The following is a 127,539-nucleotide window of genomic DNA, read 5'->3' on the forward strand; positions in this document are numbered from 1 at the left end:
TTTTTTTTTTATCTATTTATTATATTTTATTCGTAATTTTCTTTTTCTTTTTTTGGTCCCCAGTCATACCCCCACCAAGTACCAATTCCACAACAATGGTAATAATAAGCAAAAGTCCGAGGAGTCTGTGTGTAGAGTGTAGATTGAAGGAAGGGGGCCGCAGTTTTGTTGTGTGTAGAGAGACAATCAATATGGGCGAAGGGAGGTGTGGGCCATTACCATGGAAACCAAGTGAGTCTTCCCCCACTGTTGTTGGCCCAGCTGAATTCTGGGTAAATTACCGCCAGTCGGTTTGGGGCCTTGGCAAGGCTCGGATGGGGCGGCTTTGCTCGTCATCCGTGTGGTGGTCACATGTGAGTTTTTTAAAACGGATTTTTATTGATAATAGATAGTAAAGAAGAAGACGACCGAACGAAGGAAGAAGAGGAAGTTTCGGAGGAAAAATAAAATAGAAAACAAAAATAACATGTGCCCTGCTAAAAATTTATTAAAATGGCATGATATGCCGCCCCATTTACAATTTAATCCGTATATACATACTGGTTATCGGCCTCTTCTTACATTTTGGGAATCACTAGCTAGCCTCTTCTATCTACACAATGAGACCATCAACATTGTTACACATGGTTAGCAAAACTATTATTTTTTTTTTTTTAATTTCAATTTTAAATTTTAAATTATTTCCAATAATAATAATAATTGCCAGTGATTAATATTTTTAGTTACAAAACAGTTGCTGATCAGCTGTAGCCTTACAGTTTACAAAAATTAGTTTTAATTTAGTTAAGTTTAATTTCAGTTCAGTTAACATAAAATAGTTCTTTCTCTAGAAATAAAAACTAAATTAACAACCTTTTTTACTAAATTATAAGTTTATTACACTCGATTAATAATGTGATACAGTTTTTTTGAGATTTTAAAAAAATAACGTATGAGCGAAATCTTTCAAAGAAGGATTGGCCTTTGCGTTCGTTAAAATTTTAAGAAAAGTTTCAGATAATTTTAATAAAAATACGTAATCTATTAAACTGTTTATTTCTTTGCAAATCTATGTAAGTACATATTTCTTTTTCTCAGTTTTACTTTCTCCTAGTTTATTTTTGAATGAAGTAACCAATCAACAATTTTTATTTAAACCTCTTCATTCGTAATTTGCTTGCATATCTTCCACATCTACATTAAAATGGACAATCGTCGTGAACATTTGACTAACAATAATAATTTGTATTCATATTTACTTTAGATTGTTCATGTTTTTCATAAATCCATTAAATTTTAACTATTCCATTTCTAAATAATTTTTTACAGAGTTTGTTTTGCAAATTAGTTAAAAAAATTAGCAAAAACGAAATGTCGCATAAAGCTGGGTACTTTAAATTTTAATGTTAGTAACCGCAACGGGACCTGTCAATTAACTTGGCATTAAAACTTAAGCTTAACATTATTAACCAGAACCTTTATTAACCCTTAACCAGAACTTCCACTTCAACCACTTGGTAGTTTTTTAGGTATTTATTTTCGATTCCCTCTAACGATTCTATGTATATATATGCAATGATTGCACTCGTATACATCCATAATTTTTTAGTTGATACACTTTCTAAGAAAACCTCATTCATTATAGAGTTTGTGTGGAGGAGGAGGGCGTGTGGGGGAAATCAGAAGAATGCGTCGAGTGAACTGAACTTACTACATCAGATATTATTAAGAGTCAAATGAGTTGCTAATAATGGCTTGAATCCAGAGTTTTCCGCTGAATTCTGATGTTTTTTAAAATGGTTGTTATAATAATCTGTTTAAAAATCCTTTTATAATTATTAAACATTTCTCCAGAACAGTTTTGGGAAGGGTTAGATTTGGTTAGACTTCCGTCTAAAGCGGCATTTTCTATTAATGAAAATTAAATAATTTTATAAAATCGTGTTTAAAAAATAAAAAAAAAAAATCTTTCGCTTTCAGTGTGTAATTTCTGATTTCTTTTTTAGTTTATGTACCCTGACTACTCAGATAAAAGGTCTCCTGGATTTATTTTAAAAAATTCTTTGGCGCCAGTGGTTTTTAAAGAGGGTTCTGGATCGTGGCACTCCTTTTAAAATTACTTTATTTCAGTGAATGTAAATAATTTGATGAAAAATAGTTTTTTTGTGAAGAGTTGAATTTTACACCAGATTTTCTCTCCCTATCTTTTTACTGCAATACTTGCAGTTAAATCTTTTACTTTATACTATTTACTGTCTTTCAGTATCATTAGTAAGATCATTGTTAACTCAAGAAAGAGACTGCCGTGGGAAATAAGATTCTTAATTGAATTCTTATGATACTGAATTTTGTTTTAACTTGTATTTTCTGTACAAATATTTGATTTTTATTGTTGATATCACTAATCGCTTCTAATTAAAACCATACTAACTTCAAAACATGGGTCCATACTCTGTGGTTTTAATCGCTAGAAGTGACGCTTGTTCTCAAGCTAAATACCGGCAGCCAAATTTCCCCATCTCAGACAAAATAATACACCAAATCCAAAAAGTTTAATCTTGATTTTTAAGATCATATGCATCACAGGCATCAATTTCCCCTGCATCTCAAATCTCAGTATGTCTGCCACTCTTAACGCTGGTGTACTTCTTTGAACGCTGTTCTCTCTATGAGCTAAAAGGCAGTAAATCTGCCTTCTAGTTTCTAATCTCTCGCATTCTTTTGCAATTTTTCACTTTTTATTTAGTTATTTTTATTTTTTGTTCTAGGTTATTTTACTTAATTATACTATAAACAAAAAAATTTGTAATAATACAATAGATAAAAAAAATTCCTTTCAGTCTGTCGTTCTCAATGCAAGCATTTGGGTAAATTACTGATTTTTAACTAATCTAGATCCTCTATTATTTGACCATCATCAAATATTATTACATAAACCTTAGGAAGCGAGGACACCTTGCCATATTGTGTTAGAGTCTCCAGCATTCCACCCTTCGACGGTGTATGGTGTATAGATGGTGTTGGTCTCCATTTCAGCTACAATTGCATGACCAGTCACCAAAGCCACCAGATCTGTCAAATTTCCTGGACCCAGAAAGTACCTTGTAGTGCCCAACCCGAGGACATTCACTTACATCGTCCAGATCCTCTCTTGGTCCCTCAGTTTCTACTTCCACTTTAACTTTACGAGATTGCCAAGGAAGGTTAAGATATTCTACACCACTCTTTCACAGTTACTTCATCTCCTACGTTAATAAACCTTGTAACATTGACCAACCGATTCAGTCAAATCGAAATTGTGTTCTCACCATTGTCATCCGCCAGTAAACCGTCGTATAAAAAGATTTCATTAATTTAGTTGAGTTTGAACTGAAAATGTCTAAAAATTTTGTGAAAAAGCCATTTTTTTTTTGCTCTTTTACATTAGTTCAGGGCGAGTGGGAATTATGGAAAATTGCAAACAGTATGATCTAAAATCTATACAATTATTGAGCAGTCTTATCTTTAAAAAATATTTTATATTAATTTCTCTGTGGATAAAAAAAATGGAAGTAACATGATAATAGTTTCATGTTTGAACATGTGCATGACCTTTAATAATGTTATTAGTTGAACTGCCTGGCGGTACTGCTTTATCACTGTAGCTCATTTACTCCTCTTAAACTCCTCAAATGAGAGCTCTCCTTTTATTTATCTCTTTGTTGCTCGTTTTAATTTTTTTTTTTTTTTTTACCTTTCATTTATACTTCAAACGAATTTTAAAACTTGAGATATAACTTTTAATTCTATGGTCTGTTTATACCAAAATTGACTTTCATTAGACATTTTTTCCTGTTTAATTTGAGATTTCTCAATTTTTTAAGAGATCATGTATGTCTCTAATTAATATTATTATTTTTTTTAATTTACAGTTAGTTGACCAAGGCATAACCAAAACGTTTTCGAGCCTGACAAACTCAACGATCTGAAATGGTGACATACGGATTGATCGATCTTGTTTCAACTTAGTACTAAAACTTTACACTTGAACAACTCTTGTACTGTCAAACTACGTAGTTGACAGAACCGCACATTGACCTGACATTTAAAGGAGATCAGCTTAGGAATATAATTCCCATAAAATCTCTTAAAATCTTTTCTTGGTGAATGTTTCAAATAAATGGTGATCGGCTTGTGTAATGTCACTACGAATGTTTCTGAATATGTTATATGTATATAAAGTTGAATGTTGAACGTTCCAGTTAATCCGGTCGTGACTTGTAATTGGTGGAAACCCTTAGAATGGTTCATTTCTGAAAGGTTTCATCTTCTTTGTATAATTAAATAAGTAGAAAACTATAAGTGGATTAATCAGCATGTACTTAAAGTCAAATTAATTCAATTTATGGTTTATATAATTACATTTTTATTAGTTAATTAATGTGATAATAGATTAAAATAGTATCATGCAACATGAACATGAAGCTGCAACACACGTTTTGATATCATGAATTTATCTAAGCTGGAATAACTTCCGTATAATCATTCAATTTAGTGACCACTTTTTTTTTGATATCTCTTTGTTAGAAATTTAAGTATTTGAATTTTATAAAAAGCTGGTGTTAACTGAAAATTTATTTACTTTCTGCTATTTTCAAGTTTCACTGTCTCAAAGTGTTCTGCATATTTGCAACCATATTGAGATTTTTACCATATACTTGGCTATACCATATACCGGTTCTTATATACGGTGCTGAATCATGGACGTTTACGCCTGCCATGATAAATAGTCTAAATGTTTTTGATCTTAAGGAGGATTTATGGTCCAGTTTTCGACACTACTTCTCGCACATGGAGACTCAGAAAGAACTGTGAGCTTTATATACTCTTTGTGGGGATGAGAATGTGGTCCGTTTCGTCATGACTCGACGATTGGAATGGTTAGAGGCCACATTGTAAGAATGCCAGAAGACTGCTGCGTGGTACCGTCATAGGCATGAAGAAGAGAGTTGGCCGACTGCGAAGACGTTGGCTTGATGATGTTGAGGAGGACTTAAGAGTCCTTGGAGTATCGAGATGGAAAGCAAAAACAGCCAATAGAGATGTCTGGAGTCGAATTGTTAAGGAAGCCAAAGCCCACCCCGGGCTGTAGAGCTACGTTGTAGTAATAGTACCATATACTTGATTAATAGTAACAAGTGCAAAAACCGTAGAATTCCCATATACGTAGGCAAAATACCATCTCCACCGAAGTTCTCTGTTAAAAATAATTTTCATGAAGAAAGTTTGGAAAAATATAGAAATTTTCTTGAACATAATATTTATTAAATTTATTATAAAGAATTTAAATCGATGGTTTTTCATGAAATTCGTGGAAAACTGAAAAAAAATTGAACGACATGCCCACTTTTAAAAATGCCATTTACTTCTTAAAATTTTATTAACTCGTTAATTTTGCCATTTTCGTACAGACGGAGGAAAGGAATATACAGAAAAGGACTTAACCCACAGCCCATTCTGTAGGTGGGACGTGAACTGGGGACAGCCTCTTCAGGAAAGCGATCTGAAGGTATACCAAGTTAACTGACACCTCCACACTCTTTCACAATATACGAGTACATACATAGTTGATGGGTAAAACTATATGGATTTACGGAATCAACAGGCAAACTATAGCACAAACCAGTGCAAGGGGTCTGTGTCAAAACACTGGTGCCTCCAAAAAGAAAACAGGCGCTTTCTTGGCGTAAATGCCTCCCCTGAATAACGAGAGCTAACTAAGGTAAATTACAAACTTCCCCACAAAGCATGCATATTTGACACGAGATTTGAGGGCGAATATACTTATCTTGGAATGGAAGGCATGTTTAGGTCCAAGGAATTGGCAAACCTTCGTGGTTCATGAGGAATATATCCTCCACGAAGAGGCACAGAGGTAAGCAGTGTTTAATCTTCGGTTTTTTTCTCACTTCCCAGGAGTACCTGGTTCCCTGGAAATTGGGGGGGGGGAGATATCCTCAGAATATCTGATGAGCGCTGAAACAATTTTTCAGTTTTTGGACGATTTTATTGAAATTGTTACCGTCGATTTTTGTTAAGAAGACACATAAGACTAGTCGCTTGTCTTTTTTAGAAATGCTTTTCCTAGCTGATTGTTATCAATAATGGTTGAAGGTTGCTATAAAAAAAAATCAAAGATTATTGGGTATATTTTGAGACCAAGAGTGTGAGTTGGTGGTGGTAGTGTTCCCTGACTTACTGGACTACTTCTTTCTCTGTTTATTCGACTCTATCAGAGATACGAGTATTTCTATCTCTTTTATTCTTTTTCGGTTCCTACTTTAGTCTAGGACAGAGTAATAGTAAATAGCATAATAGAATAAAAACAAATATAGAAGAAAACAATTACTTACCATTGGCAGAGGTAGTTCCTTTTGTTTTTTCCTGTTTTTATTTGTCCAACATTTATTAAATGCCCGTCCCATCTCTCTAATCTAGACTCTAAAACCCTGCATTCCCACATACTTGGAATCTGGTCCATTTTTACGATTTGTTGATGATAAATTGGAGTATTGTTTACAATTCTATGGTTTTCCTTAGTTTTGTTGAGTAGAAAGATTTGTTTTCTTTTTTACTTTATTTCTAGTAAAATGCTGGTTGGGCGCCTTCCTAATTGTTATTATTATTATTTTTTTTAAAAATGATTTAAGGCGCGTCAACATCGAAGATAATTGGCGCCCGGAGCTTTTTTCAGTGCACTGCCAGCCTCCGGACAGTGAGCTGTAAGAAGCTCCTAGGAAGAGAAAATGTAAGGGTCAGCAGCTGGATTCGAACCCGGGACATCTGCGTGGGAGTAGTACGCTAACTGCTTAGCCAATCCCTTCCCTGCCTATTATTATTATTATTAACCCATTCGCTGCCAAGCCTAAATTGTATGAAGTTATTCGCTTTGCCATTTCTATTTTGAGTGTTATTGTTTATCTAAATTTTATTATTTCAAGATAAATACACATATTTTGTCATAAATCATAAATAATCATTTACATGTATAAAAATCAAACACGAGTATACTCGTGGTTGGCAATGGGAATGCAACAGGACTCGATATCCTTTTTCTTATTGGCGCACGTTTAAGCGAAAAAACAAATGAATCACACAAATTGTTATGCTATTATACCAAATAATGCCATTATTCCAAATAATAATACTAAACAAATCTTTATAATATAAAGTATAATATAATATAAAGAATATATTGAAAGTATCACGAGTATATTCGTGCTGGCAATGCGTAACACCCTGTCAACCACGAGTATATTCGTGGTTGGCAGCGAATGGGTTAAAGTAGTAAAGTAATGCCTAATTTTTTTATAAGCATGTTTTGCGTCCAACTACCAAATTAGGTGTCATGGACATAGGCGACTAAGCATGCATACTTTACAATTAAATTCTCATATTAACCATTAAATAAAATCCAAGGCCTACACCGGGAATCGAACCCAGTACCACAATACTTGACAGGCTTGCGGGCCTCGCCTCTTAACCTGCTCGGCCACTGTGGTACCTTATTATTGTTATTAATTTTTTGAAATAAATTCGAGATTTTTTTTTTTCCATGCACCGCTGGCCCCTGGACAGTGCCCTCTCACTACAATCATCATTGTCCATGACTGTGAACTATGTGAATTATTTGATAATTTCAAGGGAATTCTTAAGCTTAACATTCTCTATTCATAGATCTCTTCACTCATGTAGAAAGCCAAGATGACGGCTATCTCTTGCCCCATTTCTTAGAATTCTTACACTTAGATTCTGACGGTGATTGGCAACAATATGGCTCTAAGCGTTCTTGAATGTGACTTCGCCAAATCATCAGTTTTGCTTTTTTTGTTAACCTGGTTTCCTTCAAGGTAACCCAGAAAAAGGCTCATTGCTGTCTTATTTTCTAGTTCACTAAGTCTCCATCTAAATTCCTTTCCCAGCTTTAATGATCACTCTTAATTTTCCCAGGGCATACAGCGAACAACTCGTAAGATTGCCGAAACTTCCAGCTTAAAAAAAAACAGTCTTCCAGTTAACTCAATGAAAGGCTAATAGCCGCCATCTTTACCTTTTATACAAACATCAGCACCTGTGAGACCTGTGCTTGCTTTCCTGCTTTGAACCTTCCATAAAGCAGATCAACTATTCTGAATTTTTTTAAGGTAAATAGTTTACTAAATTTAAAGAAGTATCGTTTGGGAGTCTTACCCAAGTAAATCTGGGAACAAATGATAAATTCATTTAATGAAAATACCCTGTTAAAGGGGTTTCAAAGATATGTCCTTTATCCTAACAGAGACCATGCTGTATAATATGTACGAACTGTGAAATTTTTGTTTTTCTAAAATTTAACCGAAGTTTGCAACACTTTCTTTCACATATGAGGTCAAGAGAAAGTATAAAATCTATACTCTCATTGTTACGGCAGAATTGTGAATGAAAGAGGACAGCCTTGAAAGCTGTGCATTTCATTCACTGTCCTGTCTTGTTGCAGCAGCAGTATAGTACGCTATTACGGATGCCACTTCTTTTAATCTTCTACCAAATTTAACGATGCTAGCCTTATTTTTATGTCAAGTAATAATCCTTTATTTTTCTTGGTAAAGAGAATAAAGGTAGAGGCGGTGTGTGTATTAGAAGAACTTGAGCCCTAAATTGATATCACTTTGGGGTACACCACACGGAGTTTCAATCAATACTCGTCCATTATGAGTAAATACACTTTACTATCTCTTACATTTCTCAAGAGAAAAATCTGGCGATTTTGTCAAAATTTTCTTTAAAAATATATTTTTGAAAATTTTCTGAATACCAAAAAAGTAAAGTTGTGAACGTTTAAAAGACTTTCCTCTTCTGCAATTATTGCAATAATTATAAATGATAAATTTACTTCAAATATTTATTACGTCCAATCAAATATACGAACAGTGGAAGTAGTGTTGATTCACCCCCACAGCTATATATGAGGTTGTGGAAATCGAGACAAATTAAACTTTTAATTCGCGGTATTCCGAAAAAAATAAGAGATTCCTATGTGCACATTTTTGGATGCTCTTTTTGGAAGCATCACTGATTTCCTGTTTAGGTAACATCCCATTAATTGCCACTCACTCAACTGAATCCGGGAATCGAACCTAGTACCAGAGTTACATCCATAGCCTTTCCAGGCTTCTTCTTTAACCGCTTGGCTATCATGGGTGGCGCCTTCAATGAAGAAAATCTAGAAGCAATTTTCGTGAAAATTTACACCAAATTTCATTCCAAACTTTTCCAACACTTCAATTCGCTCATACACAACCTCACAACTCTGACTACACTTGAATCCTTCCCGAAGACTGAAGTGTCGATGGCCTCGCGATTACCTGATAGAAAAGGGCATGCTGAGTTAGCCGACTCATGATGGTTATCGTTGTATGGCCCTCATTCAAATCTTTCAAGCCATTTTTTATTTCTTTAAAAAAAAGATTCAATTAGCGAGGAATATGTCCAGAACAAAAACAAAAAAAAACAACTCAATCTTCTGCCAACATTTTGGCAAATTTATTGTCTTCTGCAGGGCGTGGCTACCCATAATCCATTGTTCACAAGTAAAATGTTTAAAATAGAACTTACTTATCTGCATATGTACAATTTTACCAAGTATTTAGAAAATTTCTTAATATAAAAAAATACAAAAGTGCTTCTCTGTAAGACCCTGATCCGTCCTGTGTTAACATATGGCTCCGAAGCTTGGGTGATTTCAAAAAAAGATGGGGGGGATGTTGCAAGTTTTCGAGAGAAACGTTCTTCGACGAATTTTTGGCCCTATTAAAGAGGGCGCGATTTGGAGAAGAAGGAAGAATCGGGAACTGCAGCATCTATTCCAGGAAGCAGACATCGAAAAGGTAAAAGAAAAGCAGGCTCAGATGGGCAGGCCATGTGGCAAGGATGTCTGATTTGGAAATACCCAAACGGCTTCTGCAAGAATCATATAGGATCAGGAGAGTGGGCAGGCCTAAATTGAGATGGAATGATGGGGTATGCGTGGATGCCAGAGACCTGCTTGGAGTGAGGAATTGGAAGGTTGCTGCAATGGTTAGGAGTGACGGGCGGAAGCGGATTGAGGAGGCCAAGGCTCAGTAATGGGCTGCAGCGCCAGTAGTAGTAGTATTTAGAAAATCTACTAGTATGGCACAACTGGCTGAGGAAACTTATAAGAAATTTTAGCTGAGATTCATCATTTTTGGGAGGTTTTCCTCCCATTTTTTGATTCATTTAAGCTCAGGGAATCTCAAAGTGAGTACTGACTTTGAATAGTCAATTTTGTAAATTTTTAACTCGATCGTAATGGCTGCCATTAACTAGTTAGTACTAGTAATGGGAGAGAGTGATAATTTTCCACAATAAGACTGCCACAAATAGCTGGAGAAAATACGTAAAAAGCTGGTGGTAGGTGGAAAGCCTCCTCCTAATAGTTAAGACCTCCTTCTCCTGCCTCCAATTAGGGTCTTGGCTCTGAAACCACTACCTCTACCGTTATCGAGTTAATCCATTTAAATTTCTCTCTAATTCTGAGCTATTAACTTGGCCGCAACATGCTAATCTGTACGTGTGTTGTGGATTTTATGACAGTAGTAAAGTTTACACTGTCTACGCTCCAGTAGAGTGTGCACTGTGGGGATGTTCAACTCCAGTGTCAGTCTCTCCTCTGAATGATGGAGCGCTCTTTTCCCCGCTGTGTGTACTCTAATCTGATTTTAGTACATTTAACTTAATTGTGCTTGTAGTCACAACATTAATGTGCACGCACTGATCGTATTAGCCTTTTGACGATCAATTATTCTCCTTCAGTTATCTGATTAAGTAATTGTACATATTTTCTTTCTCTTGCTGCTAGAAATTCTAGAAAGTCATCTTTTATTAGAAATCTACGTTTTTTGAGGCCCCTAAAGCAGAAAATAAAAATTGATTTTCAGCTTATGCAGGATGCACAGGGTCGAAACATTGGGAGGTGATTCAGCAGCTCAAATACAACAAAATATATTCTATTCACTCTGTCCCGATTCTCAATAATATCCAAGATATTTGCATTTTTAACTTTTCTGTCGATATTCGCCTTTTCCACCATAAAAACGGCCGTAACTTTTCTATACTTTATCTTACAACAAATCTGTTCATTCTAAACGAAAGAGCATTAAATTTTCTGTAAATCTGCTTAACCTAGAGCCTCAAAACGTTTCTTATAAACAATGAATTTTTTACTTTAATGTCTGAGAAATTCGTTCTCTATGATTTTTGTTAACATTTTCAACTGTGTATTTTTTGATTGATTAATGAATCAAGGAGTCACCCAATTACAGAAAACGTTGTGCATTTATTGAGCTTCAAGACCATGAGGATTTTTTTTTAATATCCTACCCCTAACAGAGGGGTGTAAATGCAGAAAACTGGGATGTTGTGTAATCGACTTTTCACTGATATCAAAAGTTAAAAATGCAAATATCTTGGACACTATTGAGAATCCGGGCCATAGTGAATAGAATATTTTTTGTTGCATTTGAGTTGCTGAATCATCTCCCAAAAATTCGACATCTCTCCTCTGTGTACACCGCGAAAAAATAGTCGTTGTGAAAATTTTTCTATGTGTATTGATTGGAAAATGAGGGAAAATAACAGCATCCTTAAAAATCTGTCACTATCAATGAATCCGTACCAGGAAATCGGTGGCTAAAATCTCTCAACCGGTGAAACTACTCTGCTATGAGGATTTCAAGAAAATTATTGCAAAGATTTGCTTCAAATTTCGATCTTAACGAATCTGGATACGAGTTTATCAATTTTACTTTAAACCTTTTCCAAAAAAAAATTGCGCCTCGCCTCCAAAAAAGAAATGTTAATTTAATATGTGACTTCAATATTACATTCATTATTTACAGTACTCCCTGGGGTGCCCTTTCTTACCAAAGTGATTCCAAAATTCAAATGAAAAGCTCGATGGCAGATAAAAGATTGAAAATTCTTTTTAAAAAATCGTTCAGTACTTGAATCTTCTGGGGTTATTTATTTATTTTTTCTTCAAACTCAGTAATTATTGTGAGTAACATGAGTAAATAAGTTGTGAGCAACTTATTTGATACAAATATTACATATGATATAGAAAAGTAAAGAGACTGCAGACGAGGTTAAAACTTCATCCAATCTCTGAGAAGCCCCACTTGAATGAATTTAATTAACTATAATTTACGATTTTAATACTTTACCATCTAGAAAGTGTTATAAAGAATATCGTGCACCACAAGTCGCAAGAATGTACACAAACTAGAAATACCTAAATAAATAAATGAAACGTTACAAAAATATTGAGATCTGATAAATTTAAAATGACTTCCCAGAGATTACTAAATCAATTTTGTTACCCTGAATCATTTTCCTTCATAAAATGATGATGATAGTTCTTGTAGAAGAGTCAAGGAATCAGTAACAGCTACTTAGATATTGAGGGTCATTTGTAGGTAGGGTGGCTGGATTGGCAGGCAGCTTTCTTCTGGTACATTTGTCCTTCCCCAGGGGCAGGAAAGTCCCTGAATCTAATAGAGGGTTAGGTAATATGAAACAAGGAGGATTCAGCCTCTTTGTGAGTATGCGTGTTAGGGAAGAGGGAACTACCCCTTCCTCCCAAAAAGAGGTATATGAAAATTTGGAAATGGCCAAATATTCTAAATATAAATTTGACTAAGTTTTAACTTTTTAGTGAAAGTTCGTATTTTTGTGAGTAAATGTTGGCAAAAGATGGCAGAAGACAGATTTGAGATTATAAAAAGGTATGAGATGAATGTATCGTCGTTGTCAAACCAATATCAAAAAAGTATAACTTTGAGATATTAATTAAAAACGTTCTCCTGTAAAATTTTGTATGAAGTGGATTTTCGAAAACCAATTTAAATTTAGATTATAATTGTTACACTTTATTTTGTTTAATTTTTAGGTATTCAAATGTAATTATTTATTTATTATTACCTAAATCAGAGTAATTTGTGCACATAGCAGATTTTAAATGGTCAATTATTAGTGCACATAGCAGGTATTAGTGAAAAAAACATCTAATTTACATTAATATTTTATTATTGTTGAATGAAAAACATAAACTCACTAAACGGTTCAAGTTCCTGTAACTGATTGAAATTAGATCGAGTTATTTCCAATGGGCCGTCATACAATGTTGAAAAGATTCAGGATACTCTCGAGGAAGACAATTTCGTTGAGGAAGTATTATATAATCATATGGATGGCGAAGTTTGAAGCACATTTCACTATTAGGTCTGTATAAAAATCCTCTGATATCATTCACAGAAGGATCACCCTTTGTTTTACCAGCTCTGATAGACTGAAAATTGGTGGTTAGATGCTCGTAATCTTATTTGATTATGTTAGTTTTCTTAGTTTTTATTCTGGCAATATTCTGGCTGATGCACAGAGCATATTAAGCGACCACAGGTTCACCGTATAATGCTTAGAGTCACATAGCAAGTCTTTTTAAAAGAAAATTTGGTTAGTAAACTAGTCATAATAGTTAAAATGTCGAAATCACCAAAAGTGCACACAGCAGATATTGGTTTGACAATGACGTTTTATGAATTATTGTCGCGGTGATTATGAGCAAGATTGATTTATTGGTTGATTGGAATGGTGAGATTCAAGCAGTAGAAGCAACAAGATAACTTAGCGCAGGGTGTCTGCCTGTTGAATACTAATTCTAATGCGTTAAAATGAATATCGGATGCTGGCAGTTACCTGAACTATTAATAGTCTCAAGTGATGAGGGTACGCTCTACGGATCGTAAAGCCAGAGGAGTGTAAAGGGTGGTTTTCCTCATCCTGACTCCTTGGAGGCGTTACTCCTCCAGTTTCCACCTTCTTTCTTGTCATTAGGCTAGCTGTAATTTTCTCTTACAGTAGCAAGAGAATGTCAATGTTTCTCTACCACAACAAAGAATTTGCACGCATAGACTCTCACAAATTATATCTTTTTTTTATGTAGTTGTAATGACTATCTCAGTCCATTACAAAAACTTTAATTAGAAATGACCATGTGAGTTTAATTTCAGGTTTTATTCATTAATATTCATTTGCATATTTTCAATGTTTTGGCAGCTATGTCGACCACCGACTGACCATGTAGCTAAGTCAAAAAATGTTTTTCCAAGTTAGTCCTTAGATTTTGCGAAGTTTTTAGCTGTCCTTCCAACACCTTGTTAACAACTGTCTAGATACTCCTGAATCTTCTCTGAATAACAGAACTCTATTCTGTCAGGAGATGAATTATAGAGTCTCCTGCAGTATCTGTAGGTGTTCTCGCGTTCCATGTTCCTTCTTTTTCAGTTATCCACAGAGTTAACAATGCCCCGTTAGAAATCCTATAAGTGTAGATTGCCTATTTTTTACTCAAATTAAGGTAAACTTCAGTTTTGTTTTTTATTATAAATTACCCAGGCAGATCTTTGCGTCTATCAGTTCTGGAAGGCAACTCCAGAATTTAACTCTGCTGGTTTTCTTCTTCCTCCTTAAGAATACCACCGAAGTGATTGGGCCCTATGAAAGGAGGATGCTGCGCCCTGCCTTGCCATTTATCAGTCTCCTTGTTTCCCATCATGTCGATATGTCCTGGTACTCAAAGTACATCTTAAGACAGCAGGCACCCTTTATTTGTATTATTATTACACCGGTGGTAAATGCGGAACGTTGACATAAAGGGCACATTAGAGGCATTCCAAATTGTGCTCTCCAGGTAATAAACGTTCACGAAAACAGTTTCAAGCAAAACTTAAATACACTATGATTTAATGTACTTTGTTTAAAGACTTTGGCCTTAATTAGTTTTAAAAAAGGTCTTCATACAATTCTCACTTATGGAAGTGCCATATTCTTTAAATATGGAATTTCAGCATCTCATTTAATCCTCATACTTTAAGTAACAAATCCATACATTACTCTGGAATAGCATTTAATAACTATCCTCTCTGTTAGAATTGAAACTTGTAATCCTTGTTAAAATGAGAATAACCTATCAATAATAATCCTTTTTTTATCCCCTGTTAAGATATTGTCATTGCTGAGTTACTACTGAACCCAGTTGGCTTAGGCAAACTCAACAAAATGATTGAGCTTCCTAGATTATTTTCTAAAAAAACCTTTTATTTCTGGAAGGAATACCTCAAAATTTTGTTCCGAAAAAAAAATTTGACTCGATTTTAAATAAGAGAAAATTAGTTAAGTTGTTAAGTTGACTTGTGCGTTTTAAAGAGGAACTTCTGATTGTACTTTATATAAGTTCTACGTAGATGTTTGGTACCGTGCTCGGCATGTTACGGGTTCATGAGTCATTGTGCACAATGTATATTGATATCCAATCGGTCTTGTTTAAACCAAAATTTAGCTTTTATTTTAAAATAACACAGCGAACGATTATTTGCCATACTTTGCGAATACCTTAAAGATAGCCTTTTGGTCAAAACACGTCATGGAAATCCTCACAATAAAATTATTTTTATTGTAATAACCATAATTATTCAATGAATTAATTGTGACCTTAAGTTCGAATGAGCATTTTTTTTTTTTAAATATCTTTATAAATGAAATTAATTCTGATTTCAGCAACGTAAACCCTCCTTAAATTTGGATAAAGGGGATTCTTTATCCACACTACTCTTCCAAAAGTCATCTTAGTCAAATTTTACTGGGAAAAAGTTAAAAAATAAAAAAATGCATGCTATGAGAATACCTCATGTTAAAACAAAAATCTTTACTCACAAGTTAACCAGAATGGTAGGTCTGATAAAGTGATTTCGACTCGCTAAGTTTTTGACTTGTCGCGTACACAAGAGATTGTACCATTATGAAATATAAAGTCTGAAACATATAGGCATTTTTTTCGTTTTTTTTAAACTGGAGGAAGACCTAGATTTCTAGGATAAACACAATATCCAAAATCTGACAGATCGCTAAAACTTTTTCCTTATTAGAAATAAGAAGAGTTAGTAAAATCGAAAGTATTTTAGGGCTGTCAAGATGATATCAATGTAAAAGTTTCTTAGCAACTTTAGGATCTAATAAAATTTGTTCCTGCATTTGACATTTATTGTATTTACTATTAATTAGCCCTAAATATTTAGGGAGTGTTAAGCATGAAAATTTTGTTGGAATAATCAATAACAGGCGTTCTTGTTAGATATAATTTAATTACAAAATAACTTATCTCATATTTAACGCTCTCACCTTAAATAATTGTGCAAGAATGATTTCTATTCTATTCTGTAGTTTGGTTTGTTATTATATTATAGTTGCCTATCTCTGTAGGTTCTATGTATCCTGTGTGAACGTTAAAGAGGTGTTAGTACTGTGTGAGGTTTAGCCGGGTCGCCCTTAGGGACGCCTTTGATCCACTTCCAGTAATCCGCTTCTCCTTACGGATCTGGCGAGGATTATAGTAAATGTAAATAATTGTAAATACAAACATTCCCTTAAAAATTTTCTGTAAAGCTAGTTAACACGGCCTTGCAGGAATTAAGGGCAACATTCATGACAAGAAAGTTCACTCTTTTGTTATTTTATAAATAGCAGACAAACAAATAATTTCCATTAGAAGTTACTAATTAATATGTGAGGGTAACAGTTTAAATTCCTGTTAATAGAAACTTTAAGACTAAGTAATGCAAACAGAATCCTGGGTGCTGATGACCGAAAACAATCGCATGTGTTGTACGAAAGTAAGAGCATTGATCCAGAATTACTATATTACAGAGCTATCTTGTGTCCAGAAGTTAAACTAAAGATACTGTTCCTCTGGTAGTAATACTTTATCAACAGCACTCAACACATTCACAACTTTTTATATGTGATTGGGCCGACTCATTCATTACACACACCGTTCTATTAAATATAGATCATTCTTTTTTAATCGCCAGGAAGCTAAAAAAAAAAAACTCCTATCAATTGACCACTTACGTAATTGCCATGCAATGAAAGAAGTAATTGGTTTTAATAAAGTGCATTGATTATTTTCCCAGTTATATTTCTTTTTCCGTGCACTTAAATATATATTTAGAAAACAATTATTGACGTTTTTATGCTACCACTTGCGTAATTATGCCCACTGATCTTTATCACAAATGCTCATTCCCACGTGTGTGGTGCAGTTTTTAATTTAAAAACCAAAAGTTGATGCTCTCTCTCACACCTTTGTCGTGATTCAACCTCTTAGGGTCAAAGTTCATTGGGTTTTCCCTTTTATTTTTTTTAATTGGACTTTTTATTAAACATTTTTTTTTTTGCCTTACAACATTTAGTCAGAAATATTGAGAACATGTCAAGTTTTCAATGACTAGTCTTCACTGGAAGGGTACTTATAGATTCGTTGCATCCAAAAAAAGTGGGTGGTAGTAGTTTTCAAAAAACGTTTTACACTATAGCTTTATTAATTATTTATTTTAAATTTACAATTATAAGAGCAGATCTGCAACAAGTAAATAGTGCCTAAAAATGACTTGAGAGGAGTCATATTCTCTGTGATGATGCTCCAGAGACACGTACGCTTAAAAAGAAAATATTCGGGAGCTCTTGTTCTTCCTACTAGGAGACATGGAGATGCAGTCCCATTCCATTACTTCCAGCGTTTCTTATCTCTTGCTATCCTCGCTAGAAACTGGTCTGGACCAGTCCTGTATAATTCTTGTACAAAATACACTGGACTTTCTTGCTTGCTTGCTTGGTCCTGGGTTTCTTTGGACTCATTTTTTTCATTAGGCCATATCCGTTTATCTGACCATGCATATCAATCATTTATTATTATTTCTTCTTTTGGTACTTAGCAAACAGGTTCTTTGATCACTATAATGACAGAACTAAACACAAAACTTACCAGCTTATGAAAAGGTTCGGTCTTTACAATAATCCAGCTTTCCCACAGTCCAAGACTTTGGAACACAGCTCAGCCCCAAACCAAAGCGCCTGTTGATGAACTGTGGTGGTAAAGCCTGAAAACAGAGGATTTTGGTGAAGAGGAACATTCCAGTAAATCTACCTCTCGAAGACATATCTATTCATTTTGCTTGGTATTGCATTTATTATAAATGTAATATTCTTGTTTATTACTTTACTTTAGCATAGCATTTTCATTAATAGTTCTTTATATATTCTCCCCTTAAGATTATAGGGATCTGCTGGAATGATTTCTTTCTCCAAAATACTTTCGTCACTAGGCTTCTACTTAACTATCCCACCTCAGCTCATCTGCGGGCAGTTTGGTGGAGTTGAGCTAAGTTCCTATCTCTAGATGGCTGTAGAAGCTGGTAAGTTTTACATAACTTATGCCCTGAAAATTGCTGTTCAATTTCTGACTTCACTGGTAGGAAACCTTGTGGAGATTTTTTAGGAGCCAGACGTGGCTGTAGGGCAGATTAAGTTGATACCTCAAGGAAGTGTCCATTTTCCTTGAAAGAAGTGTTTGGATTAGAGAGATGGTGCTGGATGCATTCAAGACCTCCCTACCCGCAACAGGGCATCCCGCAAACTGGGAACGAAATTCTACACCCTACCTCTTCTGCTACTTCTACGAGATACCACGACTGTCACGAAACTGAAGGAGACATTTAGGCATGGATAAAGGCAGCGAATGAATTCCTCTCAGGGAAATGCGTAGATTTAGAGATGAAACACAGAAAACAGTTTGCACACGTTCAAAGCGGTACACATCTACATTCATTCCACGTGTTTCATAATATATTATGGATGAAGAAGATTGTAAAAGTCGACTGTTCTAGTAAAGCCCAAATAGACGTCCTGTTGGAGATGGGCAAGGTTCTATGCTCACTAGGGAAAACCAGGTTAAACACAACTAGATACAATACAGTGTGCACCAGACTTTTTAATTAATGACGTATATTAATTCTCTTTACAAAGTATTAAGTGGAGAAAAGCAAAACATCGAATGTTATCTTATCTTCTTTAAATGCTAATGAGCAGCATCAACTGGCATTTATTATGGAAACGCTACTGTATTTATATTCAGAACACTGTTCCACCTGCTTCTGTAGCTAATTCGTGGATTTCTTCTTGTCATTTCTTATTCACCCGTTATATTTCTGAATTTTATTATCGTAGATATATTTAAGGTCATTAGCATAACTATCTGTTTAGGTTTTAGCCGGTAATCAATAAAACTAAACGAATTTCTCAGAATATCGTTTATATTGGTTAGGAGAACTTATTGGAAGAGGAACTCCCTGTAAAATTTTACTCTTACTATTTCAGGAAATAAATACAGAAAATTGTAGGTAAAAATATGTTTTTGGAAATAAACTCGTAAACACATTTTTTGGCCATTTTCTCTTAAAGTGTTCCAAAGTTTTGTTTTTTTTGTTTTTGTTTTTCTATCCCGGCAAATAAGGTTACAGTATCCAAAAATTAAATATTATTGCATTACAAAATTAAAATTAACTAATATGTGATAGTTTACTATCAATTATGAAGATAAATTGCTATTAAAATAAATAACATAATAAAAAGAAAAATAATTATTAAAATAATAATGCTAATAACAGTATTATATAAGCTCAAAGCAGAGTGGAGTCTTTGAAGGTAAATTGAGATGGAAAGTTGGCATATCTTCCAGTATCGTACTTAAAGGATGGAATTTATTCGAGTAATAAACGTAGGATAAAGTGCATTGAACTAAAAGAGGTCTACGTAGAAAAATGAAAGCACTCTTTCTCTGTCCAGGGAGAGATCTTCTCACCTTGCCAAGTACTAATTAACAACAATAATTCAATAAAAATACGCTTTTGTTCTCATGTTCACTTTTATATTCAAACAAAAATAAAATGGCAAGTATATATATATTTTCTTCCCTTAGAGAGTGAATATATACTACTACATAAAGGCTGTCGGAAGGTTTTATGGGCCCAGGTTTTGTAGCCTTTGCCCTGATGAGATTTTTTTATTCGTTTTTAGTTATTCATTTTGAAGGGATGTTCTTTTTTTTTTTTTTTAAGCCCAATTCTTTCCTGCATGCCAACACATACCAGAGAGATCTATTGTGAGATAGGACAAAACAATAAATAGTTTTTCAAAAGACTTCTTAAATCATTGCCAGAAAAACGTTCTCTAAATGATTTAAAGATAGTAATTTGCCTGTACAAATTATCCAGCTGAAATTTTAACAAAGTGACACGTTTTGGCAAGACAAAGGAATATAGTATGAAAACGTTTTTAAAATGGAAATTAATTATATAGGGACCCGTGGAAATTAATTAAGTCGTATAATTACAAGTTAGATTCTTGTTAATTACTATACTGTTATGATAAGTTGAATGCTTGATTAATCAGCCTTCTGAGTAAAGTGACTGAAATAATTGTGGCTATTATTTGTTGTAATAATATTTAGGCGTAGTGCAGCGATTTGGTTGCTAACCATTAGCACGACGATAACTATTAAATTTTCATTTACAGTTTAATGGCCCTTCATGTTTGCAAATCTTGATAATGAGTGTTCTTTTTTACCTTCTCTTATACCTTAGTAACTCAGAAGTGAACGTGTTGGAACTGTTATCCATTTCCACTACTGTTTTAGACATACACTTTCATTTTTTTTCATCCATTCTGAGTCCGAATTTTAGAACTAAATCTGTTTTTCTTGTGATAACTAATAGTCAATGCTTCTTCTAGAATAGCACATTTTTATCTAGAAAAGAATAAACTGAAAATATTAAAGCTTAAACTTAGCTTTTTATTATTCTAAATCAGTGGTGTCAAATTGGCGGCCTCCGAGGCAATTTTTGGCGGTTCACAATGTTCAGAAATAATATGAAAATTGAAAAAAATTTGTTATGAAGGAAATAAGCGCGCTTAGGGGAGATCCAGGCAATACCGTAACCCACAATTCCCTCGTTAACTCTTGTAACTACTGAAGACCAAGTATACAAGTGGCCCAGTGCCAGTGTCACGTATTGTAAACAGAGCATTCTGGGTTGTGATATGAATTGAGACCTCATTTTGACACACCTGTTTTAAATCTATACTTTAAAGTTAAGTTTTAAGATAATTTTTTTTAGAATTATAGTGATTGCTTTAAGAGACATTATGTAATTGTTAAAATCCAGATTTTTTTTCATTTTATTTCAAATCAGTAATTATATATGTTTAATCAAACTACTAAACATGTTGCAGGTGTACCGATAGTGTTCATTTTGGTGGTGACTCCACGGGTGATGCCGTGGACCCAGATCGACTCACACTTTCTAGCGTGGTGCCATATATCAGGTTCTGTGGCACCATGGATTGGTTCGTTCATTTATCACCTGTTTATGAACATCAAACAACCGCCTTCTTTTTATCACCGCCTCCTTCAGCTCGACATGCTGGGTATCTGGGTGTCTCAGAGTTTTGGTTAGTTACATTTCTTACAACTTTTTCCTTTGTTTTTTTTTTTTTCAAGTAAATATGTTAATTTGGAACTAAATAATAGAAGATTTAAATACTAAATGTTTACATTGCCCACCGGTTACCACTTTCATCATTTAATTATTTGTAAACCGGCCAGGCTCGAGTCGAAGCAAGTTTATAGGGTGGCTCTTGAAATATGCCTGTGAGGGCTTCCAGGCATAATTTATGCTGTTCGAAATTAGTAATGCTGCTACCGTAGGGAAGTGACAGAGGAAGATAATGAAGTGGCTTTTCTTGAGGTAGAAGTCAAGAATTTGTCTGATGCCCTTCAGAAAACTAACGGCATTAATTGAATAGAATTGCCTTTACCAAGTTTCTGTACCATGAATCTAAAAATAATGTTTCTACTGTAATAAATATGGTTACAGTTTGGCAATTATTTTTACATGGTATGGTCGATGCAAAAAGTACTGATTAAGTAACTCCCTAAAAAGCCAAAAGTAAATAACATTATAAACTTCAAGGAAACGATCAGTTCAAAACTAATTTCGTAGTGAGTCTATACTCATGTGGCAATTTGTTTCATGCTTTAAGGTTTTATCACGATTTAGGTAACATCATGAGGCCATAATAGTGGATAGGGAGATGTTTACGTTTTGAGGTCTTTTTTAAGTTTCAAAAAACCCGTTCTTAGCGAATACCTAGGATTAAAGTAATAGCAGTCTGACAAATTTCAAATTTTTTGGCAATGAAAATATATTCAGAAAATGAGAATTAAATGTGTCACTTGTAATTTTCCTCGAAGGTTTTTCTCATATTTTTGGTGATTCTCTTGACACCTAGACCAACAGTTATTTGCAGTTACTGTTGTTGAAAATTGATTTCGGTGGATGCTAGAAATGTTCGGGTATCTGGTGGGCGAGCTTCTCTCTTCTAAAGTGACATATCTGTGGAATCTATGCTGTACCGGTAAGTAGTGAGTGATCAGTGTGCACGACCCTGTGTAGTTTAATAAAACTTTTAGTTTTAAGTTTTCTTTCCACCAAACTAAATATTAATAGTGAGGATATTCAGTGAAAATATCACTTTCTTTAGCAATGATATTGTCAAAACAAATGTACATATTTAGATTTGAATGATCGATTAATTTTATTTTAGGAAGCCTATAAATAGAACTTTAAATGTACTCGGGTCAGGTTGAGTTAAGGGTCAAAGAGCATTATAAGCAGGTATTATAATGTTTCACTGGAATTCTTAAATAGTTAGCAGAAATTCACATGGTTAATTGTCAAAAAAGATATTTTCAAGTGCTAAAAGATATCACGTTATTTATTTCATGCTTTGATATTTAAATATTGTAATGAATATATTGCTTATATTTTTAAAGATAAACTTTGCTCGATGCGCCCGCTATAATTGCTAGTTTTGCATTACCTGGATTTTTGTTGTACAATTAGGGATGAGAGAAAAAGATAGTAAGCAATTTTTTTTAAATGATTTGATTAGAAATTCATTTTCAAAATCCAAAAAGGTGCTTTAATGTTCCTTTCCCTTAAAAGGGTAAAGGAAGCTTTTAAAAAAGCCTCCATTTCTGAAAAAAAAAAACCTATATCATTTGGAACTATGTCATAAATGTGTTGGATATTTTGTTGAACTGGTTCCTTCCCGACATTTTGGAAAAAAATCTAGAAGTTAATGTCAAGAGTATTTAGTAATAAAAATGCATGGAAAAGCAGTTTTTCCAGTCTATTCTTAAATACAAAAAGAATTATAATACACTATTTTTACTTTCTGAAAACTTGTAATTATAGATTACTTTAAGGCCCTTAGATAATTTATTAATGAAGTACAGCAAATTGTTCAGAAAGGACACTAGTGGTAAGCTCGAGAGTGAAGTATTCAATTTTATGGGCTAAAGCTTTGATTTTAAGAACTACTAAACAAAAAATATTGCTTTATAGAAAGTAGCTTGATAATAACATATATGTAAATGAAATCTTCTGATGGGCTAATCCAACTGCTATTAAGATTACATCTAAGTGTCCATTTTGTCCCAGATCTTAAGTATTAAAGAATCTTCTGCAATTTGTAAATTTAAACCCTCAACATATTTTTTTAAATAATTATCTGTTGTTTTATTTTCAGGGGCGTTACCAATGGTAGTTGCGTCCGTTTTCTGTCTGCCAAAGCTTTTACAGTGGTTAATAATTTCTTGTTATTGTCTCTTCGCAATTGTTGGACTTTTCAAGGTAAGTGATTATGAACTTGTAGTTGATAAAGTTGGGAAATTAAGATGTTGTCTCATTTATAGATTTCTCATCTTCAATTTTCTTTGACATTAAGTATTTTTTGTAGAACTCAATTAAATAAATTATATAACAAAATTTTTATCTTTAAGGCACTGTCTGCTAGTTCACCTTGGAACAGGAGGTTATGCTTTGCTCTTCCATTCCTCATGAGGAACCTTCTGTGTGTCTTAAGGCTGACGAAGTATGGTGGCGGAGATCCTAGCTCAATATCTTATGTTATTCTTCAGGTAAGAGATGTTTCTTTGAAATTGTAATTGTTTCTTTGAAATTGTAACAATTTCAAGCAGAAATAAAAATCACAGTTTGGTTCAATAACCCCTTAAGAGGAGTATTGGTTACTCTTAAGCAGATGTTTATTTCAAAATTGTACATTATTATCCCAAAAGCTATCATTAGTGCTTTTGGGATAAGTTGATCAAGTGTACCGTGAATTCTGCTGACATCAATCAGGTTAAGTGTATAAAATAAAACTATTGTACGCTATAAATGTAAACAACCCGAATCAGAAGAATTGAAGATATGATTTGAAGGCTGGATTCAATGTGGGAGAAGTTCTTGTACGACGATCGCAAAATTTTAAGTACTGGATTCCAGAAAATCCTCTCTCATTAACATGGACAGTCACGTGAACTTGATGATGTTTAGGTGCTAGAAGGCTCTCGCCTCCCTCCATCTCCCTTTCTGTGCAAGAATTGTAATTAAAACCCACTTTGTATACCAAATATCTTGAGTGCATACATTGTAGATGTAATTGTTTTCTTATTTATGTACTTACGAGTTCTATGTATATCTATTGATCTAATTCTCATTAAGTTTATTATTTGTAATAATATATAATCGTAATATTTTACTTTTTTCTCTTTTTCTTTTTTTTTTAATACATTATTTATGAATTTAGGATCTACTATCAGTGGTTGGCGGTGCAATTGGTGCAGTGAATATACCAGAAAAATGGTTTCCCGGTTACCTGGATTTATATTTGAATTCCCACAATATAATGCACGTATTGGTCGTCTCAGCTGTATATTGTATGTTCTATTCTGCGACCAGTGATCTGGTTTGGATGGCTCACGGCTCATGTGACCGTTTAATATCGTCACAATATCATCGTGATATCTTAATTAAAAATGAATTATAACGATAAATCTGTTTTATATACATAAACAAAGACAGATAGTTAAAAAAAAGGACCATATTTATATATATATAGTGCATATATATATAATTTTTGATTATTTAAATTTAATTGTATATAATAAATCTTATTTTTTATGTTTATTATGAAAAGAAGACAATTTTTCATCATTTAGTGGACAGTAAGTTTTATCTGCTCGTGTCAAGAGTGCTATAGTTTAGTCTGATTAGAAGTTTTTTCTGATAACGATCTATTGAAATGAGTCTGTTATTAGAATAAAGAAAAAAGTGATTATGAAGTGTAGTTTAACTCTTTCGAACGGGTCTTATTAACAAATAATATAATGCTAGTCTTATTTGGGAATATACAACAGGTCTATATATGAACCAAAGGTTTCGTATCTTGATATCAAAATAATTCCATATAGTTTGTGATTATTATATAAAAATATTTTGTTTTTGTTTCTTAGTATAATTTAGAGGATTTTTATAATTTTGTTTTTAAGATTAAAATTTTAGTTAGTTTAGAAAATAGCGGCATTAAATTTAAAGGACAGAGAGTTCTAGCAATAGGGCTAGTTTTTTTTTCTGCTATCAAATACTTAAAAAATTATTTAAAAAAAGCCAAAATTCAAGGTTTTACTTGTTCACAGAAAATGTCTTTAAACAAGCTTTTTTATTAAACAACGAATTTAAGTAAGAAATAATTTACAATTTTCTTACGTTCCCTTGTTCCGCCAAGCAAAAATTGGAGGGCCCCAGCCTACATTGACATCTTTAATTTAGGTAATAGTTGGGGCTTTAAAGACGTTCTCATTCGCCCTCGTGCTTTTTACAGTTGTTTCAGTTAAGCAAGTGGCCGGCAACTTTTCTTACAAGTGGGTCATTATTGAATTTTTTTCACAAACATTTTTGCTGGTGACCCACGGGACATATGATGCAGACCACTGGTCTAAGCTATTATGAGAGTGTGCTTATTATTTTTATTATTATTGTTTCTTTTCCTATCCCAGATAACCTGGGATATTTAATACCTAATGTACCGTTGTATTTTCGCTTGAAATCTTGGAAGATCTACTTTTTCTTCCTTGACTGCTCTTGTCTACCTCAAAAGCCATCTTTATATCAATTGTGAACCTCCATCGTTAGAATCAATTCTTGCAGTTTCTAACGGAAAGAAGAGCTTTGTTTCACATTGTCAATTTAAAAACAGCTGGCGCTTTTAGATCTGTATCCATGCTGGGCTTACATGAATAAAATATCCAACATTAATAGCTTAATCAGTTCTCTATTTTGAAACACTTAAATCTAAAATTGTTTTTGCTGACACGATACCGATCCTTTTAACTGAGCTGATAGTATCAGTCTTTAATTTAAAAAAACAAAATAAAAATGTTAAAAGTTATAAGATATTGGAGAGTACAAAAGAAATGCGAATATTTTGCTGTCACGTGATGTGGAGAGATGCTAAATAGTTAATCTAAATAGTTTTTCATAACTTTATTTAGCTGTTAGGTTTCATGAAATTAAGAAAAAATAATAATTTACATTCAGACTTGTTCCCTAAGAATGGGAATAGTTAGAAAACTAGATTACATATTCTCTTTTTATTCAGCGTGCAGCTGCCCTTTAGATCTGCTTAAAATTGCTATTAATCACTTAGCTTGATTTAGCTTAGTTTTAAATTTATAAATAAAACAACACATAATAACCTAAATATAGACATAGGTGAAAATGTAGGCGAGTTTTGATCGTAAAACTACTTTGTACGCCAAAAAAGAATTATATTTTAAGGCGTAAGATTTATTTTTAAAGTTATAAGGTATTTTAATTCGGACTATTGTTTTTATTCAATTAAGATATGACTAACTTAATATTTTTATTAATATAATTTTGTTTTATCATTCACTTTGAAATTATTTAATAAACAATGTAAATATAATATGTAAAGATATGTTAGAATAAAGTTTACAATTAAGAGAATCTAATCGCTAAAAAAAAAAATTATGCGTTTTTTAATCGTAACTATTAAATGCTTTGATTGGTGATCTGCATCTGCAGATTACTTTGTCCGGAATCTTAGTTTCAAGCCATGAATGATGTTTTAACTTTTAATGATTAAAAATATCATTAACAAAGTAATATAGTTCGTATTGTTCACACTGAATAGAAATCATCTTTACGAATATCAATAAGCAAGCTATTAACTTTTGTATAGGTAGTTATTATAAAATGTAAACCACGTGCGGCTTTACTGTGATAATTTCGTTCGATATTATATATCCCACATATGCGGCTCTAAAGTAGGTTTGATATTGTTATAATATTTCCTAATAGGCTGCAGCAGAATCATGGGTGCCCTTGAACTTCTTTCGCATCCCTGTCTGACTTTTGTTATTTTCTAGCTGTAATAAAAACATTACATTGCATTAATTGGTCAATAACTGACCTAAGCACAGTAATTTCAGTTTACTGCGGTTGTAACTAAAAACATTTTTTGATGGTAATTAAAAGATAAATAACTGATTTACTTCTATTTAAAGCAAGGACATTTAATAACGTTAGATAAAGCATGTTGTTTTCACACTGTCTATTGTTGTTGTCCAGACAACAGCAGATGAATGCAACCTCGAATACATGTTAAAAAAATCGAATCCCGCTCTACCAGGGATTAATAATCAGCCAAAAACAAAAAAAAACCTTTATCCATTCAACGAGTTGAACTTTCAAGCTGCAAAATGTATACCTCAGAGTTTGGTTTTCCAAACTTAGGGCTTATAAGTCTGTCGAAATGAATAATATATACATAAAAGATTTCGCAAAGAACAAAAATTTGGTAAGAAACCTTCAACTCCAAACCAAAAAGAGCATTTTTCATTCTTTTCTAAATTGGGTGGCTTCTTAGATAGATAAGAGAAAGGTAATTCAAAAGAATGAGCTACTTGTCTTAGGAATTATTTTTTGAGTTAATCGTAATGTTATTTATCCAAGGAGATAGAAATAATGAAATAAGGGAAAACTAGGTGCCGAGAAGATCATTCTCTGTACATTAGAATCTGATAGCACGTCTATCTAGATACAAGAAGATTGGAATAAGAGATGGCGCGAACTTTTACCAGAACAACAAATTGTTGAGATAACCGTGTTTTTCTGTTCGCCCTACGTTTTCTTCTGTTCAGCGACTCTTGGCAAAATAAATAAATATATTATTTACAATTTTATTTGTACTTCTATTTAAGTTCGTTTACGTAGCAAAGGTTTTGTTTAAAAGACATTTTCTGAATTGTATTTAATATTTCTGATTACACTAATTGTTTAACATAATATTAATACAATTAAACATTCTGCATATCATTAGGAAGAAGAAAAAAAGGCTTAGTTGTTATGCAAACCATTTTAAAAAGGGCTGTTGATTAGTACTACTTTCATTATATATATTATTTTACTGGTTGTTCAAAATTGTATTGTTCCAATTCTATGTTGATTTATTATTTAACGTCAACTACCCCAATTGTAATGAACACTTTTTTCTGAGTTAAGTTTTTATTTATGGATATAGATTCATGTTCATAAGGTGGCTTTTTTTTTTGGTATTTATATCAACTCGCCCTTACTGCTGGCACCATCATCTTAGGTGATCGAATTAGCCGCCGAGAAAACGTTAAATGTTCGTGTGAAGGAAATTTTGAGAATACAAGCGGTTGGAAAGTGTTGGGTGTGTAAAGCATTTGGCTGTCAGTTGGCTATTCGTCTCAGGCCAATCGACCGCATAGCGCACAAATTAATCACAATGTAAGAATGAAACGAAATGTAAAACTAATGACAGGCGGATTGTGTCTGTGAATAAGTACATTTTACTGCAAAGAGGAATTAGGAGAATACAAGTGTATGCAGATTGCAGAAGCACTTTGATACAGTTTTATCCCCGCTAGGTTCCCTTGATATTGAAAAATGCTCTTAAAGAAACACAAAATGTGAGTAGCGTAGTATTATTACTTTTTTTAAAAATATAATTGCACAGGGACTTTATGGAAAAGTTATCTGGTAATACTAAGCTAAAACAGTTGTGAAAGGGATGGTGCGTTTTTATGAAAAGTAATAATTTGAGCTAAAGCATTTATAGTGTAAGCACTAGTGTTGCTTAGTTATTATTGTATTTGTTATGGCATGCTAAGCCGAGGTTTTACTAAAACTTTTAGTGACACCTCTGAATGACACACTAATTCAACTAATCTACTGGCCAAACTACAATGGGTTATTAATTTTTGGAAACGATGTGTAAATTTACCATCAAGTTTATTGAAGAAAGCTAAGGAGATTAATCTCAAGGCTAGCTATCGTGACAACATCCTCTTTGAGCAGTACAACAGAATGGCTTGTTCCAGTCTTAAATCTATATTTATGAACTTCGTGTAATTCGTTTCTTTTTTTGCTGTTAAGGCGCCCTACCGAAAATTATGAGTCTATTGCAATTGTGTGATAGAAAAATAAAAATACTAATATTTTTAATAATATTTTGTTGACATATTGTATTAGTGTTAGGAACGATTTTCGTTTTTCTTTTTTTGCCTGACGAATTGAGGATCTCTCAATGGTGTAGTATTGGTGTTGACTTCTTTCTTTTTTTTTCCACTTTATCTATATATCTTGATTGACTGATTGGTACGCTGTGTGTCTAGCAACCCGATCTATTTGGGCAGCACCCTTTGTTTTGCAAATATTTGCATTAAAATGTTTCTCTCTATGTAAAATATTTTTGGGTAGGCCATACCTTGGAGACATAAAGCAAGCTGTGTCGTCATTGTGAGCCCAGAATAAAAATTCAGTCAGGAAAAAATTGTGTCTCTCTTTTGTAGTTTTCCCTAGTTTTGAGTGGAATAATTTTCTTGTTAATTTTATTTTTGTCTTTCTCCTTAAAAAACGGCATGATTACTTTGGCATAAAAGTAATTAGACATTAGGATATATTAAATACATAAATAAACAAATGACCAGTTCAAAAGTAATTTTATTGATAAACTACACGAAAAATTAATTCCTCAGAGGAATGTTGGGTAGAAGGAATGTAGTAACTTAATAAAATGAAATGATACTTAATAAGAAAAATGGATTTCGGAAATCACACTTTTAAATAAATATTAAATGTAATGTTGGTTTTTTTTTTTACATTCCGTCCCATATTACACTCAAAAACAGCCATTAAACCAAAAATGACACTCTTGTTAGTTGTGTCGCTTCCGTTTTTAGAAAAATGAATAATGAAAGAAAAGCAGCTTTCATAAATCTGTTACGAGCCAGTTGGTGGTACAGCTGGAATTCTTTTATTTAGAAAAAAAAAAACAAAAAACTATAGGCTGTGTTTTGTAAATGGTTATTTTAACGGTGATAAAAAATATAAATTAACCCTGTGTGTAAGAGAATAAAAGCACTGACAGATTTTAAAACTAAAGAATGTGTAATCATAAAAATCTTTAGTATTTTAGCACTCAAATAGTAAATTATATATAACCGTATTTAAAAAGAGAAAAATTCTTATAGTAGTCTTTGCGTTTTTATTTAAAAAAGAATTTCAAAACGTTTATACAATTTTATACTTTTTAAAAATGAAAGTAAATTCTTACAAAAAAAAGAAAAGAAAAAAAAGTTGCACCGTTTTCCTGAGCACGTAAGATTTTTCCTAATAAAAGTTATGTATAATCTTAAAATTATATATAAATAGTATTTGTCAGTACTTTGTAATATTATACTTTTTGAAAAGTATGCAATAATATTTTTTAATATTAGATTTGTACTAGAAAAGAAAAAAGTTAATAAAACTTGTGATCTCAATATAATAAATATATTCCAATTTAGTTTTAGATAAAAGTACAATTCATTGCATAGCTGTTTGTAAAAATCTTAGTAAGAATGATATAAAAAATAAATTAAAACATTTTTTGTCTTTCTCATTTTTTATATAATACATCGTAGTCATATGTATATTAATTGTATCACTGGTGAAATATATTCTAAAAAATTGTAAGTACATACAAAAAAAATACATCTTATTCCCTATTTCCACCCTGACCTAAAACTCGAACTATAAAAGTGTTTTTCATTTTAAAATGTACCTTAGATGTATTTTTTTTTTTTTCACTTAAGGTAAAAAAAAAATTAATAACACTAAAAACTAGGTATTTTATTTTCTCAATTTTGAGTCTGTAAAGAACTTTATTTTTTTAATATCTACGTTAAATCTTAAACCCAATTTAAGAGGATATTCCTTGAAGTATGACCAGCATTTTCTATCCGTTAATTTTGTTGATTATAAACTATTTGTTCAAGGAACCAAATCATCAAGAAGCCTTTTAAGCGTCTTCGTACAGTTTTTGAGCAGAAACATTTTAAGTAAGCCATAAAATTATTGAATGGCGACTATCGGTAATAGATCTTAGTGGGAAGGTCCCCCATTCCTCTAAACCTTGTGAAACCAAGCTGCTTTGGGCTTACTTTCGTTCATCTTTACAATAATAACAAAAACTTCTTACTGGTCATAATTAAAGGTTTATCTGACTTAATTGTTTCTATCATTACAAATTTCATTCAATTTTATCCTAAATGTAAAAGTTTAATTAATTGCTATAGAAATGTTTATAAGGGTTGGAAGTAGCAGGACTTGAAGGTTTTTATTGTTCATATTTTAAAAATAATATAAATGCATTTCATAATAAAATGAATAAAAAAAAAACCTAATATATCATAATTAAAAAAAAACTATCTCTTGTTTATTTTATTTTTAACTAAAGTGCTTTTACTTTATTTTAAAGTAGTTAACCAATGAATAAGGTTTGAAAAAACAAAAATGGTTACCAAATATGGTGTAAATATTTGTGTACATAATCTTAAAAAAAAGTTCGTAGAATGTACATATTGCAGATTGTAAACAAATTAAAAAAAAAAAAATGTATATAAATTTTCTAAACATATGGTAAAAAATTTGGTGAGAGGAAGGGATCCAATTATTGGGATAAAGCAATAAGAAATGTGTATTTTTTTCATTCAGGTTTTAATGGATTTTTGAATTCCAAATTCTGTATTTATTTATTTTTCATTCTAAAGTATACAAACAAAAATTAGTCTTACTAAATATAATTTACAATAGATACGAATGCAGTAGAATGCCAACTGATACATCATTTCCAAACAATTAATGCTTCTTAAATAATTAGTATTTCCTATTTTGAAAAGATGGAAAGAAATATGCATGCTTTTACCATTTAATAGAAAATGTAAGAATTTCCGAACGTTCTCATTTAAATACCAAGTGCATCCTATTTGCTTCCAGACTACAGATTCTTGTCACTTAGGAATTTTTGCAAACAATGGTTTCTTTATTATATTAAACTCAGATACAAAAATGAAACTATTTTGGAGGTACTTAAAATGAAAGCGATTGGGGCAAAGAACTTCTTGAAAATGTATTAAGCATTAATTGCCAAACATCTGTGTATGCCATCCATTTTAAAACATTTGGCGATTGTGCATTAAAAAGTAGTTTAAATTACCTACGCTTAATAAATTCAGATTTTATTATTTAAATTCAAAAGTAAAAAAATAAAGGTTGAAAAAAACAAAATGTTGCTCATACTGCTGCAGATTTTGTTACTGAAGAGAGCGTAGATTAGTAAAGCTAAATCCACTCGACTCAAAAGAGCTACTAGCGGCTCTGTGTCTGTGTTTTTCATAGAATGTAGTTGGTATGTCATTAAGTGTGCAATAAATGATTGTGATAATGTATTATCACCTGTTCGCCTATGGGTGCAAAGCCCAACAATATATCAATATCAACCCACCAGTTACGAAAACCATTTCTGATTAATCATGTTGGCTACCCTTAATCAGTATTCTTTAACCGACAGAGAGTAATTCAGGTCTTATAATTTCTCAGCTCGAGCACTAATTGCATGCTAAGAACGAAGAAACATCCGCAAAGAGAAGATGGATGACCCAATTTTTGAATACTAATTATTTTTATCTTACCTGATAGTAGGCCTAACAAATTTTGATAAAACATTTTTCAGGTAAAACACTATTTTCTTAATAAAATAACAGTTATCTTATATAGGAATCAGATTTTTGTCGTAATCTGCGAATATAGAAGATCAACTCGTTGATCTCCTATACCTAGGTTTTTGCCTGATGATAACATACAAAAAATCACAAAAACAAATGAATTGCCCGGATAGATTAAACATATAATAGTAGTAAGAGAAGAGTATATGTTTATAGTATCATTACTTGAACCAATAAATAATTTACTTCTGTTTTAAGGTGATCAAATAAATTATGTAGAAATTGAATTATAATTATTAGAATGTGTAGTCATTATATTTATCTTTGGAATTTATTCTCCAACTAGTCTTGCATTCCTAGTTATAGGGGTTCTGTTCTTACGCTCAACCCTCTGCGGCAGTTGACTATGGTCGTTTAATCTCTCAAGGAGATACCTTCTAGTTGTCTATTTTTACCACCCAACAGTCTTAAAATGATGATCTTCATCGTTGCCCTAACTACTTCTTTTAAATAAAATGGCATTATACTGTATTTAAAAATCAAGATTTTACTTTACTAATAAAATATCTCTATAATCCACACCAAATTAAAAATGCATTGACAATAAATCCAACATTATAATGTTGCTTCTATCAAAATTATAAGTATATACTCTATATGTAATCTAAAGCAAATTATTTACGAATTAAATCATAACCTTTTAATGTAAAAGTGCATCCATTACATTAAATATATCATAATTTTAAGGAAAAAAAAGAGAATTTGGTATGGAGAATTTGAACAATTATTTGTAGTATGTACATCCTAGGATTATACTTGAAACTTAGTTTTGTTTTTGCATTTTTTAACTTTAAGAAAGTCTTTAAGAAATTAAGTCTTTTTAATCCGCCAAAAGGAACTGTTTTGCTTGTTTAAAAAATATAATAATTTGCTGCCTTAACTAACAAAGCCTTATAAAGTAATATTTGCTGTTTACTGTTTTTAAAGGGAACAATGCCAATTTTTCAACGAAAATGTACCAAAATATCTTGTAGCATACATAATTTGGAAATTGTAATTAAAACTAAACTGTTTTTACCTTCTTTACGGACAAAATATTTAACAAAGAATACTTGGTCTTATTAACTTATTTTTTCTTGGATCAACGGTGTCCATATACAAGTTTAATGAAATGTAATTATCTAAGAAATCGCTTAGGTTTTCACGGAACCTCTGATTTACCTATGTATAATGTTTTCGAGTTATTTCTGTGGAATTTTTTGAGTCCCAAACCAGCAGTAATTGATATCATTTTTTGGTAGTTATTATTGTGGATTTGTAAGACGCAAAAAATTGACTCCAGGCCAATAAAAAAAAAAAATTTGTAGGAGGATCCTAAGTATTTTTTTGTTTTTTTATTAAGAGGTTTGGTAGACGTGCTGACTCTAGGTACGCATGAGCGGACAGCCAGAAAAGGTGGTAATACGTCCTGAGTGTTTCTATTTCGGTTTTTATTCTATTTCTCTCTGTTGCTCTCATTAAACTTAGTACTTTACATTTCATGTAGCTGGTTTCACTGCCGAATTTTCGAAAGATGCTCGATATAAAGAATCAGATAAAAGTTTAAATGGAAAAACTTCGTTCTGCTAAGATTTTAATTACTAATCAATTTGTTATTACCAACTGGTAAGTATATTTCTTTACAATTCACCGTCATCAATAAATTTGCCTGGAAGAATGAGAATTAGTAGTGGAAGATATGAGCTCATTCAAAATATCCCAATAATTACCGGTATTTTCTTTTAAGAGAATGCCTTTAAAGTTGTTGCTTAACCGTGAATATCGTGCGGAATTCAGTTGGGAAAACCGTTGGTCTAGTCTTAAAAATAAAACTCATTTTTGCAATTTCTGTCTTGAATATTGATCAAATATTTACCTTAGGGAAGGGATTAGCTATGAGGTTAGCATACTGGACTCCCACGCGGAGGTCCCGGGTTCGAATCCAGCAGCTGACCCTTAGATTTTCTCTAGGAGCTTCTTACAGCTCACTGTCCGGTGATGGACAGTGTTGTCTGTAACGAGAGAACACTGTCCGGAGGCCGGCAGTGCACTGGAAAAAGCTCCGGGCGCTAATGACCTCAGCTGTTGATGCGCCAAAAAAAAAAAAATATTTACCTTATCCTTTTTTTTAACGTTATTAAAAAATAATGTCAAATAGGTTGTTTAGTAAAAATTACTTATATTTAGATTAAGCTTTTGTACCAATTGAAGCTGATATCACAAAAATACTCTACAAAATGTACATATTTAATCATTATTTTAAAGAAAAAAACTGCATAAGAAAAATATAAATTTCAGAAAGTTATTGGGCCTTGTCATTTGTAACAAAATATTGGCTGGAATATATTCTTATTAATACAAAGAGGATTTTCCATATATTGTGTGCATTAATTATTGATATTAATGTTTATACGTATGGTTTAAAGGACATACATTTTCCTCAGTTTCATTTAAAGGACCTTCCATTGTAGCTTGTAGATACTGAGCAAATCATCCAAATTATATAATGAGTGAGATTTTATTTACTTATCTATTCTATGATGCTATTGGTCCACATTGGATCTTGGGTTACTTCGTTTGTCTTATTCTCCCACATCTCTCATCCAGGCGGGCCAAATCATTTACAGCTTGGAGCCGCCATCAGATCTACGGTGTTTCCCGAGTCCTCCGTCCGCCTGTCTTGGGCCTCCTTCTACGTCCGTTCGTTGGATATGTTCCAGATATCAAAACCTTTGACGATGGTTGTTTTCAAATCCTTTTCTTAGTGGAAGTTCTGAGCTATCTATTTTCTCTGGCCAGGTACTTGCTATTCTTCACAAATGGGTTTAATGGGCGAGGAAAAACTTAAGATTCTCAGTGTTTCTAGTATAGAGTTGAACGATTGATGAGAGAGTTAACATTTCAGCCACCGAACATAATCAGTTCTAATAACACACGTTTCTCACGTTACTAATTTAATCCACGGCTGAATATGCAAAAAAAATACGGACATCCAGCTATCGAAGCAATTAAATTCTTTACCACTGGCAAGAAAACTCGTTTAAGAGACATGGCCACTTAAACAGCCATCGTTCTGTATATGGGATGTTATTCCTTTTTAAGGACGACTTTTTTATATTTTTCTTTTTAAAGATTCAAACTGAGATACAGTATTTTGTTTTCCACCCATCATCATATTGAGTAATTGCCAATAATTCTTGTCATCTCCTTAAAAATTGAATTTTCCGTTTTAAATTTTATTTTTTATAAAGTACTTTTTATGGAACCCTAATAAATTATGAGTTAAAGAAGAAATAAGTTGCAAGAAGTTATCAAAAGTTAATAACAGTGGTAGGTTAAGTAATGGAAATTCGAATTATCTTTTACTAAATAAAGAATAGATTAAGCAGGAACCCACTACATTTATATTATATAAAAAAAAATGGATTTCTTAAACATATTTATAAAAGAAAATAAGTTTAAAATGTGGTGTTACTTTAGAAAATCCAATCCTGTTACTTACGTTAAATTACTGACTTAAAGAAAGTTATAGCATCTTGTCTTTATTTTCGTTCTTTAATATCTGGATTAATATAAAAGTAATTATTTATTTGAAACATATTTAATCCAGAAAATGGCTATAATGAAAAATACATTCAGATATGCATATAATAATCCTCGTAAGATTTTTCAAAATCTAAAGATTTCTGAACTAATATAATCTTTTTTACTTTATTAAATATGTACTTAATAATAATTGTTCGTAATAACTGTATACCTTAAATTGCATTATCTTATATCAATTTTCATCCAGCAGTACAAGTATGAAGCATTTATAAAATTGATACGAATAATTTTATTGTAACTGAAAAGTAATTAGTGCTCTGTACGCTGTGATCAGTGATATTTGTTATAATCTTATATATGATAAACGAATAATCAAAATAATAATATGATAAAATCTTTGACTTATTCACTCACTATAGGGGCTTATACTATTAAATAATTTTCACTTTTATTTTATTTTTCACTTGGTACTCACCATTTCAGAAATCGTTAAATTGTTTGAAAACCAGATCATATTGTAAACAATATATTTGTCCTATTTGTCTGATTCTCATACGAAAGTAGGAAAAGAATTTTATATTTCCCTTTACGATTTACGACTGATCAGTAAAATTTAGTAGCAAATCCAGCAATAAATAATGTAGTAAATGCTATTTATACATATTATACATAAAATTAGATGTAGATTGTGGCCTTTTGTATTTAAATAAACAAAATATTCTCTTGTCCAATTGAAGAGGTTGTCCACTAAAATTTTGTATTATTTATAAAAACAAGAAAATAGTAGTTTTCTTAATTTGTATTAATTCATTTCTTTTAGCACTCTTATAGCACTCTTGTTACCATCACAAAATGATCTGCTATAATAAAGTAAACCATTATTTGAAGACTTATTGGAAGTTTTATATTTTTTAAAATGATATACATCTTCCTATCACTGTCATCCGGAACTTCTGATGCATGTGAGTAATTCAGAGATAAATGTTTTTCTTCCTACCTTGTAGCAGTCCCATTGAGCAATCTCCATTTACCTCTGTTTTTTACGGCAATTCCTGTTTTGTTTTTTTTCTCCAATCTAGGGCTCACTTAGTGACACCATTTTCGTAGGCTGCTCAAGATATTTCTCTCTGGCCCTTTCAAGTGAAGACCTGTTAACTTCATTCATTCTATTGGCTATGATGTGAATTGTGACCGAACCATCTCAGTTGATTTTCCTTGCCATTTCTTGAGCTAGTTTCACGTCGTGTTGGCTTCATCTAAGTATTATCGCTCTCATCCCTCGGAGAGGTACCATGCCCCTTTTCCAACTTCTGGATGCAACTTTTTATCTTTTATTTGTGAGTTTGTAATCGTATAAGTCCGGTTCTTCATTTAACAATCACGTATTTATCTTTTGTTGAGGAATTCTTGCGGCTTTCATTTAAGATTCGCTTTTTGCAGAAAGTTATGATTCACCGAAATTTGTATTAGGTAAATACCAAAGAAAAGACTAGGGCTTTGACCAACTCACATTAAAATAAAGAATTGAGTAGTTAGTAATTAAAATTATTCTTTAGTTTATGCTCTAAAGCTGAGTTTATGGGACTGAGACTTCTCTTCCTTGTGAACTTCTTTTATTCGTTGGTTTCGTTTTCTAATTAACTCATCTTGCCTTATTGGTGGTACTGTAGTAAAGAACATGAAGTGACTTAAACGGCAAAAATACCTATTGATGTGTGCTTAAAGACTGATTTAATCACGGCTCCTCTTCTTGCTAATGTTTAAATCGTCATTAAGTAATTCACGGAGTAATTGTTTTATTTAGTTAGTTTTCCTTCAAGTATAAGACCTATTGACCTGTTGTTTTTTGACATTGAAGGCAACATATTCATCAAGGAAAGTAATTAACGATTCATTAAATTTCAGGAAACTAGACGACAATTAGAAATAATTGATGAAGTTATAAGGAAATAAAATGTATTTTAAAACGTATAAAAAGTGGAAAAGTAGATTTTTGGTTTTTAGTCTTTACTGTATAATGTTAGTGATAATGATGGAAGATTAGGTATTACATTTTTATTCTTGGAAGTAGATTTTTAAAAAATGACGCTTTTACAAACTGCCGTAGGTGTAAAGGATTTTAAAATGGAGGAATTTAAGTATGTTTTGTTTTCTATTTAATTATTACATTCTAGAATTTAAACATATAATCTAGATTAGACGATTCTTGATTATATATTATTAAAGTCAAAGTCTTTTTATTTATGTTTATAAAATTATGAAAGCAGATTTAAGATTTTAAACTCTCTTTATTAATAAAAGAAAATGGGTATATTATTTACTTGTACAGTTATTGTTTGGGGAAGGATACAGCAAAGAATTTAATCACGCGAAGCGAATGCTGTTCTTTGATGGTTCCAGACTGAAGCACAGGAGGTCTGTCTGGAGCTAGACTTAGTCATGAGATTTGAATAAAAGAGATATTTGTGGCTTAGCAGGGTGTTTATAAAGAGCTGAGCATGTTTGCGGATATGCTGGCTGCGCTCAAAGCCATCGCGGAGCTCTAAATTGAGATATTTTTGGACAAGGGTCAGTAGCCTTGTTGAAAGGATTGACTTGAGAAGAGCTTTTGGATCGTAAAGTAAAGGACTAAAAGTAGACGCCCGACGAGTTAGATGTGCGATCCTCGACTATGTTTTCTGGTCCAAGGCCGGCGGATATCATAAAGAAACATTGTTGTGACAAGTAGCTTAAGAGTAGTAGTATTTCGAAGAGCCGAAAATTAGGAGAGGCGCTGAAAGGAAACGGGAGGGTCATTAGGGTGATATTATTTTAAAAGGGCTAAACTGGATGATACAAATGGGAGAAGTTGAGGTTTTGATTGCTGACTTGGCAGCAGTCATTTACAAGATGGGATTGAGTGTCAGAATTCTGATGACTTCATTAGAGAAACTGTGTTCCTATTCTAGATTTCGCCAATCTAAGGCATAGATAAATCAGAATATTCTGTAAAAAGAAATTGTCGGAGGGATGAGAGCCACTTAGGGCTCAAAACCTGCGCCACTGAACCCCGCTATAAAAACGCAATAACACTAATTTTGATGTTAGCAGATCGGAATCACCGAACGGGCAAGCAGGTCAAAATAATTCAAACGACAAATTCCAAGCTAAGGTTATGTGGCCAAATGTGTTCTTTTTTATTTTTCTACATATTTTTGGCACTTATGGAGTTTTCAAAATATTTTTGTTCCAAATGAAATTTCTCACATGTATTTACAGTGAGTATTACAAATTTAATATAGATTCTTATTGGTGAAGTATCTCCTTAGACTGAATTCATTTTTCTGAATATTGCGCTAATTTTCTCACATGAATGAACAAACAGAATAAGAATAAACAGTTTTTGATTTCAGTAAGTTTATTATGTTTTATGTTATTAGCAATTTTAATATCATACATAGTTGGTATTTCTCTGACCGTGGGTGCGCATAGACTGTGGTCTCATAGAAGTTTTAAAGTAACACTCCCATTAAAAATTGCATTGTTGGTCGTCCAGACATCTGCTGGACAGGTAATAAATAATAAATAAATTTATTATTTGAAGTTGATTCCTTTGGTTTTATAGTTCGCTGTCTTTTAACTTACCTCTTACTTCTATTAAACTTTCAGAACTGTGTATGGATCTGGGCAAGAGATCACAGACTCCACCATAAATATAGTGACACGGATGCTGATCCTCATAATTCAAGGAGAGGATTCTTTTTTTGCCACATGGGCTGGCTTTTAGTGAAGAAACATCCAGAAGTAATTAGTAAAGGAAAGACTATTGATATGACAGATCTTACCGCAGATCCTTGGATAATGTTCCAGAAGAGGTATTACACTGTTAATTGGTGCTTAAAAGAAAACAAACAAACAATCGTCCAAATGAAGCCAACACCATAATGAATTAATTGTAAACGATTGTATAAAAATCATTTGAATTAATGAAGTAAAAATTTTTACAGACACTATTTAAAATTATACTTTATTTTTGGATTTCTGCTGCCAACTGTAGTACCTTTATTTTGGCAAGAGACATTAACTAATGCTTTTCTAGCCTATTTGGCAAGATATGTAAGTTCTTTGAATGCCACCTGGTGCGTGAACAGTGTGGCTCATTTCTTTGGAACTAAACCATTCTCAAAGCAAGTATTTTTTTTTTTATTACAATCTGTATAAATTAGTATAGTATTTCGGAACTGTTTTATTTAATTTAAGAAATGAATAAATCTTAATTTATTATAGAGATATTCCACCTGTTGAATCGACCTTTACATCATTCTTTACTTCAGGAGAAGGTTGGCATAATTACCATCATACATTTCCTTGGGATTACAAAGCTGCAGAATTTGGTGCACCATTAAATGGGAGCACCACATTTATTGATTGGTGTGCACGTCATGGACTGGCATATGATCTAAAATTCGCTACACCAGAAATGGTTGCCCATAGGATTGCCACAAGAGGCGATGGCAGTCATCCATCAGTGATTAATAAAATAGAAAAGACTAAATGATATTAAAATAATCCATATTCAATTGTTGAAATTAAGAAATCTGCCTTGAAGCGTTAATTAGCTAAATAAGAGATTCATCTTTTACATTCAAATAGCAGGATTTTTCTAAATATGATAATTTTAAATGTCGAAGAAGGATTGAAAGAAAAAGATATACCTGAAGCTTATACATTGTAAGTAATATCTTGTAAAACTAAAGTAATCGCCTATTTTTCCAGGCGGGGCTTTATGACCAATTAACATCTTGTTTTATTTTTAGTTTCAAGTTTAATAATAATTCTTTAACTCTGTTTATGTAATATTTTATGTGGACATTTATGCGGATGTAACCACTAACCTGTTTGTAAATAAATTTAAATCCAATTATTACTGCCCGAGCTTATATGATTCTCAGCCTTTCCAACATCAAGAAATATTAACTTATCAATCCTTCAAGGAATTATAAACCATAAGTTATTAGGAACTGAGATAAAAATCGATTTCGTTTTAAAAATATTTCTTCAAATAATGCGTAGTAAGATCTGTTAATACTTTATATGTGCACAAGCCTTATTTATATATAAGAATTCTGTTGCTCTGCTGTGAATTTTTCACTTGTTGTGGGAGATGCCAGACTTCTTAATCTTCCGCTCTTTTCCGCCACTGCCTAATCCATATCCTGCAACTTCACTATATTGGTATTTCTCGAAGTTTCCACTCACACTCGTACGTTCTCTGGGCTCACTTGGTTCTTGTATTCTATATAAATCGCCTCGCAATTGAAACACGATGTGAATGTTACATTTCCACTTTACCTGTATTTTACAGGTTTTTCACTTTTTTCCCATCTCCCTGACATCCGTAGGAATGATCTTCTACGCTCCTACGATGCAGACATATTAAACTGTTAGATTCCTTTTAAAAATAGAACTTTTGATTTTTGTATCTGCGCCTTGAGAAAGGTTATTTTTTTTTTTTTTTTTGGGCGCATCAACATCTGAGGTTATTAGCGCCCGGAGCTTTTTCCAGTGCACTGCCGGCCTCCGGACAGTGTTCTCTCGTTACAGACAACACTGTCCATCACCGGACAGTGAGCTGTAAGAAGCTCCTAGGAAGAGAAAATCTAAGGGTCAGCTGCTGGATTCGAACCCGGGACCTCCGCGTGGGAGTCCAGTATGCTAACCTCATAGCTAATCCCTTCCCTGAAAGGTTGTTATTGTTTCGAATAATAGGTGAATTGCAGATATGTACTTGAAATATTTAGATGTTTAAGATTTCCAGTCCAATTTCTATAATATTTTGCGAACCTGGGCAGTCTTCGATCGTCTTATACGTCAAGACCCACGATGTGTTTGTTCGTTTACTCATCATTGAAACCAGTGGTGTCCTAGTAAAAATACTAAAATAACACCAAAGAAATAAGTTTAAAAAAAAATTATTTCGAGCATTTTATATACTGAAAGGTAAAATGTACATATCGCCTAACAGAGTTTCACACCTCGTAGGTGCTGAACTTATAAAACAGAATAGGATCAAATTCTATAAAATAGATCTTTATTAGATAATGAAGATGCTGGTCAAGAAAGAATAATAATCATTTTTTAATATTGAACAATAAAAAAGACTGCAAGAGGTGGAATTAGTGCAATATTTAGTTTAAAAAAAATAAATTCCCCTATAAGATTGGCATCTTTCCTTCTCTTTTCAGAAATACTATGTTATTGATATTAATTTTTTTCGAATAAATTTAACAATAAGGATCATAACTAATGTTATTGTGTCGGTATAGCTAATTATGTAAAATAAATACATTTTTAAATAAAATATAATTAAAAATATTTAATTATGTAGTAAAAAATGATACAATTTTTTATAATTACAAAAAGTGCCACCAGGTAACAGCACCTGCTGGGTAAGATATAAATTTTTATTATAATTAGACACTTGTAGTTAGAAAAAGGACCGCCAGATGCCAAAACATGCTGGCAATTAACTTTTAAGTTGATTTAGTTAAATGAGTGAGAATAAATGGATTCACATGAGGCTGATACTGTAGTTTGGGAGGACCTCGGACGCTTCTGAATACTGCTTAATCCACTTTCACTTATTTTTTTCACAGTGAGCTATTATAGTCGACTATTCATGAAAATTAGTGCTAACGTAACAAGATAAAAGCTAGGAGCGAGGAGGATTCTAACCCTATATCCTCGCGAAGGAATCCAATCCTACACTACTCAGCTAATCTGTTTTCTTTATATATTTATTGTAGCTTAAAGTATATCTTACTTTCATTCCAACACGTCTTCTGTAAAAATCTGCATTTAAGGGAATTGAAAGGTGGGTATCCAACATAAGAATTATTTCTACTTTTTTCAAGGTTCTAGCAACTGTGGAATTTGTGAATTTTGTATATTTGTATACATAATTTAGTAAATTGTACTCCAAAAAGGAGCAGATTCCATTACACCTGATTTACTCAATTAATATTCCTTTCCATGTGGAAAATTGTTCTACTGTTATTGTAATCTCAGATCGGCTAAACACAAATCTGTTTGATTTGTTATTGCTATTTAAAAAGCTACTTTCATAACTTTTTTTAAACATTAAATTTTTAACAAAATAATTTGGAAAGTAACTTAATTTGTAGATCTCAATATTTAGTTTTTATCAAATTCAATTAAGTTTTTTTAAATATTAAAGATCGTTCAATAATCTGCTTAACGCTATCTTTAACTGAATTAATTAAGATCTTTGCAATTCAATGAGGGAAAACAATAATTAATAATTTTTAAAATCATTTTCATTCTGCAGTAACTGGCAACACTGAGAGCGTATTGCTGGACTGTTGTTACTTCTAGTCTGATCGCCGGTACGTTCTAATTATTAAGTTGTTACAAGTTTGAATTAAGACTCAAAGAAGATGGCGAATGTTTCATATCAGATAGCTAATTTATTAGAAAAGGTAACGATTTAATTTTAGTTTGACTAAATAAAAATGTAAGGTATTTCTTAGGACAATGAACTCATAGCTCATGCTTTGTTGTTAATACGTTTTGCCTCAATTTTTATCTTTTTCTTGTGACTCACTTTTTGTTTAATGAAACACAGATGACATCAAATGACAAAGATTTTCGATTTATGGCCACGAATGATCTCATGTCAGAGTTGCAAAAGGATAGCATCAAATTGGACGATGATTCTGAAAGGAAAGTAGTAAAAATGTTATTGAAACTGTTAGAGGATAAAAACGGCGAAGTGCAAAATCTAGCTGTAAAATGGTATGTGTTGGGTAATTTTAATTTTTTTTTACTATTTTAATGAAAATGTTTTATTGAATGTGGTTTTGCAGCCTTGGACCTCTTGTAAACAAGGTAAAAGAATACCAAGTGGAAACTATTGTAGATTCATTATGTTCGAACATGGTATCCGACAAAGAACAATTACGTGATATTTCCAGTATTGGGTTAAAAACCGTAATTTGTGAACTGCCTTTAGCTTCTAACACTTTGGCTGCAAATGTTTGCAAACGAATCACCGGCAAACTAAGTTCTGCTATTGAAAAGGTAATGATTTATTAAATTTTAAGGCCTGGTTTTTGTAGATGTATTAATTAATGAAAGAATTTTATTGTGCTACAGCAGGAAGATGTATCTGTGCAGTTGGAAGCTTTGGATATATTGGCAGATTTGCTTTCTCGATTTGGGAACCTTCTTGTATCTTTCCATCCGACAATATTGACTGCGTTACTTCCTCAACTTGCATCTCCTCGCCAGGCTGTTAGAAAGAGGTACAATTCATAAATATTATCGCGCAAACGCCAGGGAAATTTGTATGACATTTTAGTACCAAACGACGTCAAGAATTCATCGTATTTTCAAAGTGGTTCTTGTTATCAGTTGTCAAAAGCGTTGCTAATATTGATTTATGCGTGTTCAAACTTATTTTTAAAAACTGTTTACTTCACCTTATTTTATGTTTAGTTTTATGGTTCAAGATTAAGGAAAAATAAAAATGTTAAAATGCAGGCTTTTACAGGATAATAACACACAAATAAAAGTTTATTTTACCTATTTTGTGTTAGATCTGAACGTTTGCATACATTTTGCCATATCTTTAGGAAATATCTTTTAATCAACAATTAAATTCCAAGCTTGGCTGAACACAACATAAGTTCGTCATTACATTGACCAACATTAAGTAGCGAAAAATTAAACATTAATTCCTTTTTTTTTATATACATGTCCTTTGAAGTACGCGGAAATATTTTTCTGAAAATTGGGTAAGAATGGTAACTCGTAAAAGAATCGTATGTTGGTGTTTTTGCCCCTATTTTTAATTACCGAAGCCTCATTTCTAATAAGTGTAATCATTAATCATCAACGATACTGGTGATAAAGACAAGAACCTTATTTCTTTAAAAGCATTAGTTATTTACACACTTGAAGTGTCTCCGAAAAATGTGTTATTTCAAGCTAAAGTTCCTGCTTACAACATAAATGTTCAATTAAGCTTTGAACATTAAATTCTAGTACATCCCGTTTTTAATGCACAGTGTAAATATTTCAATCCAACTTCAAATAAATAACTTTTTCTCGCCGTGAGTACATCAGCCGTGATTTATGTGTGTTGAAATGCATTTAGTTGATCTATTCCGTCAGATTAGAAGTTTATGAATCAGAACATTAATCTTTTTTTATTCTTGTAGCTTTAGGCATTGATAATACATCTTTCACTTTGCAGTTCTTAAAGCTATAATCGTTGAAGGTTATTTCAAAGTTTTGTGGAGGTATTTAGAGAATATCTGTAGTTTGAGGGAGCCACAGTTTATTAGTAGTCATCCAATTCAGTATTTGGTAGTAAATTGCACTTGGTTTTGTTTTTTGTTTTTTATTTTAATCCTAGTTTATGCTACTATTTTTTAAACGGCTCCAATGATGTATTTTATTGATACGTATTTGATTCCCATGCGGAGATCCCGGATCTGAATCCAGCTAACGGCCCATAGATTTTCTTTTCATAGGAGCTTCTTATAGCTCACTGTCAGGTGTAACAAGATAAAACTCCACGGAAGCCGGCAGTGCTCTTGAACAGCTCCGAGGTCCATGATCTCAGATCTTAAATTAGAAAATAAAATAACTACATTGGTTAAAAGTAATTGAATGTTATTTTATTCAACAGATTTTTTGTTTCTAGTTAATATAGCTTTCTTATTCAATGGTTTTTGTTTAGGACAATAGTTGCTCTAAGTCATCTGGTGATGTCTTGTAATCAGCCATTGTATAATAAGTTAATAGACTACTTACTGGATGGCCTCACAAAGAACACCAGCACTTCAAATACAAGAACTTATATACAGTGCATTGCGGCTATATGGTAAAAATTAATTTTACTCTTTATACATTATAACAGTTTATAATGAGTTAAGATGGAGCACTTAAAGCATGTTCGGAGTACTAATCTTAACTCGCAATTGCCTGTACATCTTTTAGAGTATTTCGCTAAATTGTTTGAGACTTGTTTTTCGAGTCCATCAATAACTTGCTCAAAACCTTTAATCTGGACTCCATTCCCATTTTAGAGGATTAATTATAGTTCATTAAATTAAATTTTTGACTGTGGTCAAAACATGTCGTTCGTTTAATACATATTCCGCAATAACGAAGTTTTTACTGAGTTGGAGAAAGCCGGGTAGAATGAAATAAAATGTTTTAGCCAGTTGATAATTCAATATTTAACTCCTTGGAAGGTCACGAAGATTCTAGATTTACTGTAATTCAGATTAATCGTTAAGATTTTTAACTCAGTATCACATTTATTAGTCTTTTGATAAATTTATAAAAGAGTAAACTTTTTGTAAAGAAAGATCTTTTTAGCCATATATTTGAACATTTATATACTTACATATTTCATCATTAGTCGACAGGCTGGTCATCGATTTGGAGAGCATTTGGAAAGAGTAATGGCCTTGGTAGTTTCTTATTCAGAACAAGAAGATGACGAATTAAGAGAATTCTGCTTACAAGCGTGCGAGGCTTTTGTCCACAAGTGTCCCAAAGAGATCGCACCTCATATTACCACGGTAATACTTTGTTACCTTATACTTATTTAGATGTTGCAATATGTGCATTTATTTAATGTTTCTCTAAAATGATAATAGGTACGAGAAATGTGCTTGAAATATTTAACATACGATCCAAATTATAACTACGATGAAGGCTCTGAAGATGAAGGTGTTAACACGACTGGTGGTGCTGATATGGAATTAGATTACGATGATGATGATGACGAAGAGAATGATGATTATTCAGACGATGATGATATGTCTTGGAAGGTAAAGATAAATATTTCATTTAGGCTAAAAGTATTGGACTGGCAGAAGGCCATTTTCTTTCACTTTTAGCTACTTGGACGTGGGGTACACCAGGCTATTATCGTAACTGGACGTAGCAAGTCACTGTTACATGTATTGTTTTATTAGTAAACATTTATTTATGGAATATTTTGCTTAAAAAAAATAGTAAAATTATAAATATTATACGTCACACTTAAATTGAGAATACACAATTCCTAATTTCGTTACATTTATTTTAAAATTTTTGTTAATATGCTTTGCAAATAAGAATTATTTAAATATGCAATTTAATTGGATGTTAGCTAATTGTAAAAAATTGTTTGGGTATGAATAGTTGGTTATTACTCTTCACTGGAATGTATTTGAACCAATCTAGAAGTAACCCAAGTAAAGCTAGAACTGATTTGAGTTTATAACTTAAGAACTAATAATAGCTACAGAATTAGGATTACTTTATTGTATTTATTACTCAGATCAATTCGGTGCTGCTTCAAAACTGAAATTTTCACTGGTCTGAGGACCTACTGAAGATGACTAGGATAGAGTACAGCCTACAGACCAGGCTTTAGGCTACGATTAAGCCTATATTGGGTTTATTACAAATCAATTTTCCAAGCAACTAATTAGCTGAATTAGAATGTCAATCAAAGAATATATTAATCTTCAAACTAGCTTTAATGATTGCGCAACGCTTTTAACATTTCTAAGTCTCAAATATTGATTTAAAATAAATATAAGTATTGGATCTTTTTGTTAGTTGACATATGCATCGTATAGACTAGATAATTGAGGAGCCCTAATCGCTCTTTTTACGATTTCTGTTCATTGGGTTTGGGAATAAAATTAATACTTCCACTCCTAGATTTTAATAATTAATTTTCAACTAGTGGAGTTCATTCGGAGGAGGGTATCTCGCATGTTTCACATGAAAAAAAGAGTAAAAAAACTATCCATGATTCGTCAAAATAACTTTTGTTTTCTTGCGTTATGCATAAAATAATTTTAAATCAGTATATTCTTTTATTAATGTATTTTCTTCAAAATTAAGAAGTCCTCCTCTTTTTTTTTTATTATCATTTTGTATGTTTATTTAAAATCTTTATTTATAGGTCCGTAGAGCATCTGCGAAATGTCTGGAAGCCGTGATAGTTTGCAGAACATCAACCTCACATGTACCAGAATTATACACTGTGGTTTCTCCAGCATTGATTGCAAGATTTAAAGGTTACTAGTTTTGGTTTTTAGAAATTTATGTGAATTTAGAAACAATTTTAATTAATTCTTACGGCTTTGTAGTGAAGTCCGCTCAGAGACGCTTTCTGAATCCGTTATATTTACGTCATTACCGTTATCTAGCATTTAATATTTAAAACATATTTGCATGATTAGTTTCTTGAGAATTTTTAAGTAAAATTGCTGGAGTATTTGATACAGAAACAGATAATCCAAAATTTCAGCTGAATTAGATAACTGTTGTGATTTTCTATTATTGGAAGAAAACAAATAATTTTTAGGAGAAACGTTCTAAATCTAAGCTCTTACAATTAGTTCTGAAAATAGATCTTCCTCACAAAACCAAACAATTCGTCTATAACTGTTTTATATAGATGTCATCTTTAATCACAATACACAACCAGGGAATCCATCTAGGTTTTAGAGAGATGTTCTTATAGGCAGAATAATCTGATTATCGCCTTCATCGAACACCAAATCAGCATTTTAAATTGTTAACCACCCACTGATCTAATACTGAAGATGAATTCAACGAATCCTATCATTACTCGACACGTTACTAACAAGTATTAGGCAAAAAAGGGAAAGGACGTGGATAATTTGACCTCCTCATTTCACGAAATAATCACATGACCAGAAAGTTAGAAAAAGATTCTTCCTAAATAGAAGATTCTTGTTACATTCTCCTACAAATTCTTACACCAATTTCAGGTGAAAACACAAGCAAAGTACCTTCCGTACTGTCTGTCTATTCGAGCAATTGTAAATCTTATACAATAATTGTGTTACCCAGATCAGATACATTACAAACAACAGTATAGCATCGAAGTTGTTCTAAACAAACGAAACATTGTCGTACCCTAGTAGGAGTTATTACAATTAGCAATCAAAATTTTGGTAATTGTTACTCATTGTTACATATTTTTTATTTTTTAAATTAGAAAGGGAAGATAATGTGAAGAGCGATATTTTCCACGCCTATATAACTCTACTAAGACAGACTAGAACCTCTGCAGCTAGTAATTTAGATCCAAATCTCATGGAAGATGAAGATTCACCACTGTGTCTTTTACAGAAACAGGTAATACATTGAGAAATTTGTAAATTATTTTAATATTAACAGAAAAAAAAGAAGTATTAATTAAAAACAAACAAACTACATTAACTTCTAGGTTGTACCGTTAGTGAAAGCATTACAAAGTCAGATGAAAGAGCGAAGTATTAAAACACGTCAAGATTGTTTTGCCTTATTAAAAGAGTTGGTTACTGTTTTACCTGGTGCACTTACTAATCATATACCAGCTCTACTACCAGGAATACAATATTCAATGGGGTATTTGTTGATTTATTTATTTTATTGTCAGAGACTTTTTACTTAACATTAGTAAACTGACATTTTTTTTTTCAGTGATCGTAACTCCAGCAGCAATATGAAAATTGAAACGTTATCATTTTTACATTGTTTACTCACAACACATCCGCCAGAAGTTTTTCATCCCCATATGCCTGTACTGGTACCACCTGTAGTGCAAGCGGTTTCTGATACATTTTACAAAATCACCGCTGAAGCTCTGTTAGTTTTACAAGAGCTTGTAAAAGTGCTTCGACCATTTGGTTAGTAATTTAGTTAGGTCAAAAATTTAAAGGAAAAATTGGTGTGCAAATACTTTTTGCCGACACTGTATATTTATTTTTTATTATTATTTTTAATTAGAAAAAAGGACCAACTTTAATTTCGTCCCGTACACCCGTGAAATTTATGAGTGCACATTGATTCGTTTACGAGCTGCTGATATTGATCAAGAAGTCAAAGAACGTGCCATTTCCTGTATGGGACAGGTTGTATCCTGTTTAGGCGATTGTCTGACAGCTGAAATGTCCGTCTGTTTACCAATTTTTTTGGATCGTTTAAACAATGAAATCACACGATTGACTACAGTTAAAGCATTGACAAAAGTAGCAGCGTCTACACTTCATATTGATCTCACTCCGATACTTGTTAGTATACCACATATTCTTCTAATTTTATTTATTTTTTATTAAAAGAGCAAGAGCTAACAAACATTTTTCTTAAAACAATCTTCATTCCAGCCCGAGGGAGTACCATTGTTGGGCTCATTCTTGCGTAAAAATCAAAGGGCGCTCAAACTTAGCACGTTAACTCTTTTGGACACGCTAGTCAACAATTATAGCAATTCAATTAGCTTAAGACTTTTAGAAAAAGTTAGTAAATGAGTAAATTCATGTTTTAACAATTTATTTTACTGAATTGTTCTTAGAAATTTAAATCTTGATTGCGCTCTATTTCAGGTGAAGGTAGAATTGCCTCCTCTTCTCAGCGAATCAGATTTACACATTGCGCAGCTTTCTTTGGTATTGTTGACTTCCATTGCTAGACTTCAACCGCAAGCCCTCGCAGATCTAAGTAAACCGTTCATACTTCCAGAGATACTAATCCTAGCAAAATCACCTCTTTTACAAGGTAACTTTTCAACTATAGCTTTCTTTGTTTGCTTTTTACCAATGCAATTATTTACCCTATTTCCTTGTAAAAAGATGTCATCTCTAAGTAGGAGGAAAGCTCTATTCAAGTAGCAAAGCGGCAGAAAACAGCTTTCTCACGTCGATAGATATTGATTTTCTCCTTTTGAGGCAAACTTTTTGGTCATTTCAAGTATTTCTTTACTGAGAACGCGTTGTTAGAATTTAGTGTCTGCCCGTAACAGCAAAAAAATATGAGCTCCATGAGCAGACCAAGACAGAAGACACACCAACCCTTTAATGATGTAAAATATTACATTGTCAATTAGCCCTAAAGATGAACTGGTCCCTAGGTCGAAAGCATTATAAAAATATATCATGACTGAAACTGGCAATATTTTTCATCCTAATGAATAATAATGCCTTCTACTCTGAGAAATGTAACCTTCGCTTACAGGAGCAACAAGTTCTGTTCTTATCTTATGCCATCTTTGATTTTATTGGAGGAGCTTCCTAATAAATTACTAATTGATGATGTACTGCAACCTGTGTCGGTAGTTCTCTCGAGGTTTTCAATTTTATGGTCATAAACCGTCTTACTTTTACTAAAGTGTTTCATCCCAGTCAGTTTTTAAATTTTATTAGTTTCGTAGGCTTAATTCGTTCAAAATAGCCTCTGCCCCTCACGGATTGATATTCAATCATCTATTTTTAAGGGTACTTTACTGTTGTATTTTTTTCTAAATATTTACAGTGAACGTTTATCAATAGTAGCTGGTTGTCTAGTTACAAAACAATATTGGAAACAACGGTCAATTTTCCTTATTTTCAAATATTCATCATCCAGAGCGCCTTAAATTGCTACGGATTCGGCAATTCCACGGGCAAATTTTTAGAAATAAATTGTATACATAAACCTTTATTATAACTCATATTTATTACAGGTGGAGCACTAACCTCCTTGTTGGATTTTCTGGAAGCATTAGCCAGAGCTAACTTGCCTGCACTAGGAAATAAAAGATTGTTAGAGATGTTAACTGCACCTGTTTCACAGCATCAGCCTCCGTTACACAAACAGGTAAGAAGAAAAGATTCTTTATAATTGTCGACTTTACAAGGAAGGTAAAAACGAAACTTTCCTCGTAAAATAATGGTTTTGAGATCCTAGGAGAACGATTTCTTTTTTTTTTTTCAAAAATATAAACAAAATATGTATATGCATACGTAATATATGAACAAAAATTCGAAGAACTACAGCTTCTATACCTAGTGTGGATATCAATCTGGTATCCGACACTAAGTTTCCGGTCAAATCCTTGAGATAGCGTTTTGCTTTTTCCCAGTTTTTTTGGAAAACCAAGGTTTTCCTGTAGTTTGAATACTGTACTGTATTGTACTTTGCTGTACGTTCTTCAGTCTTGTTCTTAAAAGTTACTTAAAATGGGTATTCTTCGAACTGAAATACGATAGAATATGTGGTCTCCAGTCACCTGATAAGCGTGTTGGGTCAAGTTTGCAAATTAATGTTAAGCACAATATTACTTCAACATTACCTACCATAGTGCGACATATCCACCGAATACATTAAGTTTTTCTTTCTCTGTTATTGGTCTCTTGAGCTAGCAAATCAGCCATTTACATTCTTCTTACGAAGCTTCTTTAGTATATTGAATATTTACTGAGTTATCTTGTTGTTTGTTATGAACTCAAAGAGCTCTGTGTAAATGCTGCCATCATCAGCTGCCAGAATAGTATTTAAATTGGCAGGTAACGGACATCCGGACGCTATCACAGCCCTCCAACAATCGTTCTCTTCCTTTAGTATTGTTAGCACATTCCAGGATTAGATGGTTGGAGTCTGCTATTATTCCAGAAGTATAGGAACACTTGTGAGATGTTTCCACCCCAATCCTGGCTAAATGGTGCCGCGAATAATTGTGATTAAACCTCATACTGTGCCAACAAACTTCCTATTGTAGTTTTTATATCTGTAAAACCAAGGCCTTTTGGGGACACTAGATTGTAATATTGGCCTTTTCTCACCTTTGACAATTCGTATATCCGCTGCCATTCTGTATAGCTTGAAGTTATACTTTCCTTTAGAACGCCGATTTTGTATAAAGTATAGCTATTCACATAATATATTAGGTAGAAATATATATATATATATATAGACATAATATATTAGGTAGGTTATATATTAGGTAGAAAATAAAAATCTATTAAAATTCTAATGTTGAAGAATATAAAATATAATTTTACTGTTAAATTAAAAAAGAACTTTAAGAGTAAACTTGTCTTTGTGCAGGCTTTTCATTCGTTAGCAAAATGTGTAGCCGCTGTGACAGTACCCTGGGAAAATGAGGCATTTATTGTTGTGAACAAACTTATGACAGAAATCCAAATCTCCACTACGGACCAACAACAAATATTTTCTCTTTTAGTTATTGGAGAAATTGGCCGACACATGTTAGTATACTCACATTTTTTTTTTTTTTTGCTTTATGTCCAAATGCCTCAATAAATAAATAAATAAATCATTGTTTTTATTTTTAGAGATCTAAGCGGAATAGACAATCTTAAACAAGTAATATTGTCTTCCTTTTCTTCACAAACGGAAGAAGTAAAGTCAGCTGCTAGTTACGCTTTGGGTAGTGTAGCTGTAGGAAATCTTAAACAGTATCTACCTTTCTTATTGGATGAAATAGAAGCCGGACCTCGGAGACAGTATTTGTTACTGCATTCATTGAAAGAGGTATGCATAAAATAATCTACCTTCATAAATAATTTATTTCATAAAATGGAGATTTATTTGATCTTTTTTTTTATATATATATATGAAAACTTTTAGATAATTTCATGTCAAAGCTCGAGTAAACGTGGTGTTAGCCAGCTAGAAAGTTATGTACCAGTTATTTGGGCATTATTATTTAGACATTGTCAGTGTAACGAAGAAGGTACTAGAAATGTTGTCGCCGAATGTCTTGGTAAATTAACCTTGATAGATCCTTCAACTTTATTGCCTCGTTTGGAACAAGCTTTAGCCACATCGTCATCACCGCTTATGAGAACAACAATTCTTACTGCTGTCAAATTTACTATATCTGATCAGGTAAGTTAGTAACTGCCTCTCTCTTTGATTGTCCATTCTTTTAATTTGAAACTAAATACATTACTAACTAGACCTTAATTTCCAGCCACAAGCCATCGATCCATTGTTAAGATCTAGTATAGGCCAGTTTTTAAAAGCTCTTGAAGATCCAGACTTGAATGTAAGAAGAGTGGCACTCGTAGCATTTAATTCTGCTGCACACAATAAACCTTCACTTATAAGAGACTTACTAGATTCAGTACTGCCGCAACTTTATTTGGAAACTAACATTAGGGTAAGATGGTTTAATGAATTTTTTGTATATTTTAAAATGTTCTAAGTTTAACCATTGGCTTAGTTGGAAAAATAAGTATGTGCGTTACATAAATTAAGATACGAGTATTAGGATTAAATCATGGAACAGAAAATGATGATTAGACTTCTGCCTTTGCTTTGAAAGGATATTATATGTAATGCTTTTATCCGCTGTAATCGCCAGAGCATATTAGAACTTCCGTGACTTGACTTCCAGCGTAAAGTTTAAAAATCTGAACCTTCTTCATTTTACTTAATTTCTGTAAATAGAAGCCTTTCAAAAAAGCCTCATTTGGTGTTAGTATTGTTCCAACCTTAATCCTTTACAGGTTGCAAAGTCAAAAAGTCAAATTAATCTGTGATAGATTGATTTGTCCTACAATCAGAGTTTCGGATTTCCGAAATTTTATAGATTGATTTTGTATGTAATTAAAAGTAAGTTGTTTCTTTTTCAACCAGAGTTGCTAATATTATGGATTACAGGTGTTATGAAGCCCTTACATTATATTCAATTTCTCTTATCCCTAGGGTAAATTTTATATCTTGAACTACAAAGAACTACGCATTTTGAAGGTTTTACAAATTAGTATGCTTGTCTCCTCTGTCTGTCAGGTAGTTTGCATCATTTTTATTTTTCTTGTTACCGCGCTTATTCGTTTGTTTTTATGTTTTACAGAAAGAACTAATTAGAGAAGTTGAAATGGGACCATTTAAACATATTGTAGATGATGGTCTGGATATTCGAAAAGCAGCATTTGAATGCATGTACACCCTATTGGATTCATGCCTTGATAGACTTGATATATTTGAATTTTTAAATCACCTAGAACATGGTTTAAAGGATCATTATGATATTAAAATGTTAACCTACCTAATGGTTGCAAGGCTGGCACAATTGGTTCCAACAGCAGTATTACAGAGTATGTAAACGTAATTTGCGAACATATTTGTTGTTTAAATTTATTTCGTTTTCCTAATCTTTATACGTCCAAATTTTTTTATTTACTCATATGAATTTCTTTCATTTAGGATTGGAAGGTTTGGTAGAACCTTTGAAGAATACATGTACAATGAAAGTGAAAGCAAATTCCGTAAAACAGGAGTACGAGAAGCAAGATGAATTGAAAAGGTCGGCTATGAGAGCAGTAGCAGCCTTACTTACAATACCTGATGCAGGTAAGATACGCTATTTTATATTACTTTGTTGGAAATTAAAACTTGAGAATACATATGTATATTATCTCTATTTCTTCAAATTGATTTAATACATAATTATCCTAATCGCATCATTTCATTTTTTAGATAAAAATCCACATCTTAGTGAATTTGTTACGCAAATTAAATCCACACCAGAATTGCAAACAATATTTGATTCAATACAGAAAGATTCTTCATTGTTAAATCAAGAATCTAACTTAATGGATCTTAGCTGAGGCGAAGAATTTTTTTCTACATAAAAATGAGGAAAAAAAAAGAAGATTTATATAAAAACCTAACATATAATATATATATATATATTTATATATACTATACATATATATAATTATAAAGCCAAGAAAAATTGACTTTTCTCTTCATTTTGATGAATCAATATGAGCGTCATTATTTTGTATTTTTATTTTAAAATTAGATACAAAAAATCAAAAAGAACAGAAATAATAATTTAAATATGGTAAAGTGCTTCTAATTATTTTATCGTAAAAAAATTTGGGAGAAAAGATTAGCTTGTATGGTTAGCAAATACATATAATATAGCCTCATTAGAAAAAAAAAATTATATAAATATGAACGCCAAAACTGCTTAAATCATTAAACAACAAAAGTAGTAAGAGAAAGTATAAAAGAAGTAATTTTGTTTTGTTTCTTCAATATTTTAAATTTTATTTTGGAATTAATATGATTATTTTAAATAAAATAAATTAGCACAAGTAAAGAAGAAATGAGCACACATGGAAAAGAGGTAAATGTGCATTAAAACGAATCATATTGTGTGAAAAAGTTCATGTGCTGCTTGTTTAAAATTTTAAGTTGCTTTTTTCTTTTTGTTTTTTAAATGTTAATCGGGTTATTTTATTAGAATTTAAGAATTTGGCTAATAAAAAGGACTTATATACAAACAAAAGATTCAACTAAATAACTTATAAGGATTAAAAAAAAAAAAAAATCTTAGCATAATGTGTGCGTCTGTACAAATATAGAAGCAGAAAAATTGTAAATATTCAACATACATTGAAAGAAAATTTAAACAAGTTTCATAATAATCAAATAATAAGAAGGTGTATTCCGAATTATTTTTGTAAAAAGGACAAATATTTGGCTTCTATCTTGTAGTTTATGATTACTAGGTTTTTTTTTTCGAGTTAGAGCTGTGAAAGTTGCTTTTTGTTACAGGATTAAAAAGTAATCGAAGAATACAAAAGATATAGAAAAAAAAAAAGAATTTGGGAAAAAATTAATAGAAAACAGCAATATATTTAGTGAATAAATTTTTCTTTTAATATGTAATTTTTGAATATACAACAGTCTTACAAAAAAGATATCAATTTTTTTTTTATATAATTTTTTATTTTTACAACTAATACTGAATATCAGATAGACTTGAATCACATAAGCTTGGCAAAAAGTAAGATATAATACAAAAAAAAAAAAATACAACTTAATTAAATTTTTGAAATAAATAATGGACTTCTCAAAACTTAATTAAATTTACAAAATATTTAAATTAAAAACTTTTTCAAATGATACCATCCGATTTGTTTTGTAAAACAAAATGAAAGCTATGCCTTCAACTATTAGACAGTAGTAACTTATTGTCAATTGCCGAAAGAATTCCTGAATTTGAACATTGTTGAAGATAAGTTTTTCATAAAGCATAATTAATAGAACTTTTAATTTTGTTTATGTTAGGCACTCTTACAGAGTATAAACTTAGGACTAAATACACCTACCCTACTGAGTAGGGCTCAGAAAACTCTTCTTTTATTATTTTTTTCAGTCAATCTGTTGCTCAAAATCACTCTCTGGAAACTCTTATATTTACAATTGAAGAAAAAAATAAATAATAAATTTTAGGTCTAAAACTCGGTATTATTTACACACACACACACACACACAAAATACTGTGAAGCGAAGTATATGTAAAACAGGGCAGTCCTATATTCGCTTAGATGTACTGGAAACCAATTAAACAAAAGATTAATTTAGAGTACATACTAGCATGATTTATATATATATCTCCGCAATTCAAAAAACTATTGAATCGGTAGTGTACGTGGGGGGCAAAATACAAACTTCAAGACAGCCCTCAGGAAAGTTTTTAGCTTATGGGTGTGTGTGTATAGATAAGATACTCCAATTAGTTTAGTTAATGTGAAAATAAAATTCGTATAAATTAATTGTATTAATGCAATTTCCAAAAGTAATTGTAAAAATACAATTTTAAATTTAATTATTCACAGGAGGGGAAAAAATTGGTTGTAGGGATTATGTGCAAATAATGTTGGGAACCCTGGGCTGAATGTGTTTCATAATGTGAGGCGTACTTTTTAGTTTTAACTTAAAAATTTAATAAAAGTGTTAAGGATTTTCAAAGTAGATATATCAGTCTAAAATAGTGCATATTTTTAGAAATGAAACACTCTAAATCTTTGCCCCATCAAGTAAATCTATTTACAAAATTCATGTAAGTAACAAATTGAATCAATGATCTTACTCAAACTACTTGTTCAAAAATAATGAGTTATCTCTCAGAATAAAGCTGCAATTCAACATATTGCAATTAGACGAAAAATATGCTATAAATGTAATTAAATCTAACCATTTCTACTAGTTGATTTAGTAATGAAAATTATCTTCAACTCAGTTAAGTAAATAAAACTTCGTAAGAAAACATTCGTCCATTATCCTCTTTTATAAGTAAGTAGCGTAATTTAAAGAAAACAAAAATGCAATTAATACTATTAAATAAGGATTCAAAATCATAATTTTGAATTCACAAAGAATAATTGAAAGGACAAGTACAGTGCATAACTACATTTTTTTCTTTTTTTTTAATTATAAAATAAAGTAATTCTGATAGAATTTACCACACAAATACAATTACATGAAAAATTGTGATTGTAAATAAACATTTTGTGATTATGTACATAAGTTATTATGTAGACAATAAAAAAAAAAGAAAAAAAAAAAGCTAATTGACAATAAGAGGGCGAAACCTATTTACAAGAAACTTACAGGCCCAAACATTCAAAGCACGATTTAACTAATATTTCAGATACGTTTAATAACAAGGCATTAAAAACTACTTTGCAAGTAAATACTAAAGAGATTCTATTTTTCTTTTCTTATTGTATCTCTTCATCAATCTTGAATACCATCATAAAAAAACTTGTTACTTAATCGTCCCAACTAATTTACAAGATTCGTTCAAATTTTGACAAAAAAAGAAGATATTTTTACGCAATAACTTGAAATTCAACTGTACTATTATTTTTTTGTAAGATATTCTAATCGATTATTAGATATAATATAAACTACTTTACAATAAATTAAATTCATGTATTTATACAAATATCAACACATTCCACAGTATTACTAAAACAAAGAAAAGAAAATTAAATGAGATCAAAACAAAATTCAACTATATAAATACAAAATTATTTAAATACTAATTTTGAATAAATAAACATTAAAAAAAAAAGTCGGTAGCGTAAATACATAAATATATACTTCGCATGGGAAATAGGGCAATAACCTAAAAATGTATTCTACAATGACATTTAACTTACAAATAAACCGTGAACTTTTTAAGTAGCCTATGATATTTTGTTAAAAACTATCATATTAAAAACGCATTTTCGGAAGAGCGGAGAAAGCAAGATGGTAAAACCTGTGTCGAGTATAAATACATGTTTAAATAATATCACGATTAAAAAAATACATTTTTGTACACGACATAAAATAGTTAATTAAAACTAAATACTTTTTTAAAAGAATAAACTCTCTTTTTTTTTATATAAAACTTCCATTTAAATAAGGAAGTTAAAAAAAAGCTTTCTCAGACTAATATTCTCAAATTAATAACTTTAAGATAAATCCAATACAAATATGTTAGTTTGTTTTTATAATGTACTAGCGAATACTTGATGTAGGCAAACTAGATGTACCATTGTGCAAACCATGGACAGTACATTTGCTATAGCCATTAAACTGTGTTTCTTGCGAAAACTAGAATGTAATGCCATATAATGTGGACATTTCACTAGGCGACCTGGGCAGTGACTTCCAACTTCCATACCAACACCAGGAACATTTGCTTCCAATACTTTTTTCTGATCGATCAGTCTAACAACCTGAGGTGCTACATACAAGCGTGAAAGAGATTCCAAAAGGAAACAGCATGATATTGCAGTGACCTGAAAAAAAATTAAAAGATTTTTTCTAAATCTCCATAAATCAAATTATAATTTTAATTCACTAATAAAAAGTAATCACATTTTAACTGGTAATACTTTGAAGGTATGTAGCTAGTAAGAAGGATTTGCTTTGGAGTGAAATGTTCGATATAGGAATTTTAGAAAATTTACATCTGTTAAAAGTCTTCTAAGTACGAAAAACGTTGTTGGCCCTGTACATTGGAGTGAACAGAACGCTCAAAAAGTTGAAAACTCAAATGTGATACCCCATTTTAGGTCCTATTTCATTTCTAGAAATAAGGTTACTGCTGGAAGTGCATCTAATAATGCATTTTTAGTTTTAAGCGGTATTTTCAACAAAAAAAAATTGCAACAATTTTATTCAACTCTGAATACTATTGGTTAATGTAATAAAAATTACTTTTATTTAGAACCTTTTTTACGCAAAATATATTTTATGGTGTTTCAGGGAACATGAACTGTCAGTAAATTTTAGTTACAAGTCTTGGCTGAAGAAGAAAGAGCCTCGAAGTTGAAGTCCCAAGCACTACTGCAGTTTTTCGCTTTAAAATTGCAGTAAGGTAAAGTTGCAAGTATTTTTCTTCAAAATTTTTGACCTACTCCATTGCTAACATAATTTAACTGGCATAATGACACAAAATTTAAGAAATGTTACTTTTCCATGTGTAACTTATAACCTCAGCCGTAAGTACATATGTTAGTTGCTAAAAGTTAGTTTACACTTAAGTGCCCTTATGAAATTTTCTGTGGATTTAAAAAATGATGGAGTTGAATCTAGAAATTCAGGTTTTTTGCTCCCTTAGTTTTTTAAAAAAAGAGCTAAACCGCCTTTTACGAAATTAATGACAGATGAAGGCACTTTTATACTCATCAGTGCTCCTGCATCCGCACGCTGACTTGAAGTAAAACCTTTCTTCAAAATCCGAGATGTTTTTAGTTAAAAAAAAATAATTAGAACAGATCAACCAGCACTTTATCCCGAAAAGGATTTGTGGAAAAAGTAATGAAGATTTTGTACTCTTATGGTGGAACTACAAGGACTCATTTACTTTTAGCTGGTTCGAGACTCTAGTGCTTTGTATGGTATATTCGAATTTTAAATTTCATTTACCCATTTCTAGTTCCTTCTGGTTACACGGTAATTGGAAAATACAAGTTTGAAGAAGATGAAGATGGGGTTTTATTTTTACCTTACATGACGTTGGTTATGTTAGGGTAAGAGTATTTCACAAGAAGGTGACTAATAAAGGTAAGCAAAATTTCCCTTTGAATATACACAATAATAATTAGGCATCATCAGTTTGAGTACTAGTAAAATAAAATTGTAAATTACCTGAGTCCAATGTTTTGTCTCCCATGTCACATGACTGTGCAATTTAGAAAAACTGAGTAAAATAACTGCGCTTAATACGCTGTTAATGGTGAAGTAACGAGGAAATAGGATTCTCTGGACGTCTCCAAAAGCATGACGTGGCAATGAAAAGTACAATGTTAGTCCTAAAATAAAAATAAAAAATTAAGAAATTAATAGAAATAATTAACGTTAGTTAATTTAATATTGAAGAAAAACTAAACTTAAAAGAAGCAACAAACCTGAAACAAATGTCATCCAAAACTGTGCACCTAAATGTAAGCTAAATGCCAATAAGTAGATGAGAGAGGTGAATGAACCATAAGGTTTTGGGGCTTGACTTTGTGCTGGAAATAGTACAGAACCCACAAAGACAACTGCAATCATTGCCATAGCATGCACTGGTTGGCTGGATTCCAATATTGTTCTGTAAAAAAAAAAAAAAAAATTGAGTATGACAAATCAATAAAAAATTAATTATCTATTTACTTTTATGAAAATTTTATGTGACTCACAAATAGATTAATGATCTATTTAACATTTTTACTATCTATTACAATTTAAAAATAATCATTAATTAAAATCCATCATAAATCATTTATAAGAATCAAATTTAGGTTGTTTAGTAATCAGATAATTTAAATGGAACGTTTGTTTTTGTAAACAGTAAATATTTTATAGATGTAGAATTTGATTCCATTTTTTTTTTTTGTAGAATTTAGTTTTATGTTTACCGTACGTTCTATATTTCATTGAAAAATCTTTCCCTATTTTTGATCTCATACTTCCGATTTCAGAGATTTTAACAAAATTTACTAAATCAAAATAGTTATGATGCTCATCATACTAAATTTAAATCTAGGCAAATAAAAATTAGCGCTATTTAATAAAAATTGAATTATATACGTAGAAAATAAATTAATATCTAAAAGAGTCAACAAGTAGAGCAAGGACTGCATGTTGTCAACAAGCTTTAAACGATATACAATGGGAATAAATGGAGGCGGACACAATAGGTCGTTAATTTCCATTTGCTTAAAGTGTTCTATTGAATGGACTGCGTCTATTACAGAGTTAATACTTTATTTGATGGGCTATTTTTTGTGAAATCATATTAAGCAAACATTTACACGGATTTTTAAGTTAAGAAAATAAAAAAAGGCTGAATATTATTGGATGACGGGATGGAAATGTCACATTGAGAGTATAATGGTGTCCAGAGAAAGGTATCCTTGGAGCGCAAGATTTTGGAACCCTCTTTGGTGGCAATGCGAGTGAAACAGGACTGAATTACAAACTTAACCATAATCATTTAGGGCAACGCAGGGCTAGAACCCATTGGGCAATTGGTTACAAGGCATAATAAGTTTGTATAAATGAAAAACATCTAGATTCTTTTCCAAAAAAAAGTCAATGACCATATCTATTGGGAACAATACAGGTAATGATGTTCAACGAATTATCCTTGATTTATGTAAAACGTGTCTTAATTGCAAAGTTAAAGCAAACAAACAAAAATTAGCTCAAAACAAACTTGTAAACAACAATTATCACTGTGATTATTAGAAGTTAATATATACACATATACATAATCGGTACATCGCTCGGCTGTTCATTAGCGACTCTTAGAATGTTGTATGTATTATAATTAGAGTTTATATTGCTTTCATTGTGTTATATAATGTATGATATAATATTCTTATTTTGCATATTCTCAACATTCGTTGGAATATAATTTTTCACCTACAGAAGGATCAATTGTCCGTTACCTAATTTAAGTATTTTCTTTTTGCCAAATAATAATCTATAACTTTAAATTAAGGCACAATAACATTTGAGGTCGATTTGTGTTCTCTCGTTAAAGATATCTCTGTCCATTATCGGGCATTGGAGCTGTAAGTGGCTAGAAATCAGAAATAGAAAATCTAAGGGGAAAATAAAAATTAGTTTCATTATTATAGTTGTGACTTTTTGGACACGATTTGGGGGAAAAAAAATCATTAAAGGGACCCTAGCATTTTTGGTTACGCATTTTTTTTTCGCATTTTTTTTTTTTTAACTAGCAATTTTTCACAAGTATGCAAGTGGTTCTTATTGGATTATATAATGGCGAAAACTTTATTAAGGTCGGTCCCAAGTAACATGTAAATTAATATCAAATTTGAAAGTCCTGAACAGTTTTGCAAGTTACGTTTTTTGAATTTTGGAATTTTTATAAAGAGAGACTCTCAGACCTTTTTCAGAGGACATCAAAACATGTAGTTCCGGTAAATATTCGATAGCGAAAAGTATGATTGATTTTACGAGAATAAGAAAAAGTAATTTATATTGTGAATTAAGCAATATTTTAAAAATAGTGCCTTAGCTAATTTGTCATAGTTTATTTAATGTATAGTTCTCTAGGTAGTAAGAAATAGTTAACAAGCAACAAAAACTGTTTATTCATTGCTTAGAATGAATTCTCTATTGAAAAAGAGAGACTTGTCAAGGAACAAAGGCCCTTATGTTTGGTTAAGACAGGCCTACGTGAGGTTCAGAACGTTTATAGTATTTATGCCTCTTGGACATAAATCAAAACGCCCTTTACAATACTATTAATGTACAGGTTTCTCTAAGGAATGAACTATAAATAATACTATTATTTAATTTACTTAAAATTAAACAAATGTGAAGTATTGAATCAATGTTTTAAAAGAAATTATACAAAATTTTATCTATTTTTCGATTATATGAGTTATGGTAAATAAGTTTAAGGACTATTGTACGATTAGTATTTTTTGTGGAATATTGGTAATATTCTACCGATGACTGATTCATTAAGCCTAAAAATTTAGAATGTTAATTTGCTTTTATTTTAAAACTTAATTTTTGAAAAGATTATATCTTTAAAACTGCTCCAACATTAATAGCTACATGGATTGCAGGTGGTGCCAACTTGCGGTATACAATGGAACTACACATAAGAAGCCACATCAGTGTCTGGAGGTCATAAAATATCTGCGCTAAATGTATGGCTCGCTTTCACTTTTTATTTACTCAAAGGTAAGAGTAACTAATGTTAAAATTCATTCATACAATTAGAACGCTCATGATGGAATTATTACAATTGTAAAATTAAAAAGCTTCATAAAATTGGTCGTTAAAGTTGTAGACCTCATAAAAAAAACAAGAGATTTGTTATTTAGTTAAAAATATTTGACAAAAATGTTCACACAATGGCAGGTAGCAAGAGAAACCTGACTTCTCTTTCATTGAATTTTTTTTTTTTTTGTGAATGTAGCTAGTTCTATCATTCAGTGCAATTACATTCAATTGCATTCAAAAAGGTTTCATGTTTGCTATAATCCATGACATCATGGTATTTTTCGTTGCAAATAGCGCACAATTGCTCTGTCCTATTGTGTTTGCAGCCTAAATGATTTGCGCTCAGTCTATATTTGGTAGTGTCAAACTGTATGCTATTGTCCCTTTATTTGTACCAGGACCAGGTACAAGCAATTATTTATGTAAAATTGGTCCTAATTAAAGATATTTCATATTATCTTTGTCATGTACAACTTATTTTCGTTCTAATATGGTTTTTAAAATCTAAATGTGGTAGTTTTACTACAAAATAGTCCCTGATAGTGCGGATTTAGATGCAATAGCATCCATCAACGGTTTTGTATTGTTCTGGTAGATTTCGAGCTCAGATAAATCTCAAGTTTCTAAAATTTGAATTAATCCCTCTTACTCTTTCTAAAAATATCATAATTGCAGTAAGAGGAGTATCAAGTGATAGACATTAATTTTTATTGTTCTTTGCTCATTGTTCTGTTTATGGTTCATAAATTAGGCATGTTTTGTTTATCTTTTGCCTAAATTTTGTTGTAACTTTATTACAATTCATTTAAATTTATGTCGATTGAAAGACGATGGATTAAAAGGTATTTCCGTTCCGCTTACATATTTATGTTTCTTTTTTTGCTTTGCATCATTTATTTATATATTTAGAATTTCTTGCGTCAAACGGAGAAATTGGCGAGTTAACCTTCGACTGATTGCCAAAATTAAAAATTCTTTGAACTTTCAATGAATTCTGTTTCTTCTGTGTCTTGTTATTTAAACATAATCTATGAATTATCTTCTTACTCTTAAGACACATTTTGTATTTTCTATAAACAAGAACAGGTTAAAGTACTGGTCTAGTTTATTATTTATTTTTTTAAAGCTTACTGTTAAAAAAGAAATATCAGCTTTTATTGATGCCACCTTCAATGTGCCGCATTTATTTTTACCATCATAACTTGAATTACAAAGAAGTTGAGAAATACTATAGTGCTATTTGCACACTGAAAAACTAGTAGCAAGTAAAGCCTAATATCTTCCAATAAATTGCAAAATAATGTTTTAAATTTAAAGTTCTTTATTTTATTATGTTTTTTGATAGAAATTTCTGAAGATTTATGTTGAAGTTTAAAATAAATTTATTTGAACTTTGAGAGCTCAAAATGAAGCGTTCATTTTTTTGAAGCAGAAGATTAATATTTTTTTTTTTACTCAAAATGAATTTAAGGTTACATATTTTTCTTTTTTGTGAAATACCTGACGTAATAGTTTTTGCCTATCCTGTCTTCCTCTGATCAGTCTCATCGTGAATGACTTGGATAGATGTTCTCCATGAATTGTTTGTTGAAGGAATGGTGCGTTGATTTTTTTTTCCTTGGCGGTAATTGTGCAGATGATTGTTATTTTAAAACTGCAGGTGAGAAGAGATAATTAAAACTGGAGACAAGGCTTCTATTGTTTAACCAGGATCAATTGGTCCTGCCAATTCCCTAGATATTGTTCTTGCGTCCAGGTTATCTCTGTTGCTTCCACCAAGTTGAACCGATTGTCTCTCTCTCTCTCAATAGCCCTTAGGATTACTATCTTCTCAGTCTATCCTCTGCTTTACTCAGAACATTCCTCGATAAATTGGATAATGGCCCACTCTGTACAGAACTGAGGCTTGTTCAGAATTGAATACTTTTCCATAAATAAATATTTCTTCTTTTACGAGTATTTGTTCCTTTCTACTTTCGTAAATGGTTCCAAGAAGGTAACGTATTTGAAGTTTCCTCGATTAAATGTGATTAAAAAAAAAAAAAAAATAAGTCTGCAAATTTTGTTTCTCCACAATGAATTTGGTCGTTATTTTCACCTGTAAATAAAAATAGATAACTATGTTTAATATTCATGAATATGATCGTACGAAATATTAAATTTCGTTTGTAGATTTGATTTGGGACGTCATTTTATCTTTAGAGGGCAAAATGTAATAACATTTTATATATATTTTAAATCAATAAATGCAAACTCAAACTGATTTGTTAACGAGATTTTAAGAGATTAAACAAAATATAATTACTGAGTATAAAACAATGAAACTGCAGACAAAAAAAAATATATTTATGACCCCAAAGCAATGAACATATGTTCCATATCAGCCTTATCAATTCTTGTACAAGGTCACAAATGACATTATCTGTGTGCAACAATATGATTTATGGTAAAAGGTTTTTCATGGAGGTCATAATGTTATTTAGCCTAGAGTGGCGGGGGGGAGGGGGCGAGTAAGCTAACAGAATTAACAGATTTTTGTTTTTATCAATTTACGTAAATTAAACAATTTTTTTTTGTATTTTTAAAATCAAATATTTGTACACTCTCTACAATTAATTGAGAGACATTGTAGTCAAATACAATTTTTTTCATTGTTTTATAAATATCATTAAATTAAAATGGTGGAACACTCACACGACATTTTATAGCTTTTATATTCGTTGAACTTTAATATCGGAATTTTTACTAAAAACAAGAACAAAAATATTGTAAGCTACTTCGGAAAAGTTGCTTTTTTTTAAGAATAATTTAAAGAAAGACACTGCCAGGTAGTGGCCAAATGTTAATTTCTATAAAATCTCAAGCTTTGAAGGTGTTTTTTCAAAAAACAAAAACAAAAAACGAGGCATACTTTCTGTAAAATCAGATATTTTTTTAAAAAAACTTGGAAAATTGAATTTTAGTTTAGCCTTCTGATAATTTAAATAATTATAATAATTAATTATAATTATTTATATAAAAAAAAAAATTAATAAAATATTCTGGATGTACATAAAATTGTGCAAGATTACAACAGTCCACTCTACCTGACCAGTTTAATATAGTGTTCCATTGAAATTTTTTTATTTTTAACTATGACGTAATACTGGATTAAATAGATAAATCATTAATTTTTAATTATTAAAAAAAAAATTAAATAAAATTGGTGCGAACAATCACACGACTTGGCTCTTAGCGCAATATATTCGTTATAAATTATAATTACAATCTCTTGAAACATGGAGTTTATACTAAAAGAGATATTTTAGTTGTTAAAGATGAAATCCATTAGCAATTGCGTTGATAATAGAAAAATATAGAACAGCTGCTGTGTACAAGTTACTTCTTCGATGGATTTTTTTTTTTTTTTGGCATTGGTTTTCGCCATCGTCTAGGTGCTTATCACTAGAATATCACTCACTCTCCATTCTTACTTATAAATACATTCGCTTCACTCATCCCTCTACTATATACAACTATTTACATACAAACTTACAACTAATGGATGGATCAGTACTCTATAGTCCTGCCATCCTTATAGCTTAACCGAAATTAAAATCACCGTAATCCATCTCTAATCGTTTCCTTGCATTCATTCTATAACTTTTAAAAACATTCATATTTCATTGCTAGCTCTGCTATAGACTTAAGCACATATATGTTGGTGGAGAATATTATGTCTTCGAGGCGAAATGGTGCATCTAAATAACTGTATAAGTCGTCAAACATTCGTTTCCTTTCTACTACATTACATGGAGTGAACATATCCATTATTATATGTTTGAAATCCTCCTCCTCATCAGCAATCTACGCAAAGAGGAGAGAGAACCTTTTTGTGGATCCTGCGAAGATACGATCCGCACACCGCGTGGTTCGCTCCTCTCAGCCTGCTCTTATTGTCGTAACAACCCATTTATTCAGTGACAGTTCCCATAAAACCATGGTTGTCTAGGTAACTGATCTACACATAGTTTTATAGGATCTCCCTTTATTACCATTACTGTTAATCTGTCTGCCATTTTTGTAGTGCTGCTTTAGCAATTGATCACTTGATATCGGTGTGTGGTAATTTATAATTAGCCATTACCCCCACTATTGGTGGCTTCCTTTGCAAGTTTATCCACGATTTCATTCTCTTTTATACCACACAATGACCCCCTTACCCACAAAAAATTAATGCAGACCCCCCTTCTCTTTAAAAATGGCTATAGTTTCTACAATCTCTGCGATAATGTGATTCATTCCTGCAGACTGGTTGTGTATATGTGATAATTTACACAACGCACTCTGGCTGTCACTAATAATGGTATATTTTTTCTCCGACAACGAATAAATATATTTTAAAGCCGTTAAAATAGCAATTAGCTCCGCTGTATAGATGGACGCCTCATCTTCTAATTTAATTATCGTAAAATAGTTCCGAACCGGATCATACACAGCACTTCCGACGATGGATTTCCTGTAGCTTCTGTGATTGTATGGTCAAGTTTTTATAGAGTTGCCTGAGACTTTTGGCTTCCCGTTTAAAGCTTTTTCAGTTGAGTCATTTTTTTATATTTATATAAAAAATGGTCACAATTATAATTAATATTTTTTGCGCTGGGCAAAATGTCAGTTGGTTTTTTTTAAGACTTCTGTCTTTGCTCTTATCCCCACTCCTTTTTGACCAAATAATCGGTTTTTGTAATTCACCGGAAGGTTTACTATGTGTGTGTGTCCAATGTAACAACGTGGAATAAGGAATTATTTCTTCTTAATAATAATTATATATTATAACTTCAGAACAATGAATAAAATTAAATTCAATCATTTCGCCATCAAGTTATATTAAATACGTTCTAGCCATCAATAGAATAGAAAGTGCGATATAAATAGCCTCGAGAAGTTACTGCAGGGTCGACTGCAGGCGGGTCGCTACATTGGTTTGTTGCTTTTTTCTCTATCCACCCCGGCTCTACCAGAACTGGTCTTTTAAGTTGTGTTTCTCTTGGTTCTTTTAACTGACCTTTTTATATCTCTAAAGGTTTTTTTTTTTTTTTAACCTCAGCCGAGTTAAGTGAAATTTCTCAACAAAACTCAACGAAACACTCAACCTTTATATACTCATTTATTTATTTTTTAAATAAAAAAGTTTAGCGGCGTGATTAAAATTTAAAAAAAAAAGAAAAGCGTTCCTCCCATTTTAAATAGAGAGAATCTGGTCCATTCTCACTCATGCTTGGATTTTCTCTTACCGCAATGTACGTCATGGAAAAAAATGTCTCTGAAGAGAAAGAGAGAGAAATCCATCGGCAAAAAAAACGCATTATTTTTTGTTCTACCATTCGGAGGAAGTAAGTAAATCGTACCAAATTGTCGAAATTGAAATATTCTTTTTGGATTCCCTGTGAGACAGAGGAAGTGACTTTCACTAAAAAAACTGCCGTCATTTCTAATCTTGAACATGATTATACAGGACTACCTTCCTGTAGTTTTATATATATAGATTAATTAGATAATAATATTATCTAATTTACACCTGGTAGAAAAGATGTTCACGTTCCTTGATAAAATATAAATGTGAAATTTAATACGTGAGGATAAATTGTTTAGCTGCCACAGATATTGAATTACCGCAGAAAAATATTGGTATTTAATTGAAGAAAAATATTATTTTAATAGAATATAATTGAGAACATTAAATTAGTCTTAAGTAGAAGTTATGTTGAAGTTTAAAACAGTGCGTTTTAGCGTACTAATTGTTTTCTATAAAAACAAAACTTCTTTTTTTTTTTCAAATTGTTACTCACAATACTAAGTAAGGAAAGTATTGTAATCGTGCAGGGTTTCCAATTTCAGTTTTCGTCGGACCAATTTCCCTTTTCCTGAGTACAAAGGATTAGTTTTTAACCAACTGAAAATGAACACACCATGATTGTGGGTATGGCGTCATTTCAGTTCGTATTCATTGGTACTCAAAATTCGCCTTATCGTGGAAAATCAATGATTTCTGGAGTAGTAGCCTCAACAGGGCGTGTCCAGAACCGTTCAGCGTCACTTGTGCCCCCATATGGCCACTCCGAAAATTTTTGAAACCACTTATAAACTGTTCTAATCGAAGGTGCAGAGTCACCATAATGTTTATCAAGCTTCTCCTTTAGTCTCCTGAGGCGTTTTGCCTTTCAAAAAAGTAGTGTTTAATCAACACACGAAATTCTTTTTCGTCCATTTTTTTTTGAAAATCACTCGACTTCCTCGATTCAAACGAATGCCAAACACAAAGAAATAGACCGATCTGGCTGAAACTTGGTGTGTGTTCTTCCAAGAGATGCTACTAACTAAACATAACCTCGATACGCGACAGTAGTGCTATCTCTCTGACTTTGCACGGACTTTTCAAACGACCCTTGTATTATTTCGTTTAGGAATCTACAGTGGACATGACAATAAGATTTTAAGGACAATTTCTATATTTTTTATTTTTATTAATAGGTGTTAAGAGGAATAAAACTCTGTTTAGCTATAATCTAGTTTGAAGGAAATGCCTGAACCGGATGTAACTATTTTTTTTTTTTTTTTGCTCGATGGATTGTTCATTTTTCGCTAATTCAGCTCCTAGGTTTTCTTATAAACTTCGTGTACACATTACGTACATTATATTTTGATCATTTTTAAATTCGATCGGAATTTGAAAAAAATAATAATAATAATAATTGTTCAGAAGGGAAGGGATTAGCTGTGGGGTTAGCATACTGGACTCCCACGCGGAGGTCCCGGGTTCGAATCCAGCAGCTGACCCTTAGATTTTCTCTTCCTAGGAGCTTCTTACAGCTCACTGTCCGGTGATGGACAGTGTTGTCTGTAAAGAGAGAACACTGTCCGGAGGCCGGCAGTGCACTGGAAAAAGCTCCGGGCGCTAATAACCTCAGCTGTTGATGCGCCAAAAAAAAAAAAAAAAATAATTGTTCAGAATCTTCAGAAAGTCGTATAAATTGTTCACATATTCAGTAAATAATTTTTTAATAATAGAAAAAGTGGGAAAAACATACGTAAATACCGACGACGATTCCACTACGTTAAAGTAACCGCAATTAAAAATTGACGTAAATAATATTCTCTATAAATTGAAAAATTTAATTGCACAAATAAACAAATATATATTTTTCATGCATCCTGAGAAGATAACAATTTTTTTTTTTAAATATTATTTTTGCTGTTATTGCTATTAAGATATCTGATCAAGCCAATTAGCGCAGTCAAATGGAAATGCCAAGGATATTACATAAAAAAGATTAAAAAAACAAAATGCTTATCAAGATTTGTTTAATATATAAAACAAAACTTGAGAAACTTCAATTCCTTGGTTTGTTGTGTAAAATTTTATTTTTAAGATCTGATTATTATCTTTTTAGTAGGTATTTTTAATAAAGTAATAATGTTAAGAATTTTTCCTGATGGGATAATTTTAAGCAGCGCAGTTTCAAATTTAGAAAAAAAAACAATAAAAAGAAATCTGTTAAGAACTTGATTTTCTTTTACAACAATTTAGGTTAATAAATGTTCTTGAAATTTAGAATTTGTGCGGGAAAAAAGTCGCTAAAAAAACCCGCAAAATTTACGCTTTAAAGGGTCATTTCCGCTAAATTAGTTTTTGTTTAATAATATAATTAATTTGAATTGATGTAATTCAGGTGGCATGTGGTTGCACATTGAGGTGATACTTTAGTAAAGGGTGGCCCCCCCCATTTCTCTAGTTTCTGTCAATAAATTAAGATATAAATCTCTCTCTGTATGAGAATTACGTCAGTAGTTAGATTTCGTGATTTAAATATTAATGTGAAATTAAAATATTCATGAACTGAAACTCGCTATCTTTTTTTTCCCGTCTCAACTGACGGAAAAGGTAGACTTAAATTCAAATCTATTTTAATAGATTTTAGATCAGGGTTAACTATCAGATGATAGTTGTTTTTTTTTTTTTTTTAATTTCAAGGGCCTCCCAACTAGTCCATCCGGTTTTTACCTTCTTGTATTTACTGGGTAAAGGGAAGTTTTGGGTTATATCAAAATTTTTGAATTCGATTTTTCCCATTGGATATAGGAAAAAATAAAATATTTCTCCATCTCCAGAATAATATTAATTAGATATTTGGCAGTTATTTTATTTTGTAGCATTACCTTAATACTAGGGTCGTTTGAAAAGTCCGTGCAAAAATAAAAACTACTTAATTTTTTTGGGGTAAACCTTTTTTATTTTTCAACATAGTCTCCTTTTAGGCTTATACACTTCGTCCAACGCTGCTCTAGTTTGTTGATCCCTTCCGAATAATAGGATTTGTCCAAGTCTGAAAAATAGCCATTCGTTTCTGCAATCACCTCCTCGTTTGAATAAAATCTTTTTCCCGCCAGCCATTTCTTCATATTGGGGAACAAATAATAGTCCGAGGGAGCCAAGTCTGGAGAATAGGGGGGGATGTGAAACGAGTTGGAACCCTATTTCCATTAATTTTGCGACCACAACTGCTGAGGTGTGAGCTGGTGCGTTGTCGTGACGGAAAAGGACTTTTTTGTGGGCCAATCGTGGGCGTTTTTCTTGCAGCTCGGTTTTTAAACGGTCCAATAACGATGAATAATATGCACCTGTAATAGTTTTACCCTTTTCCAAATAGTCGATGAGGATTATTCCTTGCGAATCCCAAAAGACAGTCGCCATAATCTTTCCGGCCGAAGGAACGGTCTTCGCCTTTTTTTGGCGCAGATTCCCCCTTGGTAACCCATTGTTTAGATTGTTCTTTGGTCTCAGGAGTGTAGTGATGTATCCATGTTTCATCCACAGTGACGAAACGACGCTTAAAGTCCTGCGGATTCTTCTGGAACAGCTGCAAACCGTCCTTGCAACACTTCACACGATTTCGTTTTTTGGTCAAGCGTGAGCAATCGCGGCACCCATCTTGCGGATAGCTTTGTCATGTCCAAATGTTGATGCAAAATATTATGTACCCGTTCATTCGAGATGCCCACAGTACTAGCAATCTCACGCACCTTTCACTCTTCTGTCATCCATCACCATATCATGGATTTTATCAATGATTTCTGGAGTAGTAACCTCAACAAGGCGTCCTGAACGTTCAGCGTCACTTGTGCCCATATGGCCACTCCGAAAATTTTGAAACCACTTATAAACTGTTCTAATCGAAGGTGCAGAGTCACCATAATGTTTATCCAGCTTCTCTTTAGTCTCCTGAGGCGTTTTGCCTTTCATAAAGTAGTGTTTAATCAACACACGAAATTCTTTTTCGTCCATTTTTTGAAAATCACTCGACTTCCTCGATTCAAACGAATGCCAAACACAAAGAAATAGACCGATCTGGCTGAAACTTGGTGTGTGTTCTTCCAAGAGATGCTACTAACTAAACATAACCTCGATACGCGCCAGTGGTGCTATCTCTCTGACTTTGCACGGACTTTTCAAACGACCCTCGTATATCTGGTTCATTAACCACGTGAAGCGTTTTGGAGCTCTATGTGCCGATCGTAAGGCCGAAAAATAATTTTTTTTAACTTTACCTACTAGTTTATCTCAGTCCAACAATACGAACGTGCACAACAATCTTTAATATACCTATAACCGCAGACATAACCAGCGCTGCACAGAGTTCTTGGTTCGTAATTATTTTCAGGTTTTACGATTCCCTCCCCCATAGGCTAACTGTTGATTATTATAGCCAATCTTTTACAGCAAACATTTACTCATTGGCAGGTGGGTCCCACCTGTGGCCTAGGCTGTGTAAAATAACTACTGAATATTCTCATTTGTCCAAGCTTTTGAAAATCTACCAATTTAAATCACTTTTTCCACAATAAAAATTCATTTTTAATTTTTTGCAAAACTAAACGTTTTTATTAAATTAATAATAAAATTTATTGGTGCTAATTACTAAATTTTTTCAACTAATTATTATTAACAAAATGACCTGAACTGTAATAATGTTGCAGATAATATTTATTTTTTCTAATTGCATTAAACACTTTACAAATTCTTTTTAAGAAAAGCTTATCTAAGCAATTTTCGTGTGATTTGTAACCGATATTTACTTTTTGTACAATTTTTTTTATACAAATGTGCTTTTAAATTTGAATAATTCATACTGAAAATTATTTGTTGATTTATGAAAGCCATCTTTCTAATTTAAATTTATGAGAATATTTCATTCTTTTTAATTATTACTGTTACAAAACCCAAAATAAATGAATTACTGTAACGCTAATAAAAGGAAAAATTGAATTAAATCTGAAGGTCAAGACAATAGTATAAATGGAAACGCCACATACACGTGACGATTAGCGTAATTGCAATTTTATAAAAAGAAGAAGATAAAAAGAAAAAACGCTGATAATAATTCTTCCTATTTTTTATGCATATCACAGATTAATGAATCAATTTTCTTTTTAATGCTGCTATTAAATGTTTAATTTTTTTTAAAAATTAATTTAATCAAAAAATTGTGGAGACCAAAAAATCTCTAGAAATTTACAATAAAATTATTAGAAAAAAACTGAAATTCGGCGTGAATTACTGTAATTGCAATTCTCCAACAGTCTTATGTGAGAAATTTTCTTCGAATAATTAATTCACCCACAAAAAAATAAACTCATAATAACAGAAATTGTGAAATTTGATATTGTTAATGACGTATATACATTAAATAGGTTTTAAGTTACATTTTCAGGGCAACCTAAACCATTCCTTGTTTCTGGGCAAAAAAAAATTCTTCCCATACTTCCCCGGTTTGGGAATTTAAATCGCTTATTTTTTGTCCCTTTGCAAACGAAGTTTTTAGCGTTTTTCGTTTTTAAAGCTTAAGTGTTCGCTCAAAGAATATTAGTTTACTAAAAACTATTTTTCATTTCCCCTTAGTCGATTTCAAAACTTATAATTTAAGTGAACATTTGACCTGATCGTAATACTTGCGATATCTTTAAACGGAAACCTTACTTCTTTACGTAATTAGTACTTACGTTTTATTCATTAAAACTAATCGTAAAATTAATTACCAATTAAGCTCTTTTTGTTGATGTTGTTTTAACTGAAAAATTTATGTAAATGATCGCACTCGTTTAATTAATATTTTTTGTTTCTACGCCAAATTCTATGAACATTGTTTTTTGAATTGTTTCAAAACTTCGCAAAGTGCACGAACTTAATTTAACTATAAAATCCAAAACCGAATTAGAGTTAAGGAAAATATGCAAACTATGCTGCGATAAAATCTTGAGGTATTCCTCATTTTCTTAAAGGTAGAAATATAATTTTTTTTTTTAAATAATACGTATTTTTTTTTCAAACTAATACTTTTTACTGAACTTTTTAGATGGTTTAGTAGTCTAAATAGAATAAAAAAAAATGAAAACTTGAATTACACAAGCCCGTTACTTAGAATGATTTGGAGTCATCGAATTGTTGTAGAATAATAAGGTAGCTTCACTATGAATCTCTGATGGAAGATTATTCCACAGAAATTGATAAGATCCGAAAAACATCACTTTATTTCTGAGACCCACGTCATTCCCAGAACAGGACTAACAGACAAAAAAACAAAAGGAAGTTACTATCTAAGTGGTTATTTTCCAGCTAACCCACAGGCAAGCGTTTTTTTGAGCTCCACATTTATCCACTCTCGGATCGCACTTATCCACTTTAGACAATAACAACAACTCTGCACCCTCAACTAACATTAGGAACCGTCATATCCGGGAATAGCTCTCTTATACGGGCTTTCAAAGCGTTTAAGCTTCTCATTCCTTTATTCAGGGTCAAAACGTAACGGACAAGAGTCATAAAATTTTTTACAGTTATACGTATACTAATAAGTTTTCAATATTTATCTCTATTGCGCAATTAAATTTACTAGGTACTTATGTTTTTAAGAAATAAATTATTAATGTATATTTGATGCGTTAAGTACCAGCCAATAGTCGGATAAACAACAAAGTGAATTTAACAATGTAATAATCTTATTTGTGACATAAATTTATTATCAGTTTACGATGTTTTATTGTGTCCCTGGCCGGTTTCGGACTTCTATCCTTTATCTAGATTTGATTTATCAATTTAATGTAGGGAATTTTACTTCAAGTATTTTTTTGTACTGAGATTATTATTTTTTTTATCTTTAGTGGCGACGGGTGGGTAGTGGACTAGCCACTTCACTATACCTACTGGTATTCTAGTTTAACAATACTAAGTAGCACTCAAGTTGACTATCTTTGCACTGAAACCACCGGGGATATATCGTTTTTTGCAGGGTCCTTTGGTGTGTTACCAATTTTTCGGATTTACCATTCCAATAGGCTGTAACTGCAATTATCTGCAATCTCTCTTACGCCGATATTCAGCCATTTCTGGGTAAGAGACCCTAAAGGTTTTCCCGAAAAACTGGTACTAACAGTGAAAAATCCATTTTCTATAATTTGGGTTGGTCGTAAATGTTTTCTCTTTACTTAGTAAATGTTAGCTTTTCCAAACTAACTTGTAAGTAGCTGTAGTTATAGAAAGTAACCAATAATTCGTTTTATAATATTATAATCGTTATTTTTTAATAATGTATGTTCAAAATAAGTTCAATTCCTAGTTGCATTATCCTATGTACGGCCTCATTATTAATTGATATCTCCCTGAATCAATTTTCTTCCTAAGCTGGCAACATTTCTACTTGTTATCATCTATCTACGGGCATTTATAGTAATTGTCTATCTATTAGAGAAAGAAATATTCAGTAAAAAGTCCAGATTTGCTTCGAATAATTTTGCTTGAAATGTGTATTGTTTTGTGCGTATGTTTAAAAGCAAAAAAAAAAAAAAAACAAAATAAGGACAACTTTGTACGCACAGGCAATTAATGAATGCGGTCAAATTTTGTCGTAAACATTGTTTTAAGTACAAAGTACTTGCTATCTTCTAAATTCTTTGCCCAGCTATGATTGCCTGCTGATATATCACGGGTTCGCCTAGAACGATTTTAATTGAAAAGTTCACCAACATGAAAAATTTTTCTTTCTCCTTATTATTTGGGTCAAAACTAACCAAAATCCACTGAAAACCAAATCGGTTTACGTTGCGGATTTTTTTTTTTTAAATTTTTCAGGTCAAAACTGCTTTTTTTGCATTGTTAAGCCTAATAAATGGAAAAACAATACAGTTTTTTGCAAAACCAATGCATGCATTTTGAAGCTGAGGGAATTTCCGACAGATTGAAGTATTTTATAAATGATAAAAATGAAATTTCAACATTCAAAATCAATAAAAAAGACATTTCTGAGCAAAATAGGGCAAAAACAAGGGTTTCTCCCATTTCAAAGCTTACTTAACAAATAAATCATCGTTTTTTTTGTGGAAGGGAATGGGACTTTTCAAAAATGAGAAAAATTCCTGCAAAATACAATATTTATACACTGGAAAAAGTGAAATTTTCCAATTCAAATTCATTTAATGAAACTTTTTGGATTAAAAGAGCCCAAATAATTTTTTATCGCATTGCAGGGCTTAGTAATCCAAAAAGTTTTATTTTTATCATTTATAAAATACATCAATCTGTCGGAAATTCCCTCAGCTTCAAAATGCATGCATTGGTTTTGCAAAAAACTGTATTGTTTTTCCATTTATTAGGCTTAACAATGCAAAAAAAGCCCGTTTTTGACCTGAAAAATTAAAAAAAAAAAAAAATCCGCAACGTAAACCGATTTGGTTTTCAGTGGATTTTGGTTAGTTTTGACCCAAATAATAAGGTGAAAAAAAAATTTTTCATGTTGGTGAACTTTTCAATTAAAATCGTTCTAGGCGAACCGTGATATAGGAAAACAACAAAACTCGGTATAATGTTTGCGTATTTTAGGTGTAAATGAGCGTTTTAGTGCTGTTCTAAAATTCTATCACTTAGTAATTATTAAAAACAATTAGGAAAAAGTCCACAAATTTTTTTTTTTTTCTCTTGCTGATTTGTAGATTTTTATAGAATCATTCCAGTAAGCGCCATACGGTAGCCGAGCGGTTAGAAGGCGAGACCTGTAAAGCTAAACACATATTTTTGGTACTGGGTTCGATTCCCGGTCTAGGCCTTGGATTTTATTTAATGCTTAATTTGAGAAATTTGTAAGTTCTATAACTTCTATAATTCTATAATGATAGTAAGCAGTAATTGATTAATTTAAATAAATTGTTAATATTATTTTATTTGAATTTTTACCTAAATATAAGTAAAAAAATTAGCGAAATATGTAAACAAAATTAGTTTTTAAGCAATCTTTTTACCAGGCTTGAAAATTTGTAACAAAATAGATGAAACAATTACTGCTTTTCAAATAAATACTAAATTTGAGAAATAATAGTAAACTAACCTTATCTTGCCATTGGAATGAGCCTTATTTAGAAATGTGTAGACTGTGTCCAAAGCCCTTTTCTGTGCTGTAGTCACACGGCCAAGTAGATCGGAGTTGGTTGTTGGCTGTATTTTCATCATGGAATCTTCTGCTCTCATTGATGTTGTTGATTCTTTTGGTAAAATTAATTTATCATTACAGCCACATTCCACTGAATAACACATTTTTTTTGGGTTTTTTTAAAATTGAGAGTTTTACGAATAATCTTCGCTAGAAGCAAGAGAATTCTCTTTCAGAAATTAACTCGACTGCATACAGTAGAGACACTAGCAGTTAACTGGTTGAAAGACCTGCTATTTGGCTAACCTTATAGACTAGTAAGGTACCCCCACTTTGTGGACTGTCTCAAGTAGTAGGCGTCATCTACACCCCCCCAATCAAAATTCGTGTTTTAATTTATTTTATTTTTTATTTTTCCTTTCTGTAATTAACAGCTGATGGATCCGATCTTGTTTAGTGGGTAATTTGGCGTCAGATGGTCAGAATTGTATTATACACGGGATTTTAATCTGTTATTATTCACCTCATTTCGTTGGTAGTATTTTTATTGATTGGGTATTAAAGTTTGGAAATCTGTGTTTGGGTATTACAGGCTCTTAGATTCCCACTGAGTGATTGTGTACGGGTGAATGGAAATTACTAGAAAAATATCGCTGTCAACGCCAACATGTTAATTGCATGAAAATCTGTCAAAGCTACGCGAATAGTTCCACGTCATTTTCTGTCAAAGGAAGTGGAATTTTACGGGATTTATAATTTTTATTATTTGAAAAATATCTCAATTTTCGTAATTCTCTCTCTCTCTCTCTCTACAAATTTTCAATTTTGGGGTTTCCTAGAGCGAAAAGGTGATTTTTAAAAAATTAGTACATTTGTACATCTATCTGTCTGCGTGTGTTTGGTTCGCATTATTTTTTTAAAAAAAACTGGAAATCTCGTGTAACGTTCAAATTTGATATTTCGGATTTGGTGCCACCATCAGACAATTTTATTTTTTTTATCAAAATCTGACCATCTTATTGTTGTTCATTATTTTTTTGGTGACTGATTCATAGTTTCAATAGGATGAAAAAAAATAATTGCCATTACAGTCGTGCTACATTTATTCTGCTGAGCTTTCGACCTATAGGGACTAGGTCATCTTCAGGGCTAGTTTTACAAAGTAATATTTTTACATTACAGGGTTGGTGTGTCTTCTGTCTTATCTGTTCATGGGACTGAGTGTGATCGGTACTGGGTGTGATATGTGTTAGCTTAATCTAAAAGCTCGGCAGAATAAATGTATCACGACTGAAATGGCAATTATTTTTTCATCCTACTGACCATCTTAGTTAGATTTTATTTATTTATTTATTTTCTTTAACTTAGCTTGCCTCATCTTTGAGTAAAGTGTGGCCTCATTATTTGTATAATACTAGTAACGACGTATTAGTGGAATTAAATAATGTAAGTAAAATTCCCCCAAATTTGGGGGAAAAAATCGGTTACCGTAGGGCTACTCTATTATTATTACTTTTTGTAGGTTTTAGTGTGTCTTCCCCCCAAAAATAGTGCTAAATATCGTGTACGTGTTCGTACAATTTTATTATTATTATTTTAATGATTTAAGGCGCGTCAACATCTAAGGGTTATTGGCGCCCTGAGCTTTTTTCAGTGCACTGTACGGCCTCCGGACAGTGTTCTCTCGTTACAGACAACACTATCCTAATTTTCTCTATGTCAGAGAAAATCTAAGGGTCAGCAGCTGGATTCGAACCCGGGACCTCCGCGTGGGAGTCCAGTATGCTAACCTCATAGCTAATCCCTTCCCTATTATTATTTAAATCATTACAAGAAAATCACGCTTACAGAAAGGGTGATATATATATATTTTTATTTTATTATTATAACTTTTTTATTAAAGAAAACTGGGAGAATACTAATAAAACGAAATACTCCGGAAGTTGAAACTCTATATTTCGAATGCGTCCTGGCGTAAATTAACGGAAGTATCACTTTACAAAAGATTGAGAACGTCTAAGTGTTCACATTCCATTAGAATGGACATTGACAGCTAGGATAGCCAATGGTTCGATGTTCTAATAATAATGTTTCAGAGGTCAGGTACCAATAGAAATATTTATTTTTTTTAATCTTAAAGAGTGAAAGAAAGAGCCAAAAAAATAAAACTAAATAAAAATATTCAGAAGTCTTCAACATGGAAGAATACAAAACGATCTGTTTAAGGAATTACCCAGGTGTAAAAAGTTCCATGGGGATTCAGAAGAATATAGAACGGGTACGTCCTCGTACGCTTCACTAATAAATTTATATCCATAAAGGAAGAAAAAGAAAGGAAAGATTCTTTATCATAAAAATAGTTGTGATCTGAAATGGGAAAACCAAAATGGTAGCGTTACAACTTGAAAGTACACCGTTTGAATTACTAATCTTTTATTTTAATTCATTTTAATTTAATTAAGTTATTTTTTGAAAAAGATGAAACCAGCAGATTGATCACATTTATCAATAATTAACTCATATATACAAAAATTAGCTGTAGGGAAGGGATTAGCTATGAGGTTAGCGTACTGGACTCCCACGCGGAGGTCCCGGGTTCGAATCCAGCTGCTGACCCTTAGATTTTCTCTTCCTAGGAGCTTCTTACAGCTCACTGTCCGGTGATGGACAGTGTTGTCTGTAACGAGAGAACACTCTCCGGAGGCCGTACAGTGCACTGAAAGAAGCTCCGGGCGCCAATAACCCTTAGATGTTGACGCGCCCTAAATAAAAAAAAAAAAAGCACTTAGTTCATTGAAATTACTGATTATTTCACTCTTTTTGGTTCTAATTAAGTAATTTTACTTACAATTTTTAGATCTCTATCATTGAAACCATAGGCGCATTCTAAGAGGGAGTTTTAGGGGCAAATCCCCCCCCGAAATCGTATTTTAAAAAACGTTTTCCAATAATTTGCTCCAAAAATTGAAATGTAACGTAAACTTTACTCACATTACTTAGGAATATGTCGGCTCTAAGGCAAGACTTAAATTGCATAACTCTTTTATAAGTGCATAGAAATATGAATGCATGTGCTGGTCTGCATTCTTTTAATCTAAAATTTGGATGTAAATTTAGATTAGTAACAAATGGGAGTTGGCTAGTCAGTCTATCTAATCGCGAACCATGAATTTGTTGGGGCTCCCCTCTAAAGATGGAGCACCTTACCAGTCCTGTCTGTTTGATTAAGCAAGATGAAGAATTTGGGAAGGTAATTTTGGTAAAGGCTTGAAGAAAGAAGCCATCAACGTTCTTCACACTGCCTGGAAGTACACAATACGTATAGTATAGTGACGTTTCTACTTCTTCTTCTTGTCAAATCGTACAATTGCATTGACAGGCCAATGCACTGTTTATTCATTCAGCAGTGGCTCTTTTAAAGGTGTCGATCATCCGGAAGCCTCTCTTCGGCTTTCTTATAGATTAATGATGCTGCAAACTTAGGCTAATAATGAACCTATTTCCAGCCTCTATGCCTGAGATTTTCACACTCCCAACCAAGCAGTTCCAGTTATTCTAAACTATGTTAGGTTGCATACCATGGTGAGACTTTCTAGGTCAGGCCAATCTCATTCTAGGCTAGATCCTGAAAATCCCAGGCAACCAGTCCAAGAAAGTCTATTTCAGCCATTTTTCTTGAATTAAGTTCGTAGGCCTTTCACAGCCAATTGAATCGCTTTGGCTGTCTGAGAAAATTTTGACTCTAGAATAGGTTAACTTCTTAGTAGCGACTATAGCTTTGCCTGTAATCTAGATTTCCTAAGCTTAACTTAGATATTACACTTCTAGATTAGCGCTGAACATCTCGGCTACCTTCTTCTTCTGCCCTAGAAACGTCCGAGAACAGCTCAAAGTTTAAAGTAATTATTAATTTCTGTTTATTATTTTTATTTAGTAGTTTAACGTGCTGTTTTTTTACTCTAAATGATACAAAAAATTAGTTTCATAGATTTCTTAAACCTTAAACCTCCCAGAATCCTATTCTGAGTGCCCCCCTAGGTTAGCACCTCTATGTCGTCTATGTTATCAGCGGTTTATCCCTTCATTACCCGTTATCTTATCTATCTATTAGATAGCGTTTTTTTTTGTGTTTTTGTTTTTTCTTCAGATGTTATCCTATATCATCCATCATCTTGTACATTATCTTTAAACTATACTTTCAGTTTTAATTATGATTAATTTTTGTTTGTTCAACTTACAATGCACAATTATTTTTACTTTCGCCAATTATGTTAGGAAATAGTTATATTAATTATAAATTATATTAAAAAGAAAAACCCCAATGCGGAAGTGCTAGATTATGGAGAGGATTTTGCATTTTTTTTAATTTTTATTTTTTGAGATTTTTCCTTCATTTCACATAAACATTTCTATAACTTCTGAATTTGCAATTTTTCTCAAAGAATGCGTTTTTGGGGGGTGTAATTCTGAAGAAGGATAGTTATAGATTTCCCCCTAGGGCAGGGGTCGGCAACCTATTTCAAGTAGAGAGCCATTTTTCCTTAAATAATTTAAGCCGCAAGGATGATAGTGTAAAGAAGTCTGTAGATCATTTGTATTTTCACAAATTATTATTTTATGATATTCAATAACATATAAATGTTTTATATATTTATTTTCACATATTGCAAAGTAAATAAACGAATAAGTAATAACTAAAACTGTGTTTGAATGAAAATGGCGGCAGTCCTATATATTACGTACTGTATTTTAATATAATTCTATTCAATTTCAAACCAAATCTCATTTAAAATTCTTTTTGAAAAAATATCTTTACTTTAATAAATGGAATTTTCATTTGTTTCAATAAAATTGAACTATACAATATATTTTGGACAGGCTGAAGAGCCAAACAATTGGGATTAAAGAGCCGCGGGTTGCCAACCCCTGATCTAGAGTAACCTCCTTGTAATACATAGTTTTTGCAAACCACTATAAATAAAACTAAGAGTTAATTAAATTTTTATTTTTAATGCTACGTTTTTGAATAAATTGTCTAATTTAGAATATCGATAATTGCGGTGAAAGGAAATCGTATAAATATCGTGCCAAATTTTTCTGATTGCAATCTTGCTGGTATCTCCCATTTTGAATTTTTACCGCAAAATACACGTTTAAGGGGGGTTGCTCTTAGGAAGAAAAAAGGGTTTTATATACAGGGTGAACCAGTAAGTATTGTCCATAGGCCTACTGTGTGTAGTACATCTAAAGTGGAGTTCAATGACGTATTGGCCAACTTCATATTTTCCACTGTTCTTGAGTGACGTCACTTTTAATTTTTTTTCTAAAATCATTACTTTTTTTGCAATAAAAATGTTATTACTCAGAAAGTTTTAGTCCGAATTCGATTCTGATGACACGGTTAGAAAGACAGATAAATTTTCTAAAAATTGATACCATTTCGAAGCATAAGTTATTCTCCAAATAGACTCAATCTTCCTCCGAATGCTGGAAAAATAAAATTAATCGAAATTTTTAAGAAAACTCATTAAGCCCTTACGTGAACATTATCAGACCTAGGTGCTGGCACTTTTTATAAAAGTTTCCTTGTTTAATGGGCTTTCAAACGATATGTCATTTTCCAGGATTCCTTTTATCTTTGTATGAGAAATTACGTTTGTTTTGCAAGAAAACGTGTTCACGAGCACTCAACAGTGTTAGTTTATCAAGTTGTTTAAGTCATTGAAAACTCTTTTGGATGGACCAGTAGTCAATTTTAATGTAGGCTGTCTTAAAATAAGGAAGTCAAAGGTTACAAATTGCACTTTAAAAAAAAATAAAATAGAATTTAAAAAAAAAAATCTAAACTCTGAAATATTTGAGAAAAGTTTATTTTATTTTTTTATAAAAATAGAACTTTTTTAACTTATTTCCTAACATTTTATTTTTTGGACCCATCCAAAAGAGTTTTCAATGACTTAAACAACTTAAACTAACACTGTTGAGTGCTCGTGAACACGTTTTCTTGCAAAAACAAACGTAATTTCTCATACGAAGATAAAAGGAATCCTGGAAAATGATATACCGTTTAAAAGCCCATTAAACAGGGAAACTTTTATAAAAAGTGCCAGCACCTAGGTCCGATAATGATCACATAAGGGCCTAATGAGTTTTCTTCAAAAATTTTCGATTACTTTTATTTTTTCAGCATCCGGAGGAAGATTAAGGCTGTTTGGAGAATAACTTATGCTTCGAAATTATATCAATTTTTAGGAAATTTATCTGTCTTTCTAATCGTGTCATTAGAATCGAATTCGGACTAAAACTTTCTGAGTAATAACCATTTTTATTGGAAAAAAGTAATGATTTTGGAAAAAAAAAATTAAAGTGACGTTATTCAAGAACAGTGGAAAATATGAAGTTGGCCAATACGTCATTGAACTCCACTTTAGATGTACTACACACAGTAGGCCTATGGACAATACTTACTGGTTCACCCTGTATATATATATTGTACAAAATTGACGTCTCTGTTCAAGTTAATGTAATAAGTTAGCAGTGGTTTGGGTGTGGCCAAGGGAACGCGTAAAAGATCTTGTTTTGGTTGATGGGGAGTTACTCGTATCAGTTTCTGGATAATTATTTTTCGATACGATTCAGTTTAACTACTCAAAGACAGGAAAACACTTCATGGGAGCAAATAATATTTAATTTTTTTTTTCTTTTTAATAATTTATTATTTCAAATTTTACGTTCAAAATAAGAAATAAAAATGTGAATACTTTTTTCTCTTATTTCAAGGTTGAATAAATTGACTTTTAAATGATTCACCTTGACCGCTATATATTCTCAGAATATTTCTGTCTTTTCCATTTAATTTGATTTTTTATTTATTAGTACACGTCATATCGATTAGAGCGCCATTCAGGCCTAATTTCTGTAATTAATTTCATTTTTTTTAACACATTATTTATAACAATTTTATCTCTTTTTTATTTGCTGATTTATAGTTATTTTTATTTTTTATTTAATTAATTTGATAATGAATGAGATGACGTCATATTATCTCTTTTTATTAACGATCAATGTTTTATTGAATTAGCCTCTCTTGTGCGATCTCGTGATCAGTGGAAAGTGAGAGATTTAAAAAACGGGAAATTTGCTTAGTTTCCTTTTCAGTGAATGAACTATGAATAATACATCGTATTTTTTAATTTAATTAAATTTATTCAAGTATTATTTTCTATTGCTTTTAGAAGAAAAACAAGTTTTGAAATAGATAAGATTTCCAGGAGCCACGGTAGCCGAGTGGTTAGAGGCGTTACCTACAAAGCAGATATTAATTTTTGGTATTGGGTTCGATTCCCCTGGTCTAGGCCATAGATTTTTATTTAATGGTTAATATGAGAAATTTATAGTAAAGTACGTTTGCTAGTCGCCTCCGTCCATGAAACCTAATTTGGTAGTTGGACGTAAAGCTTGCCTCCAAATAAATAAGCTTTACTTTTTCTTTAAAGATACGTTTTCACCGGGAATATTTATTTTGAGATCAAATGGAAATCAAAAAGTATTATTCCTTAAGTATGAAGAATATTCATCTAACTTTGTGACTTATACAGGACAAAGTTTTCGAGTTACTTTTATTATATAGAATAATTTAAAGGTTTTTTTACTCGTATTTGGACTTGGGGGAGCTGTTACGTAATACTTCCTTCGCGTAAACGTTTTTAGACAGAAGTGTGTAAGCGTGAAGAATAATGAAGACGACCTTATCATTTAGTAAAAATTCTCTTACAAAGAAGTCGTCGGATTGGTTAACTTAATTTTTTTAAAATTAAATTTTAACGAAATATATTCCAAAATTCTTTAATATTTTAAAACATTAAAAACAAAAAAAAAAGGTACAAAATAATTTCCAGCAGTAAGAGCAAGTAAAAATTAGTTAGGTATAGCTCTGTTTTTATTGGTTGGGGCGTGGCCTATGTATTCGGGTTGTGGCCAGTTAACAATGGCGGTCTTCTATTGGCCTAACAGACCGCCTACATTTCATACTTGAGTATCATTGGTGAATTCTTTATTGATAATTTTATCTAGGAAAAATACTATTTAGGTATTTGTAAACAATTTTTCTCTCATAGGTATTTAATGAATTATCCAAATATGGAATAAAAAAAAAAATAATAGTCAAAAAATTGATATTCTTACTTTATATTGTATTTTCTTGGTTACATTTTTTTAAATGCAGGCCAGAATATTAGTAATTTTGTTGAAAAATGAGTAAAGGAAAATTGGCCATGTGATTCCAAGCATCCTCCATTTTCGTAGATTATTTGCCTATGGCCGTCTATTGGTTATTCATCTGCTACTTTATTTACTACGTGTTAAACAAGTTAAAGAAAATTACTGTTCGCTTTTCTTTTTCTTTTTTGCGAAAATGACCAGGAAAGGATTTGATTCAAAATTGGGATTCTAAGAGTATCCCTAAACTTGGTTCGGTTGTGGTCTATTATTTATCAGGATTGCAGCAGGTAACTGTTTTCAACCCTAAATTTTGGAATGGCATAAGTATGTAATCATTTTTCTGGCACACTTAGTTTCATAAATTTTTACAATTTCTATGGATCTTCTTGATGCTTCACGTAAGTTTTATTTTAATCTTATAACTCCTTAAGCATGTCCCTGTTCACCGCCATTGTGCCTATATTAAGCTTTGATTACATACTTATGATCAGTTTCAGCCACTAATCAAAAACCTTTATCTTCCCTGTTCCCCTAATAAAGTATCTATTTTTAACTATTTAACTTGGATAAATCTTCAAGATTTTGATACTTCTCTAATCAGTACAAATTAGGGAATAAATCAGTATAAAGAGAAATGCTGTCTACAATTTAATCTCATTTAAAAACAGATATGCAAGTCAACTTTTCAATGACTTTGTGTATTATCTGTTCATTAAACGAAAAAAGTAGCATATCATGCCTTCAACAGTTTTGTTTATATTGATTGATTTCGACATCTATAATTAGGCCAGACTGTGAAAAATAATAAATTAGGCATCTATTAAATATTTTTACAGTCTTATTGTTGTATATCAACAAATCTCAGATAATAATTTGTATCTTCGAAACGTTTTACCTTCTTATTCCATCATCAGATCACATTTGATTTAAGTTTTAATACAATCATTTAAAGAAGGAAGAGATAAGTGCCAGGACAGCTGAGAGTTTAGATGCGAGGACCTCCGAGCTAATTTCTAGTACTGGGTTCAATTCCAGGGCCAGACCTTATTTTATTTAATGGTTAATAAAAGGAATTATAGTAAAGTATGTTTGCTAGTCGCTTCTGAAGAAGACACCTTCTGTATTGCTTTGCTTTTTTTAAAAAGAAAGACAAAGTAAAAGTGAACTGAATAAAACAAGAATGTATTATAATAAATGTTATACCTAAAAATGTGGACTGAAGATATGAAGGTGCTGAAACATTTCGAAATAAAGAAGATGGAGAAACAGATAGTAAAAAGAAGTTTTCTCAGACTAATTTATGTAAATATGGTTATATATTTACCAATAATTTCATAAATAATTAGGCTACAATCATAAATCATATTATTGTTTATGTACTTGTTTATATAGCTGTTCAGTCGAACTCATCTTTTTGCGGCGCCCCTTCTTTTAAATTTTCGCGCAATGCATTTCCCGCGTTTTGGTTCCCGCCAACTTCTGCATCCTCGCATCTTGTAACCTTCATAGTGTTTTCACTTCTCTTCTTTCAGGCTATAGTGCATCTTGTTCATCGGCAGGAAGAAGGAGCAACAACCGCCTTCCTGTATCCTTTACATTACACTTCTCTTCAGCATCAGTATTAGACAATTTAAACAATTGAAACACTCTAGATTGGATGATTTAAATTTCTTTATTGAGATATTCACAATTGCTTAAATATGCACCAAGTTTCATCATATTAAATCGATAATTAGAAATTTATCGTTATTTAGCATTTGTCCATTGACATTGTTCTCCAATATACTATATTTTCCAGGAGTTAAGGAATGGAGATTCTGATATTAGCTACCAAGTAAATGAGAGGTTTGCAAATCAAATGCTAAAAGGGGTAGAGATATTTAAATGAAAGAAGTCGATAGTAATGAGAATAATTACAAAGTAGAGTTCGGATAATCGACTAACAATATTTATAGATTCGTGAACGAATCCTACATAAATGTGATCATTATTCCATTATATTCTCTTTATAGCCACAAAATTGATAAATAATTTCTTGGCCGTGATATTTTTCAAAAGAACTATAAAATGCCACAATAACCGTTAAAGAAACTACTAAAAATGATAATATTGAATTTGGGTAGTAGCAAAACAAGTTAATTGCAATACAAAAACCTAGACGATGCTGGCTGTATGGCGGAAGCCAATGCCAAAAAAAGAAAACAAAAAAAAACAAAAAACAATATTTATTGATGTTTAATTTACAGCATAAAGAAATCATGTTGGCTAAATTATTTTGTAAAACATATTCTCAGTAAGAACACTCGTATCATTTTGATTATGTTTGCACTCTAAAAAGATTGGTTTTAAAATTAAATACTAAAACTCCAATAATTTAAAAAAAATAAGTATATATTTTTTATAAAAATCTATATTTGTAATTATTTCGTCAGTAAATGTGTAACCTGTGATTGCAGCAGCAGCTGGACCTTGCTGAAGAACTGTGATTACTGTAAGAAGGAAGCTCGTATTTTCAAGTAGTATCTAAAACATCTTCCATCAACGGCAAATTTAAATTCTCTGCCTATTGGACGTTCTAAGGGAAAAGAACATGGAGGTCTAGAGTCTATAGTACTAGGATAGACATAAACTTAGGTAGGTTTCATTTTACTAATAAATGGGCGCATTCAGCAGACAAGTGCGCTACGGAACTATCCGCTGAATGGCGCACTTTTAGCATCGCTCTCCACAACATGTTATGGCAGCGGACGCTATCTTATGGAGCGGAAATTTTCTATGCTACTTTGACGGAGCGGTGATCGCTACTAGCTAAGTACGTGTATTTATAAAAACAATTTTGAAATTTTTCCAATTTTTTTGGTAATTAAACGCAACTCTCCCAAAATTACCAAATAATTATTAAACCTTGTTTTTAACAGATGTAAAATTATTTTTTAGTCATTCCGTGTATGCTTGAGAACATCTAAAGCTCTTAACATTTGATTTTTCTTAGAAAAATCACTCGGAAAACTACTTATTTCCCCGATATTAAGAAAAATACTAGCTTTAATGCCTTGGCAATATTTTTAGTAGAAAGGGGATGAAAAAATACATAAAAATGACCTATCGCGTGCTCTTTTGTCTCTTTGATAACAAGTTAAAAAATTGAAATATGATTAATAAATACTAGATTTTGAAATGGCCTAGCACCTTTTAATTTAAAAGACGAGTTGTTTTTTATTTGACCGATTCCTCGCCAATATTAATTCGAAAAACGTTTATGTTTAGGTTATATTAGTAGACGAGCGTTCAGAGAAAAAGAGCGCTCCCTTTGAGTGCGATCTGGTAGCCCTCTTGTCTGCTGAATGCGCCCAATAATTCTATATTTATGAATAGATTCATTTTATAGATTCGTGAACGAATCCTACATAAATGTGATCATTATTCCATTATATTCTCTTTATAGCCACAAAATTGATAAATAATTTCTTGGCCGTGATATTTTTCAAAAGAACTATAAAATGCCACAATAACCGTTAAAGAAACTACTAAAAATGATAATATTGAATTTGGGTAGTAGCAAAACAAGTTAATTGCAATACAAAAAAAAACTAAAAATGCATATTGAACCTCTTTTTATAGAAGAATCGTTCTAGTTGTTTGTAAATAGCTTTCTGTTAACATTGTTCTGTAAACAATATGTAAACAAAAAAAAAAGCAAAAAAAAAATGAGCTCTACATGTATCATATATAACGATTGGTGCGTGATTTAGGTCACGTATTTGCAAATCTAGGAATAAGGGAAGGGGTAACAATGAGGGTTTAGCGGTAAGAATCTTTATGCACCGTAATCAGATCGAGTTTGCTGTTTCAATTGGGTTAGTTTCTCAAGTAGTGCTGCTCTATTTCTTGTTAGATTGAAAATCAATAATTATAGTCCACTTATTGATCCTGCTTTTTTTAATTTATTTAAATTGGTGTAATTTTCTTGAATTACAACTTGGCTCTTTTATTCAGTCACTCTGAAGTGTGTATCAACCTTAATTGGTTGATGATAAGTACTCTCAGTAATAATATCTTCCAATTATTAGGAATTTTCATCAAGATTTCCTTCTTCACCAATTTAGCGGACTGCAATTTGTAGGTACAGTCTCAACAAAAGCACATTATATCCTCAAAGATTATCTCTCTCTGTAGTTCTTGAAGAATTAGCTTCAGCAATGTGGTAAATCCAGATAAATTTATGGGTATTACAATATTGAACTAGCGTCTCCAAAGAAGAAACAGTGATTTGAGTAACTTAAATTTGGATTAAGAATGGTTAATGTCTTTGGTAAACTTAGCATCATAAGTCTTGTAAACCAAACCTCAATATGTTGCAAATCTCCTCTGATCTCCAAAGATTCATTCTACGTCCTAGTTTTCGTTGGTTTCTTGAAAATTTGCAGTCTGTTTTTGGCCATTTATACAGGACCAAAAGAAAACAATGGGAAGATAATATTCCTGTAAAGGATTATCTATTGCCATTGTGATGGTACACGAAAGTGTCTCTTACAACGGGTGTCCAGGATATTAGTGGAAATGTCGTAGGAACTGCTTTTTCCTCTTTCGGGGCCCCAGAGATCAATCTAGGCCATCAGGATAAGGTGGTGGTAATTAATCTGCTAACTAAAATGGTTTGGGAAAGTTAGTCCTCTCGAAATCTGTCCTTAGGTCTCACAAAATGTTAAAAAAGGTTTTAGGCGATGGTGTTTGTAACCTTTCTCATATTAGATGATAGAATTCCTTAATCTTTTCAACAAACACTTCACTCCCTCCAGGACGTCAGGTTTGCGATTAAAGGCAAGAATAGGTTGCTACGTAACCTACTCCTCATCAGAATGCTCTCCTGAAATATAAGTCTGCATCTGAACCCTTCAGCTTAGGTGTTTTTAACGAAAAGTATGAAAAGTAGTTAGGCAGGACTTAGTGAGCAAAAAAAGTTTTGAAATAGATAAGATTTCCAGGAGCCACAGTAGCCGGGCGGTTAGAGGCGAGACCTGCGAAGGTAATATGTATTGTGGTATTGGGTTCGATTCCCGGTCTTAGGCCTTGGATTTTATTTTATGGTTAATAAAAGAAATTTACAGTAAAATATGTTTGCTAGTCGCCTCTGTCCACCTAATTGGTAGTTGGACGTAAAGCCCCGGCTGAAAAAATAGGTAATTACAATACTAAGTTAGGCAGAATGACTTTAGGTTTTGAATTCATTTATTGTTAGCATTGGGAAGTTTCGTGGATAGCGTGAGATTAAGGTTCAGGATTAGACTTTTTAAAGGCTTCACATAGATCATTCCGTGAATAGCCTAGGCTAATACGAAGATCAGTATTCTACATAAAACTTTTGCCTTCTGTCTAGGCTTCTAAGTGGATTAAAAATGGATTCTTTATCTTTGGTTGCTTAACAACAAATGCTCATGTCCTATAGCGTATTGAAGCATAAATGAAATTAAAATTAAAAAATCAAAAACATGGAATTAATATTACAGTTCTACAGACGGAAATTGAGAAATATTGATTAAAACCAATAGTGCAGTATTAAATTTTGATTTACCAAAAGTGTCACAATTGATTCACAATGCGTTGTCCACTTGTAAAATGATAATTTTACAAGTTTTTTTCTTTTTTGCTTTAAGATTATCTTTTATTGAAAAATAATATTTGATTATCACATTTTGTACAGTCTAGAATTTTTTCTTAAATTCTTAGTCTACGTTTCCTGTAAGAATTGCTTCTACATCCGTTAGCTTTGTTATCTTCTTTTTAATCTAGGCATCTTCTTGCGTAAACTTCCCAAGTGTTCTTCTGCTTATTTCCTGTTTCTAAATTAAGGAATTTTGAAGAAAGAATTTTATTTTGCAATCGTAAACTGAGTATGCGGAAATGACATTAACCCTGCAGGAAGATAAGCTCCTGTGTTTTTACAAACAACTTTCTACAGCAGAAGGGCTAGCCTATCTCCTTTTTTTGTGCAGCCCTTCAATAATATTTGAATAAAGGGCTAATGCTCAAAACTAATTAAAATAAAATATTAAGACCAAAATTCTCTATGTCCCTAATAAAATGGGGGCCATAGAAAATTTATTGTTCTTAAAAGCAGAAGTTTGTAGAAAAATGCAACAAATGCTGCAATAAAACTGTAATGCTCAAGTGGACTTTTGTTAACAAGAACAACCATTCGTCAGTAGTACTTCACCTTAAATTGCTTAATCTTATGAAACTTTTCCTGAATTATTACAAAATCAGTGATTTAACTTAGAACTTTACAAGAAGTTTACTTGAATAAAATCTCTTTGAAGTATTTAAAAATTAAGCGTATGATAGCGATGCAATTAAAAAAAAATTTTGCAAATAATATAGCACACGCCATAATACGAAATTCAAAATTTATGATTGCACTCAAATTATTTCTTATAACACTTCAGGGGGTTAAACAATGTAATCACTAAATTATTTATATTATGACAATTGTCACGTAGTGCTGTTTTATTTTATTTTATTTTTTACTTTAAATAATTTAATTCTTTATTTTTCCTAAATATTTCGAGGAATTAGGGAAGTCGATGTTTAACATTTTTTGGATGAGATTCATTCTATATTGTGAAAATTGTCACATTTATTTGCGTGTATTGTACGAGGGTCGTTTGAAAAGTCCGTGCAAAAATAAAAACTACTTAATTTTTGGGGGTAAACCTTTTTTATTTTTCAACATAGTCTCCTTTTAGGCTTATACACTTCGTCCAACGCTGCTCTAGTTTGTTGATCCCTTCCGAATAATAGGATTTGTCCAAGTCTGAAAAATAGCCATTCGTTTCTGCAATCACCTCCTCGTTTGAATAAAATCTTTTTCCCGCAAGCCATTTCTTCATATTGGGGAACAAGTAGTAGTCCGAGGGAGCCAAGTCTGGAGAATAGGGGGAATGTGAAACGAGTTGGAACCCTATTTCCATTAATTTTGCTGGTGCGTTGTCGTGATGGAAAAGGACTTTTTTGTGGGCCAATCGTGGGCGTTTTTCTTGCAGCTCGGTTTTCAAACGGTCCAATAACGATGAATAATATGCACCTGTAATAGTTTTACCCTTTTCCAGATAGTCGATGAGGATTATTCCTTGCGAATCCCAAAAGACAGTCGCCATAATCTTTCCGGCCGAAGGAACGGTCTTCGCCTTTTTTTGGCGCAGATTCCCCCTTGGTAACCCATTGTTTAGATTGTTCTTTGGTCTCAGGAGTGTAGTGATGTATCCATGTTTCATGCACAGTGACGAAACGACGCTTAAAGTCCTGCGGATTCTTCTGGAACAGCTGCAAACCGTCCTTGCAACACTTCACACGATTTCGTTTTTTGGTCAAGCGTGAGCAATCGCGGCACCCATCTTGCGGATAGCTTTGTCATGTCTAAATGTTGATGCAAAATATTATGTACCCGTTCATTCGAGATGCCCACAGCACTAGCAATCTCACGCACCTTCACTCTTCTGTCATCCATCACCATATCATGGATTTTATCAATGATTTCTGGAGTAGTAACCTCAACAGGGCGTCCAGAACGTTCAGCGTCACTTGTAATGTTGATTAATTGTAATCGATATTTTCATCCGTTTTGGACGTGGAAAGGGCGGTCATCATCTCCGACGTCTTCTCGGCCATCTTGGAAACGCTTGAACCACTCAAAAACTCGCGCACGTGATTAACATTCATCACCATAAACTTCTTTTAATAAAAGATCAAGTTTCAGTAGCGGTTTTACCAAAGTTTTGATGTGAAATTTCACGACAATTCGTTGCTCTACTAAAATGTGTAGTGTATCATGTTTTCGGCAAAACGAAACTAACACCTCTTACACAAACACGTCAGGTTTCGGTCAGACAGATTTCTCTACAAACACGTGAGACGCTGCAATCGAAAGAGAAGGCTTTACGCTGTGCACAGCTGTCGGTCGTTAGGATTTGGCGCATGCATAGTTCTTCTGTAGCAGCATCAGTCTCGTTATTTAATAGCCACACCTCATATATGAATCATCCAAAGTATGCTTACAAAAAGAAATAGTTACAGGTACAACCAAACAAGCTGCTGCACAAATATCTAAAATATGGCCATTACAATAAGAATTTAAAAATGCTCAAATGATCATTAAAATAAGTGACAAATTCTTGTTTTTATTTGCAATCCATAAAACGTAAGAATTCAGACTTTATCACGTTTTAAAAATATAATCTTTTTTTTTTTTTTTATAAGTGTTCATAAAATAAGGCATGTTTGTATGTCTGTATTTAGGAAATAGCTGCTAAGGAAAAGGTAAAAGTACACGGCAGTGCCACTGGAATGTTATTAGTAAACATATTAGAAGAAAAAACATAACTAGTTAACGTAAAATGTTATTTACAGATTATTTATACTTTTTACTGTGATTTTACGACCTTTTTCTTTACCACAATAATAAATATGGGATCCCATATTAGAAAATGCATGTGGGTGGGTGTGTTTTAAACAGAACATCCCAAAAAGGATATGTTACAGCTAACTCATGCTTAGTATTTTTTTTTGAAGTATTACTGATTCTTCAGTACTTAATGTTTTGAATAAAATTTGTCTGCTGCATTTTGATGGATTTTCAGCGACCCATCCACGATATTCCCCTTTAGTATCATGTAATCTTAAAAGTGAATAGATAAGTATTTAATTAAACGTAATGGGTTCCCAAGCGGAGAGCCTGGGTTCGAATCTAGCTGCTGGCCTTTAGTTTCCTCTCTCTTCTTACAGCTCATTGACCGGTGATGGACAGTGTTGTCTGTATCAAGAGAACACTATCCGGAGGGTGCCAATAAACTCAGATAAAGATGCGCCTTAAATTGAAAAATCATTTCTAAAAAACAACCCCCCCAAAAAAAGGGTAATCTATAGGAATTTGTTTGCATAATGTAAAATCCATTTAATTAGGAAAATATTTTATGGCACATATTATTTTCGTTTGTTTTTTTGGGTGTTAGCCTAATTTGAAAACATATAGGTACTTCCAATTTTGAAGGTAGTCAGTTAGAAGAAGTAACAGTTATTTTATGTGCATGCTAAAAATTTAGGACAGTCCTGAGTAAAATTTAGAAATAGTAGAAATAGATCGAATTGCAATTAAGGTTTTATTGGAGTAAAAGAAAATTTAGCAACATTTTCGAACCTTTTTGTTTTTCACTTTATTTGTCTATTTACAACTGCAACAATTGTTGCATCAAGTAAATTTGATCTTACTGGTTCAGTTCTCTTGTAATGACATGGTTAGAGCAATCACCCACTGGTGAAACTCTTTCACAATGATTTAATCACAACAGATCTCTAGGCCACTTCCGCTTCAAACGACGAGGAGGATTGTCGGGAAGGTGAGGAGAGTTGTTGGACAAGAGAATTAGGATTGAGAGAGCTAGGAGGCTGTGAAAGTTGCGGTACCGAGACTTTATTAGATCGGTGACAAAAGGGATGTGAAGGTCCAGTGTGTATGGTAAGGTTAGAGATGTAGTATAGAGCATTCAGGATTTTCCGTAGGATTTTAGACTGTAGTATCTGCAGGCGTTTGGAGTTAGAAGGTTTGGTTGAGCCCCACATTTCTGCTCCGTATGTCCACATATGGGTCTTAACAGGGTCTTGTAAATTGTCAGTTTGTGATTTAAGTCGAGTTTCAATCTACGGTCAAGTAGTCTAGTAAGTAGCTTGTAGCGTCTGTTCACGTCTTGTCGTTTCAGACGAGTATGTGGGTTCCAAGTGAGTCTCTTGTCAATGTACAGTCCTAAGTATAGTACTACGTCAGCTGGAAGAATCGTTACACCGTTCAGTTGAACTGGTGGATTTCGAACCTTGAATTCACTTTATAATAGAGTCAAAGTTTCGAATATACAGTCTTTACCATCCAGAAGCAAATTAATGAATGAAATTTCGTTAAACTGTAGTTTATTTTGGTACATATTTCTTCTTTCAAAAATATCGAATTCACATTTTAGATTTGCTTTAGAATTTTAGACTCTGCATGGCAAATTATTGAATTTCTCCATAGAAGACACAAGAAAATTTAGTTAATTTGGACGTTATCTTCAGGCGAAGATGTCTTGGGAAGTCCGATGTCGTCGAATGGCAGAAGTGCTGTGACTTCCGGGCAGCGAAGATAAAAAAATAAAAATCTATGTAAACAATAAATTCCAAAAATCTAAATGAAGAAAATGCACTTTGAAATTTTCTCATTCTTTAACTCTGATTTTTGTTTTTTTTAAAAAAATTGCACGTTAAATGTTTCCTTAAAATATATCTTTCAAGTCTCCGGAAGTGCTTCAATAACTTTTTCCCTACTTAAGTATATAAATAAGAACAATTATGCGTTAGTTACAGCGTAGTTTTTTATTAGTTGTGCAACATTTATTTAAAAAGAAAAAAAATGATTTAATACCTTAGTTGTAGGTAATATTGCGACTTTTAGATAAAATAAAATATTACTACTTAATTCTAACAGAATTCCCAAAATAACGATAAAGTCAGTATACGTGCTACTGATAAAATCCAAAAATAGCATGACATGAATATTACGTTCAACTATCTGCATTAACTCATTACAATTGCATCTAAAGAATTCATTTTTAAGTTCTGGAAAAAGTTAAAATAATTGCAACAGATTGTTTTTCTATTTATTTTTTTGGTATTTTGAAATGTGCATGAAAACATAAATAGAATGCATTATTGCATTCTACGATAAAACATTTTATTTTTCTTCCTGGTAAAGATTTCCTGAAAAAAAGGAAAAAGCTTTTGTGTATATTATATACAGGGTGACCAAAGTTATATGCTCCACCCACTTTTTTTTTTAACGGCGGGAAATTTCGAAAAATTAAAAAACACGTATTTAATCATTTTTAGTCTAGTTTATTTTCAGTGATTGACCCATTTTTTTAAACCCTTGTATCTCGAGATACAGCATCCAACTTTTGTTTTTCAAATGGAACGTTATATTTTTTGTTGCATATTTTTGTAGTATTTGAGCTCCTAAAAACAAAAAAAAAAATTTTTTTGAAATCGGTTAGGTTTTTCAAAAGTTATTGTAATTTAAAATATGAAAAACAAATTCCAGTTTACTGTTAAAATTACATTATTTTTTTTAAAGAATTTGTTCAAACTGGGCACAACCAACGGATAGGCAAGCCAAAACTCTGGACTCCCACGCTTTGCTTGTAGCAGCACTTATCGTGGCGAAGTCAAGATCTAGGCAGGCTAGAAGTATTCGACGTTCAGGTTGCTTTTTCTACAAACGTTTAGGTGGAGTTATAGGAAATCAACTAAAACGGCCCAGACTTCTACAGAGAGAACTTAACGGGTGCAAGGTATCCAACTTTTTTTTCAGAGACATTTTGCCAGTTCCGCTTGAAGATGTTCATCTACAACGTCGGCTAGATATGTATTTTCAACAAGATGGTTGCCCGGCGAGAGTGGTTCGAGGTTAGCTGGGCAGAAATTTCCATTAAAAGTGCCGTAAGGGCTCATTGTCCCATCCAATGGCCACCTCGATCTCCGGACTTGACCCAAAATGGACTATAGTGGGGATACCTAAAAAAATAAAGTGTAAAGTATCCTTAATCCCGTGGCTTCAGTCGATGATCTGTAACGTCGAATTACTCTATCCTGCCTAGATCTTGACTTCGCTACCATAAGTGCTGCTACAAGCAAAGCGTGGGAATCCAGAGTTTTGGCTTGCCTATCCGTTGGTTGTGCCCAGTTTGAATAGATTCTTTAAAAAAAATAACGTAATTTTGACAGTAAACTGAAATTTGTTTTTCATATTTTAAATACCCATAACTTTTGAAAAACCTAACCGATTTCAAAAAAAATTTGTTTGTTGTTTTTAGGAGATCAAATACTACAAAAATATGCAACAAAAAATATAACGTTCTATTTGAAAAACAAAAGTTGAATGCTGTATCTCGAGATACAGGTGTTTTAAAAAATGGGTCAGTCACTGAAAATAAACTAGACTAAAAATGATTAAATACGTGTTTTCTATTTTTTCGAAATTTCTCGCCGTTAAAAAAAAAAGTGGGTGGAGCATATAACTTTGGTCACCCTGTATAAAGCTTTGATCAATTTCCTTTATAAAGGTTTCCGGTCAATCTCATATACAAAAAAAAAGATACTTGACCCTGGTTCTTGAATGAATTCTATTCAATATGTCTGATGTGAAACTGTTATAAACTTGAAAAATTGAAAACTTTAGCGTCATCAATGGCTAACCAATAAAACCTATATAAAAAATGTAACCTTAAATTAGGAAATAAACAAATAAATACATAAAATCAGGAAATTAATAAATTTTTCGGGACATTTTTAGTGGTACAGTATGTTTTATAATCTTTTTTTGTAATATTATTCATATTCATCTTATCTTATTATTTAGTATAATGTTCACATTTGATTGCATCAGTTTTCACTTGGGCGGCCTTTGTTTTATCACTTCATACTTTATTGTAAAAAAAAGAAATTATCGCAATGAGTTTTCAAGACCTTTTCAATTGTTAGATAAGTGACAGGAATATAATCAATATACTACTGAAATTACTACGTTAAGATAACAGCTTGAATGAATTGAGACAGTTTAATAAGTTTGATGACAATTAGACGGTAATTATTTCAGTTTAATTGAAGGAAGTTATCATCAATTTTCATCTTTCTTTTACAAAATAATCCCCCCCCCCTCCACTTGGCTAAATACCATCAAGTTACCTAGTAACCTTGTAAAACATCTTTACGATTGGAGAATAAGTTGTGAACACTCTCAAAACTGGAACCAATCAAGAGGTTTCCAAAAAAATCAATTTTTCTTGATCTTGAATTTCAGAAAAACATTTAACTCTAAAAAAAAATTGCGTTTTACCCTAAAATCACATTTTTAACAAAAACTGACATATCTCTCTTCAGTATTTCCTTGAAATAGGCATTCTTAGAAAAATAATAGATCTTCGAGTTTTAAGGAAATTTGGTGGTAGGCAGTCTCAGAGAAATGGAGTGATTACTTTTGGTAATGGAATTTTCCTCAACTTTATTTTATATGAGTAACTCCTTTGTCTTCCCCAGTATTAGAGTCGGCAGTTAGTAAGAATGTAACTGTACAGTCAGGACGGTAGATGTTAAAAAGAATCATAATCGTTAGCCCTGAAGATGACCTTAGTTCCTAGGTCGGAAAGTTTGGCAAAAAATGAAAAGTAAAAAATTGTGACTGAAACTGGCAATAATCTTTCTTCTTTTTGCATTAATGTATCAGTCACCAAATACATCACTTCATACTTTATTGTATTATTCATTATAATAAATATATTTATATGTATGCATTATATAAATATATGTATTTATTCATACATACTTTATTGTATGAACAATATTCTACAAAAACATGAGACCCGTTCCTTGTATTTCAAGTAAAAGTAAAGTAATTGCCTATTTTTTCAGGTGGGCTTTACGTCCAACTACCAATTAGGTGTCGTGGACGGAGCCGACATACTTTACTGTAAATTTCTTTTTATTAACCATTAAATAAAATTCAAGGCCTAAGACCGGGAATCGAACCCAGTACCACAATGCATATTTTAGCTTTACAGGTCTCGCTTTTAACCGCTCGGCTACCGTGGCACCTCTTGTACTCAATTGATAGAAATAGAAAAGAAATTTATTATTCTGGGACAATTGTCCCCCTAAGAATAAATACAGGAACAAATAGAGGCCTTAACAGTTTGGCCTGTGTTTAAAAGAAAATAAATAAGTATTTACAAAAAAGTGAAAATAAAAATAACAGCAGAAATTAAGGAAATAAATTAAAACAATTAGAATTTCGGAGGAAGCTGAATAGAGAGGAGATAACTGAATAGACGGGATTTAAAGATAGATAGGGTAGGAGCATGGCGGACAAATGAAGGCAAGGAGTTCTAGAGAGAGGTAGCACGTATTAGGAAGGACTTGTCAAAGGATGAGGTACGGTGAGAGGGAATATAGAGATCGGATGAGCGACATCTGGTATTACGGGAATGGATTACGAGGATTTAAACTTAAGGAGTTGAAAAATATAGGAAGGCCTTTGAGACTGGATGACTTGAAAAAGGAAAGAAGCCAAAAAATATTGGCGGCGATAGACAGGAAAAAGCCACTTCACCTCATCGTTCCAGTCTCTGGAAATGCTGAAAATAAATAATATTAAGCAGTTCATGAGGCGCTTGAGCTTAGCTTCAATATCACCAGAAAGACCGCGACATTCACTAAAAAACCATAGTCGAAATGGGGGAATATAAGAGAGGAAACTAGGAGTTGCCGGGGTCTTAATTGGGAAAAAGGTGACGGGAAATATTAAACTGCTTAAGGATATGGATGATACGTACATTAGAAGGAAAACCACTCAATCCTCTTTTCCTAGAAGAACTTTAGATCGATGGAAGATTTTTCAAACAAAAGTTAAGTGTAAAGAAAACAAAAATTCGTAGAATTCAAAGTTTAAAATGTGTAGATAGTGACATAGTTTTCAAAATCAGGTCTCATGGCGGGGTGAGTACTACAGTACTGCGCTTTCTATACTTCTTCCTTTTGGACTCACAATAATTGCCATTGTTACAGAAAGTTAGCTTATCTTGCCTTCGTCCATTTTACTTGATCGGGGACTCTCTGGGACTCGGAACGACGAACCTGAACGTATGCTTTAATTTTTTGTTCTGTACCCATGGAAATGCTTGTCACTTTTACAGGACTCACTTGATTTGATTTTTCACTCTCTTTCTCACGGCGAACGAGAAAGCACGGCGTTCATTTTAAATTTCTAACATCGAAAATATATTTTGAACGGGAATGCAAAACATGAACTTCATTCTGTGGAATTCTTTTATACATATATTATTACTTTTGGCCGAAATTTAAGTAAGTAATCATTTTGCTGATAGAATATATTTTGCAATGTTCACAATTTGGGGGGAAAAAAACTATCCATTAATTTAACAAGAGTTCAAAGTTTATGAAAAAGATCGAAGGATAAACGACATTGAATCCTCGAAGAGTTGTGATGTCTTTCGTCAACTGTGTTTTGGTTTCGTCTTATTAGTGAAACTATAGCGCGGGGAAATAGCTGAAGGTATTCAATTTTATGAATGTTAAGAAGTGTCCTCAAGATAGCAGCACAATGCAGACTGCTAATTGTGAGATCTATTGACTTTCCAGCAAACTAACAACTATCAAGACGAGAATCTTGACAAGAGAAGAAATATCAACCAATCTTTATCTCTAACTATATTTCTTTGCATTTGACACTTAACACTAACTGAATGTTTTTTTTTTTTTTAATATAGTCCAAATTTGAAAGAAATTTAAGTAAAACTTGTGTTAAATTGAAAGCAATAAGTCCTATGCGTTGCGTGTGTTTGATTAATATTAAGTAAACAAAATTCATATCACATGAGCTAAAGTTCTGTTAAAACTTGATGACATAAACTGAGATAACATTTATTGTATTGATAATACTTCAAGGTAATTCATTTATTGGACCCACTAGTAATGTTGCATCATTTATTTTGATGTTAACAATACAGGTTAGCCTGCACTCAAAATGACGTCAAATTAATTCATTGAATGTGAATACCTTGAAACTGAAAATGATCTTACTATCAATTTGGCTAAGAAGCCAACAAGGAGTTTCTGGAAATAGTGGCTAACCAAGTGTGGTATTAGGCTTAAGACTTAGAAATAACATCAACTATCCTGAGCTTAGGTTGTACTCTAATTTCAATGTTCCCTTATTTAGCTTTATTTGGTTAATTCATTAATTTTTGTGCGGTTTATTCACTCATTTATTATTGGCGAATCTTCTTTAGAGCAGTTTTGCGCTTCTCTATGACGTTGCGGACTAAAAAAAAAAACGCGTAAAACCCTAAATTGGTTTGGGTAAAAGACTAAATTAAAAAAAAAGATGTCGCAGCGTTTAAATCGAAGTATTAGTCTTTCCTTATAATCGTTATTGGACGTGTAAACGAGTATGCTTTTTAGAATAATTAGAAAATAGTGATTCAAATATTAGTATAAAAATCAGCTGCTGATCAGCTGCTCGACAGATATGCATGGTGCTGTTCCTTGTGAGGTTACCAAACAGGTTATGAACTTTAATAGACCATCTTCATGTGTGTCTTGATGAGCAGTGACATCAAATAAGTACTGTGAATTAATCAAGGGTTTGATTACTAGCTGAAAATGATTTCGTTTAAATTTCTTCGTATGACATGTTGTCAGCTAGCTCTGTACAGGTACAATGGTATTCAGAAGTGGGTACTTAGAGAAATTGCAACTTATGGAAAAAGTTATAAAGAATTATCTAGTTAGTATCGCTCTATCGTCAGTCTAAGGCTGGAAACATAGTGGAGAGGCGAGCAAAGCGGCGATGACAGCGAAGAGCAAAGCGGCGAAATCAAACAAAAGTTAACATATGGGACCGCGCATACTGGAGAGCAAAGCGAAGATAGAGCAACATTATCTAAATGAGTGCTTGTTTTCGCCGCTTTGCTCGCCGCTCCACTATGTTTCTAGCCTTAGAAGACATATCTCTTACCTAATTGAGCTATTACTCATTGGACGGCGCGAATAGCGAGTGTTTAAAGAATAAAAAAGATTGGATCCTCCCAGTAGGAAGTAGAGAGTAAAGCAGCGATTTGGATATTGATCCTAGAGTCATGGCGAGATCTCCTGACTGTAGAGATTGTCGGAGGGCATATGAAAGAGGATTAGAATGTAAGCCAATTCATGTTCATGCTGCAAACATGAGATGGACAAACGAAAAGCCTAACTTTAGGCTGACCAGGAAGTTAATTGGGCAATGAACAGGATTTCTTCTAATCCAGTAAGCTCAGCTTTCATTATTGCATGTTCATGCTTAAAAGAAGCCTTCATAAGTATAGTAAGTAGGTCAGTAGTTTCTACCCAAAAATTAATGAACTTATCTTTAAAGTTGGATGAAAATCCGAAATTGGCGAATGAAATAAAACAAGCATGCATTGTCAGATAAAAAGCCTTGTTAAAATCTATCGCATCTGATCAATTTACTTCCTCATATTATACGAACGAATCAAATTTTAGGAATTGTGTTTTGCCGGAAGTATCCCTCATCTTGCGTCCTCATTTGCAAAGAGTAGTTGGTATAAAATTGGTATACTAATTAACATATGTTATAATATTTTGACTTGAGCTAAATTCTTTTTCCTTTGATATTTTTTTTCTTTGGAAGGGCCTAGGTCCTAGAGCTTTCGTTTTTTAAGGCTGAAGGTCCCTTTGTCACCTTTATAGTTTAGCTGATAAAACCAAAAAATGTTCTAAAGTTTGAACATACTAGTAAAGTAAATTAATTGCTTTATTTTTCAGGCGGGCTTTACTTCCAACTACCACTAAGGTGTCGTGGACGAAGGCGACTAGCAAACATACTTTATTGTCAATTTCTTTTTATTAACCATTAAATAAAATCCAAGGCCTAAGACCCGGGAATCGAACCCAGAACTACAATACTTATTAGCTTTACAGGTCTCGCTTCTATCCGCTCGGCCACTGTGGTGCCTACTTGAATTTACTATTTACATACACTATAAGTTGATCAATTTATAAAATATTTTTGTTTTGAGCTCAGCTACCGTCAAAAGTTGTACTTGTGGTGATAACTTTTAAAACAATCCAGATGATTAGTTGTACTTCCTTTTTTTAAGAAGCAGATTAAACAAATTAAAGTCTATTTGGGAATTAATTAGATTAGCTAGTTGGTGGGAGCAGGAGTCTTGATCTAAATAGCTATCCATTGAGTCAGAAATTTATTTTTATTTTTAATCGCCTGAGAAGGTAATTAAATCGCGTGGCCATCATCAAAATAAAAGGTTTGAGTAATGACCGACCCAAAATTTATAAACTGTATCTTTCCCTCACCCCTTCTCTCCCTTTATTATTTTTATAAACATAAACTTTATAATTAGTTATTTAAATTCTATTGGCATTATAAATACTGGCGAGTTGCAAGCAATCATTATAGCTGGTTAACATTCAAACTGTCATAAATTTTATAACACTGTTCGTAAAAGCTAATCGAATATGCTCTTTAATGGAAATAACAGATAATTTTTTTCTTTCTTTTTACTAACACTAGTTGGGGCAGACCATATTAGATTGCGAATATGAGTTGGCATTTATAGTCTCTGTAAGTAATAAACTTTAGAATTTAATGTACTTTTGTTTTATGTTCTTATTGAGCCGTTATATAGGATATTTTCTCTAAATAATAATTAATTTCATGCAAAATAATTATATATAGAATAAAGTCTATTTTTAACTTTAGACCGGTTATTCTAGTTTAAAGTCCCTATTTCCTTTGTTTTTAAGTTAGAACAATAGTATTATATATTTCTTTCCTAGATGTAAATTTAACTAAAACTACTCCACATATTGTCAGAAGCACACACTTAAAATTATTTTTTGTCTAAGGAAGGGTTTGATTTGAGAAGTTAGTGCATTACACCTTTATTTTACTTGTAAGAGTAGGTATTGAGTTCTAAATTTGGAAATTTCACTAAATGACAAATCTCCTGAGTATGGATTAGTTGGTTTTTACAAATCTCTATGAGTGTACTCAAAATAAAGGTCTACTTATTGAAATAATAATAATATGTTCTAATTTTATATTTCCTTAGACGCCATATTCATAGGGCACTATATTTTGTAAGCCTTAATGAATCCGCCAATATAATAGTCCAAAACGAAGAGATGAAATTCTCCAAAATTAAAACTTCTATATCTGATTGACTATAATCACTAGGATATTGCAATTTAGATCAGTTATAGAGCGGACTTTTCTCTACAATTCGGTAAAGAATTCATTGAAATCTGATCAATACGAAGAGAGATATAATGGTTTGAAATTAGAACGCATTTGAAAACTACCAAAATTCAACCTTCTATATCTCAATAACTATTATCAAGAAAACATTGTAATTTATACCAGTTATAGAATAAACTTTTCTCTACAATTCGGTAAAGAATTCATTGAAATCTGAAAAATATGAACACTATAGGGCACCATAGTAAAGTATCGACAGACATATGTTTGTCTGATGCTCTGCACAAGCTGTACTTTATGAGAGTAATGTTTCGTGCGAGTTGCCAGTTGTTTGACTTCTTAGGAGTGTCCCCTATACGGAGTGAGTACAGACTGAGATGGTTTGGGAGTGTGCGGTGTTCTGAAGAGGAAATGGTCGACCTTTTGAAGAGCGAAAACTGGTACGCATTATTTCAGTTTGTGACCAGGGCTTCCGGTATATACAGGAAATTTTTAGTTTTTAACGAATAAGGGAATTAGTTCATTTATTAGTTATTTTAGCGTTTCATACCACGGAGAGGGTTAAACATAAATTTGTCGTATTTATTAATGGAGTTTTCTTTTTAGTTTTGTACATTAGTTTTCTTTTTCATTTGCTTTAACACAGGTAATCTAGTTTATTTCCCATTTAATAAATAAAATAAATAAATAAATAATAAATACAAAAATAAAGAGAGCCTTTTAGGTTTATATTTATTGGCTAACTTGGCAGTCGGACAGATTGTCCATTGTCGTATAAGTGTTGTAATTTTTTTTATAATGATATTTTTAATGTACTTATTTCTAATAAAACACTATTCTATTCTAGTAAAGTTTAGATCTAAATAAGCTTAAGTGGGGCCTTAAATAGGGCAGGATAATGTGGCCTTTTATTAACATTTGTTAACAAATTCTGGCCCTCAGATTTCAAAAAAAATTGTGCACCCATAATCCTAAGTTTGTATGTACAGTTAGTTGTGGCAACCTGTAAAGCTAATATGTATTGTGGTACTGGATTGGATTCCCGGTGTTAGGCCTTGTATTTTATTAAATGGCTAATACAGGAAATTTACAGTAAAGTATGTTTGCTAATAGCCTCCGTCCACGACACCTAATTTGGTAGTTGGACGTAAAGCCCCGCCTGAAAAAAAAATAGGCAATTACTTTACTTACAGTTTAGTTGTTCTGGGCTGCCTTTTAGCTCAGATATTACGGCAATGATTGCCCTACTGGATGCTCAATCTGATATTTGCTTGTTAGATAACTATTGTTCAAGGATGTGCCTACTACCTATTATTCTAGGTCGTATCAAGAAAAGGAAGAGCTTATATGATTTTTAAATTGACCAGTTATCTAAACATTCTATAACTTTCTCTTTAAAGGTTATATTCTTATCTTTGTTTCCAAAATAGATATCTCCCATTAGGCCTAGGCCAACTAAATAATACCTATCCTCTGAATCTCCATAACATTTCTAAACTTCGTACGTGCAGATGAACACGTTTGAAGGTCACCTTCAACAAAAAATTTTTAAAAATAAAATAAAGTATAATATTTGGATCGTTTAATTTTCGAAAGGTTCACTAATGAGTATAAAATATTTTTATTGTTTTCAGCGATTAGTATCTCAGTATCTCAGTTTCCAAGGAGTTCCTTCCAAAATATCATTAAAAAAAAGGTATACGTGAGATAATTAACAAAATAGTGAAACATGGTAAGTTTTATTAGTCCAAACTCATAAATGGAACCTACAAAAAAAAAAGAATCTATAATTTTAAGTTTAGATCGTAAAAAATTAAAATGAAGCTGGTTTAGTTTCTTCTAGTCTTTGAACAAACTGGTTCTTCAAGTTCTTTAAAATGGTTCTTCTATCTGAAGAAAATATCCATTCTTCTTTGTTTTTTTTGCGTAGAAGATGATAATTGGGGTACCTTACTTCCTAATTATGTTGAACATGTTTGTTATAATTACAGTAAGAACTCCTTTTCTTTGCAATCTTGCAATTTTGTATCAGAGGTTGTTGTGTAACGTCAGTTTCGCTTTAAAAGATTATCTAAATTATCTTTCTACCTTGAATTATGTAAAGTAATTAAACTGTTAGGTATTAAATCTACCTTTATTTTATCAACAGTTATATAAAAAATGCCTAAATTCCTAAATGACAAATTACCGTCATTTTTATTGGCGGTATTCTTGCTATTTGATTTGTTTAAAAAATATTTGAAATTTAAGTAAATTTCATTTTTAAACACTGATAAATACTAACATAATCAATTATCTTCTAGAGATATTAAATTTATGTACTTCAATATTGTTGAGTGGGTTTATTTATGGTTTTTGTGGTCTTGTTGTTGAGCAGATATACTCGTAAAACTGGGAGGCAAACAAATTAAAGCCCAAATCTAAACTTGAAACTAAAAAAAAATTAGTTCTTTATAAACACTTTTTAAACTAGTATCTGTTCTTTTCAAAACTCCATATTCTTGCAAAACTCTAAGTTAATAACAATTCGAAGTATATCAACATATACTGCTTAAGTATATTAGTATATTTTTGTGGCTTAGTAAAGGAATGCATATTTTTTGAGGCAAGCTTTACGTCCAACAACCAAATTAACATAGGTGTCGTTGACGGAGGCGACTAGCAAACTTAGATTACTGCAAAATTTCTCATATAAACTATTAAATAAAATCCAAGGCAAAGAGACCGGGAATCGAACCCATTAAACCAACAATACATCTATATTTTGTAAGCCATAATGAATCCGCCAAAACAACAATCCAAAAAAGCTATAAGGATGGCAGGAGCACAGAGTGCTGCTCCATCCATTAGCAGTAGTTTATGTAAATAGCGGTATACAGTAGAGGGATGAATGTGTGAAGGGAATGTATTTATAAGTAAGAATGGAGAGTGAGTGATATTCTAGTGATAAGCACCTAGACGATGCTGGCTGTATGGCGGAAGCCAATGCCAAAAAGAAAAAGGAAAAAAAAAAAAAAAGAAAAAAAAAGGAAGATATGAAATCCTCCAAAATGAAAACTTCTATATATGATTGACTATAATCACTAGGTTATTGCAATTTATATCAGTTATAGCCTATAACCGCTCGGCTACCGTGTAACCTAATTTTGAGAAAAGTTATATTAGAATGCTGAGACAATATCTACTACGATATACTTAATTTTGTTTTCTCCGTTAAATTGAATGGGCTACAAGAATATCTGTACCAAATGATTTCTTTATTCACTTAAGTCACTGGAATTGACCGCTTAATCTTTTCAATTCAGGAAGTCCCTAACTCTCCTGTGCCTGTGCACCGTGCCCACATTATAGTCACCTATTCGTCTGCAGAGGAGGTTGTGGCTTGATTCGCACTTGCTGAAAAAACCAGTAGCGAGGTACTTGATGTAGTATTCTACATAGTACATGTTGGTGTTAGAGTGTAAGTCTATAATTACGGGTATAGCGGAGGGAAGTTGTGACAAGCCTGAGGAATTTATTTTGGTATGATCTACAGCGAGGCCGGTATTGGATCGACATGTCCAGATTCCAGGAGGTACAAGCATAAAGTAACATGGGCCTGACCACTACCTTGTACAGAAGGAGTTTATTCTCTTAAGGACAGTTTAGAGTCCCTGCAGAACAGCGGGAATAGTACCCGAATAGCTGCCTTACCTTTAGTGACTCTGTCCTTTGTGTGGGGGGTAATACTCCAAGATACTTGATAATGGCAGCCCACGGCACATTCCGTCCCCCGAAGTGGACATGTCGATAAACTAATTTGGAAAGATTCAGTACCATTCTGCAGAATAGCTTTTCATCTTCAGTGATTCATTTCATAAAACCCACCTAAGTATTATCCTAAGTTTATTGAGTGATTGAGTGACGTAAATTATTAAGTAATTGTAAATAAATAAATATATAAAATTGATCATCATGCATAAATTTAGATTATATAGCATCCGCTGACATGAAACAATAGAAGCACGTCCAGCATAATGTAGATATCTTTATTAGGAGTACCAGCTTAATATAAAGATATGTTCTAGTCAAACAGAATGACAATGTAGCCATAACATGGTCGGCACAAATTAGGGTCAGACAGGAAGTCTGCCTGTATTCGTGACTACCTACATTTCAAATCATTCTCTATTCGTCCTTCATCACATAGTTTTTGAAGAATTCTTTTAATACAGGTGTTTTTTTTCCTGTAGTTTGCATGATTCTGATAGTTTTATCTTCTATCTCTTACTAGATAATGGAAATTATTAGCATGCTTTTTCAAATTTCTAATTATAGTACCATTTCTGGGAATTTTCCCCAAATTGCTACACAATTTTCTTTGTATTACGTAGATGAAAATCTTTATAACTTTTATTTAAATAGATTTTCTTCGATAATTTATTTTACGACACTCTGAGGAGTGATTGGGTAAAATTTTGCTTATCCTGCGTGACTCCTTAGTGCGTCAGAATACTGAAGAGAACATTGGTAAAGGATACACGAAATTAGTGATTCGTTGGACGTAAAGCTTGGCAACTCATTTGACCAATCGGTAACATTTACTGGAATTAATTTTTTCAAACACCAAACTTGTCACTAGTAGATCAATAAAATTTTGGGGTAATATCCATGTTAATGGCGTCATCTAATATGTCCTACTGTCGTAAGTAACGACAAGCTAGTAATCAGTACACGTATTTTGAGCTGAGCGTAATTTGTACAGAAATAGAAAAACAAAACAAAACAAAGAATTTAGAGATCTAAGCCAACAGAACTTTCAAAAGCCAACTTTTTGGAATTTATATTTTCCAGTCCAGTTGGAACCAAATATTTATTTCGTATTCTTTTTGTATGCCCACTTTCAACATTATCTCTCAAGTTATTGCAAATAATTATTATTTTGTTCTCATCATTGTTCATCGTTATAAATATTCCTTTCATTTATTATATAATCTCCAAAAATAATTATTAAAATTCGTTTAAAAATAATGATTTCATACGAAATCTAAATTAAATATGCAATTAAATGAAATTAAATATCAGGCTAAAATTAATCAAAATCAGATTATTTAGCTCATTGTTTACCCTTTAATATATTGGTTAGTTTTTATTTACCAACTTTGTCAAAACAAAATGATGCCATATGTACTTTATAAAAAATAATTATTTTTAAATATTTAATTTTAAACCAATGAACCGCATTGTGCGGTGCTGCAATCAAAAAATTTGAATAAAAAATCAATAAAATCAGAGCCACTTTAAAAGTTTAATGCTAATCGTTGCAGCATTTCATCAATGAAGATTAGAACTGAGTACTGACGGTGTTTACATTTATAGCGAATAGGCAAAACCATGCACACAGCGTATTGCGTGAAAGACATAGAAACCTCAAAGAATGATGATTGGGTAATACTCGTTACAATCTGCGTATGTTCAGAAGAATATTTGAATTTCTGAGTATGAAACTTTGAACATTAAAATATGTAGGGTGAAAGGACCAGTACGCGACTTGGTACCAGTAATTGACTTTCCAGTAATAAAAGGGTATTATAAGGGATATGAGCCGTTTGTAGTGGTGATTCTTTCAATTTCGTTATTGAGAAGCCTTAGGGCAGAAGTTTCAGAAAGGTACTAATTATTGGAAGGTTCCTTGGTATCAGTGGAAGGTTATTTGGGTTAGCAGTTCAAGATCAAGGCAGGAGCAAACTGTTCCTAAGCTGGGTTGACAAGAAAAATTCACTTTTTTTCTTATTTTTCGTTTATTTGTCCTACACGAATATATGGATCAATGTACTATTATCAATGTACTATTATATTTAGTATTACTTGTAGATTTAATTTATGTAGTTATTTTTTTAAAACTATAAGAAGCGTGGTTTAGCCCTGCCTCGCTACGTTTCTATTGGGGTTTCCATCAGTAAAAGCCAACAGCTGATGAGTGTGCGGTGGCTTATTAAAAAATTATATGGACCGAAACCTTTCAATAATCACCTACCAGGTAAATCTCAGTACAAAGAATTCCGGAACTGTAATCCTATCATTGTGATAAGGGTAAGCGAAAACTTCACGGTTTCTTGAGCCAAAGTAAACCACCAATACTAGTTAGAACGCTTGGTATAATTGAAGTCTCCCGATACTTGAATGAAGAAGGGAATTGCAGGTGTCCTTTGAAGGTTTGGTAGTAATTAAAACTCTCCTGTAGGACAGATGTACAAGGGTTGATAGTCAAAAACTGCATTAAAAAGGGTAACGTTGAAAAATATTACATTATTTGGATATGCCAATTTAGAAATTGATAAAATTATGAATAAGTCTGATTTTTGTTATAAATCCAAGTGGAAAAATGATTTAGGCATTTTGAATACAAACCTAATGTCGTTTCATGAATATACCCACCAGGGTACCACCAAAAAGTTGTCAATCACCGGGTCTTTGGCTTACTTAAACAAAAAAAATCATTTTTGGTTGACATAAAAATCGAATTTACTGAATACATAATACATCCTAATGGAGCGGTACAATTGTACTGAACTACACCTGGAGCCAAAATAACGGAAGATATTCTATCTTAAACTCGATTTTTTTTCTTAAACTGCCAATTACCGCCCCTTAACCCCCTACTAAGAGAAAATCTTTCGATTTTTTTAATAAAGAATTTATTTTTTTTCACCGGAAGAAGTTGAAAATAGAAAATGTTCGGAAAATTACGAGTACACTTTATTAAAAACTTAATTTTTAATAACTGTGCTCATTTTTTCTTTCTCTCATAAAAAAAGAGGTATAATTGAAAAAAAATTAAGCACTGTTGTTAAAATAAATATTCATAATATTTATTAAAAATCTTGAAGTACTTATCCACTTTTAGGTCATCTCCTTATCTAGCAGAATTTTGAAGTATACTTGAAGATATAGTGGAATTGCTATTAAGAAATGCAAAAAGAAAACCTATCAAATTCTATTAATATTTTTGTTTTAATTTTAATTGTTATTTATTTATTTATTAATTTTCTTTTTTCAAAAAAGATTTAAGTATTGTGACTTTGTTGCCAAATATTAAAACACTTGAAAATTGTTTTTAGCACACGGTTGAGAATTTTAAAACAAAACAAAATTTTAAAAAAGGCAACGAAGGTCTCCAATTTAGTACTTCACGTCACAATTTAGCAGTAGTTACTGTAACTATTGTTTAAAACATTTTTTGAGGTAAATTTAAATTTAGGCACTTTTGGGAGAGGAGATTTACGTAGTAATACACTTTGTTGGCGATCAATCCTTATACAACTGTCCTGCCAGACAGTTTTAATGCCCGGTAGGACAGTTGTATAAGGGTTGATCGTCAAAAAAGTGTACGAAAAAGCGAATCGTTGAAAAAACACCTAAGGGTCGTTTGAAAAGTCCGTGCAAAGTCAGAGAGATAGCACTACTGGCGCGTATCGAGATTATGTTTAGTTAGTTGCATCTCTTGGAAGAACACACACCAGAAGTTTCAGCCAGATCGGTCTATTTCTTTGTGTTTGGCATTCGTTTGAATCGAGGAAGTCGAGTGATTTTCAAAAAATGGACGAAAAAGAATTTCGTGTGTTGATTAAACACTACTTTATGAAAGGCAAAACGCCTCAGGAGACTAAAGAGAAGCTTGATAAACATTATGGTGACTCTGCACCTTCGATTAGAACAGTTTTATAAGTGGTTTCAAAATTTTCGGAGTGGCCATATGGGCACAAGTGACGCAGAACGTTCTGGACGGCCCTGTTGAGGTTACTACTCCAGAAATCATTGATAAAATCCATGATATGATGATGGATGACAGAAGAGTGAAGGTGCGTGAGATTGCTAGTGCAGTGGGCATCTCGAATGAACGGGTACATAATATTTTGCATCAACATTTGGACATGACAAAGCTATCCGCAAGATGGATGCCGCGATTGCTCACGCTTGACCAAAAACGAAATCGTGTGAAGTGTTGCAAGGACGGTTTGCAGCTGTTCCAGAAGAATCCGCAGGACTTTAAGCGTCGTTTCGTCACTGTGGATGAAACATGGATACATCACTACACTCCTGAGACCAAAGAACAATCTAAACAATGGGTTACCAAGGGGGAATCTGCGCCAAAAAAAGGCGAAGACCATTCCTTCGGCCGGAAAGATTATGGCGACTGTATTTTGGGATTCGCAAGGAATAATCCTCATCGACTATCTGGAAAAGGGTAAAACTATTATATTATTCATATTATTCATCGTTATTGGACCGTTTGAAAACCAAGCTGCAAGAAAAACGCCCACGATTGGCCCACAAAAAAGTCCTTTTCCATCACGACTACGCACCAGCTCACACCTCAGCAGTTGTGGCCGCAAAATTAATGGAAATAGGGTTCCAACTCGTTTCACATTCCCCCTATTCTCCAGACTTGGCTCCCTCGGACTACTATTTGTTCCCTAATATGAAGAAATGGCTGGCGGGAAAAAGATTTTATTCAAACGAGGAGGTGATTGCAGAAACGAATGGCTATTTTTCAGACTTGGACAAATCCTATTATTCGGAAGGGATCAACAAACTAGAGCAGCGTTGGACGAAGTGTATAAGCCTAAAAGGAGACTATGTTGAAAAATAAAAAAGGTTTACCCCAAAAAATGAAGTAGTTTTTATTTTTGCACGGACTTTTCAAACGACCCTCGTAACTTTGACAATTTTTTTCTCTTTTTCTATAAAAGATAAAATTCCCAAATTTTCTTTATAATATAGGGCGTATCCTTCTTTATAACTGTAATTTTTTTTGCAACAACCTGGATCTAATAGGTTTCTACCAAAAAAAAAAGTGGTCAATAATTATCAAAAAAGGCATTTTCAAAAATTGTTGTTGTTCTAGTTCTTCTTTTTGTTGTTATCTTTTTTTGAAAACAACGTAGCGTCTAAACGCGCTAACTGATTTTCATGAAAATTTTTAATTGAGTAATGAAATGAGCCCCTTCACTGCACAAATTGATTAATTTCACTTTTTTTGAAATATCTTAAATTTAAGTGAAAAAAACACTTAGTTCAGTTATAGCTTTTTATATTTATAGTAAATTTCTCAAATAATTTTGGGGTCATTGTATAATAAATAATTTATTTCCAAAGCCATTTTGATTAACTCCAGTGCTCCAATGTAAATCGTTGCTATAATTTAAACTCAAATTCAGTAGCAGCCGCTGAATGATAATGGTAAATTTATTTGAATTTATATTGTAAACAGAATTATTAAAAAAACAATTTACATTATTTCATCGCATTTCTCCGCCATTTTTGTTTTATTGGAGTTAATCGAGTTATCCAAATTTTGCTTACAAATTACAGAAAGTGCAATTTACAAAATATTAGTATTCTTCAAATTTGTAGTATTTTTCAAAAAAATAAAAATAAAAAATAGAACGGTAAAGTGTTCATATATAATATTGAAGTGAACTTCTTTTTATCGCTCACATTGTATAGTTTAAAAGTAATTTAAGTGCGGAAACTGTGGTAACAGAATATCGTGTGAGTGTGCTCAAAACCATCGTTTTTTAGCTAATTTTAAAGATGTTCCAATTCGATGAAAGATTAAACTAATAGGGGAATCCATAACTAGTAATACTTTTACGTCAACTAAAGTGCAAACATAAAGGTGAAAGGTGTGAATTAAAACAGAACGGAATTAGGAAGTGTCGATTTTTACTGACCGCATTCCACTAATCGAGATGGCATATTCTATTCACTCTTGGACTTCCCCCAGGTGGGTCGGCTCTACAAATAATTGCTAATATTTATTGCTGTAATTCTGGTAATTATATTAGCATCATTTTGAGGATGTTTACCATTAATTAACATTTGCTGCTACCTGTTGAATGTTATTGCAAATAATATTTTCTTAATCAATTAGTATAGTTAAGTGGAGTGCGTAGTTTGTTCTTTGTTCTTACCTGGTTTAATATGATAATTTTTCAAAAATGAAAATAAATTTATGACATATAGATTGGCTGTTTAGAACAAGAACCCACCAGCAAGAAGCTGATCTACTAAATTCGCTTAGAGGCTTTAATTTTTGTAATTTACATTTGTAATTAATTTTCAATATTAATAACTAAGAGTACTTGGTCTTTTCAAAAATATAGTTGACCAACAATAGGATAGATTAGGTGCTGTTAATTATATCGATGATTTTAACTGACATTGCATCCTTATTTTATTCTAGCCTGTTTCGGATTTTCATCTACCTTCAGAGATTCGTTTATTAGGTTTTTTTGGGGGAGGTGGGGGAATTTAAGTTCCTATAATAAACATCACGACTTATTAGATTATTTCTAAAACTCGTTAAAATAGAATTATATTTTTCTTTAACTAGTTTCAAGTTCTGTGATTGCCATACGTTTTCAAAACCGATACAAGAAAGATAATGTTTCAGCTCTCTTGCCCAATTAAATGGCAAGCCTGTATTGTCTATCAAATCTAATTGCTTCAGAAAACACATTTTAGAGAGGTTATAATCAGGCATTTTCAAAATAGCAAGCCACCAACTTAACATTCTGCTGAAAACTTTAAATTGTATGTGCACTCGCTTCTCGGCCTTTTAGCTAAGATCAAAGTGTAGTATTTATTTTTTAAATGCACTTATCTTATATTTACTTTACCTCAAGATGCTGTCCTTGTTTTCTTATAATGGACCTTTATAATCAACTGGAATGGTGGTAACTTAATTAAAAATATGTGTATTTGCTCATAAAAACTCTTCTTTTTTTTTTAAACAAAATTTCACTTAAATTTACTGCGTATTAATTATATTCTCCAAGTTTTTTTTTTTCTTGTTTATTTGTTTTGAATTTTTTTTCAAAACAATGATCTTAATAAAGCAGGAACACCACGTGATGCTGGGGGCAGGGCGTGGCCCTCGCACGGGCGCCTTCTTTCAGGCGCGTCCTTTTTAATCAAGTATAAAAACAAACAAAAAACAATCTGTAAAATAAATAAAAAATATATTAACTTTTTAATTTCGTTATGAGAAGAGAACTGGTCGCTATGCCAACAAAGCTTGTTTGCTCTTTATCTTTATAGTACAACTAGAGGCGTTCAACTTTCATGGGCGTTGAGAGGTGTAAATATTGTTTAACCTTATTTGGGTACAAAGTATATGTTTGTTTATTAATTAATATGTATGGTGTGATTTAAAGATGCTGTTAAAAGTGCTTATTAAAACTGTCCGGAAGGACAGCTGTATAAGGGTTGATCATAAAAAAAGTGCACAAGAAAAGAGTAACGCTGAAAAACACTCAACTTTGATAATTTTTGTCACTTTTTCTATAAAAGATAAAATTCCCAAATTTTCTTTATAATATAGGGCAAACCCTCCTTTATAACTGTATTTTTTTTCTTTTTTTTTTTGTTGCAACAACTCACATTTAATTGATTTTTCTAAAAACGTTGGAATATTAAAAAAAAATTATTTTTATCCTTCTTGTAACCATTTTTCATGATATACCTGTCATCTGATTAGAAATTTGTTTTTGTAAATGTATCTTTTGGAAGTCTCGACAGTGATTTACGTTTTAGAAAAGGAGTTTACCACACATATGTGAGGCCCCATCCAATTTTTTTTTTTTTTAAATAAATAACTCGGTAAATCTTCAGCCCTATTCTTTTTTTTTTTAATAAAGTGTATAAGGTTACAGTATTATTATTATTATATGAGCTACAAATCTACGATTCAGCACAAGTTAATCTAGATAATTCTGTAATGTTGTTCTAAATGTAGATGAACTAGTATTCGATTCAGCTTAGTTCAAATAAACTAAAACGTGAAGGACTTTTGCATAAAAATAACCTTGGTTTACAGCACGTGCATTATTGAAATAGCGGTTCTTTATTTTAGAATGAAAGATCATTTAAATTTGTTGAATGAAAAGAGAGAGGCAATGAGAGAGAGAGAAAACTTGATTTAAATAAATCTCTATTGCAAAGTCATTTTATTTTATGTAAAAATCACAAATTCGAGTCATTAATTCTGATAATATTGCATTATAATAAGTTCAGATAAATAAATGTTCCAGAAGTTAAAAAGTAGATCTGAAATGAATGAAATTCATATATTAGATAAGGTTGGGTACGTACAATTTGACATCAATTTTTGAATATAAAACTACAAAGTAAAAATAAAATACCTATAATTAGTTTTAAATAAACAAATACGCCATTTCTCAAGCTTACTCCTTATTATGCATAGTTTCAAGATGTTATAGTGTTTACCCTAATTTAGTGAACACCACAACTTCAAGCACCAGTTATGGGCCAATTTCAGAATAAGAAACAATGTCGCCGCCAATGCAGTATTAAGTAATATAAAAGGTTTTGCTTAAGTCTAAAGTTTAAAGGTAAACGCATGCAATTAAAAGTTAATTACAGGAAGCAATTAATTACTATAGACTACTTGATTGCCTAGTGTACGGCTGATCAATTGTAATTTCACTTGGAATGACTATTATATACATATTTTATGTAATGTCAATTTTCTTTCAAAACCCCGTAAGATTGAATTTTATCAAAAATTGAGATTAACATGGTTTTTAAATTTTATTTCTTAGCTCTTATTTAAATTTCTTTCCAATTTTTAATAATAAATAAACCAATAACATTATGAGTTACATAAATTATATATGAAAAAACTTTTTGAGTATTCTGAAAAATCATGTGATTAAGAGGTTATAAAAGAACCTTCCACTTTCCATAGCAACACAGCCCAGTACTTGATGGAGAACTTCAAAAGCGTTCAAAACGTCCAACCAATAATCTTTCATAAACAAAAAACAAATTATGTTTCTTGGCCCTAGCCAATTATTACATCGTGTATTATTACAAACGGCCAAACATCCAATTAATTGATAAGTCAAAAAAACTAAAATTATTTTCTGGAGAAGGATTTATCATATTTCTATATTTATCTGTTTAGTAAATGTATTTCGTTTGCAAGGACGTAGGAAATACCCAAGACTTGAAACAGTTATGAGATTTACAGTAGACTAGATGCAGACAATGTACGGGTGAGTCATCTAATATCTAGAAGCATGGCACTAACACGTAAATTTGGTGGGATGCACTATTTGTCTACAAGGGTTGTGTGATGGAGATGAGTAAGTGTGTTTAGGGCGTACGTGACCTAGTACCCGTCCGGCTCTGCAGGGCTTTTATTTATCTTTTGCCCTAGCCATATTGATTTCAAGTACATTTGTTTTTTCTATGTTAATAATAATGGGGATACAAAATTTATTCAAGTATAATACTTTATCAATTGTACTTCAAATATTTCATATATTCTAAAGGGAGGTTTAATGAATTCAGAAGTGAGTAGCATCGAATGACTCTTTCTAAAATGAAAGGTGGAATTCGCATTGAAACTTGAATATTTCATTTATGCAACGAAACTTTGAAAGAAACTTTTGTTTAAAAAAAAAATCATTTTTAGACGACGGTCTTCATCCATAGTTGGAAGTCTTTACTCTTCTTATTGATGCTTTGTCGAAAGTTTTTGTATTTTACTTTTTTAAAATTAAATAAGGACTTTTTTTTTTAAAGACACATTAACATTTAAGATCGTTAGTGCCGAAAATCACGCCAGAATACTGCCTACATCCAGATATGAGTTACAGAAGCTCCTAAGTAGAGTATATATAACAGTAGCATGCCATACTATACTCTGATCCTTATTTGAAAGTTGATAAGGAAAAGGATTCCAATATTCCTCAGTGAATTCTACAATTTAAACTATGGAATGTTTCTTCCAGCCTGTCCTTAAGGTTTGTTGCTCTTCCTAAGAGAAACAAATAGACCATTTTCTTAACTTTAAATCAAGAAGATCATTTTATAGTGTTGTTTTGAGGAAGTTTGATTTCACTATTTCAATTTGGCATTTAATTTCACACTAATTGAAGTTTTTTGATTCCCAGATCCAAACGAAGTAAAGGATGAACTCCAAATTGTTTGTGACCTATTCTCCGGGTGAGCTATTTTATTTATTTTTAATGACATTAGCTTTAAATTGTAGCCAGTTTTGGTAATTTTGAATGTGTAATTATCCAAAATTTTGTTTACATGATTATCCTTTATATTAAGTTTAAATATCTTTAGATTTGAATAAAGATTAGTAAGTAAAGATTTGATTATTATAAAGCTGAGAATGTTACTTTTCTGATTTGAAATAATCGTGTTTTCACTGTCATTGGAATATTTTATTCTTTTTATATAACTCTTGCTTTCCCTGATTGAAACTGCAGTTTTTCATTAAAGCTTTCCGATCATTTTACTTTCCTAGTGGAAAAAATGTGTGAAGATTTTTCTGAAAATAATTCCAAAATTTAATTACAAAACTCATCAACAGATGGCAGTATAGAATGATAATTTTAGCATTTTTTTTTACATCAGATTTCATAATTCACATCAATAATGTCAGGGTTACTGAAGGTATAAAATTATTGTAATTAAAAACTTGAATAGGTAACTTAGTATTTCTAATAGTCTTTAATAGCCAAATGGAAAAACAATTGTCTTTATTTATATAACAATCAAGGCTTCAGGTATTGCTTTCAAAAAAAACAGAAATAAAAACCAAGGGCAGTCTCTTTGTCATTAATTTTACTTTTTTAAAGTAATAAATAAAAAAAAAAATTTTAATGTGACGGGATATAAATAAATCAAATTTTTTAAAAAAGTATAATTTACGTTTCCTTGTTCTTGGTAAGGTGAGTATTGACCATTTATAGAACTTGCAAATTTACCCTTGTGGACAAACTACTTGGAAAAAATGATCTCTCAACTCATTTGAGACTACTTAATAAGCACATTATTTGCTGATTTGTTTTACAAAATGATAATATTTATAATATTCAGTCCACATTGTGGATTGAATTTCAAACATGAATTCTTTTGGTTTATCTCTATGGTGAGACAATTAACAGGAGTAATAATAAAAGTTTCATTTTTCTTGAATAATAATGTCAATTGATTTCTTATTTACTTATATTATATATATTTCACTAAATTTTCTTTGATATCAATGAAAAATCGCCTAGTGCAATAAATATTTATTGATCCACTGTAGAACATTTGACAATCCTTTATTGTTCTAGTTCAAGTTGATATTGCCAACAATGTCCGTAAGGTGTAAACTTCTGTAACAAGTAAAATAGCTTTACCATCCAGTAAAACAATAAGAAATTCAATTAAATCTCATTTATGTACATAAAAAATTGGTTGTATGGTTAGGCACGATGTTTAGCCGAATGAATTGAGGCGAAGCCCGTAAAGCTAAGATGTATTATAGTGAGTTCGAGTGTGGTATTGGTTTTTATTTAATGGGTAACATGTGAACTTTATCGTAAAGTGTGGTTGCTAGTCGCCTCTGTAGGCCAGCCGCTGACTCTTCCTTATTCTCACTTACTTGAGCAATGATTCTATGCGCACACACACACACACACACACACACACATTCACACACACTTACGCACACACACTCACAGAGAGATATGACCAATAAACTATTTGACATAAGCTAAAGTAACGATAGCCAATCTTACCATTAAGCAGAATAGATTCACAGGATAAATTCTTTAATAAATTATTTAATAACATCAATTACGGCAGGGCCGTAGACGAGAAGACTCGCAGGTCAACAAGAGGTAACACAGGGTTTTCCAAACAGTTTTGTCCTTGTCTTACTTCCAGCAAGTCCCAACTCAGAATGAATCAAAAATAAATAAAATCCTTTTTTTCCCAAATAAAATACACAGCTGTAACCATAAGCATAGCAACTAGTTCCAGTGCCCCGTTACATTATCCCCCCCTTTGAAGAAAAGTGGACTCCACTTTTCAAGCCTCGGGGAGGTTGTCGACTCTGCCGCTCCTACCGCGTGCTGGTCCACTCCTGATTCCACTCCGCATGGGCAGCCGACCCTTGAATATTCCTGGCCCAAGTCTTCGCAGTGGATGACATGTAGGTGTGTCCCGTTGGTGAGCAAGTTTCCCCATCTTGGAACCTTTGGAGAAGCTATCGCTCCACGGCTACTCTTGTTCTACCATTTGAATGGTCCTGCGCGCTCTGTCGCTGCTCTCCCGATTCAATTCTTCACGCCACTCGCCCTTTCGGTTACGTTTTCGGAATTGAGCCTCTGCCTTCCTTTATGGCGCCTACGTCTGTCGACTCCGCGAGGCACTCTTCAGCTCAATAATCTCTTCTGCTCCGAGACACTCCTGTTTTAAATGGCTGGCAGATTAGGAACCTAGGCTGGATTCCTGAGTTACCAAGACCTCTCTTTGCTGGTATTCCGCTCGAGAAACATTCCCTTTCATCTTGGTTTATGGGTCCTCTCATTTCCGCCACGGCCATTTCTCCGTCCACTCCCCTACCGGCCTCACATGCCTATCCATATCAATACTAATTCTTTGGCTTTTGCTCCATACGCTTATTCAAATAGTTTTGGGGCCAATCAGGGTGATTGATAAGAGAATGGAGTCTAGTAGTTATTCCTCATTCATCTACATTCATCTATGCGCTCTCGACGACGTCTCGGCCGTAGATTGACTCTAACCTCCCAAGGAATGTTGTGGTTAGATTCCTGTTCGCTCTCTTGACCACGTAACAAATAAGGAGACCTTGGGGGTTCTGTTGGACCCCACTGTCCGGATGTTGGGTGCCACGATGAATCTGCTTCTCCCACCGTGGACTCGGGACTCTCGGAAGCGTCCTCCCCTCCCTCTTCCACCGCCTCACTCTGTGTGGATGGTGCTAGGGAAACTCTGAGAGGGGTTTCACTCAAGTCTTCTCCCAGCCCTTGCCCATTATCCGCCTGAGGAGTACTGCCTGAGGTGGCCGTCTCCTCCGAAACTCCTGAGGGGTGAACCGCGTCATTTGCTTGCCCCCTACCATAGTCTCCTCTGGCTTCATAGGCAGGCTTGAGCCGGTTGGCATGCACCACATATCGACCCCCTGAACTCAAAACCAATTCATAGTCGCAGGGAGAGATTTTTGCACTTATCTCATGTGGTCCCGACCAAGGTTTATAAAATTTTTTCGCCTGACCTTGTGGTATGGCCGGCTCCAATAAATACACTTTGTCGCCTACGTGAAATACCCGGTCCTTTTTCCCCGAGTCATAAGAACGGGTCCACGACTCTCGGGCTTTAGTCTCGATTTCTTTGGCCTGGGCATACGCCGCGGAGAGCCTCTCCTTTAATTGCGTCACATACTCCTCCACAGATGCCGCCTGTTGCTGCCTCGTATATGGGAAATCAAACGGCATTTCAAAGTCTCGCCCATATAACAGATAATGAGGAGTAAACCCTGTTGATGAATGAACAGTGGAGCGGTACGCCATCACAACAAATGGCACCCATCGATCCCAATTCCGGCCATCTTTTCTAACAAAGTGGGAGAGAGATTCGATGAGTGTCCGATGCATACGCTCCACTATTCCATTGCTCTGGGGATGGTAGGCGGTGGTCTGTAGCTTCTTTATGTGCAGCACGTGGCAGACTGCTTTAAACAAATGGGATAGGAAATTTGTACCTCTATCGGTCAGAACCTGACGAGGAGCCCCATGTCTCAGAATAATATTATGGACAAATGCCCGGGCAGTCTCTTCAGCCGTTTGCGTTCTCATCGGGACCACCTCTGCGTACCGAGTGAAATGATCGACCATAGTAAGAAGGTAGCGGTTTCCCATGCTACTTAGAGGGCACTCCACTACGTCCAGGGAGACCAACTCGAAGGGATAAGTAGCTCCAGCTACTCGGCCCAGTGGTACTGCTAATCCACTTGGTGTCTTACGTTCATTACAAGAGTGGCAACTTTTGACGTATAGCTCAACATCTCTAGCCATCTCGGGCCAAAAAAAATTCTCCTTGATACGAGTTAAAGTCCTCTCTATACCGGGATGGCCGGACCAGGGCGCGTCATGATGGACTTTGATTATATGAATCCGCTGTTTGGCTGGTACCATTATACGCCACTGGGTTCTCTGAGCTTTACTATCTGTCCAGTATAACAACCCGGATTCGTGAACATATGTTTTCTCTGGCCAGGACTTCCTAGTTTGGCTACACCAGCGATCTTTGGATTGCTCTTTCACGAACCGGTCGCTTTCCCCCGTACCCCACCAGATTTCGTTTACCGACTCTGGCTCGAAAGCAGAAGCGACCCTTCGGCTCAATCCGTCAGCGTTAAGGTGTTTAATCCCGGGCCTATGTTCTACGTCATACACGAACTCGGATAATCTTAGAGACCACCGTGTCAATTTCGCGGAAGGGTCTTTCAGGCTCAGCATCCACTTTAAAGCAGCATGGTCTGTGACGAGTTTGAATTTTCGACCCAAAAGATAACAGCGGAATTGTGTTGTGGCCCAGACCACTGCTAGCAGTTCTCTTTCCGTGGTGGAATACCTTTGCTCAGCTGGAGTTAGTTGACGGCTAGCATACGCCACTGGTCTTTCTTGCCCTTCACATAGTTGGGAGAGAACTGCTCCTAACGCTATCCCCGAAGCGTCAGTCGCTAATATAAAGCTGTCTCTAAAATCTGGGTATACTAGTACTGACGAGGAGCACAGTGTTCTCTTCAAAACCTCAAACGCAGACTGCTCCTCCTTGCCCCAGGTGAACATCACATCCTTCTTAAGTAATGAGGTAAGTGGTTGAGCAAGGTCCGCAAACCCCTTTATAAAGCGGCGGTAATATCCCGCAAGACCCAAAAAACTCTTTACCTCTTTTGCCGAGGTAGGAGTAGGATAAGAGTTGATGGCCACCAATTTGCTAGGATCTGGTTTTACGCCTTCAGCAGATACAACATGTCCCAAGTACTGCACCTCCCGCTGTGCGAAAGCACACTTCCCTAGATTAGCTTTCAACCCCGCACGCTCTAAGAGATGCAATACATTACCCAATCGGCGACAGTGTTCTTCGAGGGTGGGACTGTAGATAATTATATCGTCCATGTAGACCAGACACTCCTCCCCTTTGATTTCCGCCAATAATTGGTCCATTAAACGTTGAAACGTCGCTGGCGCGTTAACCAGACCAAAAGCCATCCGTTTATACTCAAAATGGCCCCCTATAGTTGTAAAAGCTGTTTTTTCGCAGTCCTCTGGGTGGATAGGGATCTGGTGATAACCACTGGCCAAATCGATTGTTGAAAAGTACCTGCTTCTACCCAAGTTCTCCAACGTTTCCGTTATTAGTGGTAGTGGGTAGGAGTCTATTTTAGTGATTTTGTTAAGTCCCCTAAAATCAGTACAGAAACGGTATTTACAAGTGCCGTCCCCACTTTTCTTTGGTACCAACACAATCGGGGCAGACCATGGGCTTGTTGACGGTGCAATTACCCCCTTGTCTAGCATTTCACGGAGATGTTCTTCCACAATGGGCCTCTGATTATAGGGAACCCGGTAGGGACGCTTGATAACGGGACCTTCCTCTGTTGTTTTAATTCTGTGATACACAGGTAACTTGCACCCTTCTGGCCCAGGCTCCAGAAAGATTCGTATGTACGAGCGTAGCACTTGCATCAATTTATCGCGGTCTCCCTCGGCCAAATGGCTTAACTTCCCTTCCCACTCGGCTTCCACTTTTCCCTCCGGGACCACTTTCTGTTCCACGGCACCAACCATCTCCGCTTGAGATGATGCGCTATCTAAGTTTATCCTCTCCGCAGTGGCTACCCACTGTCCTTTCCCCACATTCACATCTGACCCAGTCAGGTTTATTACTCTTACCCAAACCCGGCGGCCTTCAGCCCGGTTTAGACTTCTCGCTATCCTCAAGCCCCCCTCGATTGACCCCAAGGGCTCTAAAAGAATGTCCCCTTCCAGGTCGTGGGCTATTTTACCCTCTACTAAGCATTCGCTGTGACCCGGTATCTTCTGACATCGTGCTACCTTCACTCCGAGCTCACTTAACCTGCCCTCTCGAGGCCAGTTAGGGTCCCTCCCCTTACTCCCCTGCTTATCCCTACCGTAGGACGATGCTTCCTCCTTGCAGCCATTCTCCACCATAGCTACGGAAGGGTTCCTTGGTTTAATTGTGATCTGACCTCGGCCAGCGTCTACAACCAACCCTAGTTTCTTCATTAAGTCCCAACCCATTAGACCGTCCCCGCGAGTGGCTACCTCGGCGATCACAAAGGTGTGGTTCACCCGGCTCCCCTCTACAAGGAACTCCAGCTCTTGTTCACCCATAATGGGTACCGAACTCCCCGTAACTCCTGTTGCTTTTATACGGGACTGCTTGACTACCAATTCCGGAATCGCTTGTTTTAAAATGGAAATTTCTGAACCGCTGTCAACAAGTAATTCCAACCGGCGCTTTCCTGTGAACACAGGTATTGTTACTCCCTTAGACTTCCCCGTTGCCACACTTGGCACCAGGACAGGGGCCCTTGTTTCTAACGGGCGTTCGACGTTGGGCCATCGGTCGAGCCCTCCGCTTTTGGGTGCCAGTTTTCCTCCGTAGAACAAGTTCTGCCTTTTGTTAAGGTAGCTCGTCGAGCACAATCCCGTGCGTAGTGTCCGAATTGGCCACAGACAAAACAGACGGTCTCCTTTTTTGAGGGCCCAGCCTCAATGCGTGGATTACTCCACCCAAAGCTTCTTCTTCCTCTCCGACCACATGACTTCGCAAAATGACCCGGTCTCCCACAAAGGAAGCATACGCCTCCAGATCGTTGAGGCTCAACTGCTGTCTTCCCTTCTAGACCCGAAGTTCCTCGCACTGCCCCTATTTCCCGTGGAGAAATTGACGGCACTTTCACTTGCTCAATACGCGAAGCCCGAGCCACCGCTTCCTGAAACGTTTTCGGGGGGTCGTATTGTAGCTGCCGACTTGGCTCCCCTTTTAGCCCTTTTATATAGGCAGCCATAAGGATTCTTTCGAGCTGAGCTCTAGCCCAACCCGCTTCCTCCACTGACGCCTTGACAGGCAATGTTTTTCCACCAACATGCCGACACCTATCTGCAAACTGACGCGCATCTTCCCCCGACAGCTGTTCAAGAGAGTTAAGTTCCAATAGCCTTTGCTCAGGCGTGGCCTCTCTCGCAAAGCGAGTTCTAATCACCTCAACCAGGTCAGTAAACGTCGCCGTGGGCAGCAATAACTCCGGTCGACAAGCCACACAATCCGCTGCAGCCCCTTTTAGTTTAAGGCGACATACCATAAGTTTATCCGCCTCTGACCACCCGCCTCTTTCGGCCACTAATGCAAAATTCTGCAAAAATTGATCAATAGGCCTATCTGATATGTCCCCACCCCAAGGCATGATTAGCGATTGTAGGGAAAGGTCTCGTTTAACCCCCCCTTCATCGGAGGAAAAGCTTGCTGCTTCCTTTTGGGAGCTCATCCTGCGAACTTCCTCTTTCAGCAGGTCTACCTCCTCCTTTAAAGCCTTTACGTCACCCATACTTCAGAGGTACTATTAATAAGAGTACGCGACGCTATTATTGCTACCGCAAACAGCTCGGTACGGGTTTCCAACGATACCCCACACCTGACACCAATGTAGGCCAGCCGCTGACTCTTCCTTATTCTCACTTACTTGAGCAATGATTCTATGCGCACACACACACACACACACACACACACATTCACAC

General features: G+C 32.9%; 4 protein-coding genes and 1 long non-coding RNA gene across 8 annotated transcripts; 3 read left to right on the top strand and 2 right to left on the bottom strand.

The window, feature by feature from the left end:
* The first annotated feature begins 250 nt into the window (after positions 1 to 250).
* LOC141457673 (progestin and adipoQ receptor family member 4) lies at positions 251 to 37,386 on the top strand. Its single transcript, XM_074134886.1, has 5 exons — positions 251 to 626; positions 21,199 to 21,417; positions 23,560 to 23,663; positions 23,813 to 23,950; positions 24,622 to 37,386. Exons 1-5 carry the CDS (start codon positions 467 to 469, stop codon positions 24,859 to 24,861), a joined length of 861 nt encoding a protein of 286 aa, XP_073990987.1. The 5' UTR covers positions 251 to 466; the 3' UTR covers positions 24,862 to 37,386.
* Positions 37,387 to 37,533: 147 nt separating this feature from the next.
* Positions 37,534 to 41,399, top strand: LOC141457672 (acyl-CoA Delta-9 desaturase-like). Of its 2 annotated transcripts, none has more exons than XM_074134884.1 (6): positions 37,534 to 38,631; positions 39,581 to 39,750; positions 39,913 to 40,043; positions 40,142 to 40,347; positions 40,480 to 40,659; positions 40,760 to 41,399. In XM_074134884.1, exons 1-6 carry the CDS (start codon positions 38,576 to 38,578, stop codon positions 41,028 to 41,030), a joined length of 1,014 nt encoding a protein of 337 aa, XP_073990985.1. In that variant the 5' UTR covers positions 37,534 to 38,575; the 3' UTR covers positions 41,031 to 41,399. The 2 variants fall into 2 exon arrangements, with proteins under 2 accessions (XP_073990985.1, XP_073990986.1); XM_074134885.1 differs by having other exon boundaries at positions 39,584 to 39,750.
* Positions 39,900 to 43,489, bottom strand: LOC141457683 (uncharacterized). Of its 3 annotated transcripts, XR_012460449.1 has the most exons (5): positions 43,296 to 43,489; positions 42,261 to 42,408; positions 41,368 to 41,892; positions 40,118 to 40,368; positions 39,900 to 40,035 (listed from the first exon to the last, which is right to left on the bottom strand). It is a non-coding gene; the product is annotated as an uncharacterized lncRNA (long non-coding RNA). The 3 variants fall into 3 exon arrangements; XR_012460450.1 differs by lacking the exons at positions 39,900 to 40,035; positions 40,118 to 40,368 and having other exon boundaries at positions 41,337 to 41,892; positions 42,261 to 42,396; XR_012460448.1 differs by lacking the exons at positions 39,900 to 40,035; positions 40,118 to 40,368 and having other exon boundaries at positions 41,337 to 41,892.
* Positions 43,490 to 43,820: 331 nt separating this feature from the next.
* On the top strand, positions 43,821 to 59,209 carry Cand1 (Cullin-associated and neddylation-dissociated 1). Its single transcript, XM_074134874.1, has 22 exons — positions 43,821 to 43,971; positions 44,118 to 44,287; positions 44,359 to 44,572; positions 44,648 to 44,796; positions 46,239 to 46,382; positions 46,926 to 47,088; positions 47,167 to 47,340; positions 48,471 to 48,585; positions 49,536 to 49,675; positions 49,767 to 49,927; positions 50,003 to 50,208; positions 50,309 to 50,592; positions 50,686 to 50,817; positions 50,905 to 51,076; positions 52,020 to 52,153; positions 53,384 to 53,544; positions 53,632 to 53,830; positions 53,927 to 54,187; positions 54,273 to 54,461; positions 55,158 to 55,401; positions 55,511 to 55,657; positions 55,784 to 59,209. The coding sequence occupies exons 1-22, from the start codon at positions 43,930 to 43,932 to the stop codon at positions 55,912 to 55,914; spliced, it is 3,732 nt and encodes a 1,243-aa protein (XP_073990975.1). The 5' UTR covers positions 43,821 to 43,929; the 3' UTR covers positions 55,915 to 59,209.
* On the bottom strand, positions 57,577 to 79,112 carry LOC141457675 (transmembrane protein 205). The gene is made up of 4 exons (XM_074134887.1): positions 78,763 to 79,112; positions 61,510 to 61,694; positions 61,250 to 61,413; positions 57,577 to 59,895 (listed from the first exon to the last, which is right to left on the bottom strand). The coding sequence occupies exons 1-4, from the start codon at positions 78,966 to 78,968 to the stop codon at positions 59,602 to 59,604; spliced, it is 849 nt and encodes a 282-aa protein (XP_073990988.1). The 5' UTR covers positions 78,969 to 79,112; the 3' UTR covers positions 57,577 to 59,601.
* Positions 79,113 to 127,539: the final 48,427 nt, after the last annotated feature.

Source organism: Rhodnius prolixus, unplaced genomic scaffold (assembly GCF_049639745.1).
Source record: "Rhodnius prolixus isolate KJV_2025 unplaced genomic scaffold, Rpr scaffold_5, whole genome shotgun sequence".
NCBI lineage: Eukaryota > Metazoa > Arthropoda > Insecta > Hemiptera > Reduviidae > Rhodnius > Rhodnius prolixus.

Bases quoted from the DNA above. Each gene is read 5' to 3' on its own strand.
- LOC141457673 (XM_074134886.1), top strand. From the start codon at position 467: ATGTGCCCTGCTAAAAATTTATTAAAATGGCATGATATGCCGCCCCAT. The intron at 627-21,198 runs GTTAGCAAAACT...AACATGTTGCAG, and splicing joins CATCAACATTGTTACACATG to GTGTACCGATAGTGTTCATT. The intron at 23,664-23,812 runs GTAAGTGATTAT...TTTATCTTTAAG, and splicing joins CAATTGTTGGACTTTTCAAG to GCACTGTCTGCTAGTTCACC.
- LOC141457672 (XM_074134884.1), top strand. From the start codon at position 38,576: ATGACGCTTTTACAAACTGCCGTAGGTGTAAAGGATTTTAAAATGGAG. The intron at 39,751-39,912 runs GTGAGTATTACA...TTATGTTATTAG, and splicing joins ATTTCTCACATGTATTTACA to CAATTTTAATATCATACATA. The intron at 40,044-40,141 runs GTAATAAATAAT...TTAAACTTTCAG, and splicing joins TCCAGACATCTGCTGGACAG to AACTGTGTATGGATCTGGGC.
- Cand1 (XM_074134874.1), top strand. From the start codon at position 43,930: ATGGCGAATGTTTCATATCAGATAGCTAATTTATTAGAAAAG. The intron at 43,972-44,117 runs GTAACGATTTAA...AATGAAACACAG, and splicing joins TAGCTAATTTATTAGAAAAG to ATGACATCAAATGACAAAGA. The intron at 50,818-50,904 runs GTTAGTAAATGA...GCTCTATTTCAG, and splicing joins GCTTAAGACTTTTAGAAAAA to GTGAAGGTAGAATTGCCTCC.
- LOC141457675 (XM_074134887.1), bottom strand. From the start codon at position 78,968: ATGTGTTATTCAGTGGAATGTGGCTGTAATGATAAATTAATTTTACCA. The intron at 61,695-78,762 runs GTTAGTTTACTA...TTTTTTTTACAG, and splicing joins CATTCCAATGGCAAGATAAG to AACAATATTGGAATCCAGCC. The intron at 59,896-61,249 runs GTAATTTACAAT...ATTTTTTTTCAG, and splicing joins AGACAAAACATTGGACTCAG to GTCACTGCAATATCATGCTG.